General features: G+C 40.4%; 2 protein-coding genes and 1 long non-coding RNA gene across 13 annotated transcripts; all 3 read right to left on the bottom strand.

Moving 5' to 3' along the window:
- Window positions 1–24,291: 24,291 nt before the first annotated feature.
- On the bottom strand, window positions 24,292–26,476 carry CHST2 (carbohydrate sulfotransferase 2). The gene has a single exon (XM_516797.8). It carries the CDS (start codon window positions 26,454–26,456, stop codon window positions 24,864–24,866), a length of 1,593 nt encoding a protein of 530 aa, XP_516797.2. The 5' UTR covers window positions 26,457–26,476; the 3' UTR covers window positions 24,292–24,863.
- An 8,248-nt stretch (window positions 26,477–34,724) lies between these two features.
- Window positions 34,725–61,048, bottom strand: LOC107970796 (uncharacterized). Its single transcript, XR_001713693.2, has 4 exons — window positions 60,820–61,048; window positions 60,185–60,327; window positions 38,425–38,590; window positions 34,725–37,419 (listed from the first exon to the last, which is right to left on the bottom strand). It is a non-coding gene; the product is annotated as an uncharacterized LOC107970796 (long non-coding RNA).
- Window positions 61,049–84,882: 23,834 nt separating this feature from the next.
- Window positions 84,883–142,214, bottom strand: U2SURP (U2 snRNP associated SURP domain containing). 11 transcript variants are annotated; one of them, XM_016942109.4, is made up of 28 exons: window positions 141,692–142,214; window positions 132,504–132,548; window positions 130,993–131,139; window positions 128,964–129,062; window positions 127,029–127,143; window positions 126,425–126,558; window positions 123,345–123,412; window positions 122,688–122,782; window positions 122,004–122,036; window positions 121,831–121,913; window positions 120,725–120,890; window positions 120,323–120,534; window positions 119,369–119,412; window positions 116,140–116,244; window positions 114,988–115,054; window positions 114,748–114,911; window positions 110,443–110,605; window positions 110,044–110,123; window positions 108,442–108,529; window positions 107,314–107,436; window positions 106,084–106,240; window positions 105,216–105,311; window positions 104,460–104,526; window positions 100,138–100,297; window positions 94,035–94,145; window positions 91,289–91,407; window positions 89,947–90,123; window positions 84,883–88,757 (listed from the first exon to the last, which is right to left on the bottom strand). In XM_016942109.4, exons 1-28 carry the CDS (start codon window positions 141,734–141,736, stop codon window positions 88,619–88,621), a joined length of 3,102 nt encoding a protein of 1,033 aa, XP_016797598.1. In that variant the 5' UTR covers window positions 141,737–142,214; the 3' UTR covers window positions 84,883–88,618. The 11 variants fall into 11 exon arrangements, with proteins under 11 accessions (XP_016797598.1, XP_054537114.1, XP_016797597.1 ...); XM_054681139.2 differs by having other exon boundaries at window positions 114,748–114,907; window positions 114,984–115,054; window positions 122,001–122,036; window positions 141,692–141,833; XM_016942108.4 differs by having other exon boundaries at window positions 122,001–122,036; window positions 141,692–141,833.
- Between the last annotated feature and the right edge of the window lie 1,965 nt (window positions 142,215–144,179).

Below are 144,179 nucleotides of genomic sequence, written 5' to 3'. Positions count from 1 at the left end.
TAAAAGGGCAGAGAAGCCAAAAATTGCTCCTTCTTCAAAAGTCAGCAAGACATTGCCTAAAGGGACTCTGACTTCAGATCTAACGAACCACACTGGCTCCCTAAATGAATCATGCGGAGAGCGAGAGCTGGGACGCATCCTTGCACCCTGCCACAGCAGCCGCGGGCAGTATTTGCTGAGGAACACCATCACTCACACGGAGGAAAGCCAGGCCAAGGAAAATACCCAGGAGCAGCTTGTTTGCAAAGCAGCCATCCAGAATCTAAGTACAGTTTTTTAATAAAAATGCATGAAAATACTGTTTTTCTTTGTTTATGCCATTTCTAGCATCAAAACGTTGTCTAAGAGACACATTACCATAACTGCGGTCACCCTCTGTGCACATAACCTGCTTCTTTCACAAAATATAATTATTCCCGCTCTCCAGGCTTTTAGTCAAAGATTAACTTGTAGCAATTTAAAAGGTCAAAGCTGAGATCAAACTGTGTGTGTTTTAATCTCCAAAAAATGTAAATTGGCCCAAAATTTCAAAAATAACAAGCCTTGTGGGTAGACTCTATGTTCATGAAAAGTTTCCCGTGACATATGAACGAGTCTTTGGATAACCAGCCTTGCATCCAGGCAGCAGATGTAACCTCTGATGAGGTACTTGCCACGGTACAGTAAATGCTGATGCTTTATTGAAAAGGAACAAGCAAATAGAATACAAATATCACAGGCTCCAAAATGTTCCATGGTTGAAATGAAGGTGGTTGAAATCTCCGGCATGGTGGCCATGATGATTTATTCAGCCAAATGTCTAAAATAAATGCCTTGGTATGTTTGTATTGATTGTACTTATTTTTGCTGTCAGAAATTGTATCTGCTAACTCCATCTCTGGGTAAGGGGGTTGAGTTGGGGACTATAAATTCTACCAATGGGCACTGTAAACCGTCCTGAAAAACGAGCCCCACTTGCATGGAAACAAAATGCATTCCTTTCCACGTGGTTGTTCTTCAACAAGAAATAATGAAGGAAAACAGTACTGTGCAATTCTTAATGGCATTTTAATAGTTTAAATTAGGAGCAAAAGGCCTCTTGGCATGTGGTTTTGCATAAACATGGCCCTTTCATGATATTAATTAGGGTGGGGAGAGAGAGATGTCAGATGGCAGGCCTCAGTCCAGCTTGCATGATGAGGCAGCCGAGTAGCACAGACTCCCCTTGGCCCCTCAGAAGCAGCAGCCAGCCCTGGAATTTCATAGTAAGGCAAACCCTATCTGCACTCCTGCATTATGGAATTACTTACAAGAGGCAAATGACTCTTCACTTGCCACCAAAATCCATCTTTTCTAACCTCTAGAGAAGGTGATCATGATAATGAGATTCCAGAAGACAAACAGCTATAGGAATGAGCAGATTTACAATTTGGAGACGTATATGAAACCGCAGCATGCCAATAAAGAAGCACCTAGGGATTTTTTTGTTGTTTGTTTTTTGAGACAGGGTCTTACTGTGTAACCCAGGCTGGAGTGAAGTGGTACAATCATGGCTCACTGCAGCTGCCATCTCCTAGGCTTAAGCAGTCCTCTCACCTCAGCCTCCAGGGTAACTGGGACTACAGGCACACACCTCCAGGCACATGCCACCATGCCTGGCTAATTTTTTTTTTTTTTTTGCGGGGGGGTATGGGGGGTCTCACTGTGTTGCCCAGGTTGGTCTCAAACTCCTGGCCTCAAGCAATTCTCCCCTTTTGGACTCTCCAAGTGCTGGGATTATAGGCATGAGCCACCTCAACCAGCCTAGACTTGTTTCTTCTAGGTAAAGTTGATATTAATTGACACAGGCATTGCAGACTTGTTCTAAGACAGATTTGTTATTCCTATACTGACCCTGGGAATGCTAGTGACCAAAACGGGCAAGGTCTCTGCTCTAAAGGGGCTCCCATTCTAGTCACATGTGTCAAGTAAACAAATGAGCCAACAAAATATCAGATAATGGTAAGTACAGTGAAGAAAATAAAACTGGGGTTGGAAAAGACAGTACCCATGTAGTCAGAGAAGGCTCTCAGAGGCGAGGATCTTTAAGCTGAGACATGTGTGGCAAAAGGGAAGCAGCCATGCAGCGATCTCCGTAAAAAGCATTCTAGGCAGAGGGCACTGCAAGTGCAAAGGCCCTGAGGTGAGCCTGTGCCATGTTCCTTTCCTTCACCACTAAAGTAGGTCCATGGCACAACAGATCTTCTCACGGCAGCATTTCCCCAACAGATGGTCTAGTACTTCAGGGCAGAACATGGGCACGTTTCTCCTACAGAAAATGGCCACTTTACTGAAGAAATGGACGTCCTGCTAGGGGATCATATGGACACAGAATCCCAAGACAGGAGGGAAATATAAGTGCTAGTTTCTAGGTGCAAGAACTGATCTACAGAACCCCCTTTTGAATTCTCCAGGACAATTACAAGCAGCAACCACACATAGAATCAAAGTAGAAGCATATGTGGGGAGGGGGGCAGTAAGGAGTTCTGAGAAGGTGTCTGGCAAACATCAGGTCACTTGTTTTTAACAAATACTGAGGAATCATACACCCTATTGCCAAGTAGGCTGATCTGGGTCAGTCACAAGTTTTCCCCTGCCCCATACCTCTTATGCTGGCAACAGTACCTTAATCTACAAAGGGAAATTGGAGCTGAGGACTACCAGTTTGGGCAGCAGGAGCCAATAAGAAGATGAGTCTCCATGGGCTGGGATGAGGGAAGTTGACTTCTACATCAGGGGCTTGGGTGAAGACATGATGCTCCCAACTGGCTTCCAAATGGTATCATGTTATGTCTTGAGAGGCTAGAGAGGAAGACTTGAATGGGTCTTATTTTTTTCGATTATAAGGACAGAACTACATAAGAAGCATGGTTCTGTTGAAAGAGTCATTCAAAATGCACAAGAAGTAATAGAGCTATCTGTGTGTCTTTTCCAAGCCTGTTGTAGATGTCCTTCCCTTTGGAAGGACAGTGCCATTGTAAAGTCTGCTATACATCCAATTCAGATGTATCTCTTGAACAGTAACTACTTTTATTATAACAACCCAAGTTTGATCATTTCAGAAACTGCTCACCTTTTGAGGGGAACTAGCTGGAGGCAACAGCAACGCCAAAGAAAGTGCATTGTTATGATAATATATAGAATTCCTCCTAACATCTCTCTTGAAATCTTGCATTTTGCCTTCTTTATATTTGCACCAACTACATCAAACACAACGTAGAAAAGTCTTTGACATTCTAGATAAGAAGAATTAGGTGTTTTGATTTATATGATTACTCTAACTGCATTAGCCCTGGGGAAGTTGTTGACTAAATCAACATGATTGAATCATGTTCCAAGGGTTTCTCACCGTACTTCTGTCTGATGTATAGAGTGATTTTGATGAGGAATCCATAGAAAATGAAATAGACACATCCTTCACCAAAATGGAACAGATTAGCTTTTGCACTGGAAGACTTGGCCTTAGAGTTCATAAATTACCTGTTGACTATGTATATAACTCCATGATATCCCTCAGGGAAATGGATGTTTCAGCGTATCAGCTCTGCTGAGATTTGATATGATTCAACCATCTTGGCAGATGTATTACCAACTGGGAAACTGAATTTTTAACTAAAGTTGTATGTACACAACAGCACAACGGTTCAAAAAATGAAAAAGTATAGTTAATTAAGATCTAACAATGCCAAACAGCTAGCCAAGCTGATTTTTGCTCCACTAAACTGACCAGTGGCTTAAGAAAATGGACTCAGCTAACCAGTTGATAAGGAACTGAATAGATACATTCACACCAAAACATACAAGTATATAATCAGAGTTATATTATCCATAATCTGTTCTCTTTTCAGCTGTGGCAGCAATAAATGTTGGTACTCACAAGTAAATAGATGAATTGTTAGAACAGTAAATATTCAATAAATGTTTGCTAAAACACAGTAAGTAAAAATATATATATATATACTGAAATTTCTATTAGAATAGTAGTTTATGTCTTGATACTTTACAGGCCATAAAAATAAGTTGATACTAAAGAGATAACTGAGAAGAAAGAATGAAAAATGTAAAACGGCGACACCTAACAAAACCCTCTTGTATTGAGATAATTGTTCTGGTTGAATGACGAGATACAGCATCCAGATGTTAATTTCTAAATACCATTCTCCAATAAAAAGGAATTTGGCTCCTTGGAATAATGGCTGATTCCAAGACAAAGAAAGGAAAGTAAAAGATAACCTTGGGCCATATTATGCTTCTAAAAATAAGAAATGCTCGAAAAATGATGAGGCATGTCAAAATGCACAGGAACCAACTGGCCAAATCTGGGACGGTTATGGGTGGGTCTTTGTTCTTAGAGCTCCCAAGATGGGGCGGGCAGCTCCCAAGATGGGGCGGGCAGCTCCCAAGATGGCGCGGGCAGCTCCCAAGATGGCGCGGGCAGCTCCCAAGATGGCGGCAAGTCTTTTGTTCTCTGACCTGGGGTTCTTGGCCTCACAGATTCCAAGAAATGGAACCTTGGGCCATGCAGTGAGTGTTATAGCTCTATTAGAAGCCGTGGGTCACCGAAGAGAACGGTGGAACCCAGCAACCAGTGTTCAGCTCGATTAGGATGAACCCAGGCACTTAGCCGTGCAGCAACAACGGCGAGCCTCTAGCCTGATCAGGAGCCACAGTGGGCGCCTCACTGGATCAGGAGCACAGCAGGCACCTTGCCGGATCCGGAGGGGTGGAAGTCAGCGGCAGGTCTGCAACTGCGGCGTTCAGCAGTGGTGGATGGTGAGCAAAAGCTCAGCTTGAGCCGGAACAAACACGGACCAGGAGAGTGTGCAGTTACAAGATTTAATAGAGTGAAAACAGAGCTCCCATACAACGGGAGGGGACCCAAAGGGGGTTGCCACTGCCAGCTTGAATGCCTTGGGTTTATATCCCGATCACTATCCCTCCCCCTATGCTCTCAGGTGATAGATAATTTGACTATTTCTTTACCTCCTGCTTTTAGCCTAATTGGTATTTTAGTGAGCCCTCTTTACTACCTAATTGGTCAGGTGTGAGCTGAGTTACAAGCCCCGCGTTTAAAGGTGGGTGGGGTCACCTTCTCCAGCTAGGCTTAGGAATTCTTAGTGGGCCTAGGAAATCCAGCTAGTCCTGTCTCTCAGGACAATTTCAACAATAAAAGAAATAATCATAGCAATTGGTGATTATATTAGATAGGATAGAATAAAATAAAATACATTAATCCATATTTATATAAATAATTGAATAAACAAATAAATGAGAGAGAAAGGAAAACTATTCCTTGCAGTAGAATTTTAATTAATAAGTATAGAAGAAATGATGGAAATAGAAAATTATCATTTGACAAATACCACAATAATAATTGTTCCAGGCAAGAATTATCAGCGGATGCTAAAACTAATGGGTACAAGTATGAAAAACAAGATATTTACATGGTCTCAAAGTATCTCCCCATAAAATACTTATTTAATTACAAAGGGGAAAATAGTAACTTTCCAGTAGAGAACCTTGTGAGACACCACCTTAACCAAGTTATCAGAGTTAATATTGCCAGTGGTAGAATAAATCAATCTCATGTGCCTCCTCATATGTTGCACAAAGAAGGACACAACATCACTTCTGTGATGTTCTTGTCAAAATGCATAACCTGAATTTAATAATTATGAAGCATTAGACAAACTCTAATTAAGGGATATTCCACAAAATAACTGGCCAGTACTCTCAGAAGTGTCAAGGTCATGAAAGGCAAAGACTGAGGAGCAGGTTGTCACATATTAAAAGAAACTAAAGAGACATAACAAATAAATGTGACATGTTATCCTGAATTGAAACCTGGACCAGAAAAAAGATATTAGAAGGACAACTGGAGAAATGTGAATAAGATCTCCAGATTATACAATAGTATTACATCAATTTTTTTTATAGTTTTACTGTGGTTTTATGAAATGTTAACATTTGGAGGATCTTGGTTGAAAGGTATACCAGAATTCTTTTTACTATTCTTACAACTTTTTGTAAGTCTGAAATTATTTTAAAATCAAGCATTAAAAAATAAAGAAAATGTTTTTAGTGGTTCTGGCTGAGGTTATGCCTGGAGTTGGCAGTTAGGGGCAGGGTGTTATTAGAACCAGCTGTGTAGAGATCAGACCGTATGGTCCATCATAGAGCTAAGAAGTCAGCCACAAATAGAGGACAGCGGTGACTTGAGAGTTCGAGGGTTCAGATAAAACCTAGTCCCTGCACTAACTTGACAACCTTACTCCATACCTTTGATCACTAGTCAGTTTTCACAGTGCTATAAAGACTACCACCTGAGACTGGATAATTGATAAACAAAAGAGGTTTAATTGACTCACAGTTCCGCATGGCTAGGGACGCCTCGGCAAACTTACAATCATGGCTGAAGGCAAAGGTGAAGCAAGGTATGTCTCACATGGTGACAGGGAAGAGAGAGTTAGAGCAGGGAACACTGGCGTTTTTAAAGCCATCAGATCTCGTGAGGACTGACTCACTTATCGTGAGAACAGCATGGAGGAAACCAACCCCATGATCCAATCACCTCCCTCCAGGTCCCTCCTCCATACCTGGGGATTACAATTGGAGGTGAGCTCTGGGTGGGGATACAGAGCCAAACTATATCACCCACAGATGCTTCAACTACACCCTATTTGCAACTGCTCTCAAAATAGAGAACAGCCTTGGGGCTTTGGAGAAGTTACTTAACCTCTTCATTCTTCATTTATAAACCAGGGCAAATAATAGCAGTTAAGTCATAAGGCTATTGCGCGGATTACCTGAAATCATGTGTAAGGTACTTTTCTGGCACAGAGAAAACTCTTGATAAACGCTGGCTACTCTAATCGTCATCTTCTTCATCATCACCATTTTTTTTTTTTTTTTTTTTTTTTGCTTAGAGAGCCTCACCAGAGGCACTCTGTCCAGCGCGGTCACCACTGTAACCCCAGCCCCTCACACGATGCCTTCACAGAGTGGGCACTCAACAAGCACACTATTCAAATGGAAGGAAAAAGTATCTGGCCCCAGCTGACCTCGTGAATTATTTAGGACACAGATCTAGATGTTACAACAGAGATCCAAATTACCAGTAACTTAAATAAGGCAGAAGTTTATTTTTCTCTCACAGAACCATCTGAACATGAGTAGTCCATGACTGTAAGATGCCTTCAGTATCAGGACCCAGCTCCTGTCTTGGGGTGGGGCCATTCCCGGAGGCTCCTGACCTCATCCACATTCCGGTCAGCAGGAAGCGGAAAAGACAAGGAGGAAGGACACACCCTTTAAGGACACAGCCCTGAGAATATACGCATAACACTGTTTTCTTCTCACTAGCCAGAACTTGGACATGGACCACATCCAGTTTCAAGGGAGGGTGGGAAATGTAGTCTTTATTCTGGGCAGTTGCATGCCTCTCTAAAACTTGCTGGTCCTGTGACTATAGATGAAGGGGAGAATGCGATTCAGAAGGCACCAGGAATCCTGCCAATCTCTCCAGCTTGATCACTCACATTCTATATGCCAGCCCTACTGGACTTCTCCCAGGCCTTTGCGCTCACTGCTCCTTCTGTCTAGTACCCTACCTGGGCCCCAACCCCACCACTTAAGAGAATTCTGGTTTCACCTTCAGGCCCCAGAAGAGATGTTACTTTCTCTGTGAAGCCTCCTTGAGTATCCCTCCCCCACCACCCAGTAGGGATTAGCTCCTCCTCCCTCCTTGAACTTGTCTTACAGTGGCATTTGTCACGCTGTCCCTGAACTGTTTGTTAGTCTATCTCTCCTACTGCAACATACATTCCAAAAGGGCAGAGACCATGTCTGTGTCCCTTGCACATTACAGCTCTTTAAATTTCTGCTGAATTATCAAGTACATACTTTTGAGAATCTATATTTGAATTTCCAAGCTACTGAAGCTTGGCCCAATGGAAGAATATTCTCAGCATAAACATGACCACTCTACGCCAGACCCAGGCAGGTAATAGAGAAGGTAACTGTGAAATCAGACCCACTGCTTATGAGAGAAAGGACCTCAGATGTGGTGGGCCTGAGAATGCTTTTCCTGCTCTTGACTTATGTTTCTGCCTGGCTGAGCTGGAGGACAACAGAGACCCATCACTGACACCTCCCGCAAGGAAATCAGCCAGACCAGGAGCTGTCTCTGGACTCAGGACAGCACCTATGCACTTCCTGAGCAAAGAGAGTTGGTGTGGCAGCATCAGGACTCTGCCGGCTGAAGTCACAGCACAGATGGCTATGAACATGAAAAGCCCATTTAATGTTAAAAGCCTTTGATTTTTTTTTCCAGATTAATTTATCCTTTGGTGCCCCGTGAGCCTTAGGCAAAACTGTGTGAGCCAAGGAGAAAGAGCATTTCAACCAAAACAGTTTTTTTTTTTTTTTTTGCTTAATACCATTTCCTTTAGTTCCAAATCAAAGTCTTAAATTTATGTTTGTGGATTTGAGGTTTGTTTTTGTTTATTTGAGTAAGGAGAGTGAAGGATATGGTTTTAGGTTGTTTTCCTTACCCAAAGTTCCACAAAGGGGCAGAGAGAGAAAAATATCAAGCCCATGTGGAAGAATAAAGAGAAGTAATCATGTGCTAAGTTGCTCTATTAAAGGCAATCTAATCCGAAATCTAATCCTAGCTCTATTACTGGGCTTAGAATTTCTGTTTTACCCTCTTTTCTTTGCTTAATGCTATTTTCTTCACTTCCAAAACAGAATTTTAAACAAAAGTTTGGGGATTGAGGGTTTGCTCTTGTTTGTGAGGGGAAGGTAGAGTTCTTTCAATATTAGAACACCAGACATTCTAGGTGTTGGGCAATGTCAGGAGTTTCCTCTCATTTAATTTTCTTGCCAACTACATAAAGGTTACAAAACAGGGTTCAGAGTGACTAGCTGGTACATAACAGTGTCTTCTCATCAGAGAGCACCATCTGGAAGAGAGGCCATTGAACCGGGCGCAGTGGCTCACGCCTGTAATCCCAACACTTTGGGAGGCCGAGGTGGGCGATCACCTGAGGTCAGGAGTTCAAAACCAGCCTGACCAACATGGAGAAACCCTGTCTATACTAAAAACACAAAATTAGCTGGGCATGCATGCCTGTAATCCCAGCTACACGGGAGCCTGAGGCAGGAGAATTGCTTAAACCAGGGAGGCGGAGGTTGCAGTGAGCTGAGATCATGCCACCGCACTCCAGCCTAGCAACAGAGTCAGACTCTGTCTCAAAAAAAAAAAGAAAAGAAAAGAACTTTAAAGATACAATGTTTTCTCTGAATATTTAGGAAAAGTTAAGGGGCACCCAAGAACTCTTTCATAAGGACATTAAAAAGCCCACAGATCATTCTTGTTCCTTGGCCCATACTAGACTGCGATGTCACCAGCTGGTAACACCTCTATCCATCAACACCTCCCTCACTTCTTGTCTCTTACTGGCTGTTCAACAGGCCAGTGAGACTCAGTGTACTTTCTGGGAGATGCACAACCTCTGTGCTCTGTGGCTGTCTCCTTTGACAGTGAGCACAGAGTTATCACATGAAATAGTAATAGTTGTCACACAAACACACAAGCAAAGTCTTTATTTTTAAGTACATAATACTGTGGAAGATGACAGGTTTGGAGTTTGAGGGGATTTTCCCCAACCTACTGTGAACATCACAGGATGTCTTAATAATGCCTTGAGGACCTGATCCCTAAAAAATGATATCCATGTTTGACTAAGTGTTAAGTGTGCATCTTTATTAACAATGGGGTCACTGAGGTCCCATGGCTGTACTTCTGATTAAGAAAATAAGCACATAGTCTTCCTAATCATTCCATGTCAGCTAATTCTAAATTGCACCAAAATGGAAATAGTTGCTTTCCCCATGCCCCTAGACAGGACATTTCTATTAACATTGCTCACTGGTTTCAGAATATAGATGATACATGATAATTATTCAAATAAAAAATTATATCCTAATAGGGTATTTGGGTTAGATAACTTGAAGTATCCTTGAAAAAAACTAAAAAAAAAAAAGAAAAACAAAGATTCTTCAGGAATTATCCACATGTGAGAAGGAGTTTTCTGATGTTTTCTTCTTGGCAAATAACCAGACCTATTCTAGGTTTTTAACTTGACAGCAGGCAATGTAGCCATGTCGATCTAAAATAAGAACACCTGTAAATTCTTTTTCTTTTTTCTTTTTAGAGTCAGGGTCTCACTCTGCCACCCAGGCTGGAGTGCAGTAGTGATGTGATCATAGCTCACTGCAGCATCAAACTCCTAGGCCTAAGTGATCCTCCCACCTCAGCCTCCTTTTTTATTTTATTTTATTTTATTTTATTTATTTATTTATTTATTTATTTTTTGGTAGAGATGAGGGCTCACTATGTTGGCCAGGCTGGTCTTAAACTCCTGACCTCCAGTGATCCTCCCGCCTTGGCCTCCCAAAGTGCTGGGATTAGTATAAACCACTGTGCCTGGCCTAACCTCTTTAATGCAGAAATTAAAAGGGAACAGTAAGAGCATGGGCTCTGGGATGAAATGGACTGGCTATACCAATTACTAGCTGTGTGACCTTAAGCAGTTTACTCCTTCTCTCTGTGCATCATCTGTAGACAAGGATATGAGTAGTGGCTATGTTAAAGGGTCACTGTGAGGACTAAATATATGCACAGCACAGTGGCTAGAGCAGGGCACTACATCAAGATTGCAAACAATCATCCTCTGGATGTCAAAGGAAGGAAATATTTTCTACTCATTCATTGCCAATATAAAGTTGCTTTTTAAAAGTGAACAAACCACTGGACGCAGTGGCTCATGCCTGTAATCCCAGCACTTTGGGAGGCCGAGGCAGACGGTTCACTTGAGGTTGGGAGTTCGAGACCAGCCTGGCCAACATGGTGAAACCCCGTCTCTACTAAAAATACAAAATTAGGCAGGCCTGGTGGCAGGCACCTGTAATCTCAGCTACTCAGGAGGCTGAGGCAGGAGAATCGCTTGAACCTAGGAGGCGGAGGATGCAGTGAGCCAAGATTGCTTCATTGCAGTTCAGTGTGGGTGACAAGAGCGAGACTCCATCTCAAAAAAAAAGCGAACAAACCATCATCTTAGCTAATCTAAAAGGGCTGGTACTTCTCCCTGAGCAAAATGCATTCATCTGCACCAGCTGGCCATTAAGTGCACTCGACCCCTGTTTAGCCTCACCTTGCACAGCTCTGATATGTTAAAATGCTATTTGTCTATGAGACAGCCTCCTTACAAATACACATACACATGCATGTTTGTGCACACATGAGTGTGTGTGTATCTAGAGAGCTAGATATAATGGATAGCTAACCATCTATTGCCATGCTCTGTGGATTTTTCCCCACACTCAGAGGTGAGAGCCAGGGTGGCCAACTGTGGAGATTACTCTTGCCCAATGCGTGCTCCTCCAGGATACCCCAAGTCTAGTGTGTTTCACAATGTGTTCTGTTTAGTATGTAGTAGCTCTGTTCTCTGCCATTTACTGGAGTTATAGACCATGCTGCCTGTCAAAAATTATATAAATGAAAGTACTTAACCTGCCACAAAGAAACAAAGAAAAAGTAAGATGTTGGATATTAAAATGCAAGTTACCACAACCAGAATATTTTCATCAGAGTGGTGAGGTAACCATCTGTAAGCAATTAAGACCTCCTGGAAGTCCTCTGATATTTTGGGGGGAGAATGGGAATCATAACATTACTGTAACTTAGAGAACTGACCCACAGTCTGTAGAATGGGGACTGGAAGAAGTAATGACCAGAAGACAGAAGTTATTGCAGATGGTTTGAAAAGCCTGGAAGGGCAACTGCCAATGGCAATGCCAGGACCACATCCCCATAGAGACAATGTTATTAGTCATCACTCCCACTTCCAGGAGAGCAAACCGCAGCTACAAGGGATATGAATGTGTTCCTCTCCTGCCCCCAGCTTGAAGCTTCCTAATATGCATTTTAAAGCAAATTCTTAAGTTACAGAAAAGTGACTCATTCTTTCTGTCTCACATTATTAAAAGTTGTGCAAATCATTTATGTTAATATGCGTATGTATGGTAACATGCATATATGTTCCTTAGATGAAACTCTGTTTTTCTAAATTCACTCAAAATTAATGTGTTATAGCTGGGTGTAAAACTCTTAGGGTAAGAAATATATTCTTACTAAAGGGGATAAGTGGAAATCAGAAAAGAAATGAATAGATTTACATTGTCATTTATACATAATGTAATTTGTAGGGTGTCTGACAAACCAAACTTTCTCATCACCCAAAAACAAGCTCAGAAATGGAAATCTTAGTCTTTTTATGTGATTTATACAACGCTTGTTTGCCTTCATCCCTCCTAATATCATATGCTTGAAAAGACTCTAAGAATCAAATTCTGGACCCAGCCACATGGCTAAAATGCTGCAGGATGGAAGCCCAGAATTCATTTTAACATGTATTATTCCCTAGACTGTGACAGAATTCAGGTTTCACTTAGCCTTCTCCAGGCTCCCAAAACCAAGAATCTAGTGGGTTGTTAACATATTCATAAGTAAACAAATGCTCAGTCCTTTGGCAGGCTGCCAGGACATGGTACCAGGAAGGGATCCAGGCAACCATGGTGAAGCTGTGGGGGTCTTTCGCCTCCCTCACTCTGCGGGACTGGACTACTGCAGATGCCACACCTGGCTTTCTGAGCATCTTATCTGTAAATTTATGGAATCCTGTGGACAAGATACCTACTGGTAGAGTCCTGAAATGCAGCCAGAATTACTGAACTGAGGCGGTACTCTTTATGCCAGCACAACCACTCCAGGCCAGATGTTTGCAAAATGCAATTGACTATAAGTCTGTAGAGCAATCCCTCCCAAAAGCACAGGAATCACCTGAGGATCTTATTAAAATGTAGATGGGAGGATCGCTTGAGCCCAAGGGTTCGAGGCTACAGTGAGCTATGATCATGCCACTGAACTCCAGCCTAGGTGACAGAGACCCCATCTGTAAAAATAAATAAATAAATAAATGCAGATTATGATCTGGCAGTCTAGAGAGGGGCTGATACTGCTGGTCCAAGGACCCGACTTTGAAGAGCAATGCTGTAAAGTGAGACCATTCCATACACAGTGAAATAAACATGGTTTGGAGGCATCCTGCGTGCCAGACACTGTGCCTTCTGCTGGAAGCACACAGATAAGACAAGAGCCCTGCCTTACATGAGCTTGTCCTGTAATAGGAGAAACAGCTTATAACACACTGGGTAAATTCTGCACTTGTTGAGATTCTTTGCACTATAAGGAAGAAAACATCCAATCTACAGTGGCTCAAACAAAAAGGAAATGTAACTGGCTCCTCTAATTGCAAACCAAGGGTAAGGCTGACTTCAGACCCATTTTAGCAGGGCTAAAATGACTTCACCAGAACCTAGCTTCCCTTTGTCCACCAGTCTGTGGTTTCTCTCTCCGTATCTTTTGGCTCTGCTCTCCACAATTTGACTGTCTTCTAGAGGCACCATGGATACCAGTCCTTATGTCTTCTCCTCTTTAAATAAGAATGCCTGCCTAACCCCGAAATCTTAGCAAAAATATCAAGATATCTCATTGGCTCTAATCGGGTCATGTGCTCAGTCCTTAGCCGATCATTTTGGTCTTGGGAAAGTCAGCATGGCAAATGCTAGAGTTGTGTGTGGAGTTAGCTCCAACAGAACCACATGCACCAAAGAAGCAGGAGACAGATTTCCAAAAGAAAATCAGGGCTTGGATGCTGGGCAGCCACTGTCCCACAGTCAGTGCTAAGAGGTGTTTTAGAAGCATGAGCAGGGAGCAATGAGGGCATGGAGAAAGAGACTGGTACCTGATAAACACTATCAATGTGTGTGTGTGTGTGTGTGTGTGTGTGTGTGTCCCCAGATACAGGGCAAAATGGCAAAGTGCACACAGTGCCAGTCTGGAAAGGACTGCTGATTGGTTTCTTGGGGGCTTTTAAGTCAACCCTCCTCCACCCCTACCTCCACCATGGTGCAAATCAGTCACTTCAGAAATAGTTCATTCACTACTTCCTGTGCAGGAGATAAGAAGTGAAAAGTGTGGTTTAATTGCTCCCAAGGTGATTAAATTGCCATATTGACCAGACTGACACACATCTAATAATTTGAGGCCAATATAAAAGACTGTGCAGCTGAGTGCTAATTTGTGCAAAGAGAAAGGAGACATTGGTGTGGGCTAGAATAGAAGCTTCCACAGGCATTGAACAAACAGATGGAATAATGAACTGGTTTATGCATTGGAACAAGAAAAGACCAAATGAGTTGTAGGAGAGGACAGTGCCATCTTCAAAAGCAAGCACAACTGCAAGATTTGAGTGCCCAGATCAATGACTTCCTCTCCACCATGACCCTTTCTACCATTACTCATAATTTCAATATCCATTTTAGGAACCCATTTGACATCCTGGCCTTTCAGCTTCTCATCATCTTCGTGCTCTGATTCAACACAGCTACTCTTGTTCTTGATCAGTGACAACCTCACAACCCCAGAAATGTAGGTTTCAAGAATTCTTACCCACTACATTTCTGCATTCTATCATACCATAACCATATATATATTTCAAATATCTGATCTCATAGAGTTCCAGTCCAATATTTCTCCTACTTTTTCCCCATCCATTACCCATCATCCAACTATCCATCTTCTCCACACCTGAATAAATGCAGCAGAATGTAGCTAGAAAAAAAACCATGCAACCTTTAAATTCATTATAGCCACAAATGTCCAAAATAGCAATGATGATTCTGATGACAACCTTGGTGATATCATTTATTAACATTTATTGAGTATCATTATGAGACAGCCTTATTCTCAGTTCTGAGTCAGTGTGTAATTTTCTTTGGCTTAATTTAGCTTGGTATTTCTCAAGGGGACCACTATTAACATTTGGAGCAGGACAATTCATTATGTGGGACTGTCCTCAGCAAGGCAGAACATTCAGCATTATTGCTTCCAGCCCACTAAATGCCAGTCCCATTCCCTAGTCATGGAAAAAAAAAATTCCAAAGGCTGTCTCCCAATCTTTCCCCCAACCAGATTGCAGGGACCGTCCCACACCCAGCTGAGAACCACTGGCTGAGTAGAAAGAGCACTAAATTGGGCATCAAATCTGATACATACCATATTCTGTGACCTTGAGCAAGTCACTTAGCTTCTGAGTTTCAACTTCTTCTATAAGAGAAAGATCATAATCCTATTTCTGCCCAGTAATCATAAGTTTCAAATGATCTAATAAAATATTAATGAGAATATTTGCTGTATCCATTAGGACTGTACTTGGCTGTGAGTAACAAAGTCGGCAGCAACAGCTTAAACAAGTAAGTGTTTATTGTTCCCACATCATAGATATTCTGGAGACCAGTGGTCCACGCTGATGAAGTGGCTTCATGATGTCATCAATATCCCTGGCTCCTCTTTCTGCAAGCAGCTTTTACTCCCTGGCTCCCTCTCAGTCACAAGGTAGAGGCCCCACTTCCATACTCAATCTGCAGACCAGCCAGAAAAAAAAAAAGGAAAGAAAAAGGACAAAATGGGCAAGAAAAAGCTCTGCCTATATCAGATATATAAAACTTACCCAGATATCCCCAGCAGACTTCCATTTACATCTCATTGGCTGTCACATGATCATTCCTACCTACAAAGGAAACTGGGAAATATTTTTAGCTGAGCATATTGCCTCCCTGAACAAAATCAAGGTTCTACGAATAAGAAAGAAGGGGAGAATGGGCAGTGGGTGGGAAATCAGCAATATCTGCTGTACTTGGTAAACTTACGAAGCATTATAAAAGTATAAGGCGGCATGATCATTAAACCTTGAAAGAAGGCATATCATAAAATACAGTATCTGCATGAATTTCACTACATGAATTCCATCTGGTGTCCCATTTATCTGCATTACTTAAGGCTAAGTAAGTGAATGGTCTTATTTATATCCAACAAGCATGGTGGCCCAATTAACTACTGAGGCACATCTCTGCCCACATTTTAACATAGCAATGCAGAGTGAAAAACCTTGTATGTAGTGGATTCTAAAGAAAATAACCCCCAATTAGTCAAGGTAGCAGGAGAATAATAATAAAGTATATTAATGAATACAGAAGACATTTATTGGTTAAGACCACCTGGCATGCACTTCCCCTACTTTTGATCATTGCAGCCTGATTTTCTTGTGAAAAATCACTTGCCCACATTGTGTGCAGATTGGTGGGATTATCAGTCAAGGTAGCTTGCTCAGGTGCCAAGGCACAAACACCTGACCCAGCCTCAGCTGATCCAACTCTCTCTTCCAGGACTTTGAATTCTAAATGTGTGAAATACAACAAAGAAAGAGAGGGAAGGAGGAAGGGGAAAGAAACACGGAAGGAAGAGGGAGGGCAGGGATGGAGGGAGGGAGGAAACCAGAATATCCCACCTGGTTCTTCAACTGTTCTTCCAATTGTGTGGGCTTTCCCATCTTTTCCAGCTAATTTCCTGATTTTCTCAATCTAGTTGAGTCCGTTTTGCACCAAAAAACCTGAACTAACACTCTCAGACCACCCTATTCAGCTGTCTGCTTTAGTTTCAACCTCATCTCCTACTAAAGTTTGAGGAGAATCCCAAAGGGCACTTCTTCTTTGATCCCCAGACATTCTGTAAAGACATTGATAAATACTGGAATGACCAAAAGACTGGTAGGAACCAAGGAAATAAAAAGTCTCAGGGTGAGAGCATGTCAGAGAGCTCTGGACTGGGAATCAGAGGCTGTAATTTCTAGTTTGTGCTCTTTCTCTAAAGGAATGGGACACTGAGTACATCATTCAGCCTTTCTGAACCTCAGCTTCCACACTTGTAAATGACTGAGCTGACACTGTCACACAGCTTTTATGGCATGCCAACATTTCCTAACTTTGCTACATCTCCGCCTGCTCACTGAGTCCTGCCTGTGTAGCCTTTAGAGTTGCAAGCCATGTATTAGCCTCCTGGACACGCCCTGCTCCTTAAGCTTTGATGAGGCCACCTTGTCCTGTAAAATTTAAACAAGATTGCCCAGAATCATCATCTCACAGTTGGGTAGAAACTTTTCTCCCTTCCAGACACCTCTTGGGGTAAACCAACACTTCCATGGACCAACTCTACCTCCAGATTTCCTTTCTGTGAATTTGCATTCGCCTACCTTTCACCTCCTTGTAGGAACTGGCATATTTTTGCCTCATGTCATCCCATTTGTCACTACCTTGATCCCTTCAACTTTCAAAGCACCACTCACTAAAGGCTAGGCATGTGGAAACCTTCACTTGAGGTTTGGGGAAACCAAGGTGACTATACGGCAGCACAATTGAGCAAACAATTCCACCGTGGGCCCTGGCTCTTCCAGTCATTGGCCATTCTCTTCTCTTCTGGGGAGAGCCACTGTGATCTCCCCTCTTGGTCTCCAGTATCCTGTCTTGTTTGTTCCCTGTTATTCCACCCTTTACCTCTTCCCCTCTCCTTTCAAGCTCTTTCCCACAACCCCCAAATTTCCTGTTTGGGTTCTTTACAGAGCTTGTTTCCACCACTAAAACAGCCTAGGACAGTGTTTTGCTAAACAAAAGTCATTCTAAGAGGAATTTTGGCCAAAGGCACTTAAACTAACAATTTTTTTTTCTGCTGCACAAAAATGCATCTCTAAAGATACCGATAACACCTGCTCCTTGTCTGAAGGCATAATGCCATAGGACGAGTTTCTCAGAAAGCACTGACTGGGACAAAAAGGGTTTGCTATTTTGTTGGTATCCCTTAAATGGAAACAGGGTAGTCTCTGATGTACCAAGCAAAAAGAAAGAGACTTTGCCATGCACTAGCTGTGTGACCTTAGGAAAATTACCCATGTGAACCTTCTACATTCCCTTCTGTAAAATGGGGACCATAATGATACCTATTTCATAGAATCGTGATGAGAATCCAATGGAATCACACTTATAAAATGCTTTGCACAGTGACTGGCACATCATCATTCTTGCTATTTAGGGCATTTGAAAGTGAAATGAAAATGGTGATAGGAAGTTATAAAGAGCACAGCACATGAAGTCACTTGGGAAATGTGAAAATATAAATGAGAAACTATGTGAAGTAAAGATTTAACCTAAATAATGTGAACTCAGAACTCACATCCTTGGGAGAATACTGGTCTCACCAGCAAGTAGGTCTGGTTAAATAACAGGACTAAAAACAATTGATATGAATGTTATTATCTCAGAAAGAAGATATGTTCTCATTCCTATTTTCCTTTAGAGAGGAATAATGTAACAGCATCCTTCATGTAAAAATACTTAGCACCAATATGAGAAATGAAACATTTTAATTCCTCCCAGGAGCTAGTTCATTCATAGAAAGACTGGGAGCTTGCCAGAGCAACTGGGACATCTGAAAATGGAAATGTAATATTTAGACTTCTACATTGTTTCTGAAAATTTTTTCAGTTCCTGAAATGGTTAAAAGATGATCATACTGGCCATGACCTCTACATGTCAAAAACAAATACAGCCTCAGCCAACATGTCAGTAACACATTTTCCTACTCAACTCAAAAAATGTGTTGGACTGTAATTCAGTTGTTACCTTTCGTTTGGGGCCTTCAATTTGTTTGTTTCTCTTTCAAACATTAATGTGGAAAAACATTTGAGGCCTTCCATGGGCATTATTTGGTATTCCTTTTTGTCTATATTAATTTGCCTTGCTTTTTCAGCTTCTGTCTGCCCCATACATATGAAGTCCAGGACAAGAGAGGAAATGGGCCTATAAACAAACAATTCCAATCTGTAGCAGCACACACTGACAGATCTATGCAGGAGGCAGTCGGAGGAATAAGAGGACAGAAAGGCATTTCTGCATCTTGGAGCAGGGCTGATGAATAAAAGTTTCAAAAAGATCCAGGGTCTTAATAATGAGATTCACAAAGTGGAGAAGAAATGGGAGGCAGGCGGTGCAGTAGAGAGCGTGGAGAAGTTATTCAGAGGAAAATGGGACATATCAAGCCTACAATAAAAAAACTTAGCTGACTATACTTAACATAATAAAGAGGTATATCAGTTTGTTTAGCACATCTTGTACATTTACTCCTTGACCTTATTGTGACTTGACCTTTTGCTTTTCCATGCATAGACTTTCTGTCTCTATTACATACTACGCAAATCAAGGGAGAGCCCTACAAAAGTTACAGAAGGAAGGGAACAGCCAGAGGACAAGGACACCATGTTCTTCATCCTCATGCAAGACATCTGACCTGTTCTTCTGAGAGGAATCCCAGGAACAACACACGCTCTCTCAGCCTCCAGCCGGATCAGTTCTGAGTGTTCTCAAGCCCAACCAATGATTGAGGGGGCACTGTCAATCTCTTGCTGCAATCATCAAGGATTGTTTGTCATGTATGCACTGACCTCTTTGGAATTCCATCATGCAAAGTGCGCTTGCTTGTCTTTGCTTTCATTATAGTTACCCACAATAACTCATACCTTTGCACTCATTTTCCGAGAACTTGTAGGACACCATTATCTGCTGTCTCCTATAGCCAGGCATTTCATCCTCTGCATCTGGAAACAGGGCCAGCTTCAGGGATATACAATCTGCACAGTTACACAGGGCCCCCCACTCAGAAGGACCCCAAACTTGGTTTCATTCTGTGCTGCTGCCATCTTGAAAGGCTTAATCGTTTTTTCAACAACGGCATTGCATTTTCATTTTGCACTGAGCCCTGCAAATTATGTAGTTGATCCTGTCTAGAAGACTAACTGCTTCAAGGTAAATTTCTATCAAGCCCTGTCTTTACACCTGGGATGGGAGCCATTACAGACTGGTTCTGAGTACAGCTTTTAGCCCCAGTGATCATTTTCATTGCCATTCACTTGGTAGGGTGACTATTACCAACCTAAAAGTTCAAGCAGCCCAAAAATACTTTTGACATTTGATTACAGATAACTGGTTTGACCAAAAGTTAAGGTTTATCCTTGGCCATCCTTTATCATCCTGTTACCATGTATACAGACAGGCTCCTGCTCCTTCAAAGCTCCTTCATTTAGAAACAATACCAGCACCCCCTACCCCAAACACTGGTTCATACAGTTTCCAATTCTATAAACTTAACGTGTTATGCAAAGTTCAACATTTTCTTAGCATAATTTGATTAAGGATGTGCAGAATTACATCAGATGTAATAAAAGCCAAGCCCTGTAATTTCAATTATTAAATACTTGTACCAAAGCCTGTACCTGAGCAGTTCAGTGGCTCATACTTGAACTGCAAAAGTAGCAACTGAATGTACAGAAAGCAGGGAAAGTATCTGAATGAATTGTTTTCTTAGCTGTGACAGATTTGAAAAGGGTTTCCTCAAGGTGAAGGACAAAAGGGGTCTATAAACTGTGCATTTACCTCAGGACATCCCATCACACACCTCAAGTCATTCCTCAAATTGTGATTGTCATTTTCTACCTATCCCCATTGGATCCTGACGCAGAACTGTCAAGCTTTCTAATATAACAATTGGCCGACCACTCACTCTCCAGAAGCCTGAGATCAAAAGTGTGCCTCACCACACATCTGTTAGCTGGGATTAGAACATTCTCTCATCCAGATCTCTTCAAGACGATGCAGAAACTCAATTGCATGTGTGTGTGCATGTGTGTTGTGTGTAGGGAAGAAAGAAAGTTGGAGGAGGATGGTAAAGTGACACCTTGTCCTTATTTACCGTGCCTACATGATGAGACATGCTTTTCATTTCCCTCTTGCTCTTCCTAGAGTCATCTCTAGAGTCTGCGTTTCCAGACCTAGGGAATATTAATTTAATAGCCTCCCCCAAATTCACATTAATTTCAAACCAATCACATAATCCAGCTGCAACTGTACTGTGTACAACAGAAATCCTGGACAGAACTGGCTGTGGCCAAGCAGGGAATGTATGGGAACAGGCAGCCATTGTCTCGTTCAGCATCCACAATAGGACAAACTTCCTGAAAGTAACCATCCCTACACCTGCAGAAAATCTATTAGGTGGGTGCAAATGTAATTGCAGTTTTTACCATTACTTTCAATGACAAAAACCACAATCACGCTTGCACCAACCTAACACATCACAGTCCATCAAACCACACATTCACAGCACTCAAAACAATAAGTGCCACATGACTTCTGCAAAAAAAAAAAAAAAAAAAAAAACCAGCTTTTTAGCCCTCCCTTAGACCCCTGGACAACATTTGCTCCATCACAGTCCATCAAACTACACATTCGCAGCACTCAAAACAGTAAGTGCCACATGACTTCTGCAAAAATAAATAGCTTTTTAGCCCTCCCTGAGACCCCTGGACAACATTTGCTCTGCAGGTTTGTTCTGATCCCCGCCCTTATGGTGCTCATGCAACTGGGAAAACAGTAACAATCAAATTCCTTACTTTGAAACATTTACCTCTCCACATTTAGCAATTCTGCATTTTTTCTCTAATTCATCGCTGGGAAATAGTCTATAAACAGTTGCCCCGGAAATCTTGAAGATATTCCTATTGCTCACTCCCCACATCTAAATAGAGCCTATGGCTTATTTCCTTCAGCAAACTTTACTGAACAGGCTGGCATTTTCTCCACACAGGTAATACATTCTTCCACTCTCTCCTTTCCAAGTATTTTCAAAATTTGATAGTTGCATATTTCATTCACTTATTTAATAAATATTTATCATGCACTATGTGGTGGACACTGAAGGGTATAGATTTGCTCTGGCCCCTGCCTGCAAGGTATCCACTGTCAGTCTGAATGAGGTCTTTGAGTGGCTCTGAGCTCCTTGAAATTTAAGCCCCCAGCCTGTGCCTCTGCCTTGTTCCAAACTCAAATTTGTTGACTAAACGCACTGGGTAAACTTTGTTTTATAAGTACAGCTTACTCATTAACAAAGGCATTCCAAAGTCAAGCGGTAAGTAAGGAGTGCTATCATTGAGCAGAATTTGAAAATGAAAATCACTGACAACCTGCTCTAAAGAATATTTTCTCTTGCTGACGGACATATTGCCAGCTTGGGAAACGTGAAAGGATCTCTTTCATATTTGCTGCCTCAAGAATGGTCACAGGCTCTGTTGCAATTTGTCATAGCACAGGTCTGCTTGCACTAGGGGTTGACAGAAGCTTGTTAACGCCAAAAATGCTTCTCTCTCCTTCTCAAACCTTCGGAAGCTGAATGTCACTGATATGACTAGCTCAGCCCTTAGTGGGAACAACACCTGTCTCACTTTCCTAGAAGGCAGCTAGGTACAAATCTCCAGGAGCAACAATTCACCTTTTCAAATTACAGAGCACAGGAGTGGCAGAGTGGAGAGAATGCAGCTGCTACAAAACAAGATTACGAACGGAAACCCTGTTCAAACAGAGCAAGCAGAGGATCTGTTGGTGTTTAGCTTAAAATTTCATCTGAGCAGAGGCCACAAATGCTCTGCCAGCTGCAAAGGCTCTATCTAGCATCTAATATTGTTTTAAATACAAGATCCAAAACATCATAATTCTACTTTAACACAGTCCAAGTCCTTAGATAAGCTGAAAGAAGAATGAATTCACTGCTTGAAAATCCTTCACTCAACAACTAGGCATGAATTTCACCACGATTGTTAAGAGCTGATTCTAATGCCACACAAAATTTGTTTATAAATGGTTATTTTATTCAGAGTGGTTGCTTTTTAATGATGCTCTCTTAATTTCCTATTAAATCTGTTTCATCTATAGCCATCCAATATTAGTATTTATTTTGTTCATTTAACTTTAAAGTATTCTTAAATTAAATCTATTACAAATATTCTATTGCTGGTGAAGCTAATTCAGCATAGGCACTACCACAAAAATATGGAAAACATGATCAATGTATTATAGATGTAATCTGGCTTCAGAAACACAATACTAAAAACTATTTTAGTAAATTAAGAAATAAGCATTCTAGATTGTGTTATAAAATCCATTTCTAAATATACCCCTTTTTAAACCTTTATGCTTCTTTACCTTGGAATTCTTACCAGTGTAGCTAGATTTCGTATTGCAATGGTAATTATACTTAAGAATCATTGTGTGTTAAAATATTCCCCACGTACACATTATTTTTATCATCTTTTCCCTAAAATAAAATTCTCAGCATTTAACCTATACATGTTGGCTTTCAGAGATCTCATAAAAAATCACAGTGAAATAAAACCATGATGATAGTGAACTTGTACTGTATTTACTGTCATATACAACTACACTGTCTCTTGTTCCCATTTGGGCTTCACAATTTCTTCTCATAGTATAACATTCTGCAGAATGTTTCAGTACCAAATGGGTTCAGGACACAACATCATAACCACTACAGGAAAATGTAACGGTTTTCTCCCTGGAAAATACCAAATCTCAAAATCCTACACACTAGTTCATTTTCATTTCCTCTTTACCACAATTCATTATCATATCTAAAAGAAGCTCTTGGCTGAAGCCTTATACTGTCTGCAGCATGTTACTTTCTTTGCAAATTTACTTTTAGGAAACATGATAAAGAAAAGCAACATATTTCACAGGCATCCCAAGTAAAGCATTATAAATTCATATTCTCTCTTGCACTGATTTAAATGGGAAGCAAGTAAGAAAAGGGAAAACCCTTACGGTTCTCAGATGAAACTTCGCTGCTTTCATCCACCTCCACATACCGTGTCAGGGTCAGAAAAACACTCCAAACAGATACTTCTGTCACTTTGCTAAACCAAAGAAGCTGCTACCATCGCCAGCAATATGTTCACGCTACTTTCCTGAGGTCTGTGTTCTAATCATCAGAACTTTTAAAAATTACATACTTTTTAAAAAAAATCCTTTTTCTGAACCAACCTCAGGACCAAACTGCTTCAAGGTTCCCCATTTTAACTGAAGAGGAATGAAAAACCAAATGCCTTCAAGTCCTGAAGGAGTTGCTTCTTCCTGTGTTCAAAGTTGAAGAGAGTAGTGTGCTTTTTCTTCCACTGCCCTGTTTGGTTTCTGCCTTTAGAATTCAAAGATGTGTTTCACTCCTGGACACCTAACAGGCTGAGATTTACATGTGAGAAAACATCCCCCAGGTTATTACCAAGGAGGCAAAAATTGCTCCCACCCAGTTTAGCTGCCTTTCAGGAAAGAGACTGGAAAAATGCAAACGAGGGAGGGGAAGGAGATTCTATCTGAAGCTGAGGACAAGTAACACAGGTGAATCCAAAGTAATGGAGGCAAATATTAAAAAGAATATTATTTATTATCTTCTTTATTAATACTCACATGTAACCTTTGCTTTTACACAAAAGTCTACTTTAGAAGAATGAAGAATGCCTCCTCGGCTTATCATGCCCAATGGGGCTTTTTGTTTCTGGACCACTTCCCCTTTCTCCACCCCCACCCCCACATCCAAATTACTCTTAACATGTTCACAGATACCACGAATATTTTGTAAACAAGATTTGGGTTACTGGAACTTGATTTCATTAACATCCCACTTCAAAATGGAAGGCAGGTGGAGGACAGGGTAAGAAATAGGAGAAAGAGGACAAGAGAAGGCAAAGGAGAGAAGAAGAGGGGCACCTGGTCAGAACGTTCAAGTCTTGCCTTTTCTTAGGGGTGTGTATTTTGTGGCTGTTCCTTGAAATGCACTGACTCAAAACATTGACAGCAAGTGTGTGTGTGATTATTTATATATCTATAATAGAATATGTGGGCTTCCTCCGTTTGAGTCTGGACTGTGTCTATTTAAACACACTACGATCCTCTTTATAGGTATCACCACAGGGAATCAGGTCTCCTGGGAACCCCTTTTAGAGACGGGGCTTCCGAAGCAGGGTCTTGCTGAGGTCTTTGACCTCCTCAGGGCTGTTGACCCGCTCATAGCCCAGGACGGCCATGGGCTGGTAGCAAAACTCCTCCACCTGTTTGATCTGCTGGAAGGTGAGGGCGGTCCGCCAGGCATTGGCGGCCTGCGTGGCATTGCGTGCAGATACCACGAAAGGCTTGGAGGAGGAGCCCGAGCCACTGGTCATGTTCAGGGCAAACTGCTCCATTTCGGGGCTCACCAACAGTCCCACAAAATCGTACACTCTCCGTAGTGTCTTGACGGGGTCTCCCACCAGGTCCTCGTACCGCACCACCAGGTAGTGGCCCTGCAGCCAGTCAGGGGGCTGCAGGGCTGTCTGCAGCGTCTTAGCCATACTATTGCAGATGACCTCCATAGCGCCCAGAGCGTGGTAGTCTGCGGGGCCGCCCACGCCCTCCTTCTTGGCGCCAAGCTTGTGGCCCGCGGCCTCCAAGAAGGGCATGCGGTGAGCTCGCGGGTCTCGGCTGCGCACCACCTGTAGGCTCTCACGGATGAGACCGTGGCGCGAGCGGATCCGTGAACTCGCCACCGCGCGGGGATCACGCACCAAGTGGATGACTTTGAGGTCCAGGGCCGGGTCTCGCAGCAGTGGCGCCAACACCGCCACGTCGAAGACGCGCACACCCTTTATGACTAGTGTGCGGTACTTGCGGCACTCCTCCTCGAAACGCGCCAGGCGCTGTGGCGGGCACTTCTTGCACACGCGGTCGTCCACCAACCCCACGACCTCCTTGCGGTAGGCGGGGCAGAGTGGTGACGAGCACACCACCTTGTTGGTGGCTGCGCCGAAGATGCCCAGCGTGGTGAGGTTGCGCCCCCCGCTGCCCGCGGGGCTATACAACTGGAAGACAGAGAGGTCGCAGCGGTAAAGAGCGCTCAGCATGTCCCGCGCTGCCCCCTGCAGGGAAACGGCGTCCCCCGGATACAGTTTTTGCCATACATGCCACACTGGCTCGTAGAGAAAGAACACCTCGGGATTCTGGTTGAATAGCTCGCCGAAGAACGACGAGCCAGAGCGCCACGTGGTGAACACGTACACCAGCTGCCGCTTGTCCCCGACGCCCCCGGTGCCCCGAGTGCCATTGCCTGGAGGGGCCGCAACCCCCGCCATCCCTGCCGCGGCTGCAGGAGCCGCCCCGACGGCGGCAGCGGGAGGGCGGTAAGGAGTGCGGAGGTCCAAACGGGCATGAGCACGGGGCGGCCCGGCCGGAGGCGGCCCTGGGCGCCCCCAGCTGCCTCCGGCTGCCCCCGCTGCGGCACCCAGCGGCCCGTCGGGGTTGCACTGCTGCAGCGGCTCCTTGTGCCACTTGTAGTCCAGGAGGTTGAGCATAGTGAGCACCAGCAGCAGTGCATAGCCCGCGCACAACACCAGCGCCTTCCTACGGAACACCTTCATTCCGAGAGGGGACGCGGGCCAGCGGCGTCCTGGGCGCCGGGGCCACTGCGGGAGCAGGGCACGCGGCGCGGCTGCAGGCGCAGCCTGGAGCAGCCGAGGGAGCGCGCCCGGGGGCAGAGCTCGCTGCGGGCTGCGGCTCATCACAGGCACAATCCGGGCCGGCGGCGCGGCGGAGGCAGCCCTGCAGCCCGGGAAGGAGACGCAGCGGGCTGGCTGCTGGCGCCGGGACTCGGGCCGCGACTCCGAGGCGGGCGCGGCGGCTGGTCCCCAGCGCCCAAGGCTGGCTCTCCCATGGCAGCGGCTCCGGGAAGGACCTGCGAGGGGAAGCGGAGTGAGCGGATGCGCCCCAATCTCCCTCCCAGCCTCCTCCTCCTAAGTAATGCCCCCCTCGGTTCTGCCCGGTTCCTCCGCTCACCTGGAGCCGAGGGCGCGCCCGGGAGCGGCCCCGGATCACCGCCCGGCGGACTGTCCGGCTGTCACTCGTTCCTCGATTTCGCTCCCTCTCGCTTCCGCTGGGGGTCCCCGCACCTTCGAGGGGTCTGGGGAGTCGGCCGACTTATCCCTGGGCAGTTTCCGGGCAGCGGGCGCCCTGCGGCTCGGGAAGAAAAACTTTCACGCGGCCCAGAGCCCCGCTCCGCGCTCCGCCGAACCCGGCGCCTCCCGGCTCCAGCGACGTCTCCTCCGCTCTCTCGGGACCGCAGCTTCCTGCCTCGCTCAGGGGAACGAAGCCGGCTGGGGGCGATGGCTGGGGGCGGCTTATATGGGACTCAGCTCCCGGCATAGCGGCGCAGCCCCTCTCGCTTTCGGCCTCCGTGCGGCGAATTTTCCCACCTCTCTGGCAGCGGTGGATGGGGCACAGCGCGACCCCGCAGCGGCGGCGGCGGCTGCTTCCATCACCGGGAGGATGCCCGGGCGGACAGCGCAGGCAACCTCCGCCGCTCCGCAGCCTCCGACTGGCCCAAAGGACCCTGAACACACAGCTCTAGCCAAGGAAACCCAGGTGTGCAGCACTGCCCGACCCGACCCGCCCCGCCCCCGGTACCAGCGCTTCTGGCCAACGAGGTATTTAAGCAAAGAAAGACCCCGCCGCAGCCGCCGCCGCCGCCGCCGCGCGAAAGCGGCGCCCAGGAGGATGCTGCTACCCGACTCCCCTTACGCCGGGCGCCCGCAACGCGCTCGGACCAGCCTCTGCGCGGCTCCTGCCAGCCGGCGCCCGGTTGGTGCGCGCCGCCGTCTGTCGCCGCGGCTCCTCCCCTCCGCCGCGCAGCCCTCCCCCTTCGCCGGCCCCGCCCCCGCCCCCAACGCCGAGCCGGCTCCCACCGTCGCTGCCTTGGGGGCTGGAGACGCGACCCGCTTTACCGCGACGCGCGGGGGCTGCAGTCCACGGGTCCGAAGGCTTAGCTCTCTGCGCGCAAAGCGCCGGGATGCGAACGCTGGATTTGGAGCTCGTCGGTGCCGAGAGCTGCCAGAGAGTTGGATTCTGCGTGCAGCTGCCGGACTCGGCCCCATGTTTTTGCTCTCAGAAAGAGTTGGTGAAGTTTGGGCAGAAATCCCCTGTCGGCCGTCCGCTCCACGCTTCCCTCGGGGCCGACACTGCCAACCTCTCCGGGCACTGAGGACAACTCTGCGCCCTGGAGCGGTGGGAGGACGCGGAGCGCCGTTCTCTGGCTTCCGACACCCTGCCCGCCCTCTCTAGTGGGTCTGTGGCTGCGCCCTCTCGAAGGAAGTAATAAATCTTTCTGACCTTGGGGGTCAGAGGAGACGCTTCAGTTTTCCGGAGGGGCGTGCGGGCGGGGCCGTCTTTCCGCTTTACTGGACCTCTGGCCGGGGCTGCTCTTGTTTCATTGTGCCCCACGCAGATGCTCTCCGCATTTCCGCTCGCGGTGCTGCGTCCACTGTGATTGACGTCCTCTGGAATTGGGGTGATGGGGGAGGGGAACGCCCCGTTCTAATTTGCAGAAAAATACTTGTCCCGCTTCTTGGTTTTGTAGATGAGATCAAAGAACTTGACCCCAAAGGAAACACCGTTGTTGAAAGAAAATCATTTTTCAGTTGCTTTAAGTACTTTTGTTTAAGGTTATGAGGAAAAGCGTCTCTCTCTCCCCCCAACTCCCTCCCTCCCCAAGAACACTAAGCTGTAGCCTCAACTTCATCTGTAGAATGGGGACAGTTGTAACAGCCTCCGGAGACTGAACCGTGGTTGAGTATCAGAGCGCGCACACGGAAGGTTAGACCTGAGTTCAGGCCTCCAAGTGCCGAAAAGGGAATCTCTGTGGGGCCTGAGGCTCAGCACCCTCGGATAAACAGAGCTCTCGCTGATCTGGAGTTTTGTTGCCTCCTGTCCCAATAGAGTTTTTAGAAGTTACTGCACAATTATCTTTGTAGCGTTTCGGGCAGACTTTTCAGAGGAGCGTTCTAGCATTAAAATATTGCTGTTTGCGCCATTATTCTTCCGTGAGTCTTACAGAATCCCCTGAGTACAAAGACTTGAAAAGCGACTTAACTCGCTTTCCATGGGTTTTTAACTCTCTTACGGATTTAGTTTCAGGGGAGAAAAATGTTCAAAAAACTTGATTTATCCTTGTTTTCCAGAAAAACCCATAATGTCACGAGTACAGTTCAGCTTATTTTTTCTCCTGGGGAGGGGGATTGGGACAAGGACACTAGTAGAGCTCAAATTTTATATCCAGCTTTCTCAAATAATATGGCATTGCCTCTGGAAGTGGGTCGAGACAGGCAAGAATCCCTGTTAACAGACGAAGGTGGTAGAGTTTAATTGAGCGACTCCCCATCTTTTCCTTTTCTGGAATCCCCAGCCTCCCTTCGCCTACTCTCTCAAATGCCCCTGCCCCTTTTTCACCACCTCTTTTACCACGAAAACTAAAATGACATTGGTGCATGAAAAGACTGATGGGAGAGAGAGGGAATTGGGGAGGAAAGTAAATCTCAATTTTAATATTCAACATGATTCCAAGAAAAATAATTTCTAATATTTTTCATTTAGTTTCTGGCTTTGTGCTTACCCAGAAAAAAACTGAATTGCATTAGTCGATGTAGGGACCCTTTTTAAAAACAATTGTTTGTATAGAAATAATTCCGTTTGCAATTTTGTAACACTTTACTGGTGTTGGCAAAATAGTAAATCCATTTGCCAGTTGCCCCCCCCAGTGCTCAGCTGGCATAAATTTACGGGTTCTGGCATCTCCACCCTCTCCTTGCTTGCAAATATTTTCCCATTTTGCATGGTGTCATGATTAATTCTGAACTTTGTTATAGCTAATGACATCTGAAAACTTCATAATGCCTTCCTTCCCGCATTTGTTTGGAAATTCCTTTCATTTTAATCTACTTATTTTAGCATAGTAATGACCCAGACATATAATATGTCACATAATAATGTCACTTACACAAGAGCCAGTCATGCCACAGGGCTAGCCTTAATTTCGGCTCACTGGTTTAGTTTGTCACAATTCCATCTCCCCCAGGATGCTCCTTCAGTCTCTGTCTTCTCTGCTGCCTGTTATGTTCTATTGGAAACTGTCAGGCCTCTGAGCCAAAGCTAAGCCATCATATCCCCTGTGACCTGCATGTACACATCCAGATGGCTGGTCCTTGCCTTAACTGATGACATTCCACTACAAAAGAAGTGAAAGTGGCAGGTCCTTGCCTTAACTGATGACATTACCTTGTGAAATTCCTTCTCCTGGCTCATCCTGGCTCAAAAAGCTCCCCCACTGAGCACCTTGTGACCCCCCCCCCCCCCGCACCACACCTGCCCACCAGAGAACAACCCCCTTTGACTGTAATTTTCCTTTACCTACCCAAATCCTATAAAACGGCCCCACGCCTATCTTCCTTCACTGACTCTCTTTTCGGACTCAGCCCGCCTGCACCCAGGTGATTAAAAAGCTTTATTGCTCACACAAAGCCTGTTTGGTGGTCTCTTCACACTGATGCGAGTGAAAGAAACTTGCTGTGGCTTTTGCTTCATCCTGGACAAATGTCCAGAGATCTTCAAGGACCTTCTTCCAGAGTCTGAACTGGGGAAAGATGCAAGGCTGGGTTACCTGAACAGTTCCCTTTTGGGCCTATCTGTGTGAATCCTAGAAGATTCACCTTTGGAAAATGTTTGCCCCTGGGCACCAAGATAGATTCACTCCCTCATATTTTGAACAAATATGCATTTTCAATAGAACTTGAGATTATAGATTCAGGTTACTCATAATCCTTGATTTAAGATATGCTGCCATTGTTAGTCCAAGAGTGGCCCTTTTAAATGTCCTATGTTTTAATATAATGAATATGCATGAACCCATTACACAGCCCAAAAACCTCCAAGAGTAACCGCTCTACTTAGTTTAGAAACTTAGATGAAATGATAAAGTTCTAACAGAAAGAAAAAACAACTTGCTTTAACAATCTCAAAAAGATACAAGACTACTTATGGCCGGGCACGGTGGCTCATGCCTGTAATCCCAACACTTTGGGAGGCTGAGGTGGGCATATCACTTGAGCCTAGGAGCTTGAGACCAACCTGGGCAACATGGCAAAACCCCATCTCTACAAAAACTACAAAAAAATTAGCCAAGTGTGGCAGTGCATGCCTGTAGTCCCAGCAACTCGGGAGACTGAGATGGGAGAATTTTCTGACCCCAGGAGGTCAAGGCTGCAGTAAGCCATAATGGTGCCACTGCACTCCAACCTGGGCAACAGAGTGAGACCCAGTCTCAAAAAGAAAAAGAGGTTGGGTACGGTGGCTCACACCTGTAATCCCAGCACTTTGGGAGGCCAAGTTGGGCAGATCACCCGAGGTCAGGAGTTTGAGACCAGGCTGAAACCCCATCTCTGCTAAAAATACAAAAATTAGCCTGGTGTGGTGGTGCGCACCTGTAGTCCCAGCTACTCGGGAGGTTGAGGCAGGAGAATTGCTTGAACCCAGGAGGCGGAGGTTGCAGTGAGCCAAGATCGCGCCACTGCACTCCAGCCTGGGCAACAGAATGAGACTCTGTCTCAAAATAAAATAAAAGGAAGGAAAAGAAAGAAAAAGAAGAAAAACAGTACCTATAAATTGAAACAACACTATTACCAGAGGGATTTAAAGGAGGTTCCACCAAACTTTCAAGAACTAGATTGTTTCAGTCTTATCTCTAACAGAGACGAGAACAAGAGGGAATATTTCCCCCAACTCATTCAAAGGGGATAATAACTACAGAGGGATTTCAGAGAAGAAATTTGGTACTGTCTCTGATTAATTTATACATAAAACTCTTAAATAAAATATAAGCAAAACAAATCCACTCAAGTGGGGAAAAACAGACAATAAACTAGAACCAATTTGGCTTTATCCCAGAAATATAAGGATGACAATAAATATTTAGTAAGCACCTATAATGTAGCAGGTGCTGGTCTAGCTATGTGAGATGCAAAAGTGAAGCAGACAGGCCTAGACCCTACCTTCATGAAGTTTACACTCTAGAGTGGGAGATACTCAGTGCACACACATTTAAACAAATAAGATTATTTTAGAGAATGGTAAGTACTATAGAAGAAATAAAATATTAATGTGATGGAGAGTGACTGGAAGCAGCTATTTTTAAATTGGGAAAGTGAGGTTTGCAAAGGGGAGGTGACCCTTGCAAAGAATGAGGATGCAGCCAGATGAAAACTGAGGGATGAGAGTTGCATGCAGACGATACTGCGAGTGCAGAAGCCCTGAGTGGGGATGAGGTCTAGCCCAGTGAATGCGATTATGCTGTCTACCTGATTGGGGTATGCCTGGTTTACAAAACCTGAAGGGGTTTCCTTAACATAGACTTTAAAAAGCAATTTGTTAAGAAGCACAGATTGGGCACAGTGGCCCACTCCTATAATCCCAGCACTTCGGGAGACCAAGGTAGGAGGATCAATTGAGCCCAGGAGTTTGAGACCAGCCTGGGCAACATAGAGAGACCCGCCCCCCAAAACCCTCCCACTACCCCTTACCCCCATATCTACAAAAAATATTAAAAATTAGCTGGGCATAGTGGCACAGGCCTGTAGTCCTAGGTACTCGAAGGCTGAGGTGGGAGGCTCACTTCATTCAGCCCATGAGTTCAAGGCTGGAGCGAGCCATGTAGGTGCCAATGCACTCCAGCCTGAGTGATACAGCAAGACCCTGTCTCAGAAAAAAGGAGGAGGTGGTGGCAGGGGTCAGGAAGGGGAAATAAGAAAAAGAAGAAGCACAAAATGGATGTTATGGGAGAAGCGCACACAGGTTTGCTTCTCTAAGAACATATGTAGCTAATTTCTAAATGTGTCACTCTGGTGTTGTCTTTGAGCACCACTCTCTCCTCCCCAGACTCCACTTGGAGCTCCTCAGCCTTTCTGCATCTCCACCTTTGAGACCTAGCCCAGCTGTCTACTTCCCGGGTCTCACCCCAGCCTGGAAGATTGGTAACAAAGCCTGTGGCTTCTTCTTGCAGTTTTTTCCTTCCAGATATTAGAGGACAGGAGCTAGCTAGCTGGACCAGGAGATGTTCCGCCACCACACCTATAACCACTGACTTCTCTAGTCCGCCAGCCATTGCTCTGTTCCCTGTGGTAGGCATCCTATTGGGTTCTGCCTGACCCACATCCATTCTTTTCTGTGGTAACAGTATCTGAACCAATGCACCCCATTGTACGTGGATTTGGTGGGACCTTCAGCCAAAGTACTCCTCCCCTCCTCCCAAGGGGCAGGTACATGACCCAAGCTCAACCAATTAGATGTTCTCTCCATGAAAGTTGCATTCATTCATTCACTCAGTCACTCATTCGGTCATCCTATATGTATTGAGTTCCCACCATGTGCCAAGCAATCTGAATCTTTAGCAGAGAGATTCATAAGAAGGAAAATGGTTGCTGCCCTCTCGGGCCAACAGCAGAGCCCTAAAGCAATGGCTCATTATCTCTCAGAAGGGACCCTACCCTTTTTAAGACTATTGTTTGTTCTTTCTTTAAAGTCTGTGAGCTACCCCAAATGCTTCCCCAAATCCCTTTCGCCTCCTGCTTATGTTACTCACCGTCCATTTCTGTTATTTACAATCAAAAATTTCTGGCTGGGTGCAGTGGCTCATGCCTGTAATCTCAGCACTTTGGGAGGCCAAGGCAGGTGGATCACTTGAGGTCAGGAGTTCAAGACCAGCCTGGCCAACACAGTGAAACCACTTCTCTACTAAAAATACACAAAATTAGCCAGACGTGGTGGCATGCACCTGTAATCCCAGTTACTTGGGAGGCTGAGGCAGGAGAATCGCTTGAACCCAGGAGGCAGAAGTTGCAGTGAGCTGAGATTGTGCCACTGTATACCAGCCTGGGTGACAGAGCAAGACTCCATCTCAAAACAAAACAAAACAAAACAAAACTCTAATTGACAGGCTGGCTCACTGCCTAATTACAGATTTGGTTTCATTCATGCTTTTGTCCCTGTGCCTTGTTCTCCATCTGTCCTTACAACGGGGCTTTCTCTTTGAATCCCCACTTTTAAATTCTGGTTTCTAGAGAGCCAATCATCCTAAGGAACTCCGTCTCTGCCCCACATCAACATCAGTGGCCTCATCATTCACATCTTTCCTTGGGCTTGATTGTCACCATCACTGGCTGGGCTGCTCCCTTGTGACCCCTGACAGCCAGGATTGCCTTTACAATAACGAGTGTACTCTTCTCATTGGATTTACTTCCAAAAACACATCTAATTATCATTATCATTATCTCTTGATTTCTGTCCCAAAGACTTTCTGGGTTCTTTTACTATTATTTAGTTATAGCCCCCTCTATCTTTTTTTTTTTAAGATAGTAGGTATGTGAGGTAGTTCACAAAGAATAAAACCAAAAAAAAAATGATAAAAAGGAAAATAACATAAATCCAGGGGTATGGTCTGTGTAACAATTCATTCCATAAGGTTTTGCATTTGCTAGAGGCAAACAGCAACAACAAAACAGCTTTGAGTTTCCCAGTAATCATAGTAAAAAAGGAAAATTAGCTGGGTGTGCTGGCTCACACCTGTAATCCCAACATTTTGGGAGGCTAAGGCAGGCAGATCACTTGAGGTCAGGAACTCGAGACCAGCCTGGCCAACATGATGAAACCCTGTCTCTACCAAAAAATACAAAAGTTAGCCAGGCATGGTGGTAATGCCTATAACCCCAGCTACTTGGGAGGCTGAAGTGGGAGAATCGCTTGAACCACTTAAGGTGGGAGGCAGAGGTTGCAATGAGCCAAGATCTCACCACTGCACTCCAGCCTGGGTGACAGAGTGAGACCCTGTCTTAAAAAAAAAAAAAAAAAAAAGAAGGAAAATTGTAAAATCACTTAAGAGATTCACAGCTTTGCCTGACCTAGGGACTCAAGAAAAAAATCTTCCTTCAATAATGTGAGCTTCACTCATGTGATTTCTTTATTCACTGCTTTATTCTCAATAAAGGGAATAGCACAGTGTCTGGCATATAAGTGCTCAATACATATTTATTGACTGACTTACTCTGGCCCCTTATAAAAGAATTATGTGTTATCGAAAGTAGACTATGTCCTTCAATATATCTCTACAATAAAAACTACTGTAGAGTCAGCTAGGGATGTGCTGGTTCTTATAAACCAAATCAATGCAATCAAATGGTATAACATCAATGCTCGGTTCACTAAAGGCAATTTCGTGTGGACTACATCCACCGCTCTGGAGGTCTGGCCTGCTGACTCATCTGAGCAGGTTTTGCAAAGCTATTTTCACCCCAAAGTGAGTAGGGATGACGAGCTTCTAGGAAGAAGCTTCTTGGAGAAACTCCTGCAGAGAAACAAGAGACTTAGTTTCTGTCACCTCTTTCCACAGCTCCCTGCCAAACCTTCCCAACAGTAGAAGCTGCATCTTTTGCTACCCTCAATTAGAAAGTGGTCTTGAACCATTTTGAAAATTATTTCAGTTTTCCCCTGGGCTTTCCCCTCAGTTTCCCATGATTCATGAGTTATGAACCCACCAGATAGGACTGAAGTCAGCTCTGTCCAGTGTGCCTTGCGCTGACCACTGTCCCTCACCTCTGTCTGGAGCTCCAGCTTCTGGGAATTCCTCCCTGAAACAAGCCTGTTCTCTCCATGGGGGCCTGCCCCTGATGACTGGGTGCTTAGAGGGACCTGGTGAAAGTACCACCTCGTCCTAATGGCTCAGGAGAGATGAGCCTTGCTGTATTCTGAAATACAACATTTGAAATCCTGGAAAAGCTTCGACACTGAGGTTTTAGTAGATGATCAGAAATGCTTTAAAAATAAGTAACCAGCCCGGGCATGGTAGCTCACATCTGTAATCCCAGCACTTTGGGAGGCCGAGGCGGGCAGATCATCTGAGGTCAGGAGTTTGAGACCAGCCTGGCCAACATGGTGAAACCCCGTCTCTACTGAAAATACAAAAATTAGCTGGTGTGGTGGCAGGTGCCTGTAATTCCCAGTTACTTGGGAGGCTGAGGCAGGAGAATCACTTGAACCCGGGAGGCGGAGGTTGCAGTGAACTGAGATCATGCCACTACACTCCAGCCTGGATGATAGAGCAAGCCTCCATCTCAAAAAAAATAAAATAAAATAAGTAACCAGTCATCAAAGTCAACTGTCATGAGGAAGCAGAGAAAATGTCACATTAGTAGAAATTCCAAGAGCCATTCATATGGCTCTTCAGTAATAGAATTCTGTTTAAACAAATAAAGCAATGTCTACTGTAATACCCCCATGCCTTCAATGTCACTTCTACATCAGGTACTGCAGAATCTGATTTAAAAGCTTGCCAATTGGAAAACCTCTTTATTGGCAGAAAAAAATTAAGTTCCTTGAAATTTAGAAAACAGATCAGCTCCGGTACAGAATTTGGAATCAATCCTAGATTGAATTCCTTACAGGTTTACTTTCTGGGTCTATGTTCTTGGAAAAGATATGAAATTTCTTCAGGCCTCAGTTTTCCCCATCTGTAATACAGAGCTAACAGCTGTCTCATAGAATGGCTAGGAAAACCTGGAGAGAGCTCGGAAATAAAACCCATGTCATGGCACAGCACTGACTGGTTAGGAAATAATAATTCTGCCCCAACCCCCAGGGAAAGCCCAGGGCTAAGAGCCTCTTTTTCCTGGGGAGGAGATAAAGCCGGTTAAAAGGAGAATTCAGGATCTACAAACAGGATGCTGCATCACTTTCTTTACCCCTTTCTTGATAAGGACATTGGGGACTTGGTTTGGTGAGGTCCTTTTGCGGGGCAGGGAGGGTTCTGGTTGAGGTTTGTAAGGGAAGAAAGATGGAGAGGAGATTTCAGTGATCAGCGGAGAGGAAGAGGCCCTTCGCAGCCAGTTCACCTGTGACTTTCATCAGTCTAGACATCCACTTGGCCTTGCTATCCAAAGTGTGGTCAGTGGATCAGCTGAATTGGAGTCACCTGAGAGCTTGCTAGAACTGCGGAATCTCAGGGCCTACACCTCCTGTGTCAGAATCTGCATTTTTAACAAGACCTCTGAGTGATTGGTCCACATTCAAGTTTGGGAAGCATGGTAGCAGCCACTATAGTATTTAATGTTGAGTAAACCTCCACAATAAATAACTCAGTGTTGTCCAGGTGGGTGAACTGAGCCCCCCTGCCTTTTCTGTTGCATGAGGTTATCAGGTGCATAGTAAACGCTTCTTCTGGAGCAGCCGCTAGCCCATGCAGTGCACTTGTGAAAATTAGAGAGACAGGTCCAGAATGGCTATATTAAAAAGGCAAAAAATAACAGATGCTGGCAAGGCTTCGGAGAAAAGGGAACGCTTATTGGCAGTGATGTAGGATTTTTTCTTCTCGGTCACTTTGCAAGCCAGGGACCTCCGGCCAGCAATACCCCTCCCAGGCCCCACTTGGCCACGCTAGCATGCCCCAGCTCACCTGTGTTATAGCTTGTGCCCGCGTTGGGCCATTCCTGAGCTCTTGTACCGCACCCTATTTACACCTATCACCTGACAGGATTTGCAGGATAATTGCCCAGAACTAGAATGCTGATCCAGATTTTTACATTACCCATCCCTTCTGTTTCTTCTGAGCTGCAGCCGGAGATCACTGGTTGGTTCACAGGAATAAGCAGAGTTAGTCTAAAAGGTAGGCAAAAATTTAACTAATAAGACTAGAATTTAATAACAAGTATATGATAACTTTTAAAAAATAATTTTTCTCTCTCCAGTCGTCATTTTAGTTAAAAAAAAATGATAGGACTGAATTGTTCGCAAAATAAGCTTTAGTCTTATACTTGGCCTGATTATTTGCATCAGGTGCGGCAAGAATAATTATTTTTCACATAGGCTTTTAAAATTGGCTTTGATGGGGCCGGGCACAGTGGCTCACGCCTGTAATCCCAGCACTTTGGGAGGCCGAGGCAGGTGGATCACCTGAGGTCAGGAGTTCATGACCAGCCTGATCAAAATGGTGAAACCCCCGTCTCTACTAAAAATACAAAAAATTTAGCTAGGCATGGTGGTGGTTACCTGTAATCCCAGCTACTTGGGAGGCTGAGGCAGGAAAATCACTTGAACCCGGGAGGCGGAGGTTGCAGTGCGCCAAGATCACACCACTGCACTCCAGCTTGGGTGACAGAGTAAGACTCTGTCTCAAAAAAAAAAAAATGGCTTTGATGGAACTCTGTTCAGGAATCTCAGATAAGACCTTTTAAAGCTGAGCCCAGCCATGGGTTTGTACCCTCAAATACCTATGAGTTGGGTAAATTCCTCTTTTTTTTTTTTGAGATGGAGTCTCACTCTGTTGCCCAGGCTGGAGTGTAGTGGTACAATCTTGGCTCACTGCACTCTCCGCCTCCCGGGTTCAAGCAATTCTTCTGCCTCAGTCTCCCGAGTAGCTGGGACTACAGGCAAGTGCCACCATGCCCAGCTAATTTTTTTGTATTTTTAGTAGAGATGGGACGTCACCATTTGGGCCAGGCTGGTCTCAAACTCCTGGCCTCAAGTGATCCACCCACCTCGGCCTCCCAAAGTGCTGAGATTACAGGCATGAGCCACCGCACCCAGCCTAAATTCCTCTCTTCTTGAGGTCCCAAGATGACATGGGGCTCCTGGGACTGTTAGGAAGTGACATTCTTTACTCACCACAGGTTAGGAACCCTGTAGAGGGACTAGGTAGACAAGGTATGAGGCCGGTTTTCCCAACAGGCTTCTATTGGCTCTGCAAGTCAAGCTTGATTTTTTTAAGGGAAGCATGCCCTTTCCAGTCCAAGCCTTGGTAAAAACAACCAGTTTCTCCAACTGCATCCTGCTGCAAAACAAAATGGATTCTTGTTGATTGCACTGATGCAAATAGCTATGTTGCCATAAGTTAAGAATATTCACAGTTTCCAAATTCTAGAGAAACCAGGCAGAGAGAAACAAATAAGCCTCAAATTTTGTTCACAGGAGTATACCTTACTCAATTGTTAAAAGCTATAGATAGCTCAAAAGAAAAGTTTCCTTGGCTCTGAAAAACAAAACAAAGATCAGCAATGTTTTAAGCAAAAAAGTTTAAAAAGATTACTTCAGTTTTATGTTAGTTCAGTCCATTCAGTTAACTCTTATTGGCTTGATATTCATGAACATTTCAGCTCTTCATGAGTCCTGTATGTTTTCCTCTATTCCAGTGTTACAATATCCAAAGCTATCAGAAACCTGCATTTGAGATCAGCTGTCAAAGTCCTATAGCTGATTATAAACCATAGTTTGAAGAGGATCAAAACAAAGCAACAATTGTCTGTGAATGACAAAATGTCTTTGGGTAGTCACAGTCAAAAATATGATTGACAAAGGAATTTGCTTATTTCTGTGATTTGCAATAATATAACCTTAATCATGATTGATAACATATACTCAGATATTAGAATTTTAGAAATCCTATACAATTTTGGGACATATATTAATATTATTCACTGAAATATAACCTGAAGGTTAAACCTTATTTTTATTTTGGCAATCCCAAATAAATAAACATGTCAAATAATCCTGTTTACCTCTCTTTCGGATGCTCCAGGGGCCCTCTGTAGCATCCAAAAGTAAGGATTTAGAAAAGACAATTTTGAAGCTGAAATTTGATTTTGGGAGGCCTATCAAACATGCTAAATGTTCAAAACACTTGATAGTTTGAAATAAAATTCCAGGTTACCACAAGTCATTTAGCCAAAATGATGACTCAATAATTTTTTAAAAGGCAAAAACCTTTCATTATCCTTTACTATTACATGAAAATCTTGTTCAAAAGAGAGAAAATCTAATTTCGCCCTTGCATTAGTCTGCTATTAATGTCAACCACAATTTTTTAATGAAACCTTATAAATAATTCTATCCAATCTTAACTAGTTTGGTCATGAGGTGAGATTCTTATAGACCTTTTATAACCCTTTATAAGTTTTTGTTAAAGAGCAGATTAGTGCCTTAAGAAAATTTTGCTGTGCTTTTATTTCAATGCTCAATTTATGGAAAAACCATATAATATCCTTTTGAATCTAGTCAATATGTTCATGCACAGAGTTTCTCTTACAAGATTAATTTTTACAAACCTTCCACAACTTGGTTAAGCCTTTAGCTTTATCTTATTTAATTTAAAACAATCTTTTAACCCTTTAAACTACACAAAAATTTACATTTTCATGCCTTCTTATAATTTTTACTAAAAACATGTTTTACTTTTCTTACACACCTTGCATGTAAATCTGTTTTGAGTAGTCTCAATTACATGTTATAATGGTAACTCTTACCAATTTTTAATTTTAATGTAAAACCTGGTAAGTTATTTTAATTATGTGCTAGGTGCAGCTAAGGTCTGACACTTCCCAGCATAATTAGGGGCATAGTTAACGCCATATGTCCCCAGGCCTTACCAAACTGTAAAGCAGGCAAGTTGAACAAATTTTCAAAAGCCAAAGAAGCAGTTTATAACCTTAAAACATTTAGCAAACCTAGTGTCTGACCTGCATAATCTACACCATATATTTACATTTTGAAGACATTTGTATTTTACCAATTATCTTTAAAGCTGTTTTTATTTCTCAAATATGAAAGTCACATGAACTAAAAGGCATTACAGCTTTTATTTTGTTTCTTCAAAAAAAATTGATCTAAGTGCTTATTTCTTTAGGCCAATCAGTTAGAGCTCTTTTTTATAAACATCACATATACAACACATATGTAATTACACAGGCAGACAGAAGAAGATCCAGTAGTTGTAGGATTTTTCATTTACCAATCTACTAATTGGATTACTGGCTTCAGGGTGGAGCCCTTAAACAAACAGGGCTAGGAAAACATGCAGTTTCTAGGGCCTAATAAACAGGCATAGCTGGATGACAAAAACAGATTTTGAGAGGGATATATCTGCTTTTAATTCCTGGGGTTTCATGAGGAAAAAGGAGGTCTTTTTTCCTAAACAGAGTCCGTGGCACCTTCTCTGTTTTTCCCAAGGAGTCCCATGCTCTCAGAAGTTCCCTTAGGGCCTCTTATGTGTGCATTGAGTGGCAAGACAAAATGGAGAAAAATAATTCAGTCAACTGAGGAGAAAAAACATCTTCCAGCAACACAAGATCCAATAAGAGAAAAAAAAATGAAGATCTTTTAAATATACCTATAGCTTGGATATCTACTTTTAGTTAAGCTGGTTTTTAACCATAACATTCTTTAAGAAAATACTTTTAAATCCTTTGTTACCCGACTTTAGCCAAGTGGCCAATATTTCTGGCTTTTGAACTTTACCAAAAGTAACCTCACAGGTGAAACCAACAAGCCTCAACTAAGGTTATGACTTAACTACGAGCATACAAGGTATTTTCAAATAGGTGGTAAGCAGTTTTCACAAAATCTGAAATCTTTAAAGGTAGCTCAGAGAAAGGAAGATTTAAGAAAGGAAGTTAGAAGTTGTTCTTCGAGGGGAGATATTAACTAGAAAGTACTCATTCCCATTGTAAAATGGCAGAGACCAAAAGAAAGTACTGCCACATGGTTACAAGGTCAAGCTCCCAAGGACATAAAACAAGATGGAGAACCCACCTAGTTTTTTTTTCAAAACTTTACAGTGATCTTTACCATTCCTTTACCAGTTTGCACAGGGAGAGAAAGGTCAGAAGTACGACTGGTTAAAAAAACCTTTACCCTTTGCCGGCATGTCAGGTTTCTGGGTTCCCTACCCCCAAGTTCAATTTTAAGCCAAGCAGTTTAAGGTTTGGGGAAATTAGCTTTTCCCTGTTTGGGGAATGCATCCGAGGGGAGTGTCCTGTGGTACAGGGACACGATTACCTATCCACAAAGAGAGGACAGAGGAAGAAAAGGAAAAAAAATAAAAGTTCTTTTTTGCAAAGGAGTCCCAGTGATTCAGGGGGCATTTGAGAGAAATACAGACTGAAGATGATTGCTTACCCATTTTAAAAGGTGGGGAGGACTGTCCCTTAGTTCCTTTCTCTTCCCAGCAAATATCAGGGTATGTGAGGGTCAGAAAGAAAAGACATTCCCCTTCTTTCTTCCATCCTTATATCCCGAGTCCTGGTGACCTCAGCAGGGTGACACCCATGGGTGCCAATGCAGCTTTCACCCATGTTAACAGGAGGCCCAGGTGGTAGGAATTATCCACACTCACCCACGCACTACCTGTACACCATGCTGTCGGTAACCTTTGAGTTTCCCAGACCTCATTTATGCCATGGATACTAGCATGACCTCTATCCACGAAATGGAGGGGGGGGGGCACCTAATCAGCAGGAATTAGTCATGCTCACCTGCGCTGTTCCCCTTGACTTCTGTTGTTGTCTGCCTCTGGATCCCTCAGATCTAGCTTTTCTTTCTAGGGCTTCAACCTGAAGCTTGGAATTGAGTTTGGGACAAAAAGGTGTCTCAGGAGGATGCACAGACTCATTAAGTTAGGGAGTCCCATGAATTGGGTCCTGGCCTAGTAAGACACCTTTCAAAAGGAAAAAAACCTCTCACACAGAAAAGCTCCCTGTATTTGCAGGGCTATGTGAACTCCTGACATGGTGGAGAAAAGAAAAAAAAAAAGCTCAAGTGCAGGGGGGGAAGGTGCCTGGGGAAAAAAGCCTCTTGATCTATGAAAATGGGTTCCTTCAGTAGGGGAAAAACTCTTGGATCACTGTACCCTCCTTGCCAGGCAGAAACCACATTGTTCTGAATTGCATATCTGATGGCTAGGCCAAATGCTCATTCTACCTAGTAATATCTCTCCAATATGCAACACCGTTAACATTATAAAAGAAGAAATAGGCACCGTGACAGCCCCCAGAAAAGAAGAAAAATAACATAGAAAAGACTGCTGGATTGGAACGAGGCCAACATTCCCAAACCCCGAGAGCTATTGGCTGGGGGGTTGGGGTCCTCTCCAGCACCCTGTCCTCTGTAGCCAGGCCATTCATTCTTAATGGGCTCGCCAGAGGTTCAGCGCTTCATCTGCCTTCAGAAAAAAGTCTGAGGACAAGAATCCTCAGAAAAAAGTGAAGAGTCTAGGTCTACATTTATTCGCTCTTCAGGTATCCCAGACAAGCCCCCAAAATAATGTAGGATTTTTCTTCTTGGTCGCTTTGCAAGCCAGGGACCTCCATTCTGGGCCCTGTTTGGACACTCTGGCATGCCTCAGCTCACCTGTGTTATAGCTTGTACCCATGTTCAGTGATTCCCAAGCTCTTGTACCACACCCAAGAAGAATGAGAATATGCTCGACATTGAAGGGTGAGGAGGGCAGAGAATTTTATTTATTTATTTATTTATTTGAGATAGAGTCTCGCACTGTTGCTGAGGCTGGAATGCAGTGGCACAATCTCGGTTCACTGCAACCTCTGCCTCCCGGGTTCAAGCGATTCTCCTGCCTCAGCCTCCCAAGTAGCTGGGATTGCAGGCAACTGCCATGATGCCCAGCTAATTTTTTGTATTTTTTTTTAGTAGAGATGGGGTTTCACCATGTTGGCCAGGCTGGTCTTTAACTCCTGACCTCATGATCTGCCCACCTCAGCCTCCCAAAATGCCAGCAGCAGAGAATTTTATTAAGTGATGAAACAGCTTTCAGCAGAGAGAGGATGTGGGGGTGGGCACCCTACACAAAGGCAGGAAAGTCCCCAGTGTGGCTGGGTCCGGGGCTTTTTATGGACTCAGAGTGGGAAGTATGTGCTGATTGGTTTTGAGTATGCAAAAAGAATGGTTAAAGTGAAGGCACCACTCAAAGGTGGGCATGATTGTGTAGAACACCAATTAGGAAAGGGTAGGTATATGTAAAATAGGTTAAGGGTGAAGATCAACTAGAAGAAAGTACGCCAAATAAGAAGACAAGTTCTCAATCTGGTCCAAGGATTTAACCTGTAGCTTGGCTTTCAGGCTTTAAAATGCCTTTGGCTTGGAGGTGGGGTTTCACCAAAGACCCAACCCTCTCTGCCTAGGCATTTGGCTGCCTCCTGCTACTCTCAGTGGGAGTGTAAATTAGTTCAGCCACTCTGGAAAGCAGTTTGGAGCTTTCTCGAGCAACTTAAAACAGAACTACCATTTGACCCAGCAATCCTATTACTTGGTATATATCCTAAGGAAAATAAACCATTCTACCAAAAAGACACATGCACTCATATGTTTCATCAAAGCACTAAGCAAAGATAAGGAATCAACCTAGGAACCTATCAACAGTGGATTGGTTAAAGAAAATGTGGTGCATGTACACCATGGAACACTACACAGCCATAAAAATACACAATCATGTCTTTTCCAGCAATATGGAAGCAGCTGGAAGTGATTATCTTAAGTGAATTAATGTAAGAACAGAAAACCAAATACTGATGCTCTCACAAGTGGAAGCTAAATACTGGGCACATATAGACATAAAGATGGCAACAGTAGATACTAGGGACTACTATGAGGGGAGAGAAAGAGGGAGACAAGGGTTGAAAAACTACCTATTGGTTACTATGCTCACTACCTAGGTGATGGGATCATTCATACCCCAAAGCTCAGCATCACACAATGTACCGTACCCATGTAACAAACCTACATGTACCCCCTGAATCTAAAATAAAACTTGAAATTAAAAAAGAATGGACCGGGCACGGTGGCTCACACCTGTAATCTCAACACTTTGGGAGGCCAAGTCAGGTGGATCACTTGAGGTCAAGAGTTTGAGACCAGCCTGGCCAACATGGTGAAACCCTGTCTCTACCAAAAATACAAAAAATTAGCCAGGTGTGATGGCAGGCGCCTATAGTCGCAGCTACTGAGGGGGCTGAGGTGGAAGAATCGCTTGGACCTGGGAGGCGGAGGTTGCAGTGAGCCAAGATCACACCACTGCACTCCAGCCTGGGCAACAGAGTGAAATTCAATCTAAATAATAATAACAATAATTACATTATAATAATATAAAATAACAAATTACTTCATAATACTTTAAAAGAGAGAGAGATGTGTCTCCCTCCTCTCTCCTATGCAGCTCCTCACCAGGGTACACAGCCAGAGGGCAGATGCAGGATGGATTTCAGTGGCATTCACTGCAACACTGGTGATTTGTTGCCAGATATAACCTGTACAACTGTATGAGGGCCTGTAAAAATAAGTAAAATAATGCTTAAAAATTCCCCAAAATTAGTCCACCACCTTAAACCTCCACATGTACCAAAAGCAGCAGAAATAGCTGCTTTGCTTGCATTAGCCAGAAAGAAAAAGAAATTATAGCCACACTTCATTACAGTAGCAACACATTGTGACACTGGTTCTCTATGAAGAAAGACAAGCGCTCTGGGCACGTCGTGAGTCTCACAGTGTACATTGCCACACACAGAAGCAAATTCTATTCTAGGCAATGTTATCTCTTATCCGTGTAACTTATAAACTCTTATGCAGAGACATGCAATTTTCCACAGGTGATCTCTGTGCTTATGTGTGTAATTTCTATGGTGTACTGGTGAGTGAAGTGGAATGTACAATTTCATACAGATATCATTTGGCGTCACAGGATTAAAAACCCAACAGGGGAAAACACTGAATAAAGAAAGTAGCTCTCAATCTAGTTGGTTTCATTCCGCGTCTTCTCAGTTCTATTATTAATCTCTTTCCCCCTTTCATCTTCTATCGCAGTTGCTGAATTCTGAATTCCCAAAGTTTTTTGTTTGTTTGTTTTTTTGGAGACAGTCTTGCTCTGTCACCCAGGCTGGACTGCAGTGGTGGGATCCTGGCTCACTGCAACCTCCGCCTCCCAGGTTCAGGCGATTCTCCTGCCTCAGCCTCCCAAGTACCTGGGACTAGAGGTACGCGCCACCACGCCCAACTCATTTTTGTATTTTTAGTAGAGACGGGGTTTCACCATGTTGGCCAGGCTGGTCTTGAACTCCTGACCTCAGGTGATTCGCCCGCCTCGGCCTCCCAAAGTGCTGGGATTACAGGCGTGAGTCACCGCACCCAGCCGTATTCCCAAAATTTTATGTCAACTCTTTATACTTTGGCTCAGATCTTGCCTAATTACATGCTGAAAAGTTAGATGCGATTTTGGTTCAAAATGTAACATCTCATTAGTTTTCAGACGATATATCTTCGTCCTTCTACAGGTTTCTCTTTTCTCAGTCACAACATTACATGTTCAAAGGAACAACCTTTCAGCTCAAGTACAGTTTCTGCCACATCCATTTCTAGAGCACAAAATGTTTTGTTGATTTCGTGCACTGTTTCTTTGCTTTGCCTTGTTAGCTGTCAATTTTTATGCACAATTTTATTGTTAGGACACAACTTATTATGCAGGAAAGTCTCTTCTGCAAATCCATGCCCCACTTACAGTTTTTGGAGACAATCTGCATTGTAATGCCACAGGTCAAATTCCAATTCAACAAATAACCTAAACCCCTAGCCTTTCTATGAAAATGTTGTTTTCTTAATCTCCAGCCAGTGTTCCATTTGTCATTTATTTCAGGATCTAATTGGCTTGATGAAATTTTTATGCAGCATAAGAAATTAGGAATTTATTGTAGTGAGATACTGTTTTGATTTTTATGACAAGCACCTGGGTTCACCCAGATTTTTTTCCCATCATTATTTTAATGATAGATATTTTGTTTCTTTTATCCCCAGTATCTCATCTGCCTAGAACAAGGAGACTGGTGTGATTTTGACCTGTCATTGTAGTTCATCATTGTATACTCATCATAGTGAGCCATGCAAATGTATAACCATTGCCACTGCCTGGACTCTGTGCCCGAAGAATGCAAATTTGATGTACGACATCATGACATGTGGTGTTGTGCTTGGCAGAATGGCAGCACCAACGAAGCAGGAACAGTAGTCACTGATGACAGAAGGAAGCGCTCTCCTACTGGTGAAAATTAATTCTTCTCAGTTAACATGCATGGCACTGCTCTGGAAGCTTTTGGATCTCTGGCTTGTTTAGCTCTGTCCACAATAATGTGGAAGCCACAACATCTTTACATATTTGGAGCATTTTTGCTGGTGTCACCAGATCACGGCTCTTGGGTATCCATTTCTCAAATGTGGCCCTTCTGCATAGAGTGCTGTGTTGGAGAGGAACCTAAGAGAGGTGGTGGCAGTTGGTATGTTTTGGCTGAATGGCATTGTTTCTTAAACAGCTGGATTTGGCCAGCCATCATGGCCATCAGTTTGGTGTTTACGGCCCTTATGAAGCTCCCATTTCACTCAAGAAGGCAATCGTTTACTTATGTAGTGCTGGAAACCCTTAGAAATATGTGCTCAATAGTTGCAGATGTACCCACAGCTTTCCCCTGGTCCCAGCCTGGGTCAGCAATCTTTTACATCCTTTTAAATAACCCACACTGCAATCCCCCAATAGAATATTATCCATCTGGTTATTTATGGCAAAGTGCTGAATATGCACTGTGTTTACTTGGGCTCACATTTAGTCTAATCCCATGGTTCCTCCTGATTCAAAGTCTTGATTTACCTACAAGACCTCCCACATCACTGATTCTTGCTGTCAGAGGAAGGCGGATAATGTCATCAGCTTGCATGGTTTACTTCCAAAGCAACTTGCAGATACTAGTCCTTATATCTCCCACGAGAGAAGGATGGAAATTTTAAGAAGACTGAACATGTGGTACTAATTTTGCCCATAAATAACTAGGTCCAGCAGAATTTTAGCAACTTTATTTCAGTGTCTCCCAAGGACTACTGAATGCCTAAACACTGCTCAGAGAACAGAGAACTAAGAAAAGAAGATCTTCTCTCTATCCTCCCACATCCAATCATTCTCCTCCCCATTTCTCCCACAGAAATGCCACCTGATTGGCAGCAAATAAGCAGGTAAGCCTCATGGGCAACGTTAGACATACATAAACATGCCAAATAACATACATAAACAACTGAGATACATAAACTGACCTAGTCCAATGGTACTGCAAGCCAATGACAGCAAAAGGAATGCTGAGTCCACAATCAGGAGCTTCTTTCTGCCCTTGAGTTCTGTGTTTATTCTCCAGAGTCACAGTCTCTTTCAAGTGGTCCAAAGACCTTCTTAAAGTGAAATTTAAACACTCCCTGTCCTCCCATAAATCACTATGTCCAAGGTTGGGTACTGACAGCCTGTTGGAAACACCCTCCAGCTGATTCTGGTGCACACTTAAGTTGAGGAATCACCGTCTGTGGCAGCAGCACACACCTTGACTCAGCCTTTCATGGTCTTTTCCCCGATTTGGAAAGTCCACTGGTCCCATGCCAATCTCTATCCAAAGAAAGCCTCATCCAGGGAGACTTACAGAATTACTACAGGAAAAAGCAAAAGCTAATGCCCAGAACTCCTTCCGGAGCTCATGTCTGAACCGCTGAGTTAGCTGATATTATAGAGATGCATGTGCTTGTCTTATTTCCTTTTGTATGGGTTCCTAAACCTCATTCATTGCTCTACTACTTTTATTCTCTTTCACCATAAACAGATTCCACTTGTCCTATTGTTTAATATTTTCTTTCATCTGACTCACTGTTCAAGACCTAATTTATGTTTATTTTAAATAAAAATTTTATACCACCACAGTAAGTTGAAACCATTATCATGTTCTAGAAATGAAAAGTAACCAAAAAATAAAACAAAAAAGTTATAACATAATAGTTTGATTATGGCCTATAAAAGGCTTAGACATATTCCTTATTTTTTTAAAGGAGGGGGAGATTAGCTTTTAGAAAGCATTAAAGACAGAATGCCCTAAACTAAAATTGAAAATCATTTCTCATTCTCCTAAAAATTACCTCATGAGTAAGTAGTAGGGTTCCTAGTCTTTAAGAAACTCTGCCCCAGATATTTAAAGTTTCTCAAAGACAAGGGTAGTGCATTATGGGAGCTATTGTGATTCAAAGGTAGACGTATTGCTGCATAACAAATCAATGTGAACATTTTCTAGTACCGTCGTGTACATCTTTAAAACCACTTCAGGACTTAGCATGAGTGCTTTGCATATGGAGTGCTCTGAACAAATATTTGTTGAGGGAATGAATGAAGGAATGTACAAACATCCTGGCTGTAAAATTGATTTTGTACCTTTTCTCAATTTAACTTCTCCATTAACCTCTAGCGGTTCAGTTCAGTGTCCCCCTAGCACAACACAAATTCTACCCTATGATTTCTTTCTCCCATGTGCTGTGTTCCAATTATACAATTCAAGTAGACAGCACCTGATTTGTATGTGATTTGATTGCGGTCAGTTTGGTCATTTATGGAGGCTGAAGTGGATTTTTTGTTTGTTTATTACACTTCCCATCTTGCATGCCAAATCATCCTTTTGGTTTACACTAGGTCATGAACCACACTGTTTATTGGAGCTACTAGTTGGCTTTTAAGTTTAGGTTTTGGTTTAGGGTTGTATGTCTAATATTAATCCTGCAGTCACTAGCTTCTCTGTACCTGAAGGTCTGTGTTTACAGCTATGAAACCTAAAGCAGTTTCACTCAACCTGGAGCTCTGACTCCAGCTCACTAAACAACTTTTTCATGTTATTTTCTTATTAACTTAATGTTAAATATTTCCATTCCTGGCTCATGAGCATTGCAAAATATGATAGCAATCCCTATGCACCCAAAACTGAGAATTCTTTTGAAATGCTTATGTAAACTGCATATGCATACAGTTTGCTTTTGTTAAGACTTTTAAAAACTCTTACTTTGCTTTGCTTTTAAGTGTATATAGACCTTCTTTTCAGAATAACTTATAATCAATTATTTTCTAAATTCAGAGTCACATGGGTACTATATTATTAGTCTGCTTGAGCTGCTCTAACAAAATACCGTGAGCTAGGTGGCTTCAACAACAGGCACTTATTTCTCACAGTTCTGAAGGCTGTGAAGTCCAAGATCAAGCTGCTCACTGATTCAGTTCCTGGTAAGAGTCCTTTTTGTAGCTTGTAGGCAGCCACCTTCTCTGTCCTCAGGTGGTAAAGAGATCTCTCTTGGTTGATCAATCGATCGGTCTCTATCAGTTGATCGATCGATCTATCTCTTTCTCCCTCCCTCCTTATAAAGCCATTAATTCCATCACGGGGGCCCACCCTCATGATCTTAGCTAACCCTAATTACCTCCCAGAGGCCCTATCTCCAAATACTACCACATTGGAGGTTAGCACTTCAACATATGAATTTGGAGGGGACACGATTCAGTCCATAGCAGGTATTGTACATGCAGTTACAATAAAAGAGAAAATACATTCTGCTTCTCATGAGGCTTGGCATTTTTACTCACCAAACAGGCAAAACCTAATAAGACTCATATTCAACATGTTTTTTGAGAAATACTAGAGGCATGAAATAGATATTTTTCCCCAAATTAAATCACAAAACACACATATAGTCTGATATAGTCATTTTCCATTTCAAATATTATTACAACCTGCTTATGGAGTACACATTGGTATCACCTATGCCAGAGGGCCAATTGTTATGACAATCAAAATCTTTAAAAGTTTTTTACTACAAATGTTCTGCTTCCACTAATGAAAAACTTGCCTATTTAGATCAACACACCATTGACTATGAAAGTTAATGGATATATAACATGAAGGGCCAAGAAAAGCCAAGAGAACCTCAAAAGAAAAAAAGTAAGAGAACTTACTTTTTTAGATATCAAGACTTGGTATAAAGCTCTCATAATTAAGAAAATATGACAGTAGAGCAGAAACAAAAAAATTGACCATGGACTAGAATAGACCAGGCAGCTCTATCACAATCTCATGTATATGTCTCAGGATCCTTGGGGTGTCACTTTGCCAGCAGGAAACCTCTGTGGCCAGTGGTGCCTTTGTCTGAGTTTTCCTTGGGCCCGCTGGGCTCATTCCACCCACTTGGCCTGGTGGGCTGTGCTCAGCTTGCACCACCAGCCCAGAGCCCACACCTGTCAAGGGCAAGCCAGGCACAGGGCAGCAATGGGTGTGTGAGTGAGCAAGTATGCAGTCTGGCTACTGCACACAGCCTAGCATGCCAGCTGTGGTGGGGTGGGCAGCTCCAGGAACTGGCATGGGTACTGGCTCCCTGCAGGGCTACAGCTGGACCAGGTATACTGCAAGCACCTTCCACTGTGGGCACCGGGTAACATGGTGGTGCCCAGAAGCTTGGAGACACCAGGAACCACAGAGCCCCAAAGAGGGTGTCACACCCCTAGCTTGGGGAGCTCCTAGGTCTGGGCTCCCCAAAGGGCTGCAGCACTTCTCTCCTATCTTCTCTTTTTCTCGTTGCCCGCAGTATGGCAAGTAGGGGGGTGTGTTTCATCCCTGTTTGTGTTATAGCTCTTCCAGGCCCGCCATTTGGTGGGTCCCAAGCTCTTGTCCCTTGTCCAGGAAGAATGAGATACACAGAAAACTGGAGGGTGAGCAAGGCGAAGAGGTGCTTTATTGAGCAACAGTATAGCTCTCAAGAGAATCAAAGTGAGTAGCTCCTATCTGCAGGAAGGACATCCCAATAGCTCTGCAGCCCTCAGAAGAGGGGAGACCCAGAATAGGTAGCTCCTATGCACAGACAGGTAATCCTGTTGTCTGTGCAGCCCTCAGTGGAAAGGAGACCCACAGTGGGTAGCTCTTCTCTACAGGCAGGTTGTCCTGTTATCTGCTCTAGCCTGGCTGAGTCCAGGGTTGTTACAGGCTTCAGAGGTGAGGAAGTATGTGCTGATTGGTCCATGGGTGGCCATGGGCAGGCCCAGAAAAAACACCGTTAAGTTCTCATTCCAGTCCACAGAACTGGCAGCCTGGCCCCCAGACTTCAGGCCATCCCTGGCTTGAAGGTGGGGTTTCACTGGGGACCTGCCCCTTTCCACCCAGGAGCCTTTCTGCTTCCGGCCACCATTCAGAGCACCCAGGCCGTTCATGCTGAGGGGCACCTGCAGGCCCATGCCAGGCTGCCCTTAGCCCCACCTCAGCCTCCCTTCCATGATCGTCAGCACCCAAAGTCCAGAAGGGGCCGAGGTAGCAGGAGGCTGGCATGTCAGTACCACCCCAAGCACCTGAACACCCAACCAGGTCATGACTGCACCCAGGCTCGGCCACAACTTTGCTCCGAAACTGGAGCAGGCGCCAGGAGCGGGGAGAGGCCAGGCAGTGGGAGCAGGTACTTCCAAGCCTGCAGAAGCACCAGGGGTCTTCCCAGGCCCCCGAGAGCACAGGGATGTCTGAGTCTGCAGCCACAGCTGGGTGGCTACAGTTGCACCCAGGAATGCAGAGCTCCTGCCCCACCACCTTGAAAGGGGGCAGGGCTCCCGTTGGCTCTGCTAAGCGTGCAGCCCTGGCTGTGCCTCCACTGCTGCAGCCAGTGTCTGCTCCAAATGGGCCGCTGCTGCCATCATATATGTGGACCCTAAGTTGTGGCAAAGTGGGCACTGCAAAAGGGTAGGACAGAGACAGCCTAAGTAGGACAGAGTTCAAGACCAGCCTGGCCAATATAGTGAGACTCCATCTCTAAAAAAAAAAAAAAAACCATGAAATGAGAGAAGATACTGCAATACGTGTAAGTAACAATGGACTTCTATCCACATTACACAAAGAATTCCATAGATCAATAAGAAAAAGGCAGGTAACCTAATAGGAAAATATGTAAAAGATTTGAATAAGCTCTTCACCAAGGAAGAAGATGAAATTGCCAATAGACATGAAGTTTCTCCATCATATTAGTAATCAGGGAGGTACAATTAAAAACAACAAAAAAGAGGGCCAGACGCAGTGGCTCACGCCTGTAATCCCAGCACTTTGGGAGGCCACGGTGAGTGGATCACCTGAGTTCAGGAGTTGAGACCAGCCTGGCCAACATGGTGAAACCCCATCTCTACTAAAACTACAAAAATTAGCTGGGTGTGGTGGCAGATGCCTATAATCCCAGCTACTCAGGAGGCTGAGGCAGGAGAATTGCTTGAACCCAGGAGGCAGAGCTTGCAGTGAGCCGAGATCACACCATTGTACTCCAGCCTGAGCGATAAGAGCGAAACTTCATCCCCCAAAAAGTAAAAATAAAAACAAAAACCACAAAGAGCTACTACACACCACCGCCAAAAATGTAAAAAATCTGGCAGTGCCAACTGTTAGTGAGAATAAGAATTCTTATACACTGCTGGTGAAAATCATAAATTGTTGCTACTTTGGAAAAAATGGTTTTGGCATTTCCTAGCAAACGTGAGAATTTTGATACCCTAAAACCCAGCAATTCTGGGTCATTCACTATTCCTTATTCACTGGGCGTATTCATTAGAGAATCTGTGGACATGTGCACCAGAATGCTTAGGCCAGAACCTTCAAAACTACATTGTTTATAAAACCCAAAGAGCAAAAATAAATACAAATGATTTATAATTATATAGTCAAGTGATGGAATATATAATGGAAAAGAATGAACTAGAGCAGCAATCTCCAACCTTTTTGGCACCAGGGACTGGTTTCATGGAAGACAATTTTTCCACAGATGAGGACAAGGTTGGTTTCAAGATGAAACTGTCCCATCTCAGATCCCTCGAATGCACAGCTCACAATAGGGTTGGCGCTCCTAGGAGAATCTAATGCTGCCGCTGACCTGACAGGAGGCAGAGCTCAGGCAGTGCTGCTTGCTCGCCCACTGCTCACCTCCTGCTGTCCAGCCCAGTTCCTAACAGGCCTCAGACCAGTACCAGTTTGCAGCCCAGAGGCTGGGAACCCCTGAACTAGAGTATAAACAAATACATGAATAAATTTTGCTATTACAGTGTTGACTAAAAGGAGTAAAACATAGAGTATTATCTCCCTCTGCCCAGAGAAACCAGCCTCCTCCTCTCCGCTCAGGGAAAAGTACCCTGTAAAGCTTCCCAGTGCCCAGTGACTCTGTCATTCTCTACCCTGCCAAAACACAAATTAATTGCCTGTGCTTCTCAAAGGGTCATAGAATTTCAGAACAAGAAGGAACCATAAGGAAAAGAGACTGAAAGATGTAAAGAGGGTATTTGAAATGACAAAACTACAAAACTAAAAAAAAAAAAAAAAAAGGTCAATTTCTGCAGGGGAAATACCCAAACACCCCACACCTTGCCCTTTCCATTCCATCTCATTAATTAACTTCTCCTGACTGGAGTTTCGCAAACTCTATTATAAAAGAAAATGTTAATGACCACCCACAGTAAGAAGTTGATTTTATGTCACAACACTGTACATACACACACAAAATTTCACAAAATAATATTTACATATTGCGTAAGATGCACTCTGATATTTTCCATTCTACTCTATTTTTAATGCTATTCTTAAGCCCAGAATTATTTTCATGGAGTATTAATGGATTATAACCTATATTTTGAAAAACAGTCTGCTCCACAATGCCTCTTTGGCCAGATGGCAAGGAGCTCTGCCTTCAATCCTGGCTCAGCCACTTAGGAGCTCTGAGGCCTTGGGAAAATTACTTAGCCTGTCGGAGTCTGTGTTCTCATCTATAATACGGGATCATTATGTTTACTAGGTTATCATAAGGGTTTAAGAAATGTATATGTAAGGAATTAGCACAGTGCCTGACACACAACGAGTGGTCAATAACCAGTGGCTTTGCTATCAGTTTATCTATTTTTGAATTATATTCTTCAACTGCATGACTTCTCTAGCATGCTATGGCTCACAGAAAGCTGCTGTGAGGGACAGTGTCCTGTCACCTCCCAGATTCCTGCCTTGGGGACACAAACTCAGAATTCAGCTGATAGATTCCAGTGGAGATTAGGGGATGAGGAAGCATGGGGAGAAGGGAGGAAGAGAGGCAGTTTTCTATCTTCCAAAGCCTGTGAGCACAGACCATTTCATCCTCCTAAGCACAGATTGAGAGGCTGCCAGAGCTACAAAGAGTCTTTAAGGTAATCAAAACAAAATTCCTAATGTGAGATCTGAAGGGAACATTTACTAGCTTGCATCAGGAAGAATGGCTTAGAACAGTGGCACCCAATTTGAGAAGGGGCAATTTTGTTTGGAGGTAAGCTTTTAAAAACCACAAACATACACACACTCACACAGGCATGACCATGCATGCGCATGCACACACACACACACACACACTCCTCTGAGTTGGCTGATAAGAGTAATCATATAGTGCAACAGGCCCATTTTACAGATAAGGAACCTAAAGTCCATAGAATGACTAGCTGAAGGTCATAAGATCTGGGCCAGGAACACAGTTCTCTTCTTAGCCAATGCCTTTCTCCCTCTGCAGCTGCCAGCTGCATACTTCCAAAGCATGCCCTAGACACCCACTGTGCCTCATGCCCCTGCATACAGTGGGGTTACATACTCGTTTTGGAAAACTACGGACACTTAACCTTCTCTTCCTATTTTTTTTTACAAGAACCAAAATTGTTCTGTTCATTTGTCTGTTTTTTGTTTTTTATTATTTTTGGTGGGGGTAGGGTCTCACTCTGTCACCCAGGCTGGGGTGTGGTGGTGCAATCATGCTTCACTGTAGCCTCAAACTCCTGGGCTCAAGCGATCCTCCCACCTTAGCCTCCTGAATAGCTGGGACCACAGGTGTGCACCACCAAACCTGAGTAATTTTTTAAATTTTTTGTAGAAATGAGGTCTCACTCTGTTGCCCACACTGGTCTTGAACTCCTGGCCTCAAGCGATCCTCCTGCCTCAGTCTCCCAAAGTGCTGGGACTACAGGTGTGAACCACCACACAAGTTTTTTGTTTTTTAAATCTGTGCAGAAAGTAACATTGATTCCATGTGATGCTAGAAGTATAACCACTCTACCAGCCTGTTTATCGGTAGCCCCAAACCATCAATTTCTCCTTTTGTGATCTTTTCTGAAGAAGCTACAGTGGCTGTGTAAAAACTGTCTGTCTTCCCATCTTTTCATTCACCTCATTTGATTCTGAAAATCAGAGAATAATCACTGAACCATTAAAACACAGTTGAATCACTGCTTGATGAGAAACCAAGTCATTTCATTGGCAGCTGGCACTGCTAGCTCCCATTTAAGCCGAGGGACACAGATAATTTAGGCCATAAAGTCTGGGCTGGCCTGATCCACTCAGTCTGCAAAAGGCAGGAGTTTCCCACATCCAGAAGGCCAAACAACAGCTCAGGCTCAATGTTTCTAAGCTTTTGTCAGTTTAAGTTAGTGCTTTAATGCAATTTTAATAGGTAGTGATTTTATTTTGTATCTAATGAAACCAGCGGAGCCTGAAAACAGACATCAGACTTTGGAAGATAATGAGTCTGTTAGCTCTGGTGCCAGCGTAGCTGAGCAAGGTACAGTACTTAAGGTGCAAAGAATAGACGGCTTCAAAAGAGGCTTTTATTAGATTCATTAGGATGGTCATCAAATGAATGATTTCATAGCAGATCTAATTAACCAAAGAATGTGCAGGAGTTGCATCTTCTTCCCGCTAATTGGGCATCTAGACGCCAAGGCGTATTCGCTACCTAGAGATACAGCACACAGATAAACTTGATAGGCTCTTTGTGGGAAAGTGTTTCATGAGGGGGGATTTTATAGCAGAATTTTGAACAACACAAGATAAAAACTTTCCAGCTTTCTGGCTCCTGATGGAGGACCAAGGATGCCTGTGAACTTATCCCTTTTCCCAGCCATGAGAAGAGGCAGCAGCAACAGCAGACATGAAACTTTGAGGACTCCCCAAAAATGGTGAGACCCAGGTTAAAGGAGAAGAGAAAAAGGCAGTGCCAGACAGCAGAGTGAAGCGTAGGGTGGAGATTTGCTCTGCCAGGTACTCAGGACTGCTCTGGAGCAAATCATCGGAATGCAGAGAAGGCATTTGGGACAAGCAGATGGCAGCTGGCAACACTGAAGCTCTCCACAGTGGAGTGAGGCTTGCTGCTGGCAAGGGGGGCTCCTGGCCACCTGCCTGGCTTGTCAATATACCAGAAGGCTGGCCTTCCACATGCCCCATCCGCTCACACAAAAGCACAAGCCTCCAATTTCAGGAAAACTCAGACCTCCACATCCGAAAGGCAAACTCATGTAAGCTACTAGGTGTGTGGAAAATGATCAATCAGAAAAAAGAAAAGAGAGCATAGCAATTTGAAAATAGGACCACAAAAGTAATTTTTTTAAAAGGGAATAATGGAAAAGACTGAAGACCCAGTTGTTCATTTTAAAGCCAGAGTTAAAGTCTCCCAAATATAGAGAAGGAAAGGGGAGGGGAGGGGAGGGGAGGGAAAAGAGAAAGAAGGAGGGAAGGGAGAGGGGAAGGGAGAAAGACAGAAAAAATATGTCAAGCATGGTGGTATGTAGCTATTGTCCCAGCCACTCCAGAAGCTGAGGTGGGAAAATTGCTTGAGTCCAGGAGTTCGAGTACAGCCTGGGCAATATAGCAAGACCCCAGTCTCTAAGAAAAATAAAGAAAACATATGGCAGAAAATTGGAGTCATGGAAAATATATTCAGAAAGTTTTACATCTATCTAATAGTAATTCTAGTAAAAGTGTACAGTTATACCTGAAGAGAAGAAATAATCAAAATAATAATAAAAGAAGTTGCAGCCCGGCACGGTGGCTCATGCCTGTAATCCCAGCAGTTTGGGAGGCCGAGGCGGGCAGATCACCTGAGGTTGGGAGTTTGAGACCAGCCTAACCAATGTGGAGAAACACCATCTCTACTAAAAATACAAAATTAGCCGGGAGTGGTGGCACATGCCTGTAATCCCAGCAACTCTGGAGGCTGAGGTAGGAGAATCGCTTCAACCCGGGAGGCAGAGGCTGCGGTGAGCTGAGATCGTGCCATTGCACTCCAGCCTGGGAAACAAGAGCGAAACTCTGTCTCAAAAAAATAAATAAATAAATAAATAAAAGAAGTTGCCACTGAACTTTCATGTGAAGAAAGATAAGAGTTTTCAGATTGAAAGGGTTCATCAAGTTCCAAACAAGATTTAAAAAAACAAAAAAAATACCCTCATCTAGATACATCCTGTTAACATTTCCTGACTCCAAGAATAAAAAGAAAATCTTAAAAGCTTCCAGAAAAAAAAAAATCAGATTATCAAACTGGAACAAAAATCCGGCTTTTTTAAAGCAGCACTGGGCTCTGGAAGACAATCACGTGATGTATTTAATCGTCCAATGGAAAGTCATTTTCTACCTAAAATTTTATGCCCTGGCAAATATTAGAGTAAAATAGAGACATTTCCAAGCAAACGAGTACCAAAGGATTTATCACCTACATCCTCCATATGAAAGAATTAAGCAAGCAAAATTAAATGAAATAAAATATATTATATATTATGTAAATCAAAGAGTGGCCATTGAATATGATCTCATAGAAGTGAAGGAAACTGGGAGAATTTAAGGGAAAATGCATTAGGCTGTCATGCTTGAAAATTTTCTCTTTAACAAGCAAAAAAATTTTTTTAAAAAAGGATTACATCTCTACTACAAGGCTCAAATCATAGTTGGCTCCACAGTGGCCAATACCTACATAATGACATCATTGCAAATACTGTTAATAGGTTTTCAGCTTTTAGAATTAACCTAAAGACAAGATGACTGCCTTAGTTATAATTACATAAACAGAATGCAGTTGTGGTAAACCATGGCATTGTAAATATACCAACCATAAACTGAGGGGTGGAGAAGAGGTCAAAAAGAGAGACAGAAGAGATGAAAGGAAGAGTGGGTTGGTAATCTACAGGAATTCCCCTGGCTGACAGTCCCCAGAAGAATTAGGCAAAATAACAGGCAACAGAGCAGTAGTATGAAGTGAGCTAACATCTTTCTTGATAGAGAAAAGTAAAAGGGTTCCACTTAAAGTTGATAAATCATGAAGTAGAGGTACAAGCATGTTACCTCGATTTAGGACAGCAAGCACCAGAAAAATTCAGGACAAAATCTATGATCAGTGGCTGCCTCTGGAGGCCCTGCTATAATAGTTGAGAGCAGAGATTTTTAATTTCCATTTTTCATGTTTTTATATGTTTGAAACTTATCGTTTTACCATAAGTACATGTTTCTTATGGAATTTTTTAAAATTAAAAAAATGGGTTTTAAGTACTGTGGTCTTCACCAGTGCTTTTCAGATGCAGTTGATAGGAACTCACTGAATTGAATAGATTCATGGCCTTCGCCAGATTACAAAACCCACTTATCTTTAAAGAACCTTCTTCAGATGGATGTGAAAGATCAAAATAAAGTCTCAGATATTTTTTTTTTCTTAAGAGAAAAAAAAAGAGTAGCTGTGTGAGAACTCTAAAATATATACACAATTAGCACAGTTCGACTACAAGCATAAGGCTCCAAAACAATGACTGTTGCCCCCGATAGTTCATGCCACTACTAAGGAAAAACATGTGCAGTGCTTTATCCTCTTTCTCTTTTCTGAGTGGTAAGCTCTTCAGGTGCTCAGTGATGATGATAATATTGATTATCATTAATGATGATGATGATTGGGATTGAATGAGAGACTGGAGAGCAGAGAGAAGCCCTAAGGAAATTCTAAACCCCTGTGGCTTCTAGGATCTTAACAACACTAAATGTCCCCAAGGCCCTTTTCATGTTTCTTTTGATGAAATCGTTGGAAACCATGTCTCTCCTGGTATCTCTACTATAACCCTGGCATCTTCATGGAGCAGGAAAAAAATGAGTTGTCTTGGCCAGGTGCAGTGCCTCACACCTGTAATCCCAATACTTTGGGAGGCTGAGGCAGGAGGATTGCTTGAGGCCAGGAGTTTGAGACCAGCCTGGGCAACACAGAGAGACTCTCTCTACAAAAAGCTTTTTAAAAATTATCCAGGAGTGGTGGCACATGCCTGTGGTCCCAGCTACTCATGAGGCAGAGGTAGGAGGATTGCTTGAGCCCAGGAGGTCAAGGCTGCAGTGAGCTGTGATTACGTCACTGCACTCCAGCCTGGGCAACAGAACAAGACCCTGTCTCAAAAAAAGAAATGAGTTGTCTTGCTATTTGTAGTGAATTATATAATTTTGTGTTGCTTCAGCGTCCATTTTGAATATAGCTTTAAGCAATTTCCCATACCAGAAGCAGGGCTTAGTCACCCTCTACAGTTTCCAGTTCTCTGCCTCCTCCCATTTCCTCAATATGGTCAGTTCAGATATCTGGCTCATATAACCCCCTCCTGGTGACCGCCTCCCCGTGGGACAGCTAGATACAACGTACTTGACTGGCTCCACTGACCAGACACAACACATGCACTGCGGAGATACGCCCCAGTGGCCTCCTCTCAGGCACAGCAGGACTCCAGGGCGTCCAGAGCCTGCCTGCTCTGAACCCACCAATTGGAACTCCCACCTGGGTAATGCCCTGGACCCCAAAAAAAGACACAGGCTCGCAGGTCACCCGCACTCTTTCGCTCCCCGCCCGCCGGTGGGCTTCCCATGTCCCAGATGGCTCCCCACTTCCTATCCGTCCTGAGAGGTGCGCCTCCCTCTTCTCTGGGCTGTGGAATGCTCTGCTTCTGTTAACTCACCTGTTTTGTTGAGAGGCCTCCTCTGTGTCTCCCCTGTCGGATGCACCTGAAACTAACTTCTTTCCTGGTCGGGGCTCTCCTAGAGAGTGGCTGTCTTGGTAGGAATGAACTGGACACAGATGGGAAAAGAGCAACGAAGGCGTCTGCCAGGATAAATACGTTTTCTGTGTGTGGGACCCCTAGTCATGGTCGGACACTTAAGCATTAGGCAGTCAGCTGGGATAAAAAAAAGATTCCATGGGCCGAGCGCGGTGGCTCACACCTGTAATTCCAGCACTTTGGGAGGCCGAGGCGGGCGGATCACGAGGCCAGGAGATCGAGACCATCCTGGCTAACACAGTGAAACCCCGTCTCTACTAAAAATACAAAAAACATTAGCCGGGCATGGAGGTGGGAGCCTGTAGTCCCAGCTACTCGGGAGGCTGAGGCAGGAGAAGGGCGAGAACCCGGGAGGCGGAGCTTGCAGTGAGCAGAGATCGTGCCGCTGCACTCCAGCCTGGGCGACAGAGCGAGACTCCGTCTCAAAAAAAAAAAAAAGATTCCATGAAAGGCACCTCATCAACACCCACGGGAACCCCATGGGGCAGGGCGAGGGTTTACAGCCACTCCGATGGCTATCAAAGGGTGTAGCTCACCTCTCCACTCTTTGTGTCCGAGCAGCCTTGTCTGCTGCTTTGACCAAGAGAATGCAGTGGAAGTGAAGTTATGCAGCCTCAGAGCCTACACCTTCACAGGCCTTGTAGTGTCCAACCTCATCCCCTCGGAACACCTGTGGCCACCATGAGAGGAAGAAGCCCAGGATGAAAGACCCAGGTGAGAGAGTCCCAGGTGTCCCAGATGAGCCCAGCCCTGGCTAACCCACCTGTTGAGACCCGCTAACAACAGCCCAGTCAACCCACAGGATTGTGAAATCATAAACCAGTGTTGCTTTAAGCCACTAAGATGTGGGGTGGTTTGTTAGCAGCCATAAATAAGTGACACAGAGCTCGGATAACACAGCCCACTAATTGTATAGCTCAGGAACTAGAGGTAAAGTGATTTATTAGGTCCTTAAAGGCAGAATTAAGATAGAGCCCCACAGACCGGGCACGGTGGCTCACGCTTGTAATCCCAACACTTTGGGAGGCCAAAGTGGGCAGATCACTTGAGTTCAGGAGTTCGAGACCAGCCTGACCAACATGGTAAAACCCCGTCTCTACTACAAATACAAAAAATTAGCTGGGCGTGGTGATGGGTGCCTGTAATCCCAGCTACTCAGGAGGCTGAGGCAGGAGAATCACTTGAACCTGGGAGGCGGAGATTGCAGTGAGCCAAGATCATGCCACTGCACTCCAGCCTGGGCGACAGAGCAAGACTGGGTCTCAAAAAAAAAAAAAAGATAAAGCCCCACAATGAAACCAGTGGCTTCTTTAGCACGGACATGGTTCTGGGGTCTTGATATAGACAGAACAATGTCTGTGCTAAAGAAGCCACTGGGTATTGTGGGGTTTGCATCCACTGTGCGCTGGAAGGATGGGCAGCTGGCTCAGGGACCAGAGCCAAGTAGGTGGGGGAGAGTTCTAGCCTGAAGCCACAGGGTCAGACCCTTCCCATTCCCTGACTTGGCAAAGTACCCAGGAGACCTCCAGGTTAGTGTATGGTGGGGGGTGGTGAGGGGTGACAGGGAAAGAGCCTGCCTAAACGTGCTGGGGGCTCCTCCACCTTGTCTGTGACCTGAGCTGAGGAGCTGAGAGGTTGACAAATGGAAGAAACATCAGAGAGAAGCCTGAGGGCTCCCTCCTGATGGCCTGAGCTTCAGATGAGAGGCTGCAGAATTGGGATGATGCTCCACAGCCATCCCCTTGTTGAGGGCAGGGTGGCCTCTAAAGCCTCACACCTGCCATAACCACCACAAGGGCCGCTCAGCCGGCGAAGCCAGACAGGCCTGAGGTGGGGGAAGGGGGATGGTTAGGGGACACTCAATGATAAGGGAAGGAAATGGGGAAGGAAGAAGGGAAAACGGAGAAAGAAAAGAAACCCCGGGAGGGCTCTGGAAGCGCCCCTCCTCCCCTGGACCTTGGTTGATCTGCTTTATGCCCGCCAGCCAAGGAGGAGGAGGATGAAGGGTCATCTGTGGGGCTCAGGGCAGCCATCCGTTTCTCTCCAGTCCATGCCTGGTCCCTCTTTCTGGGCCATGGCAGGAGGTTTCCCCCCAGCTCTGACCTCCCCAGCCACTCATCTCTCACCATGTCCCACGATGGTAGAGGGAAGTCCTCAAAACTCAGATCTAGCGCTCGCTCTCTTACAAAAATGTGATGTCCTCATGGCCTCTGCAAGCTATTTGCACAGCACATTTGAGACTGTTTCTCCCCCATAGTCAGGGACACCTGTACTATCCCGTAGCGTTTTTCTTTTAAATGACTCACTTTTCGACTTAAATAAATGTATTGAAGTCATTCTAAGCAATAATACCCATGACATTGTGGGTTTGATGTGCTGTTTATAGTTTTTCGCAATGTGCATTAAAATAATTACATAACTGAAAAATGTAAATGTTCCTTGTGTGCCACCTAAAACCATCCCACTGACTGTATTTCACTCTGAAACCGTATTGAAAGCATACCAGTCAGAATACTTGGGTTGCAAGAAACAGGAACTGAGTCTCTGATTATCGTAAGTAAAAAAAGATGTTATAGGAGGCTGAGGGGGGCAGGGAGAGGCTGGTAGTCTCACAGGAGAGGGGAGAAGGAAGAAGGTCCAAGCTCACAAAGGACAGGGTCAGTAGGTCTGGCCAGGGGTGGGGGGCCTCAGAGACTGGACTCCAGCCCACCGAGGTGCAGAAACTGGATGAATGACAGCTGGGCGTTTTCTGTCTCTACATCACTCTACGATTCAAATTCCAGCGAGGGAATTCCCATCAGCCTGCTTGGATCCCGTGCCCACCCCTTGGGTGCGATTATGGAATGGATACCGCACCATCAAAAAACTGCTGTTCACCACGAGAGGACTCTTGTTTCCTCTTTACTGAAAATGGCCTCTGTAACAATGTTCATGGGTAGGATAGTTCACAACTTCACATGTAAGGTGGAAATAATTTTGTGTCTTGGGCAGATTTGGTTTTTTTGGGGGGATTTTTATGTTCATTTATTTAATGTTGGAGCTTTTTAGAAGGAAGGGTGAGCAATAGAGGAAATTAATAGCATTATAATTGTCTAGCTTTTAAAAGCAAATTCAATTTAAATACATGAGAAATGCTGTCATCATCACAATCTACTGATTACCTGAACTCCAAAAATATTCCTCTGGCTCACATTCTAAGACCAGTTGGACTCCTCCTGGTTTGACTCGAAAGCTCAGAACCAAATTTTGGCCCACTGATGTTAAGTGTGTGGTTTTTAGCCTTATTCCAATTTTATATATCCATACTTGTTTTTTATTTTTTGCATCACTACTTCCGAAACTCTACCCACTTTCTCTTATGCAATGTTTCCTGCTTTTGGAATTTTGATTAAATATGATACAAAACAAGTTGGGCAATGTAGTGATGATGATGATGGTGGTAAAGATGATAATTTGCATGCACGGACCCAATAGGATGAAATGGGTCAGCTTTGGTCAAAGCTCCATTGGAGTCAATAGGTGTCAAGTACTCCCACATTTCACAGGTTGGTATAGATCCCTCACACAAGACTTGCAAAAGAAGAGATCAGGAATTTCAATCAGCCCAATACCACCTTGAGGGTATTAAAGAGCTGACGTTGAGGAATGCTAGTGTTGAGATGTGAATGTTTTCCTCTCCCTCCTTCTATGGGGAGAAGTGGGAGAAGAGAGCACTTGTAAGGGGTTGAAGGGCAAGAGGAGAAAATATGTGGGGTTTTTTGTTTTTATTTTGAGACAGGGTCTTACTCTGTCACCCAGGGTGGAGTGCAGTGGTACGATCTTGGTTCACTGCAGTCTTGACCTCCTGGGCTCAAGTGATCCTTCTTCCTCAGCCTCCCAAGTAGCTGGAACTAGAGGCACATACCACTATGCCCGGCTAATTTTTTAAATTTTTTTGTAGACAAGGGGTCGCACTAGGTTGCCCAGGCTGATCTCAAACTCCTAAGCTCAAGTGATCCTCCAGCCTCAGCCTCCCAAAGTGAAAAATGTGGAGTTTTTTGTTTGTTTTTGTTTTTATGAGTCCTCAGGATTCCTACTCTTTCAATACAACAGTTCCACAAACTCACATCTTAACAAACAGATCTTAATGATCACAGAAACCAATTCTTCACACAACACTGGTCACTGGGTTCGCAGATGCAAGTCTACATGATTTCCACAAGAAAGCCTATCACTGAGCTAATGGAAGCATTTACTTGAGAGCGGACCACAGAATCGTTCTAACTTTAGCAAATTCTACTCCAGCCAGAAGCCTGGACTCCCCCTAGGCATCTTTGGATTTTGTTGTCTTGATCTCCAAGCTTTCCAAGTTTTCCCTTGTTTCGCATTTGGCTAACACTGGTCTTTTGAGGCTCTGAGGACTAAATAGCTGCTTCCCCTTTCTCATAAAATGTGCTGACAGAGGCCACTGCCCAGTGGCTGTCAGGTAGGTGTGGAGTTTGAATAGGGAATAGATAAGGAAGAAAATAGAATATAGAATGGTGGTGGGCCCAGGCAGCAGGGAAATCCAACATGTGAACATTAGAAAAGTGTGAAATATCTTGACTAGATTATCAAGCCAGAAATCAAGTGGTGAGGTCCTTGCCTGTCTTCTTTATAGGCAGGGAGGTTAAACAGCCCTGCTCCTCTGTGAAATGTGGTAGCTAAATGCAGCGCTCTCGTGGGGAACCAACCCACTTTACCTAATTGCTAAACGCTTCAAGATTGGGTCTTTATACATCTCCTTAATGATAGGTTGTAATGAATGTTCAATACATTTTAACTGATGTGGTAGGAAAAACGGGATTGTGCAATTTAAAGCAAGTGGTACGAAACTCTACCAGATCAATGCACTCTCAGTTAAATGTTTTTATTATAATTACAGAAAAACTAACAGATTAAAATAATTGATTCAAAATAAGAAACTGTTTCTTAGTTTCTTGAGGTTATGGCTTTTAGAACGTTATCTTTTCTGAAAATCAAAACACAGCAAATGATATTTTTTTCTTCCATTGTTTAATTATTTTTCCTTCACCTCTGGGATTGTGCCTGACAGTTAGAAAATGAGAGATCAAGGCATCCTAGGGCTCCTTATTAATTCTACACACCAAAATTTTCCAAATAACCCTGTGTAACATACAACTGACCATAAATATTTTAGTCTGAGAAATGTATATAATGTTAAATTTGTGGCTTGGGGATAAGCTGGCTCTCCACTCCTTATGCTTTTGTTTCCCAGAAATTCCTAAAGATAGATGTTACAGAAGGATTTTTTAGAAAGAAATTTTTGTTAATAAGTTATCAACCCAAGAAAGAAATGGGCAAAAGATTTGAGCATACATCAGTAACCAAATCAATTTCCCATATTTGGAAATTTCCCCAATAGGAGAGCAGAGTCCACCTCCCACTGGAGATGCCAAAGAGGAGCCAACACTGCATTCCTGGGCTCCTCTGCACCCAGGCCCAGCCTGTGCCCTCCGTCTGGCTAGTCAGCCATGCAGGGACAGGAGCAGACGAGAATCTGATCTGAGAGTGGCAGCAGTGGCAGTTGAGCGTCCGTGCTGCAGTGCCTCTGCTTCCACCATTCTCCAAGCCTGGCTCGCCTGCCTTCCTAGCAATTCCCAGATCTGCCCGGCAATTCTCTTTCTCTCAGTCAGCATGAGTCAGTTTCTGTTGCATGCAACGAAGAACCCTGATTTGGACAGCACTAAACTGTGATTCACACAGTGGAGAGAGACTGTGCTTAGATAAGATGCCAGGCCTAGAATGTGCCTCAGTTTCCCAACTAAAATATGGAGCTGCTAACACTAGCTCTATTTCACTGAATTCTTGAAAAAAAAAAAAAACCTGTAAAAATGCAAAATCCTTTGGAATTGTTAAGAGACATGGACAAAACAAGGGTGTGTACATGTTTTTGAACCAGCTTATTTTACTAAAAGAAATGCAAATTTCAAAGCCAGAGAAGAAAAAAAAAACAGATTCCATGCAGAAATGCTGTTCCATGTCCATGTTCCAGTTTCTCCATGCAGTAGGTGGGAATTCAGCCTACACAACAGCCTGCTTGAATTTCTCTGCTCCTGGGAGCCACCTGGGAGCAGAAAAGAGTTTATTCACAAACCCAACAATGCCATCTAAAGTTTTGAAAAGCATTCCATAATTAGCCATAATTACACCTGTGTGTCACAACTTCTGTGAGCTTCCCTGCCCTGTATTGAAGCCACTGAGATAAATACAGGGCCCAGGTCTCAAGAATTCATCCGTGCAAGTTGTTTTCTTCTCACCACCTGCAACCTCCAATCACAGCATCTGAGGTAGAGGTGAGGGACATGGTGATCATGTCACAAAGAATGATCTCAGAAGGAGGAAAAGCAGCAGACACAAGGAAACGCAACATCAGAGGCCCGTTCTTGAAAGAAAAGGTCACGTAAAAGGGAAAATTTTTAAAAGAAATAAATGCGGTGTATCTGGAGAATAATCTTTTATTATGACTGTTTTTTTTTGTTTTGTTTTGTTTTGTTTGAGATGGAGTCTTGCTCTGTCGCCCAGGCTGGAGTGCAGTGGCGCGATCTTGGCTCACTGCAGGCTCCGCCTTCCGGGTTCACGCCATTCTCCTGCCTCAGCCTCCCAAGTAGCTGGGACTACAGGCGCCCACCACCATGCCTGGCTAATTTATTGTGACTCTCTTTTTAAGGCTGGGCAACATACTGAGACTCTATTTCTACCAAAAAAAAAAAAAAACTTTTCCAATTAGCCAGGCATCATGACACACACCTGCAGTCCCAGTTACTTGGGAGGCTGAGGAGGGAGATCGCTTGAGCCCAGGAGGACAAGACTGCAGTGAGCCATGATTGCACCACAGTAATCCAGCCTGCGTGGCAGATTGAGACTCTGTCTTAAAAAAAAAAAAAAAAAAAAAAAGACTTTCTTTTTAATCTTACAAGGTCCAGAAGATGCCCACAAACTTTAGAGAATATCACATACTTTCATTTGCAAATCTGTCCAACAGTATCATGTCCCCTCTCACTGCAAATGTGTTGGAGAAGATGAAGAAGAGATTGCCAGTGGGCTGACACCAAGGAGAAGGAAAAGAGCTCCCAGTGGCTCTGGGGCATTTGACCCAACAAGCTGCTCTGACCAGTTAATGTTTTCCTGCTGGTGTCAATGACTTGGAAAGTCAATTCTATCCATGCAGCCTTTTCATCAGTTATGATACCCTGAGTTCATCTTCTTTTCACACCTGCAGCTTAGAGAAAATTCTGTGAATCAATCTGTCACCCACCTGCCTGCACATGTTTCCAACAGGCACAGGTGTGGCTGCAGCCAGCCAGCCTATAGCAAACCCAGAGATTCCTTTTAGGGGAAAGTGCTGCTGAGAGAATATAAAAATCTGGGCACACATAAGAGAGATCTGCAGACCTCTGTCTCCACAAACCAGGCACCTCTTATGGGGAACAGAGAGCAGGGAAAGGAAAACTGTTCTCCAACTCTGCGGGCTGAGTTTGTCCATCCTCCCACACACCTGGAGGGAGGGCCTTGGTTCAGAAAGCTCACAAAGTGCTTGTAGAATTCCAAGGAAAGAAGATAGGCAGTGAGGAAGGTCCAGCTCCGACCAATCCCCACAGCGCAGAAATGTCCAGTGAGAAATGGCTCCCCTTCAGGACTGTAACGGGCCTGTGGTGCCCCGGCTCCCAGGGTAGGGAAGTTGGGCACCCCAGGTTTGCCCTCAGCCTGCCATGCCCTTAACCCAGGGCACAGTGAAAGGCCTCCACTCAACCAGAGATGGACACTTCCTTTGCACAGTTTCTAAATGTGTGTGGCTGGGCGCAGTGGCTCACACCTGTAATCCCAGCACTTTGGGAGGCTGAGGCGGGTGGTCAGGAGTTTGAGACTAGACTGGCCAATGTGGCAAAACCTTGTCTCTACTAAAAATAAAAAAATAAAAATAGCTGGGCATGGTGGCACGTACCTGTAGTCCAACCTATCTGGGAGGCTGAGGCACAAGAATCGCTTGAACCCAGGCGGCAGAGGTTGCAGTGAGCCAAGATCGCACCACTGCACTCCAGCCTGGGTGACAGAGCGAGACTCCATCTCAATTAAAAAATAAATAAATAAAAAATAAACAAATAAAAAATAAACAAAAATAAATAAATAAATGTGTGCAACCCCCTGAGCTTCAGCCACTGCAAGTTCAAATGGCATCTGCTCTGCCTAGCTAGTGGGGAAGTGGAGGGGGATGGTGCAGACCTTGGCTCACCCCCCACACCCAGTATGGCTCTGTAATTTCTATTCTATACAGTGCATTCATAACTCATTCTACTGGGCCAAAGCACGAAGAACTAACTCTTCAGAGAGTTTCTACAATTTGCGTTAGCATTTTTCAAAATTATTCCTAGATGAGACACAACTTTATTACCATCTCTAGCTGCCCTTTAGAATTCTAATATTCTCATATTCTGTGCATCCCACGAGGCCCCTTTCCTGACAAAGATATTTACCTTAGATGTGTGTAACTTCCAGGAGTCTAAAATATGATCATAAAGCTATTAGCTAACACAGCGGCTTTTAGCTTCTTGAAAGCAGAATTCACATCATTAAAAAGTCTTTTAGAATATTCGTCTTTCCATGGCTTTTCTTTATCCCCCTATGTGGGGAGAACTTATTAGACTATATCTTGTATCCACCAGGGGACCCACAGAAATGAGGCCTATGTGACATTTTATTAGCCCTGTAGATTACATTCATGATGGAGGGGGAGAAAAAGCAAGTTGACATTCTCAGGAGGCTTGTAATGGTCCAAAGTTTTTCCTTCAGAAGCCTTGGTCTGGGCAAGAGAAAAGTCAGACTCCTTAGTGTCTTCTCGTAGGGCTCACTTCTGCCTTGAGAGGGCAGAAGACTGTTGCTCTTCTAGAAACCAACCCTGAGAGGTCCCTCGTGGATTCAGGGTTGGTTTAGACAGTGGCTCTGAAGCTTGAGCGCCTGTCAAAATCATCCAGAGGGCTTGCTTGTTGAAACACAGATTGCTGGGCCCTGCCAGAATTCCTGGTTCTTTAGGTCTATGGGCCTGAGAATCTGCATTTCTTTTTCTTTTTTTTTTTTTAGATGGAGTCTCACTCTGTCGCCCAGGCTAGAGTGCAGTGGCCCGATCTCGGCTCACTGCAAGCTCCGCCTCCCGGTTCACGCCTTTCTCCTGCCTCAGCCTCCCTAGTAGCTGGGACTACAGGCGCCCGCCACCACACCCGGCTAATTTTTTGTATCTTTAGTAGAGACGGGGTTTCACCATGTTAGCCAGGATGGTCTCGATCTCCTGACCTCATGATCCGCCCACCTCGGCCTCCCAAAGTGCTGGGATTACAGGCTTGAGCCACCGCGCCTGGCCGAGAATCTGCATTTCTAACCAGTTTCTGGGGATGCTGATGCCGCTGGTTTGGGGACCACGCTCTAGAACCACTGGGGCACTGTTTTAGGATACTCTAAGGGAGCCAATACACAAAGGTTCCTACTGGCCCCCAGTCCAGCTGCTCCTTGGGTCTATGGCCCTCAGACCCCAGCTGGGTGCACTGAGCGCCTCCTCCTTAGGAATCCAACTTTCCCAAGACTTCAAGCCAACTGCGGTCCATGCAGCTCCTCCCTCACCACAAGGACAAGTACTCACTGGCCCCGCCCCGGTTTTCCTCCAGCAGAGATCAGCGACCTAATTTGTGAGACCCAGTGTAAAATGAAAACGTGGGGCCTCTCTTTAAAAAATTAAGAATTTCAATACAGTGACAGTGGAGCATTAGATCAAGCATGGCCCTTCTCCCCAGGGCTTGGCCCCTGGGCCCCTGCAATTCAGAGCAGTGAGTTCTGATTCTTTCTGGGCCCCAGCCTCCTGTCTCCCTCAGGTTTTCGAACAAGAATCCATCCTCCCTCTGCTCCAAGCCCCTTCTTGACTCTACAACTTCTGCCCCTCAAGAAAGGGGCATCGGTATGATAGTTTTAGAGGAAATGTTAAATAGCTGTTAAAGTTGTAAAATGTTCCTACTCTTTGATGCAGCAATTTCACTCCAAGAGATTTATCCTCCAGTGGATAGATTCCCCGAGGTGCTCTCCCAGTGCTCAAAGCCTATTCACTCTTATGGTGCTTGTAATAAGAAAAAATAAAAATAACAACAGCTTAAATGTCTCTCAATAGTAATTAAAGAATGAGGCAGATTTATAGGTAATGATCGGGAAGTATACCCAAGATCTCATAAGTATCAAAGGCAAGTTGAAAACGTTGAGGCGGGTGGGCATGTGGGTATGAGTACATGAACAGAAAAACAATTCAGGAAACTTGAACGAAAAATTGTCAGCCATCGCCACTGGGAATTTTCACTTTACAGTTTATGCACTCTACATTTTAACATTCTTTTTTTTTTTTTTTTTAATTGATCATTCTTGGGTGTTTCTCACAGAGGGGGATTTGGCAGGGTCACAGGATAATAGTGGAGGGAAGGTCAGCAGATAAACAAGTGAACAAAGGTCTCTGGTTTTCCTAGGCAGAGGACCCTGCGGCCTTCCGCAGTGTTTGGGTCCCTGGGGACTTGAGATTAGGGAGTGGTGATGACTCTTAACGAGCATGCTGCCTTCAAGCATCTGTTTAACAAAGCACATCTTGCACCGCCCTTAATCCATTTAACCCTGAGTGGACACAGCACATGTTTCGGAGAGCACAGGGTCGGGGGTAAGGTCATAGATCAACAGCATCCCAAGGCAGAAGAATTTTTCTTAGTACAGAACAAAATGAAGTCTCCCATGTCTACTTCTTTCTACACAGACACAGCAACAATCTGATTTCTCTATCTTTTCCCCACCTTTCCCCCTTTTCTATTCCACAAAACCGCCATCGTCATCATGGCCTGTTCTCAATGAGCTGTTGGGTACACCTCCCAGACGGGGTGGTGGCCGGGCAGAGGGGCTCCTCACTTCCCAGAAGGGGCGGCCGGGCAGAGGCGCCCCGCACCTCCCGGACGGGGCGGCGGCCGGGCGGAGGCTCCCCCCACCTCCCTCCCGGTCGGGGCGGCTGGCCGGGCGGGGGCTGCATTTTAAACATTCTTATTACCTTATATTATTTCTGAGTATGTGTAGAATTGAAAAATACTTCAGACCTTAACCAAAGCTCTTTTCCTCCAGAAACATGGACCACCAGTGAGGGCTGCCCTAAACCCCTGCCCTGTTCCTCCAGCCCTTTCCCTCTTACACCATCATGGTCTCATCCCTGCCATTTTCCACCCCCACTGCCGCGAAGCCTCTCGGGTACCTGATCCAAGCCTGACTGCAGATGAATTTGTTGCATCTAAAATATGTTGTTCTCCCCAGAAATCGGCTCCTATGAAAACCTAATTTAAAAACAGAAAGGAGGAGAAACATTATGAAATTTCTTTTAGATCTATTGCCTTATTAATTTTTTCACTCTGAGGTAACAGATGTATTCTTACTTTTACATTTGGACTTTGGATATGGACTGGGATGCCCACCCGACACCTCAAAGGCAAAGGGTTCCATCAGAGACTCCAAGCCTATCTTTATCTTGACTAAACAGCGGCTTAACACAGAGGCTTATTCTCCAATGAACTAGGCCCAGTGTGTATGTTCCTCACGGTATTTTTAAATTCTACACATACTTAATAATATAAGAGATAATAAGAATGTTAAAAATTTAGAGTGTATAAACTGTAAAGTGAAAATTTCCAGTTATGAATGACTAGCCTTTTGCTTGGTCATCCAGGGCCCCAGGCGCCCCCATTTTTTTGGCTCTGCTTCCCCTCTGGGTCCTCAGCACAGAGAAAAGGAAAGACATGGAGGACAAGGGAGGTTTTGTGGGCCAGGCCTGAAAAAGAGGTCCCATTTCTCTGGCCAGACTGGGAACAGTGGTGTAGTAGACAAAATAAGGGCTCTCAAAAATGTCCATGTCCTCATCCCTATGTGAACCTGTGAGCATGTTGCCTTAAGTATCAAAGAGACTTTGCAGGAGTGATTAAGGTCAGAGTATTTGTCAGACCTCTGAGCCCAAGCTAAGCCATCATATCCCCTGTGACCTGCACGTATACATCCAGATGGCCTGAAGCAAGTGAAGAATCACAAAAGAAGTGAAAATGGCCAGTTCCTGCCTTAACTGATGACATTCCACCATTGTGATTTGTTTCTGCCCCACCTTAACTGAGCGATTAACCTTGTGAAATTCCTTCCCCTGGCTCAGAAGCTCCCTGACTGAGCACCTTGTGACCCTGGGCCCTGCCCTCCAGAGAACAATTCCCTTTGACTGTAATTTTCCACTACCTACCCAAATCCTATAAAACGGCCCCACCCCTATCTCCCTTCACTGACTCTTTTCGGACTCAGCCCGCCTGCACGCAGGTGATTAAAAAGCTTTATTGCTCATACAAAGTCTGTTTGGTGGTCTCTTCACACGAACCGCGTGACAGTCTTAATATGAGATGATACTGGGTTATACAGGTGGGCAAAGAGGGCCAAACAAAACAAAACAGAACAAATCAAAAACAAGGAAACATGAAGATAGAAACAGGTTGGAGTGACTGTCCTTGAAAGCAGAAGAAGGAGCTACACTCCAGGGAATGCAAGTGGCCTCTTGAAGGTGGAAACGGCAAAGAAAAGGATTCTCTCCTGAAGCCCCCATGAGAAAGCGGCCCTGCCAGCACTTTCAGACTTCTGACCCCCAGAACTGTAAGAAAACAAATGTATGTTGTTTCAAGCCATTAAGTTTGTGGTCGTTATAGCAGCCATAGGACAAGTGGTCCAGCCACATGCCAAGGAGGAAAAGACAACAGAATTTGGTAACTAACAGCAGCCTTTTCCTCCATGGATGAATCAATCCCATCCTTTCTGCTGCAGCCAGCTCTGTCACTTTCATGCTGGGATATTACTACCATTCTACCATATTACTACCTACGGCCTTTTACCTGGCCTAGCTTTGGCGGCCCTCACGCTGGTTTCACCTCACACCAACGTCTTCCCCAGTCTGCACCAGAGTGGTTCTCCTAAATTATATGCCAGACCACATCACTCCTTTGCTTAAAAGCTCCTGTGGCTCTTACAGAAGAAAGTCCAAAATTCTCAGCCTGGCATTCCAAGTCCTCTGTAATGTGGCTCCTGTCTGCCTCTCCGTCCTTACCCCTCAAGCATCATCTCTCCCGTGAGGGTGAAATGCTAGGGTGATAAGCGGAGTAGACGCCAGCAGATGGGGGTCAAAGGGGCTTGGGTGGGTGCTAGCAGTCCCAGCCAGGGCTTCTATCCTTCCTCCCACTCAGCTTCACCTCAGGTACCACCTCCTGTCAAGAGAGAGAAAGCCAGGGAAAGGCTTCCAGATGTGAGAAAGGATTTGAGAAAAGTTGCCTCATATACCAATAAATACAATCCAAAGGAGCTTGTTTAAAGTCTAAATCATTAAAAGTACAAGCCCAAACAAATTGTTATTGATTCCCTTGGTTACCAAATTCCTTAGCATGCCAGGTTGGACAGTCATCCCCAGCAAGCTGCATTTGTTGATTTTCTTGGTGTGAAAATGAATCCACAGTACTCCCCAGTGGGGAAATGCCTGGGATGTCCAAGAGACTAAGGAACTTTCAGAGATTCCAAGCCCTGCTCCTAGCTGATGAGTTGATGAGCATAACAAAGACTCGCGCTCAGGCAAAACTGCAGGGAAGGCAGAGTCATGTCCGCTGTCACACCCACCGGCCTTTCTCAGCCCAGCGCTTCCTCCTCCGGTCCCAATACTCCCCAGGTATTGCCCCAAACTTTGGACTGTGACTTATACTCTGTGCCCCCTCCTTTCCTAAGCCCTGTTCTTTCTAAATGACAAAGGACTGCAAGTCAGTTAATCATGTAATATTAGACTTACAGAATCTTAAAATGCAGGTTTTAAGTAATTTTTGCAAAAATTGTGGAAAAGGACAGAGTGTAGGGAGTAATCACCTGTAAAGTCTACTAACCTACTACTATCATTTTGATATATTCCATCTTAAACTTTATTCATATGCATATTTTAACATATCATAAATACAATTTTGCAATGGCTGCATAGTCCTCCCAGGCATCATTTAATGGCCTCATAATATTCCTTCCAGTAAATTCTTAGCAGTCTTACAAACTGCTCCCGATTTTTGGATGTTAGAGCTATGTCTAATGTTTTACAATTTGCAAATAAGCTCTGATGCATGCCTCTTTTTCTGTATTTTAAAAATTGTTTTCTGCCAGGTGTGGTGGCTCATGCCTATAATCCTAGCACTTTGGGAGGCTGAGGTGGGAGGATTGCTTGAGCCCAGTAGTTCAAGACCAGCCTGGGCAACATAGGGAGACCCTGTCTCTACAAACAAACAAACAAAACAAATACAAAAATTAGCCGGGCATGATGGTACATGTCTGTAGTTCCAGTTACTCAGGATGCTGAGGTGGGAGAATCATCTCAGCCAGGGGAGGTCGAGGCTGCAGTGAACTGTGTGTGCCACTGTACTCCAGCCTGGGCAAGAGTGTGAGACCCTGTCTCAAAAAAAAAAAAAATTTCCTTAGACCAGATTTCTAAAAGTAGAATTTCTGGGTCAAAGTGTATGAAAATATTTAAAGCGTAATACATTTGGTCAAATTGCATTTAAAACATTGTACAAATTTAAAGCACAATGCACAAAGGAAAAGAATATGTCATTGAAGTATTTTTTTTATTTCATATTAGTGTTTAACAATCATTTCAAATATATGTTTGCTACTTTAATTAGCAAGAGGAAAAAACAAAAGTGTTTTGGAGTTGGAAGGAACCTCAGATGCCTAGCAGTTCCCAAACGTGGCTGCACATCAGAATTACCTGAAAAGTCTTTAAATAATATGAGTTCCCAAAAGCTCCTTGGAGAAATGGTTGTTTTAGGTGTGGAGTAAAAAATGTACAAGATGAGGCTGGAGAATTTGTCATTTCAGAAAACAAGCTATGAAAGAGTAATGTCATGTGTCAAAGGGACTTCAGGAGCCAACTTGAAGAGGCTCTCATTGGCCAAAGAGGGGAATTCTAAGGATAAAAATTGTGATGGATTGCCAGACGCGGTAGCTCACACCTGTAATCCCAGAACTTTGGGAGGCCAAGGTGGGTGGATCACCTGAGGTTGGGAGTTCAAGACCAGCCTGACTGACACAGAGAAACCCCGTCTCTACTAAAAATACAAAATTAGCCAGGCATGGTGGCACATGCCTGTAATCCCAACTATTCAAGAGCCTGAGGCAGCAGAATCACTTGAACCGGGGAGGTGGAGGTTGCAGTGAGCCAAGATTGCACCACTGCCTTCCAGCCTGGGCAACAAAAGAGAAACTCCGTCTCAAAAAAAAAAAAAAAAAAAAAGAATTGTGATGGATAAAGCACATCAAATACATTAAAATCCACGAGGTTGTAATAATACTAAAAATAATAATAAAACTTTAGTGGTCACTTTAGAGAATGGTAATAATATCCCAGCATGAAAGTGACATTGAAAACTGGAAAATAAAGGAAAAAATCAAGGATTGAGGCTGCCTTTCTTATATGAACTGTACTGTGGAGTAAGTCAATAGTAGGTGAGGAAGTTTCTCTATATTATCTCAAGTTATAAGTGAAAAAGAAATGATAAATTTAGGAATCACCAGTTGTGACCCTAATGAATTGGAGAACTCAGGCAATGATGATCAATGGCTGCAAATGTCACAAAGAGACACAAGCAGACATTATGTGGCCCTGAAAGAAGTGCGTATCATCTATGAAGTAGATGTGCCACAATTTTTGAACTAAATCTGATCAAACCTCTAGATTAAATTACTGATCTACAGAAAATAAACTTGGGGAGGCGGGCGGTGGGTGTGGTGTTCAGCAGAATCCAGACTGTGGGAAAGTCTCGTGGACAAACCACCAAGTCTCTGTAACAAGTTTAAAGGGGAAAAAATGAAACTGAGGGACATCAATAGCTTAAAAGTCACTTAAGAGATATATTAACTAATCATAATGCATGAACTTCATTTGAAAGACTTCCAGCAAACTGAAAACAAAAACAAAAACAAACAAAAAAAACCTTGTAAGACAATTGTAGATTTCAGAATATAAGGATTTTTCATGATATTAAGTAGCCACTAAAGTCCATGTCTTATACAGAAACATACAAAAATATGTACAATTAAAATTATGTATGGAATTTTAGTACAAATTAAAGTGGCTGTGCATGTCATGTTATACTAATCTTTCTACTTTTGTATAGTTTGAATTTTCCATAATTAAAAGAAAATATATATACATCAGGTCCTAGGCCCTGACCTGCTGAACCAGAATCTGAGAGGTAGGGACTGGCAGTCTGAGTTCTGAGAGCACCCCATAACATTCTGATGTAGCTGGTCGGTGGACTGGTATCTGGGAAACAGTAATTTGACTCAAGGAAACTCAGGTACAAGGACAGTAAATTGCCCAAGCTCATACAGCCAGTTCATGCAAGAAGCCAAGTTGCCTGACTCTGATCCAGGGTCATTCTCGAGATAATAGGCTGCCTTTTGAATGCAAATGCATTAGTTCCTGAATATATTCCTGTTGGGTAACATGATGCTTTGACCCAGTTTAAACGCATGTGTCCGGAAAATGCCCTGGAAGTTGTCTAGGATCTTTCATCACCCTTGAAATCATAGGCGCATGGGGCTACCTGATCCATGAAGACCTCAATGTCTACTGCGGAAAGGGAGGGAGCCTTTTAGCTGCACCTGCACATGGGAACGCAAACTTAAAACTTCCAAACGAGATTATACATGGAGGCCACAAACCTTCCCCAGTTGTCCTCCAAACTTCAGAGTCCAGATATCACACCAGAAGGTAAAAGGAACATTCAGAAAGGAGGATGAAGATATGAAGAATTTTGCTAAGAACAGGACATGAGAATGTCGGAGGTGAGGGGTAACCTGTGAGTCTGGGCTTCTCATCATAACTGGCATGACCTGGGATGAAGGACTGGGTTATCCTTGGTCAAATGTAGGAAAATGACATAGGAGAGGTTCTGAGAAGCTGTGAGAAGGGAAAGGAGAGGAGGGAGGGCTAGGTGTCTGTGGTTTTCTCATGACCAGTTTTTAATTAGTGAAGGTCTCTCTTCTTGACCTTTGGTGACGGAGTAGAGGCTTAAGGGAGGTTCACTCCTAACCTGACCCTTGTTGGGAAAGGGGCAAACCCCCATCAAAAGCCCCGGCTCCTCCTTGGCCCAGAAGGTAGGAGGTGTCTCATCACCCATGATGATGGGAGTGGGAAGCTTAGGAGAAGTATGATTCACAAGATAAGATTTAGAGGACAAGAACATTAAGGTCCAGTTTCAGATTAACTTCCAGTGCAGGAGGATCCCACAGCATTCCAGCTCAAGAGTCACAGGGGAGGAGAAGTTTCCCCATGACCATATGCCAGCAAACAAACACTAACCTGGCAAAATTACACATAAAAACTGAAAACAGCTGAAGATACGCAAAGACTTACATTTAAGTTTATATTATACAATTTCTTTTCTAAAAATAGCATAGAGACTTATTAAAAAAACTCAGTTACAATAGATTCATACTGGGAGTCTTCGGCCTTCTATCTTGGTTGTCAAAAGCAATCTATGATCTAGGGACAAGGCTGCCACACAGTATGGCATAAGAGGCAGGTGGGATTGCTTTAGACTCACAAATTTCTTCAGATGACTAGACCAGTTACTTCAGTCATCTTTATAGCCTGCCAAAATTTCCCTGTTTTATAGATCCCAGAAATATTCCCAGCTGGGAGCAAGTAATTGCATCCAATTTGAATTACTTTTTAAAATGACATGTCATAAATTCCCAGTGCTGGCAAAAGTGCAGCAAAACACCCATTCCCCAACATTAGAAGAAGTGAAAAACAGTACATTTTTGGAAGGCAAGTTGGCAACATGCATCACATGACCTTTGAAATGTTTATATTCTTTGACCCAACAATTCCAATAATTTTTAAATGAATGAAAACAAAAATGTTATGCATAGTGATGTTCATCACGGCATTACTTAGAAAAGAAAAAAACAGAAACAACCCAATTTCTAACAACAGGGTCTTGGCAAAGTAACCTACAGTAAATGATCATTTGTAGTCATTAAAGTTACATTTTGTAAAAGTTTATAACACGAAAGGCTAGGTCCATCAAGTGCCGCCTTCCTAGAACTGGAACCTCCAGCAGATGGATAGAGAGGCTGAAGGTTGAAGCCTGGCCAGACTGCCCCCATCTGTGATTCTGGCTTCCTTGTCCTGCCACTGTCTCCTGTCCTGCTGATTCCTACATCTGGCCTTCCAGATGCACTGTCAATTCTCTGAGCCTCCATAGGCTTCCACTGAACTCCTTTTTTCCTGATTTAGCTACAGATGGTCTCTGTTGTTTGTACCAAAAGACCCTGACACACCTAACCAACCCATTAATTACATCATCAGACTCTGAAAAACAAAGCTGCCCAATCCCAGTTCTAAAGTGTTTTCGAAAGTATGTTTGTGGAACCTTAGACCTCTGAGTTGAGTTACGTTTGGAAAATATGTAATGTCTCCCGCCTGGGTATACACAGTACATACTCAAGGTTCTGAGAAGCACTGCTATAAAAAAGCCAATTTAGCCCAGGATTTCCCAATTTAGTTTATCACACAACTCCTTTTTTCAAGTAACATCTATTAACACTCTACAGTGCAGTAGGTAGTTGTGCCAGTGACTACAGAAGCATTCTTTAATGCTTTAACGCTTCTGTAGTCAACACAATTTATAATTTCCTCCTATACCAGCCTAAGAGCAACAGGAGTGCTATGTCCTGATCATCTACTGGTTTGATTTCTGTATAACAGCACTGAAGTGAAGCTAATCTTAAGGTGAATACAACCTCTGTTGCAGGGAAAGGAATCACAAGATCCAAGGAAATGAGTTAAATTATTTATTAGAGAGCTGCTATGTGCTTGGGGTATGCTAGATACTGTATTTAAATAATCCCATTTAATCTTCCCAGCCAAGAACCTCCTAACTCATTTCCCTGTTTCTCTTGTCCTTCTCCCATTCTGTCTCTGCACAGCAGCTGAAGTGTCTTTTGAAACTACATCAGGTCACTCACTCCCTTGCTTAAACCTGTCAAGCCCTACCTAACCTCATCTCATACCACACCATCCTTTCCTCACTGCACTTGAACTCACTGACTGCTTTCCATTTCTCAACACGCCAACATGGTCTCCCTCTAAACATGCTAACTTCCAGGACCTTCGGCCGGGAACACTTGGTGCTCTATCTTCACACAGCCAGCTCTACCTTCTTACTCAACCTCACCACCAGTGTTTCTCCTTGACTACCCTATCTAAGAAAGGTATCCCTCCCTCACTTTCTATCCTACCACCGTTTTTCAGTACATTTTACCATCTGAAATTATCTTGTTCAAATTTTCGTCTGATTCCTCCCATTTGTATGTAAGTCCCAAGACAGTAAGGACCTTGTCTGTTCTATTCATCACTGTATTTCCCCAGTGCCTGTGCATAGTAGATGCTCAACTTGTTGAAGAATCCTGTAAAATAGATGGCATGCTCACGCTGCAAATGAGGAAATGGGCTCAAAAGGCCTTGGTTAAACGTCGTGACTGAGACCACACAGCTGGGAAGTGATTGCCTTGCAATGGTTGAAGGCTGAAGGGAGTCTTTGGATCTCTGGAGTCCAGGTATTTTGTTCTATGGTTGGGCAAGTCCAGCTGGGCCACGCAACACAAAAAGCCAGGTTTTCAAAGAGGCACTCTGCTTTTGTGAACTTTGTCTTTTCAAGCTCTGTATGAGCTCATCTAGATTCATTAAAGATGATCAAGGTCCAAAATTAATCTACGGAAATCACATTGCACAAAAAATAACCGAAGAACTCAAAGATCCTGAGGTTTGGCAACTAGATGTATTTACATATAAGATTATGAAAGTAATTATATCTAATATTTCATCTCTTTGCCCCAGTCTTTCTTTTTGCATTGGGCAGTGTTTCAGTCAAACGTAAGAATCTGTACAAATTTAACAGAGAGAAAATACCACCTTACCCAAGACCAGGCAGCTGATCACGTTTACCTTGTCTCCAACACTCTGCAAGGAAAGAACTAAAGGTTGCAGAGAAAGTGGAGAATAAATGCATTGGAAGGCAATCAGAAGAGGCAAGTAGGCCAGGGCAAGTCCTCTATTTTCTTCAAAAGTTTATTACATCCTCCTCTATTTTCATCAAAAGGGTCTGTTTCACCAGAGGTAAACCATGTTCCATAGTCATAAGTCATAAGCTTTGCAAGGCCCTCAAGGGTCCTTGGATGCCCAGTGGGTGCTATGCAAGGACACATCAAGGGTGCTATGCAAGGACTCTTGACAAAGGGCCCAAGTGTGGAATAAAGAAGGGTATATATGAGTAAACTTGGGCACTAAAATAGCTTGAAGGCTTTTTCCCTATAATCTAAGTTATATACGGACATGTGAGATACAAGGAAAGCTACGAAGTGGTGATTGTGTAGCTAATATTTTGAATTTCACTATGGCACTTGAAGAGAATCACTCACTGGGAGGACAATATCAGTATATACGCTGATTGTTCGCCATGAAGAATATTTTAAGATAAACTATTCTAGAAATACACTAAACTCACCTAGACAGTTGAGTTCTGCAACTTATGAATGGCATTATAGGCTCTGAAATATACAGTGGACAGTAATTCTTTACCTTAACACCAAACTGTTCTCTCATTCTTCATACATTATTAGTCATGGTTTTATTACATAATATAGACAAGATAAATAATACTTTTATTACAAAATACATGCAAATAAAGAATATTCTGAGTTTTTACAAGTTCCAGGTCATGTCAGTCATGAGAACAAACAAGTACAAAGATCACTCCCTGCTGAAACACTTTCTCTAACCTACCTAATATTTAAGGCAAATTACACATGCTTTCAGGGCAATCAATTCAGAATTAAAACAGTATTTTTAGATGTAAATGTCTCTTGAGAAATACTTGATATTTTTGCTTTGTGGAACTTACACATATATAGTATTTGGCACAGAATTAGACATGCTACGTGTTTTTCTGGGGAGAACATTCTTCAGATAAGATGTTTCCAAAGTTGAGGATAAGCATCCTATGAAATATGTAAGCTATACATAATATGTAACCTATACATAATATGTAACTTTGAAATTTACAGTTTGTTCATGTTAGCTAAATGTTATTGTGATTAGAAAATACAAAATAGCTACATAGAATGTTTTTTGGCTTTTGATACCTTTCTACGTCCTGTGAGAGAGACTGCTTACGTTTCTAGAAGGATATGACAGATCCTTTATTAAAATGTTAGCACGGCCAAAAGCCATCTGAAAAGCATTTTTCTAAAAGTTTTTAATAAACCCCTCACATCCAGTAGCTATTGCACAGTGCAATAAAACAAAATATGCTAAAACAAAAACAATTTTATTAGGTTATTTTGCATTGCTCTAAAGAAATACCCAAGGCTGAGCAAATTATAAACAAAGAGGTTTATTTTGGTTCACGGTTTTGCATGCTGTATGGGAAGCATGGTGCTGACATCTGCTTCTGGTGAGGGCCTCAGGAAGCTTACAGTCATGGTGGAAGGTAAAGGGAGAACAGGCATATTGTATGGGAACAGCAGGAATAAGAGAGATGGGGGAGGTGCCACGCTCCCCCCAGATCTCATGTGAACTACCACACCAAGCCAATCATGAGGGATCTGCCTCAATGATCCAAACACCTCCCACCAGGCCCCACCTCCAACACTGGGAATATTACATTTCAACATGAGATTTGGAAGGAATAAACATCGAAACCATATCAATCATCTAATACCACCCTCATGTAATAAGAATATTTAGTGGCCTAGGTAGCCAAACTATATAGCAAGGTGCTTATTCTTTCCAAAGACAATGTTTCAGCTATTTGGAGGACGAAAGAGTATTTCTAATCAAAGTTGTGCTCTTCCAGATTTACGTTTGTGCAGTTGTGAGAACTCCAAAGAACTTGATGTGTCCTGAGGACGTTACTACAAAGCGGTTAATTTCTGAATTGAATTTAAACTGTAATTTCCTTTCCAAATTCCGTATGGTTTGAACTCTATTCTAAAAGTAATTTTAGGGTACATTTCTTATTCTTGAATAATCTGAAAATACAAACTGTAACTTGCAAACATACACAAAACACAGGAGTTCAATTGTACTCATAATACTAGCCCTCTTCTTAACTCTTACAGGATTCTGTTTTCTGTCCACCCATTTTGTGAAAACTGCATACTGCTGCTCTGCTCTGATAATTGTACAGGTTTTTCTTTTACTTTGAACTTTGACAAAGAATCCAGTGCTTCATCACACTTTATACTATTCTCCAGGCTTTTTCCACATATCCCCTATTTCAGCTGTTTACGTTTAGATTTTCCTTTATGGGATTCCTCCTTCCAGGAACTTTGGTTAGGGGAATTCACAATAATAAATGACAACTAATAAAAAGTATATTTTAAAATCTATTTAATAGTTTTTCTCATAGGAGATCAAGAATTAAATGTCATCTAAAACACTGGGAAAGCAGATTATGAAGTGGTATTCCATATGCAATAAATATGCCAACATATCACCAACTTTATTTATAAAATCTGTTAACTGAATACAAATCAAGTATAAGGAAATCTTGTAAAGGTATCAGTGCTATGGAATTATAGTGTTATTCTTATCTTGTTTTAGTTATAAGATGTTCCCACCATTAGTTCTCAGGAATAATGAATATTTATTTAAGCGCCACTGTATGACAACCCTGTGCCAGTGATGTACATGTGATTTCATCCTTTCAATTACCATTCAAGGTTAACATCCCCTCCTTCTAGGTGATAAAAGGGAATGGCTGATAACACAGATCCAAATATGACTCCACGGCCCAGGCCTTTCCTCTTCCTTCACCATTGTGCCATGCCACATCTCGTTTGAAAATCAAAAGTAAGTTATTTATTCTAAAACAGTTCAACACACTATGTTTCCTAAGGATGAGAGAAAATAACTTGAAAAAAAATTTAAAAAGCTATTTTTCCTTTCTCTGTGACAAAATGAATAATCTAATCAGTGAGTTTACTACATGTCAAAATTTTAAGTTTTCTTTTCATTGGGCAATAAATAAAACTAGAAAAGCATTCAAGTATGGTCATCAATAGTACTAATCCACTAAAATATCAAAATCAGTTTGCTTCAAAAGTGTATTTTTTACCCCATGCTATGAAGTGTTGATATCAAAGTACATCATATGTAACCATTAAAGAGAACAGAGAGCACAAAAAGTAGTGAAGATGGTTAAAAAATAAATAAAGTGGAGTAGTTGGCATATACACTTGGTATTACATGTTCTCTTTTGAAGTTTTTACTCAAAATAGAAAATACTAATGAACCATTTGGGCTAAATCATTTTCAAATTCCATAATATGGAAACTTAAAGAAAAAGTGGGCTTTGTAAAGGAAACAATATACATGCTATAATATGGATGAACCTCGAGGATATTATGCTAAGTGAAATAAAACAGTCGCAAAAAAAGACAAATACTGTATGATTTCACTTATATGTTGTATCTAGAGTAGTCAAATTCAGAAACAGAAAGTAGAATGATGATACTGAGAGATGGGAGGAAGAGGGAAATGAGTTGTTTAATGGGTACAGAGTTTCAATTTTGCAACACAAAAAAAGTTCTGGAAATTGCGTAATCATGAGTATACCTAACACCACTTTGTTAAGAGGTAAATTTTGTTATGAGCATCTTCTCACAATTAAAATAACTGTCATTTTTTAAAAGGACCCAATGATTTGTTAATGTGACAATGACACTGCAGGTATGTTTTAAAAACAAAGTATTTAGAGATACATGTAAGTTGTTATCTGCATGTTGATGGTATGTAAGGTTCACTGTACTATTTTACTTTTGTAGAATGTTTAAAATTTTCCTCAATTAAACAGAATAAAATAACTTTTAAAAAAGGGAACCAATAAGGAAATGAACTTTCCTAACTAAGAGAACCATCTAGCATGAAAACATATTATAGTTTAAACATGTAAAATGTAACATTTTAGCCATAACTGATAAACATGTCACATCACTTATTTCACTTGAGAGAAAGCTGCTGAAAAACTAATTATTAACTGGGCTTGCATCAGAAAAACAATATGGAGAAAATTACATGGACAGTCTAAGTTTGCTATGAAAACAATGTACTTTTATTAATTAAAAGTCAAAAACAACAAAAGGGAAATTTCACAACCTTTGTTTGCAACTATATAATCTTTATGTAGAAAAACTATAAAGTGACAGTCTGATCTGGAAAGCAGCTCAACAATAAATCTAATCCTTACATTAAAAGTAAGTAAATTATAGAATCAGTTCACCCAAAAGAAATTGTCTTGCTGTAGAATATTTTAGCCCAACTGATTTCAACTATATTATTCTCATTTCTGACAAACTCTTTCCTGATATTTCAAATCACCAGAGATGTAACAGACAAGAACCTGTTGAAGTAAAAGAATAAAACACAAATACTCCAAGCACAATTACATGTGACATGATGAGTGCATTTAATCTACAATCTACAAAACTATACAAATTACCAATTATACATATAATCCATTTACATTGAAGCTCCATGAGGTGGTACTGAATAAACACTGAGGCATCAAATTTTCAACAATGGAACAAGGCTCACGGAACAGCAGCACATTCCCACCTTTTAGTCTATCATCACAACACTTCCCCTGGGATTTGTACTTATTTATATATTATCTAAGTCCTAGGAAGTTGGTAACAAAAATTTTAAGTCAAAAGGATAATGAATTAAACACTCCCTAAAATCTATTCTAAAACATGCGTGTGAAATATGAAGAGATCAAGCACTTTGTAAATGTGAGATTTTACAGTCACATGTTCCTTTAAACTTATACTAGTATCTTCATTAGTATCTGCACAATTTTCTGTAATTAGGCTTTTCACTAAAACTTAATAGAAGAGGAAAACAACAAACAAAAAACCTTAAACTGTACAGTCTTAGAAAAGTGGTACTATTTATTTTTAAAACCAACTTTCTCTGCTAAAGAAATCACACTGTGTGGTCATCAGAACAGTTTAAGTCACTTTGGCAATACAGAGATTTATTTACCCTTATTCTGAATAACAATAATGATGATGATAAACTATTGTCACGGTCATATAATTTTTCAGAACTTATGCCACCATGGAGGCAAATGTGTACAGAATATTTCTAATAAACCTAAATTTAATCACAGTTAAAATTTCTCAAAAGTATTTTCAAGTGCTCAAGAATATTAAAGTTTGGGGGGAAATACATAAGTCATAAATAAGCAAGTATTCCCTCCAAGATTCACTAATTGGGATAAAAGTCTCAGGGTAAGCCCACAAGAATGGTCTGCAATAAAGAAAAATCAGGTCTGTGTAGAGTAATTTCTGCCATCTTTAGCAGAAAAGCCAAAAACATTCTGAGCCAAATAAAAGCAAAGATCTTTTGATTCAGCGCCTTTTGTTGTGTTAGTTTTAATTTCTAACTTCTCAACATGTTATAGCTCAGAAATTCCCATATGCTTACTATCTGTAATAAGGAACTATGACATTAAAGAAAAAATTCAGAGACATGATCATTTTCCATCATAGGTCTGTCTCTCTTTGGTAAGAAACAGATCAAGACTTACTTATTTTCTCTCACCTACAGAAGAGAGGGGAGTTAAATGTCATTAACCTAGTAAACAATCCCTGTGTATAAACATTAAGTTGGAGGGTAAACAGCCTAAGTCATGCCCTTTATAAGAACTGTGGAAAACAATTCTGGCATGTAGCTGTGGTAGAGGACAGTAAGTGTCCACAGATAGAACATGATCTTTCCTGCAACTGGAAGACCATGCTTATGAACATTCTAGTCAACCTATAGAAATTTTGCTCTGTAACTTGAGTGTCCTTCAGACAAGAAACATGAATAATAAGCTATTATAAAAATATGGTAGAATATCTTCCCCCTTATAAGTCACCAATTTCTGATCCCATTAAACTTTCATAGAATCCATGGGAGTATTAAGTAGGTTTACTCTAGGTAATTTGTCATGAAGTAAAACTGGAAATAACCTATCTAATAATACCATTTGCAATTCAAGAAAAAAAAATCCAATACAATCTAATATGTACATTAACAAACTTCACAGAATATATATTCTATCAGGCCTAAGAAATCCTCACCCACCCAACCAAAAGAAAGTCAGTTTCACCCACTGTAAGATAAACCATGACACTTGTATCTGGATCCAGAAAAAAAGAACTGCTAAACTCCAATGCAGTAGGAAAAATATTACAAATAAGCACCCAAAACTGACCTAAAATTTTCTACTTAATCCTGCAGGATGTCTTTTTTTAAAGAGAAATAAGCATCCCTTGCAACTTGACTGGAAAGATTATTACCTGACCAATTATTTCTAAGCCTATACTAGAAACCAGTGTAAGATGGAATGCCAAAATCACCACCAACTCGACACGACCATTATTTTTGCAAAGAAAGGTAGTTATATAAAATTCCATTCTCCCAGGCAATGAGCAGAGAAGAAAAACATGTTACTTTTTAAATGGCTACATTTGTAGGTTTTTGAGTATCAGCACCAAATGTTCACTTTTAATTATTCTGAACAAATTTTTAGGAATTAATGTTTCCTAACAAAATGGACTAACAAAACAGTGAATAAGGAAATAACTTTCAAGCAATATTTGCATGCTGATAAGAACCATTAAGTAAAACAGTGATTGGCTCACTTCCAAAGCTACTGTAGGTGTGCACCGTTTGGAAATAGTGTATCTCACTGCTCAGCTAATATAGCAACTCTCCAAACCATGGGTGCACATCTTATTTTGTGACTAGGCAAGATTAAGTAAAACAAGTTGAAAAGATTTTTTTAAAAAGCAAGCTAAATCAAAATAATCCATTGTTAGAATAGTTTTCTACTTTCTCTTTTAGGGAGCAAAAAAAAACCCATCAAACCACTGTATGAAGTGCCTACATAAAAAACTGAAATCAAGATTCACAAATAATAGTGTCAGTTCAATTCTACATAACCCTTTATTATATTTATAGCAGTATTATGACCACCAACATTACACAAGTTTTATTTCTTCCTCATACCGTAGCAAATTTATTTTCATAATAGAGTTCAACCCTGCAAATGGTTTAAATCAACTTTTTGCACCTTGAATTTACAAACCATTAGATACGAAGTTTCCTGAAAAACATTTTATTTTTAAATTTTACTTAAAGCTATAACTAAACCCAAGTCTCTTGGGAGTGGGGGGGGGACCAACTAAGCTGTTTAAACACAAACTTATAAAAAATATTCTGATGCCAGTGTTTGAAAGATAGCCTACAGAAGATTATAAAAGGTCAACGATCATACAAGAGAATTCTATGGCCAAACCTTGTTAGAAAATTTGTTTTACAAATAAACTTCTTTCATAATAGAAGAGGAAATGAAAAGATATTTAATTTCCCCCTAAAAGTAAGTAGTTGCTCAGAACATGGGTTGGATGTATGGAAATCATATTGCTTCTGTGAAAAAATGTTTTAGCCAGGCATTCCACTAACAAAATGCCATGCCATATCTACCTAGTCTTTGATATCTGGGTATTAGTATTACCCAAGAGAAACTTATCAAAAGCAAATGGTTAGCAAACCACCAAACAGGAGTCTCAGGTCCCTTAATTTGGATAGTCATCTTAGTAAATATAAAACTGAAGTTACTTGAACACTGGGGCTTATAAAGTGCATCAGGTATAAGAAACACAACAGTAGTGTGAAACTCAGTAGGACTTTAAGGGACTTAATATCACCGGTGGGGCAAAAAAACAACATTATAGTTTTCTGTTCAGATTTTATTTGAAATCTAATTCAAATTGTCAAAGCTACAAAAGGGGGGAAGACATCTGTATTATTTTTGCTAAGTCACAACATCCTAAAACAAAATACTACTACTGTCAGCAGATCCATTATACACATTTCTGATGAAATCCATTAGAACAATAAAAATTTCATCTTGAGAAATAGCCACAATGAAAGTAATTTACACAATATAAAACAATGACAGATCTACAGATGCAGTTGCTCATGAGATTACACATGCATACACAAACAAACAAAAAACCCCAGGAATGCTCTTTCATTTGATTTTTTGTTTTTTTAAAAAACAGACCGTTCAGGCACAAAACAAATCGCATTTCCAATAAGTGACAGCATCTTAAAAATTTACATCAGTGTTTGTTTTTCTTCGACTTTTTATGAGACCTGTGTGGAGATCTGGACTGGGATCTGGACTTCTTTCCTGATTTTTTAGGGGATCTAGACCGTGATCGCCTAGACCTTTTAGGTGTCCTTGAACCAGATGGTGATCTAAGGAAACAAACAAAAAAATCCCAATTGATAAAGTACTCATGTGATCAAAACTGTTTATCCTTAAACTATCAAAAATGATCTTTAACACAGCACAGTGAAAAATCACTGCAACAAGACTATGAACTTCTAAAATTTAAACTCTATTGTACACACACACACACGGATTATTTTGTACTTACTATGCACTGCATCAATGATCATCAGTAGAGCGCTTGTTTATAAAGACAGATTTCTGTGCCTTATCACTGCTCTACTGAATCAAAATCTCTGGAGGATGGAACTAAGAATTTGCATTTTTAACAAGCTCCACAAGTGACTGATAACCCCCAAATTTGAACCTTTAATCTACAAGATAAAGTTCAAAGTTGCACCTAAGATCATTCACAAAATTTAAAAAACACAGCAGCTTTGAAGTTTATCATCCTGAAGCAAACAACTACTGCAGTATCATTCAAGGGCATCATTTAAGACATAATTTTGTAAGTGCTCTTCATGAAGGATTACTCAAACCAATAAAGATACATGTACATATACATACATATATAACACATACATACATATATATACAGGTGCCATTTAGAAAAGGAGAAAGGTATCTATTCTGTAAAGATTTTACTAAAAATAGTTACAATAATAAAGTATTAGCATACAAAGCAGTTTTAGCTCTCAGGAAAATTCCTCTATGTATCACCAGATAAATAAAACATTTCTGAACCATTTTTCTGGAACTAAAGGGAAAAAAAGTATACAAAATACTAAAATACATACTGAAAAAATGGTATTCATGATATGTATTTCCAAAAATATCTACCCAAGAACTTGCTAATAATATTGCTATGGGGGAAAAATGTGTGTTTCTTTCGGCTTTGACAAAAATCAAATAATATTCTATAGAAACTAAAGAACAGAACGAAAAGTAAAGCAGCTAACCCTATTCCACAGAAAACATTGGATATGATGTTTAAAATTCTTGGCTGGTCCTCACTTGTTGGAAGCCTTCACTTCAGTCATGAAAGAGATTGGGATGAGGAGGTGGGGAGGAATAACCAAAAATGAAAGTGTATCTCTTTGGTTTTCTAAAATCCTTAAAAAAAAAAAATGTATGCCAACCAAATTATTTTCAAAAGCTGATGAAATGACAAGGAAACTGGTATCTGAAATATTAGCAAAAATGACTTGCATTTACCTTTTGGCTTTTTTGCTAACATCTCTAGGAGAATCTTTGTGAGATGACCTGGACCGTGAGCTCTCTTTATGAGATCTTTCTGAACGCTCTGATCGCTCCGATTTTGGTGATGGGGATTTCACTCGTCTACCACTGCTACTGCGAGATGGGCTGGGGGATGTACTGTGTCGCCTCTTCCTATGGAACAAAGCCCCCAAAACATTCCATAAATGAGCAAAGGATCAGGTATTCATTTTCCTTTACTAAATTAGCTATTAATTGCTACCAGCTTACTCTTTTATTCTAACCATGTAATGTTACTTTTAACAATACTCAAAGTCCTTTGTAACAAGAACAAATAAGTGTTAAAGATAGGTTGTCAAGAGACAACAACTGAATTCAACTAAATTGGATTTTCTCTTTGCAATAAGAGGTTATTGAAACAACTGGCAAAATCTAATTAAGGTCTCTGGATTAAATATCAGTTTTTAAAAATGTTAAATGAATGTGGTTAAGAGAATGGGGCATCATGTTGGCAAATTATTCTTAAATGGTTGGAGGTGGGGCAGAAGAGGAAGAATAAAGCAAAAGTAGAAATACTTTAACATTTGGGTAATGTGGGTGAAGGGTAACTATCAATTATACTATTCTTGCAACTTTCCTATAAATCTAAAACTATGTCAAAATAGTAATAAGAGACAAAAAAGTGACAGACTTTTAACCAACTGGCATAACTTGTTATTTGTAACTATCTGTAGCGTGACTAAGCTAGACTTTTATTTGCAATGGCTTGGTCTTTTTATTAGGAAAACCTCAGTTCAGTTAAGGGAAACAATTTTCTTTATTCAATCAGAGATTTAGGAACCGTGAGAGTAAGACATAAAAACTGAAAGAGAAATGCTTTTGATTAGAATGAAGACTTAAAGTGAGCTATGGCCTATGTATACAATCTCCTTTCAAGGTAAGACTAAGACTCAAGTTTACAAGTAGCAGCCTCAGCACAGATACTGGAAAAAATGCTTAAATTGGATGCAACAAGGAAGATCTAGCAAGTTGTTTTGTTACTTAAACCTCAGGTTTGATATCTAATACTGTAATTGAATCCTTGCACTGAACTAAGGCTAAGGATACCATATAAACCATGTGAAGGGATGATGCCCTGGTTAACTAAGTCAAGTGCCAACTAAATGCCCCATTTCTCCGCTATTTCTGCCTTCTGCAAGCAGGACCCAAACAAGTTTACCCAAACAAGTTTATCATGAACAAACAGTTCCAGTTTGCTGGCATCAATGATGAAAATATTATAAAACACCACTGCAAATCTTGAAACAGTATATGCAATTAAATATGAGAAATGTTATACCTTTCCTTCCTTGTCGGAGTAGACTCATCTTTTTCCTTCTTGTCTTTGGAGCGAGATTCCAATTTTTCTTTATCTTTCTTGTCTCTTTCTCGTTCTCTTTCTAACTCTTTCTCTTTCTCCTGTTATTTTTTATAGAAAATATTAAGTTGTTTAAAAATATCAATGTGGGTTAATCTCATTTATAGAACAATATCTTCTCTTACAGGAAATAATTTTTTAAATTACTACTTAAGGTACAATACTATTTAAAAAAAAAAAAAATCTACCCCTTCAGGGAAACTAGTCTTTTCTTTTGCTTATACTGAATAAAACTAATCCTAGCAACAGCAGCTATACATTTACTGAGTGCTTACCACAGGCCAAACAACATACTAAACAGCTTTCCACAGACCATTTCATGTAATCATTTAAAGCATCCCTAAGAAAATTACTATTATCCTTATTCTAGAGATGAAAATTGAGACTCAGAAAGATTAAGTACCATGTGCATGGTCACACAGGAGAGTCAGGTCAGAATTTGAGACCAAGCTCTAGAGTCAGAGCTCTTCCCCCACTGTCCCACCTGCCGAAAAATTCCAATCAGAAAAAGCTAACAATGTACTGCCCTTTCCATAAATTACAATAAAATAGTCAGTAAAAGTGATCCCTCTAACTACAAACAAATTGATTTAATCAAAAAGAGCTCTTACCAAAGAAAAAAGGCTAGAAAAGGAAAATGGTTATTCACATTAATCTTCCATCGAAATTTTATTAGTGGGAAACAAGTACCAATTACACTGCAAATTTTAAATCCCAAATACAAACTGACTACATGACTCTAGAATCAACAACAACAAAAAAAAACCAACACATTTGCTTATTCCCAGATGCTACAACTGCCACTTCTCATTTGAAATTCTGATTTTGGTATATAATTAAAGGAGTGGCTACAGACAATAAATCCACACAACTAACTTAGTTCTTCACTAAATGGAATTTAATTTCTCTATGATTCATATGCATCAAGCAAGCTATGTGATAGCTGATTCTTCTGATTTCTAAAAGGTGAAAAGAACCTATACCAGATGTTGGCAAACACTTTTTGTACAGAGCCAGACAGTAAATGCTCTCTGCTTTGTGGGCCACATACAGTCTCTGTCACAACTACTCAACTCTGCCACGGCAGAGTGAAAGCCACCCTACAAAATACCTAAGTCAATGTGCATGGCTGTGTTCTAATACAACTATTTACAGAATCAGGCAAGGACCATATTCCTTCTCTCCAATTATAATCATAGAGTGCAAAGGAGACTAAAGTGGTAACACAAATATTATGTATTTTGTGCTTGCTACCATCAGAACAGTGAGCATCTCAAGGTGTAATCTCCTATGGGATATATGTAAGTAGCATCTTATTATTTTTTTTTTTTTTAGACAGAGTTTTTCACTCTTGTTACCCAGGCTAGAGTGTAATAGCATGATCTCAGCTCATGACAACCTCCGCCTCCCGGGTTCAAGTGATTCTCCTGCCTCAGCCTCCTGAGTAGCTAGGATTACAGGCATGTGCCACCACACCCAGATAATTTTGTATTTTTAGTAGAGACGGGGTTTATCCATGCTGGTCAGGCTGGTCTCGAACTCCTGACCTCAGGTGATTTGCCCACCTCGGCCTCCGAAAGTGCTGGGATTACAGGCGTGAGCAACTGCGCCCAGCCATAAGTAGCATCTTTTACAAAATCTCATTTATCTTTTTTCCAAATATATAGAGTGCAACTTTTAAACAGTGGTGCTAAGCAGACTGACTCCCTCTGGTGATCTGTAGGATGCATTTTCCTGATTGATAATGAAAATGAAAATGATTTCCTGATTGAGATGCCTATTTTATAGGAACCGTATAGCTAAAATACTTATAATGAAGAGTAACAGTAGTAATATTAGCTATTATCTAACTCATAATCTTACAAAATTGGGAATATCAACCCAGTTTCAGAGAAAAAGCAGGCTGCAGTGACTTGCCTAGGAGTACACAGCAGAGAGCAGTACTAGCATTCCACAGGTCTGAGCAGCACCACAGTTGCTTTACCAGACTGCTCCCCAACACCAGTTTTGTACATTAACAGCTTTATAGTGATTGTAAGTTCCCTTTTTATGGCTCTTTCCTATTTCACTTTCTATATAATCTCATTGGTTTTTCTTTTTTTTTTTTTTTTTTTGCAACGACAGTCTCAACAAAATTCCTGGGGTTCCTGGTTCTAAAATTCTCTGCACATGCCTATAAATTTTGTGATGCACGAGAATATAAAGTCCCTCAAACACTCAAGAGCTCACCAATGAGGTATTCTACCACTTGCTGTCCCTCCCTGGAAACCATGAGAAATGAAAATAAACTTCTCAACACCAGAACTCTCCAAACCCTGCCTCCATCTTTTTCTTTCTGTACCACCTCTCAGGGTTGTTGGTGTCTCACTGTCACAAAATGTGACTTGTCCTGAAGGGTTTTCCAGTTTTGAAAGCATGCTCTTAGCAGAATTAATCTTCTTGTCCACAGGTAATACTCAGAATAAAATAGTGTGCTGCTGCCTTTAAGCTCCTTTCCAATCAAAAAACTTTTAAAATATCAAATTTCAAATGTTTCTGATTGCCCTACTAGTATTCAAAATTTATACAAAGGATATAATTTGAAATCATCTTTAGGTATACCAGTATTCTAGGAAGTCAAATAAATAACTTCAAAATATGTGTATTATTGGGTATACTTATTCCTTACTCGTTGAAGAAGTTTATCTCTGTAGTGTTCTACTTGCTCCTGAAAACTCTGGCCTGGTTTTTTAGGTCTTTTCCCAGATTCCAATTCATCCTGAAACTTCATAACTTTGAGCTGTGAAATAAAACATTTTAAAAATAAGCATTTTCATCATTCTAGATTCTCAAGCACTGTTTTGCTTCTTTTCTATAGCAAAGTAGTAACTAATTAGTACTCAGTCAAAATATAACCTCACCTGAAGGCCACTTGTCAGACAAGTCAAACTAGGCAAAAATCAGCTGACCAGATGGGAACCCTCTCTGGTCATGAGAGGACTCAAAAACCGTGAACCGTGCTTCATGGCTGTAAGAACTCACTTATTCTCTCAACACAATTATAACAAATTTGGTATCTGGTTCCCCAAATTAGAAAAGCAAGGTTGCTAAAGACACGCACACTGCCAGCATGATATGACAGTCAGCATGCAGATAAACATCTTTAAAAAAGAGGTGGGGATGGGAGGTGGGAAGGCTGTGGCATTCTGGTTCAGCTCATGTAAGACCAAACACAAAGCTGCACACAGTCTGAAGGTTTCACTCACAGTGCAATCACCAGATATCACAAAACAAAGAAAAGGTTAAATCATATTTGGAGGGTATTTGATAAGACAGTAAGAGCAAATACTGATTAAAACAGACCAGGCCGGGCGCAGTGGCTCACGCCTGTAATCCCAGCACTTTGGGAGGCTGAGGTGGGCGGATCACCTGAGGTCAGGAGTTCAAGACCAGCCTGACCAACATGGAGAAACCCCATCTCTACTAAAAATACAAAATTAGCCAGGCATGGTGGCACATGCCTATAATCCCAACTACTTGGGAGGCTGAGGCAGGAGAATCGCTTGAACCCGGTGGGCAGAGGTTGCGGTGAGCCGAGATGGCACCATTGTACTCCATGCCTGGGCAACAAGAGCAAAACTCCGTCTAAAATAAAAAAAAAAAAACCAGACCAGAAAAACTTCCATCTCTTATTACCTATATAAGTGCACAAAGGTATTTTACAAGATATTCATTGCAGCATTGTTTGTAAAAACAGACCACCTACATGTTTACCCAGAGATTTCTGGCTAATACACCTCCACACAAACAAATACATGTAATATACTTATATATTGGCAATGGATAAAGATCTGAAAAAACTAGTAAAATCAGTTACAGGGAGAGGAAAAACCTGTAATAAGTGAGCTTAATTTTACTTTTTATTCTGGAGACATAAGTATCTTAAAATTTTGTACTATATAAAAATAGTAAAAAGAATAAATTCATGATTTATTTTGAATTTAAAAATAAAAACTTCACAAAGTGGTTAAAATAAAAACTACCCTAAGGCTTAAAGGAGCTTAAATTATCCAAAAAATTTACAAGGGTGAAAATACCTTCTTCTTGAATTCTACGGGAGGACAAATAAGGTGAAAAGTATGAGGACCTGGAAGATCCTCCAAGTGGTAGAAAGCACATGGATCTTGGATGATACCACTGGGCTGCCAATCTGCTCAATATTGTTCCACTCAAAGAGAAAGAGGAAGCATTCTTGTCCCATGAAATTACTGTAGATGCTAACGTTTTATTCTATTTTATTCAGACATTGATATATCCTTTAAATGGACTAAATGCTACTACAGCATTTTATTTATACTTCAAAAACAAGACTTAATTTGCTTGTTACCCCCCCTTTATTACAAATTAGTCTTTACCATTTCTCCCCATTCCAAGTGGTATTTTCTTTCTTTCTCTTTTTTTTTTTTTTGAGATGGAGTCTTACTCTGTCGCCCAGACTGGAGTGCAGTGGCACAATCTCGGCTCACTGCAACCTCCACCTCCCAGGTTCAAGCAATTCTCCCGCCTCAGCTTCCCAAGTAGCTGGGATTACAGGCGCACGCCACCAAGCCTAATTTTTGAATCTTTTTTTTTTTTTTTTTTAGCAGAGACAGGGTTTCGCTATGTTGGCCAGGTTGGTCTCGAACTCCTGACCTCAGGTGATGCACCCAGCTTGGCCTCCCAAAGTGCTGGGATTACAGGCATGAGCCGCCATGCCCGGCCCCAAGTGGCATTTTCACTATTTTTGACTTCATGAATGTTTCTTATACGTTCTCCAATTCTGTCCTTTTTCCATCTATTTTCACTTTTTAGTTAATTATTTTTTGAGACGATGTCTCACGCTGTCACCCAGGCGCACTGCAACCTTGGCGCACTGCAACCTCCGCCTCCCAGTCTTCCAGGTTCAAGCGATTCTCCTGCCTCAGCCTCCATGCCTGACTAATTTTTGTATTTTTAGTACAGACAGGGTTTCACCATGTTGGCCAGGCTGGTCTCAAACTCCTGACTTCAAGTAATCCGCCCACCTCGGCCTCCCAAAGTGGTGAGATTTCAGACATATTTTCACTTCTATAATCAGGGTCTTTTATAATCAGAGCTTTGATGTTCTCTCCTTCTCTTCTTTCAAAGCTCTCTAAAAGTCTACATTTTTCGTGTGTTTTAATCATGACTGCATTTAAAAAGATAAGATGTAAGGCTGAGAAAGCAAGGGGGTGGGGCGGGCAGCATAAATAGCTAAGTTCATCACTGTGTGAAGCCTCTCGTGACCAAGATGACTCTTCCACAGAATGTATTTGTAGTAAATCAGTTTGGGTTAGAAAGAGTCAAACAACAGACCCAAATGTTACTTAGGGGAGAGAAGGGATTCCTAAGATAATCATTTTAAAAATCACTACACAATCCCTACTTATAGTTCCTGCTGATACAGTCTAACTGAGGCTCACGGCACAAGTCCAAGACACACAGAAAACAGATGATCAAGGGTCTCAACACAAAAGGAAGTGGCCCATGCAATGGCTTCTTAACTATCCATCCCTTATTACCTTCAGGCAACAGACAGGTATCACCTTCCAACTCAACTGTTCACTCTTTCCTCAGGGACCAGGACAGAAAGTGATCTCTCTCTTTCAACAAGACAGAAGACCCTCCACTTGGTTCCCCACCCACTATTCTACTCTTCCAACCTTGTTGGTAGAAATGGGGACAATAGTAGAATAAGAAAAGGAAACTCCAGCCTAGGCACTGCTCTCAGTGGTATGTGAAAGATTAAGAACTGGCTTCTGGCCACCACAACATCATATAGCTACAAGATTTTTGTGTTTTTACAAAGGATGTTAGTATTTTATAACACGAATCATTTGGTTTTTATTTATTCCATGCTACAAACTGTTCAGCTATAGGTATCTTTATTAGGACACACGTGGGGATGCAAAATTACAGTATATATACTATAGAATATAATAGAACTAATTGGAGAAACTGATTTAGAACTTTATTCTTAATTTAATGGTTCTCCAATAAAAGGGTTTGGATTCTAAATCTCGAAATGGATATCCAAATTTAGGGGCAGAGAAGAGAGCTAGTTGTGAAAAGCCCTGGGATAAAGCTCATGAGCTCCGAGTTCTAGTCCAAGTTTGCCACCTGTTGTGGAACTTTATTCCATAGGACTAAATCTCTCAGAGGAAATACAAGAGAAGATTAGATAATTTTAAGATGAAGCCAAGATAAACATTTTAAAATCAGGACTTAGTTCATGGTCCAAATCCCAGAAAGACAACTAAGTTGTGAGAGGCAGTCACTATGAAAGCAGGAGAAATAATCACTGAATACATAAAGGACAGGTCAGATTACAAAAGAGCACATGAAGTATGGAAATGTATGCATATATGTGTGCAATGTGCATGCACGTGTATCGCATATATGCATATACAAGGTGGAAAGAATAAGGTTTGTAAAAACCACCTAAGTTAACAAAAAAGCTAAATTACATGCTTTCCTCTCTTTAAGTTAATAAGGAAACAGAACATACTAAACAGTTGGGGCATTTATATGAGCGAATAGCTTGTATTATCAAGAAAATACACTTCTATTTAACTCAAGTCTATTTCTACTCCAACAGTTTTCATCAGGTCAGAAAGGGAGAGCTCTTTTTTTTTTGACGGAGTCTCACTCTGTCGCCCAGGCTGCGGTGCAGTGGCATGATCTCGGCTCACTGCAAGCTCCGCCTCCCGGGTCCACACCATTCTCCTGCCTCAGCCTCCCGAGTAGCTGGGACTATAGGTGCCCGTCACCATGCCTGGCTAATTTTTTTTTGTATTTTTAGTAGAGACAGGGTTTCACCGTGTTAGCCAGGATAGTCTCGATCTCCTGACCTCGTGATCCACCCGCCTTGGCCTCTCAAAGTGCTGGGATTACAGGCATGAGCCACTGCTGCTGGCCAAGGCAGAGCTTCTTATAAGGTGAGAGGAGTAAAAGAGGAGCATGTGTAGGTTGAAAAGGTGCACAGGTGAGTGTGTTCACTGACACACATCTTATCCCCTGAAAAATATTTAAAATGTATATGAATACATCCCAGGAAAAAATAAATCAACTAATCAACTCTGAAAATCCTTCATCTCTACTTAAAAATGACACCACGCTGACTCTACATAAGGTTAAAACAAAATGCTGTCTGTTTACTTTTCAGTTTGGTGATGTCTGACAAAGAGGTGGGCAAGAACTTGTATCAGCCCAACAGTGACTATGTGGAGAAGTGGCAATGAGGTAACTAATGTGATAGGTATCATAAGTTAGTAAGGGAGATAGTACTGACATACAGTAGGCATTCAAAAATACTGTTCAATGAATGTATACAGTATGAAAATTCACTCTCATACATTCTTTAGAGGTTTGAGACTGATTGCTAAACTACTGCTAGCATTTACTGGGAATATCTCATCCCCTTGAGGGCATTACAAAGCCCTTCTCTGAGATGTCTGAATAACCTTGGACAAAACAAAAGGCATTTAAAAAGGAGAGGGTGAGACCAGCCTGGACAACATAGTGAGACCTCATCTCTATTAAAAAAAAAAAAAATTAGTCGGGCTTGGTGGTGCACATCTGTAGTCCCAGCTACTCCAGAGGCTGACATGGGAGAATCTCTTGAGCCTGGTGGTTTGATGTTGCAGTGAGCTATGGTCACACCATTGCACTCCAGCCTGGTCAACAGAAAGAAACCCCGTCCCAAAAAAAAAAAAAAAAAAAAAAAAAGGAGAGGGGAGAGGGGAAAAGGGAAAGGGAGGGAAATGTCTGCCTGAGATAGTCTGGGCTCTTCTATACATTTCCCCATCTTTTAGTATTAAGACCCACTCAATGTCTATTCTCCTTCATATGGTACAGACATTAAAAATGAGCCTAATAAAATGTAAACATAACAGAATATGCCAGAAAATATTTTACTTTTTCCTAGTTACATACTATGAACACTCAAAATGAAATGGATTTCTCGCCGGGTGTGGTGGGTGACACCTGTAATCCCAGCACTTTGGGAGGCCGAGGTGGGTGGATCATGAGGTCAGGAGATCAAGATCATCCTGGCTAACACGGTCAATCCCTGTCTCTACTTAAAAAAATACAAAAAAATGAGCCGGGCATGGTGGCTACTCCGGAGGCTGAGGCAGGCGAATGGCGTGAACCCAGGAGGGAGAGCTTGCAGTGAGCCGAGATCGTGCCACTGCACTCCAGCCTGGGTGACAGTGCAAGACTCCGTCCCAAAAAAAAAAAAAAAAAATGGATTTCTCACAGTACATAACACATAATGTATTACATATGTATATACATATAATCTATACATTAGAATCCATTTCTTCAGAGGATCTCCTATGTGCCATGTATTAGAGATACAATGATGAAGAGAAAACAGACATGGTCTTTTCCCTTCATGGAAAGTGCAGCCTAATGGGGAAGACAGACATTAAATAAGCAAGCAAGTAAGCAAACAAACAAAATACACATTCACACACATACCCCACAATACATATAAAATCACACAGAAATAAATAGGAAGAAGCACGTAAGTCCAAAAGGGTAAGAAAAGGCTACTGTGAGTGAATAGATGGTTGAACTAAGAGGCCTGAAGAAAAGTCACCTGGTATGAAGAGTTCTAAGCAGAAAGAGGGAACAGTATGTACTAAGGTACAATGCAAAGAGGCAACTTAGTTTGGTGGAGAAAGTGAAAAGCCAATAAAGTGTAATTTAAGTTTCACTGCAACACCAACCTCAATTTCACGAAGTTTGGCTCGTTTTTCCTCACTCATTTCAGAGTACTTAGAGAACTTAGACTCAGTCATTTCTTCTTTGATTGGATTAGAGTACAAATGATGTTCTTCAGATTTGGAACTTTGAGTATCTTCTTCATCTTCACTTTCTTCTTCTTGACTTTAGAAACAAGCAGAATACATTGTATGTCAAGGCAGCAAGAGAGTACCATATTTTACAGTCTACCTATTTTATTTTTCATTGTCTTAAGAGCTTAAATAACATAGCCAAAACATAATAGGACAATTCATACCTCAAGCATCTTTTGCAAAATATTTGATCAATATTTTACAGACAATTTTATAAAACACTTCTTTCCTCCACAGAAAATGTGTGAGCTTCAACATAAGCATACTGTAATAAATTCTGCTTATGTTGTTATCTGTGTGCCTTCCATTTGCAACAAACTTTCCTTGCAGCAGTTAAAGGAAACGAATAATCAAGTTTCTGCATACTTCACGGTTCAGAGTGATTTCAAGAAGCTTTATGTTTTCCATTCCTGAGTTATTTCACTCATATTGTGGGCAACAATATTCACAAATATTCTATGTTCTCATTTATAAGTGAAAGTTAAGCTATAAGGATGTAAAGGCATAAGAATAATACAATGGACTTCTGGGACATGGAAGGATGGGAGGGGGGTGAGGGATAAAAGACTATATATTGGGTACAGTGTACATTGTTCAGGTGACAGGTGCACCAAAATCTCAGTAATCACCACTAAATAATATATCCATGTAACCCAAAACCACTTGTACCCCAAAAACTTTTAAAATGAAAATTAAAAAAATAAAAATAAAAAAAGCTGTATGTGTGCCTTTAGTAACTTCAGCAGAGCCTATAATCAATCTAGAAAATACATGAGCTTGAGTCACAGAGTTACTAAGAAATAATCAATACAGCTGGTAAAGACCTTATCTGATTAGCACATAACCTTAATAATAAAGCAATGTATGCATTTTATATATTAGCAAATACCAGTATTCACATTTCAGTTGATTCTGAAAGTTGCACTGGTTCTGGGTCAGACAAGAAAATAAAAACTTGAGAGACTATCATGAGTAAGTCACTCAGGATATGAAGAAGAAAAATTCTCCTGTCCTTCCAGAAGCAGTCTAGTGGAAACACAAACAAGCAACTATGTGTAAAGCTGGTCATCAATGCTAGTACAGGATTAACCAAATGTTCTTGAAGCACAAAGAACAAATGGTTTTTTTTAAAAAAATACTTTACATTCTGGGACTGGGTTGTGTGTGTGTGTGTGTGTGTGTGCGCGCGCGCGTATACTACTGGCAAATAAATCTGGGCAAAACAAGATACCCATATACAAACAAACTCAGAATGTTTATATATATACAAACAAAATTCCTTACAAACAATGTTGACTGTGATAACATTACTGGCATAACCCAGAACAAACGCTGTTTTGCCTTTAATACTTGAATCTCGCAAGCCCTTCTATGTTGGTATTTGGGTACTAAGGACATTCTACGATGAGCAGAAAGATTCCTTTTAATATACATGTAGAATTATTCTTAATAATGTAAAAACAGTTATAATCAAATTCTTTCCAAATAAAATTTAATTAAAGTCTTATGTAATAAGACCTTCATTGTATGAGAGAAAAATTTACACCAGGCAGATAAAAAGAAAGGCTGTCAATTCAGAATCAGAAAAGATATGGTACTGAGAAAACTCTGATACTAGCTTTTAAATTTCTCAACCAAAGGTCCTTTCTAGACATTACTAAAATATTTTACTAACTTCATCTTCAGGACCACACAAATCATTAGTATCACCATACAGGTACAACTCAATACAATATTAGCTAAGGAAGAAAAAAGTCCAAACCAACAGTTTAAAAATATTCTTCTTGGAAAAAAAGTTTTACTTAATATTTCTCATTAATTTGTCATAAATTTCCTAAATACAGTTTTTAGTTAATTTTTTTAAAACAAAAGAATTTCCTGTTTTATGGTACATAAAATTACACAAGTGTTTCAGATGCTTTTAGATTGAAGTGTATGTGTGTTTATGTAAACATGGATGTTTACTGAAGAATTATTCTAGAAGACTCAATAAGGACGTGACTTTGTTAAACTGAGTCACAGTTACTATGAAACAATAATACAGCAGATATTGATTACTTAACCAATTCTAGCCTGTAAAATTTTTTCTAATTTTTTTTTGCAATTTCAAATATTCTTTGGTAAACATCCTTGTATGTTTACCAAAATGTTTGCTTTCAATCATAGATGAATACAGAACAGGTAAACAGATTAAAATGGCATAATACCAATGACATTGAATGAAAAACATGTCACAGAATAGCACGTACAGTAATATTACATCATTTATGTTCAATAGTTATGCATGTTTTTATACACATAGAAAGGGTCTAGATGGCTGAACATTAAACATTTAACCATATTACTTAAGACTTTTTAAATGAGCTCTATTCATGATTTAAAATATGTAAATATTTTAAATTGCTATAATAATTTTTTCAAGGCTTAAGCAGTTTTTCTAAACTGGTTTCAGCCTTAGCTTTTAGCCACAATTCGAGGTTCAAATCTTATCACAGCTTCTTCCTCTTGTTCTTTTTTTAAAAAGACATGCAAATTCAAGATTCTAAATCCATACAGTATTCAATACAAATGAAATTGCTTTTTGTAACTTTTCTCCAAAACATGCTTTAAAAATCACATTTCTGCCACGAATCACAATATTGCCACAAAATATAATAATTACTAGTTACAAAATCAGCCTTAAGTAAAGACATTTAGGATTCAGCCACTAGAGAGTAGTAGTGAGGCATGAGAAAATTTCAAGGATCACACGCTGCGCAAAAGCTTTTTTTCCTTGCTTTGTACTTTGTTATTTTTACATTATCATGATTTACCTGAAATTCCTAAGAAAAATGAAAAATCTAAAATTATACTTCTAGTGATCCAGGCTTCCACAATGTATGAGTATTCCAACATCAATGCTAAAATGTATTCATATTCCAAACATTAACACAAGTATCAGTTTTATGCCAAAAAAACTACCTTTAGAAATAAAACTAATAGAACAATACTTTTTTCAGTTCAACGGCTTTTCTACCCTTCCTCCCCCTAAATTAAATAATTATTTTATGAGTACATATACTACTTTTAAAGCAGTGATTCTAAAATGGTAAGATGTTACTAATCATAGGATCACGAACATAAAAAGGGTTCAGAAAACCACTGTTTTAAAGCAAACTGAACTAAACGGTTCTCAATTCGTGTATTCCTAAACAGCCTCAGATAGGTATTTCCATTAGCAAGCCACATCTATAACATTATGTAAATATTTTGTCATCATCATTGCTGACTTTTCTAATCACACCAACATTTCTGAAAAAACATCATTGTAGACAAGTTTTCACCATCATATCAAACTGTGTTTCTATAGCTTGCTGATTGATCACATTTTCCCAACAATCCAAATGCCCATTTATTAAATCCACACAAATGCCCATATTGTGCTAGGACACACAGGGGTTTTCTCTTTGTTCCCACTTCCATTGGAGAATAGAAGACCGCAAAATTTTTAAAGACAGTAACCTGTGCTTTGTGTTTGTGATACCATCTCTTCCTACTCATTAAAATAAAAAATAAAAAATAAAAAATTCAACTCCCTTTGCAATGATTTTAAAAAGTGTCAAGAACTTCCTAAAAACTGCCAATACAGACTTGCAGGAGAATCTGAGAGGAGAGATTCCTACAACCACACAGTGTCAAATACAAAAACAATTTCGGGGTGATTACCAAACAGCAAAATCAAAATTATTATTTCTCTATATTTCAAAAGAAAAGATTTTTTTCCTTTGTATTCATTCTTAGTTCTTCTGAAAGGTTTATATTTAAATAACACAATGGCCATAATGCAATCTTTTTCTTAGAATGTACAATCCAAAAGAAAGGAGTATAACCTTTCCTATTCACATTTTAAAAACCACTTTTTGTGGAGCCCAAAACAATATTTGATGGCAAAGATTTGAAAAAAATGCAGTTGACCAATTAGTAACTACAAAGTGAGAATATAACCTAGCGTAAAAAATGAAACCAGATCCATCAAGACCAGAAAACAAAAGCTCTTTATTCACTGGAAAACCAATGGAGAACTAAAAATGATCCTCTCCCAAAATTTTTTAAGAGTGAAGTTTTCCACTTCACTATTATTTCAACTATATCTCTTAATGAAAAGGGGAGTGTATATGAACAAGAAACAGTATATTCAAAACTTAGATTCTTACTTTTGATTTTCTTCTTCTTCTGATTCTTCATGCTGGTCAAATAATTCCCATTTAGAAGTTGTAACAGCTGAATGGAAGGAAGAGGAGGATGTAATTCCACGAGGTAAACTAGCATTTTTTCAGTAGTACAGTGGAAGCTCAAGCTTTAGAACTGAAAAGTTTATATTACAGAAGTTTTTTAAATCTATGTTTATCAATTCTCTAAACAGCTATTTCTATATGCCAAATCTCTTTCCTCACACCTACAATATAATTCAAATTCATGAAGTGACGAATAATGTCATCCTTATTTCTGTGTTGAATATTAAGATTTATTTCATTAGAACCTACAAATAGCAACAATTAGATTATTAGCACTAGGATACAGGTCTAAGTAAGTGTGAAAGGCAGGTCTAAATTGCATCTAATCAGCCTAGCATTATGGGAGGGTCAAAGCTTGGTTTCTCTGAAACTGACCTCTATGTAGATTTCTACGTAGGTACAGCTTCCAATCTACATTTGCTACTAAAATGCCTTAACCTGAAAGGTTTTCAGTGATATCTCATTACTCTCAAAGCTTCCAAACTGAAGGACCTAAGAAAATTGTAACAGCAACACCAACCACAATAAAAGCATACATTAGACACAAAATATGATAACATTGAGTATTAAGGTTAAAACGTGTTATAAAACATAAAAGGAAAACATATATACAAGCACACCAATAATTAACATACAATACTTAATTTAAAAAATATTTATTTTACTTTTACTCACCCTGTGCTTCCAATTCAGATTCATCCACAGCTTCCCATTTTGATGGGGCAACTTTAAATATAGGCTCATTCTTTTTTGAGTCTTCAGTTGCATCCACTATTAGGGAAAGATAAGCCATTAACCCTGACTACTAGTGGATGACCCGAAGTATTACATTCATGGGTATTCACCATATTATTAAAAAGCAAAGTAAAATAAGGACACAGATGGACAAATAGTAATACTAAGAACAAGAACTATGACTAAACCAATTCTCTGCATCTGAGGGCAATATTTTTAACAGTATATATATCAATTCAGAAAATACAAGTTAGTAATATATTAAGCAAGTGAAGAAGTTGAGAAGTAAAACAAATCTTTAATACCTTTACCTGGTCTCTGAAATATAAAACTGCATATATTATTCAATATTTAAACATATAATTCAAATGTACCAAAGAGCTGTCTACGGTTCCTATTTTCAAAATGATTTTAGGCAGCTAGGAAAACTGAAGTTGTAAGTTAGAAAAACTAATAAAAACTGATAAAACCAGGTACCTAGGATCATGCATAACTGAGCACAAGATTTTGCCTATAATTTCCTGACAAGACAAAAAGAGAAACTTGCTAATATTATAGGAGGCTGATTGTCCCAGCAAAGAAATGTGACCAGAAAAAAATGCTTCTTCTTGGCCTTTTATATACATAGCATACAAATAAATGTATTACTGGGTATATGAATTTTGAAAAAAATCAGAAATAGAAAAGTTAATAACTTGATACGTTCATGAGAAACTATAACATTTTTCCATATCAGCATGTATGGAAATTAGAGTTTTGGTCACCAAACGTATTAGCTAGATTTAATCAGTTTGAAATCTGAACTTACAAGGCACTCCATCAAGATCATCATCAAGACTTTTTATAGGGACTCCATCAAGATCATCGATGGGAGTAGCATCAATAGGAATTCCATCTACATCTTCCAGAGGTGCACCATCAAGCTCTTCCTCGATGGGGGCACCATCAAGGTCATCTGGAACATCCTATGGAAATGTGTACTATTATAACATTTTCCTTTGCTTGCTGAAGTCACATTGCTTGTAAGATTAATTTGTAATCCAGTACAAGCCAACATAACTGGATACCCACAATCTGAGGTACAATGTAAGAACATATTCTATCATCCAGTTTGCTAAAGAAGCAGTCAGTTGTGCATTTATCTAATATTTACCAAGTGCTCACTGGTGCCAGGTACCATGTGAGGCAATGATGAGCAAAAACAAGTTTGGTCCCCCTGTTATAGAGCCTGGTAAAGGTTTTTGTTGTTGTTTTGCAGGGGTGGGGGAACCAGGAAATCAGATCATCACAACAATATATACTTATCTGTAACTATGGTAACTGCTACAGCAAAAGGGCATATCATACTATTAGCATACTAAGTTTCACTTAAAGAGGTCAGAGAAAGCTAAGGTTATGTTTGAGCTGAGATCTGAAGGATCTCAGGTGAAGATAAGTCCCAGAAAGAGGGAAGGACATGTACAAAGTCCAATGGTAGGTGGAAACACACATTTAAGAAACTGAAACAAGGACCACGTGGGTTGCAACAGTAAGGCCAATTAGGAAGATCCTGCAGGAGTGAAAGTGAAAACATAATAGCTTGACTAGCATGGCAGAATTAAACATTAAGGATTCAGTAATTATTTAGGAGGTAAAAAAAAAAAAAAAACAGAATGGTGATGTATATCTGCTATCATGTGATGCATCTTTTCATGCACATATTTTACTTATATAGCTATCTTTTAACAAAATAAAGTCATGCTATACATATTGCTCTATTACTTGCTTCTTTTCTACTATTAACAATATATCATAACTCTTATATCATTAAATAAAAAAACCACTCACCAATTTTCACATAAGGACACAAGACAGAGAATTCCTGTTACATGTAATTTTGACTCCTGGGTTCCAGCAATAAAAATCCACTACTTAATGGTAAGCAATAGATATTTTTCACAAAGAAATGTACCTCACATATGTAACACAGAACAACTCCAAGAAACCTCCACCCCAGAAACGAATTTTAAAAACAACCAGACAAATACAGACTGCCTACCTCTGTTTCCTTTTCTTCAATAATATTTACAAGTCCTAAGAAAATATTTTGTAGTTTGATCAAAAATGGTTCTGGATAAATTGCCCAATCTTCCCACGCTCTGAAGCAAGTCATTACCCGTTGCTAAAGAAACAGGAAACAGACAACAAACTTTTATTTTGGGCTATATGTCTCAAATTTCAGTTCATGAGAATGATCATCAAGATTTGCTAAATTTGCCTTTAAACTGACATTTTTTAAACTTTAAAGAAAATAACTATATATCATTACCATATTTTTTTAAAAAATCAATGTCACCTTCTAATTAAAAGGAAAAAAACCCCTAAAAATAAATATAATGAAAAATAAACAGTAACTATTTGCTCTTTACCACCTAAGGTCAGCTCCCATACCATTAGTACTACCCATGAGCCACATTCCAGAAACACTTACATAGAAACTTACTAAAACTGGAAACCAAAGTAGCCAAGTTTTGACCTGAATCCCTTATGGTCCAATAAAGTACTTCCTAATTCTGGCTAATACTTTACTCTATATCTTCCTGAAACTTTTCTTTAAATTCTAACTTATGGTCAAAATTTAAGGTCAAAAACTTTTAAAATGGGAGTTGTCTGAATGCCCTAAATGGTGGGGTCACTGGGCATCTTCCCAAACTAAAAATTTTTCTTAAAAAAGTCTTCTTCCCATGAAAGCATATTTACTTATTCAACTGTAAGTGAAGTACTACACTTGGCTTTTCTTAACACTGGTCTAGAGCTTAAGAGGTTATAAAAAAAATTGGTAACAGAATAGACTTTCTAAACATGATTAAAATGTATGTCTTTAATCCTGCCAAATAGTATATACCATTACAAAACAAGTGATTCTTCTGTATGTTTTATGAAAAAAGACTAACATTTATAATTTTTAAACAATACTTAAAATTAAACCTGACAAAATAGTATCTTTTAAATTTTTGATTTTTTTGATAAAAACAAAAACGACAGAATTTTAAAACAATAACTTCTGTAACATCTAAGTTTTAAATTTATGTCTCATACTTGTCTTATGCACTTTTCTAGCCCTTCAACGCCTTCCCCCCCACCCATTTAAAACACTAGGGCAAAAATAGTAAAACAATAAACGTACCTTAAAGTTTTCAGATTGTAAATGGCCTTGAATTGTACGATAGGTGGCATTGAGGTCTGAAAATATCTGACATAACTTTGTTTCAAAACTGAAATTCAAATAACACATTCTTTAAAATAAAATGTTTAAAATTCCTTTCCCCTTTAGCGTGCCAGCCAATGAAAACCCCTCCTGAACTTAAAATACTTACAAATCAAGAAATTATTAAAAATCAAAAACTAGGTGTTTAAACTCTAAAACCGTAACTGAATTGCTTTAACTCTTATTACTCTGAATTTTTCTCCTACAAACTCCCCAACAGTCCCTACTAGTTCCCTTTATGAGCAAGAAACGTTATACCTAGGATATGCTGAACCATCTCGTCCAATTTCTTTATTTTATAAAACAGAAAACTTAGAAAAGTGACTAGTCCAAGGCAAAAAAACTAATAGCAGACCTAAGAGTAGGATCCAGCTCTCTAAATTTCTTTTCAGAGCAACAACCTAGGGAAAAGCTTCCCTTTGCCTAATTCATAAAATAAACACAGAAAGAGAGCTCTGGGTAACAGAGGAAAAGTTATACTTTTTTTTTTTTTTTGAGACGGAGTTTTGCTCGTCACCCAAGCTAGAGGACAATGGTGCCATCTCGGCTCACTGCAACCTCCGCCTCCCGGGTTCAAGCGATTCTCCTGCCTCAGCTTCCCGAGTAGCTGGGATTACAGAGGCACACCACCACGCCCAGCTAATCTTTGTATTTTTACTAGAGATGGGGTTTCACCACGTTGGCCAGGGTGGTCTCGAACTTCTGACCTCAGGTAATCAGCCCTTCTCGGCCTCCCAAAGTGCTGAGATTACAGGCGTGAGCCACTGTGCCCAGCTGAGTTATACATTAATTATAATACAGCAACGTAACTTCCTTTTGCCTTAGGAAACATTAACAATGAACTAAAATCAATATGCTGAGGATCAGAAGAGAACGCAGATTCTATAGTTAATAGTATGTCTTTGGTCTCTTATGTTTGCCAGTATATACACTGTTTCCATTTATTATATGAATAGCTAGATATGCAATAAAGTTCTCTTTAACACCTATTTGTTCTACTGTCAATAACTAAGAAAGTGATATAAAATCTTTCCAAAAAATTGGTAATTTAGCTTAAGTGTAAGCCAATTTTTAAAAAAATTCTACAAACCATTAAGAAATTCAAATTAGTCTTCCCTCAGTATCCATGGGGGGACTGGTTCCAAGACCTCCCATGGACACCAAAATCCACAGATGCTCAAGTTCCTGATTGAAAATGGCATAATATTCACCTGTAACCTATCCTCATCCTCCCATATGTTAAATCATCTCTAGGTTACTTACAATACCTAATACAATGTAAATGCTATGTAGAGTTTTCATACTATATTGTTTAGAAAATGACAAGGAAAAAAGTCTGTACAGGTTCGGTACAGATACAATTTTTCTTCTCAAATATTTTCAATTCATGGTTGGTTGAATTCATGGATAAGGAACTGTATTTCTTATTCTTGGAGGATGTTAACAAAACAATCCTCTTTTCTGAACTCCTTACCCTTAAATACTTTATTTCAGGAATATCAGTTATATCATTATACTTACAATTTTCTATAATATGAAGCATTAGCAACTTTGGCTGAAGAGTTGTACAAAACATCAGAAACCAAATATAATCTGGCAATCTATAATATCAAAAGATAACACAAAATGGTTAATATAAGGCTAATGTTTAGCTATAATTTAATTATGGCTACTAATTAGAAGAGTTATATGAAGCTCAGTATCACCACAACTATGACTTTGGCAGAGATGAAATTTGTTAACGCATTTACATTTCAACTTGTTAACTTGTATGTTAATGAACATAAATTTCCAAGCAGAAATAACATAAGACTGCATGGGAAAAATTTCATCAGTCAAGTGCTTTGTGCAAAAAGGAAACCAATTCTAATCCCAAAAGACGTCAACTATCTCCCCTTTTCTTAAAATTCATTCCCATACCTTTTTAGGAAGGGGTGTCTTTAAGATGGACAACGACTCAGTAATGCAATCCACTATTTCTTCAGCAGCTTCAGCATTATTAAGACAGAAAACCATTGCATCTCCAATATCATTTTTCCTTGGAGTTAATCCCCGCAAGATTTCTTCCAATTTATCCCTCTGTCTGAACATAAATTGTTTTAACTTATAAATATTTAGATATGATTTCAAATGCCATTGTAGCTTTTGCTCACAAACTAATTTCTTTAAAACCTACTCACATAAAATAATTCTGAAGACTGTAATATATTCAGTCTGATTTGTGTTGTGTCCCCCAAAATTGTTACAATTTTTTGAAGAATTTATATAACAATACTCTGTAGAACTAATAAGATTCCAATTATGTTTTCAGCTTACAAATTAAGTAAATTTAAAATCATAGGCATTTCTTCAAGAGTCTTTAAGAGCACCCCAGTCTTACCATCCCATGATACTGAAGAACTTTCATGTTCTTTACTCCCCTTCTTTGAAGGAAGTCTATTACTTTAACACTTCTGCCTGGGATTATGACAGGCTAATTTTTTCTGTAAAGGAAAAGACTGGCTGGGTGTGGTGGCTCATGCCTGTAATCCCAGCACTCTGGGAGGCCAAGGTGGGCGGATCACAAGGTCAAGAGATCGAGACCATCCTGGCCAACATGGTGAAACCCTGTCTGTACTAAAAATATAAAAATTAGCCGAGTGCAGTGGCAGGCACCTATAATGCCAGCTACTCGGGAGGCTGAGGCTGAAGAATTGCTTGAACCTGGGAGACAGAGGTTGCAGTGAGCCAAGATCGTGCCACTGCATGCCAGCCTGGGTGACACAGCAACACTCCATCTCAGGGCGGAAAAAAAAAGATTATATAAATATTTTAGGCTTTGCAGGCCATATGATCTCTATCCCCCTGCTGGCATAGCACCAAAGCAGCCAGACAACATGTAGGGAAGGGAATTGACTGTATTCCAGTAAAACTTTATTTTCCAAAACAGGAGGCAGCCATATTTAGCCTATGAGCTGAGTTTGCAGATCCTAGGATTACAGTGATTATGAACATACATCTTCAGAAGTAAATACACTCAAACAGTATCACACTCCATTGCCAAATGCTCTCATAGACAATGAATCAATGCAACAAGTATTAAGATTTATAGACTGCAGTGAAGTACATACAGGCATATCTCAAAGAGACTGCGGATTCAGTTACAGACTACTGCAATAAAGCAAATATCGCAATATAGCCAATCACATAAGTTTTTTGATTTCCCAGTGCATGTAAACGTTATGTTTATACCATATTGTAGTCCATTAAGTATGCAATAGCAGTATGTCTAAAAAAACAATGTACACATTACTTTAAAAATACTTTCTTGTTAAAAATGCTAACAATCATCTGAACTCTCAGTGAGTCATAGCATTTTTGCTGGTGGAAGGTTTTGCCTCAATGTTGATGGCCAACTGATCAGGGTGGTGGTAGCTGAAGGTTAGGGTGGTGGTAGCTGAAGGTTAGGGTGGTGGTAGCTGAAGGTTGGGGTGGCTGCAGCAATTTCTTAAACAATGAAGTTTACCGCATCAACTGACATTTCTCATCACAGGGGATTTCTCTGCAGCATGAGTTGTTGTTTGTTAACATTTTACCCAGAGGAGAATGTCTTGCCAAACTGTAGTCAATCCTCTCAAACCCTGCACTACTTTATCAACTAACTTTATATATATTCTAGATCCTTTCATTTCAACAATGTTCACAGCTTCTTCATCAGAAATACATTCCATCTCAAGAAACCACTTAATTTGCTCATCCCTAAGAAGCAACTCCTCATTTATTAAAGTTTTATCATGAGATCACAGCAATTCAGTCCCATCTTTGAGCTCTACTTCTAATTCTAGTTCCCTTGCTATTTCTACCATATCTGGAGTTACTTCCTCTACTGAAGTCTTAAATCCCTCAAAGTCATCCATGAGGGACTAACTTCTTCCAAGCTCCTGTTAATGTCGATTTTATTTTATAGGCAAAAAAACTGAAACGGATTTTTAAGATTTTTTAAAATTTCTTTTTAATAGAGATGGGGTCTCACTATATTGCTCAGGCTGGTCTTGAACTCCTGGCCTCATGCTATCCTCCTGCCTCGGCCTCCCATAGTGCTGGGATTACAGGTGTGAGCCACCACACCTGGCCCACAAATGTTCTTAATGGCATTTGGAATGATAAATGCTTTCCACAAGGTTTCTGACTTTTTCCCAGACCCACTGGAGGAATCACTATCTATGGCAGCCACAGCCTTATGAAATATATTTCTTAAATAATAAGACTAAAAGGTCAAAATTACTCCTTAATCAATGGGATACAGAATGGATAATGTGTTAACAGGCATGAAAACAACTTAATCTCTTTGCACATCTCCATCAGAGATCTTCAGTGATCAGGTACATTGTCAATGAGCAGTAATATTTTGAAAAAAATCATTTTATTGAGCAGGTCTCAATAGTGGGCTTAAAATATTCAGTAAACCATGCTGTAAACAGATATGCTGTCATCCAGGCTTTGTTGTTCCATTTATAGAGCACAGGCAGAGTTGATTTAGCATAATTCTTAATGGTCCTAGAATTTTTGGAATGGTAAATGAGCACTGGCTTCAACTTTAAGTCACCAGCTGCATTAGCCCCTAATAAGAGAGTCAGCCTGTCCTTTGAAGCTTTTAACCCAGGCAGTGACTTCCCCTCTCTAGCTATAAAAGTGCTAAATTACATTTTCTTACAATAAAAGGCTGCTTTGTCTACACTGAAAATGTGATTTAGTGTAGCCACCGTCATCAATGACCTCAGATCTTCTGGATAATTTGCTACAGCATCTACATCAGCACTTGCTGCTTCACCTTGAACTTTTATATTATGAAGATGGCTTCTTTCCTTAAACCTCAAAAACCAATCACTGCTAGCTTCAAATTTTTCTTCTGGAGCATCCTCACCTGTTTCCACAGAATTGAAGAGAGTGGGCCTTGCTCAGGATTAGGCCTTGGCATAAGGGAGTGCTATGGCTGGTCTGATCTTCTATCCACACCACCAAAACTTTCTATCAGTAATAAGGCTGTTTTGCTTCCTCATCATTCATGTGTTCATTGGAGTGGCACTTTTAATTTCCTTTAAAAACTCTTCCTTTGCATTGATAACTTGGCTCACTGGTGCAAGACGCCTAGCTTTCAGCCAACCTCATCTTTTGACATGCCTTCCTAACTAAGCTTAATCATTCTAGCTTTTGATTTAATGTGAGAGAAGTGAGACTCTTCCTTTCACCTGAATACTCAAGAGGCCATTGTGGGATTATTAATTGGCCTAATTTCAATAGTGTTGTGTCTCAGGAAATAGGGAGGCCTAAGGGAAAACAGCTAGTCGCTGAACAGTCAGAACACACCTTTTTTGATTAAGTTCGTCTTCTTATATGACCATAGTTTGTGGTGCCCCAAAACAATCAAAGATCACTGATCACCATAACAGATACAATAATAATGAAAAAGTTTGAGCTATTGTGAGAATTATGAAAATGTGACAGAGACATGAAGCAAGCACATGCTGTTCGAAAAATAATGACAACAGATTTGTTTCACTTAGGGTTGCCACAAACCTTCAATTTATAAAACACACTGTATCTGCAGAGCACAGTAAGTCAAAGCGCAATAAAACTGGGTATGTCTGTATTTAATTCTATATTCTAAAAATGCTTTTAGCCAATGTTTTCCCATGAGGTATACAGGATGTCCTCTGAACATTTAATAAGTATGTTTTTGCTTCTTAAACCAGCTAGCTGCACTGTACAATTGTTAAGTGAGACTAATAACAACACATACTTCCATGGTGGCCATCTCACAGCTCACCACACACTGCAAATCAAGTGTGAAAGTTATCATGTAGAGGCTTTGCATAGCCACAATCTGATCCCACTAGCCACACAATAGTTTCTCTTCTTTATGTTGCATTCAGAGAAGCAAGAATTCTAGGGATCCTCCAATAATTTCTGTAAGAATCTGAAGTACTCCAATGCTAAAGAAATAAGTCAATCATGTTTAAGAGATCATCACTAATTTTACCAGGAGAAAACTCAAGGACAATAGGACACACACCTGTACTTGTTAGGATGTTTAAAATTATAAAGCACATGATGAAAGATGTTACTATTTTAAACATTCACAAGTGAAAAAAATTTATTTTAGGGTTAACATCTTAATAAGACCATTAATTAAAGCAACGATTAGTTACTTTTCTGAATATATAATAGAAAGGAAAAATATCTTACTCTTCCTTAAGTGCTCCCTTTTTACTAGGTTCCTCTACAAAAGCTTCTGTTTCTTGCTCTTCTGACATTCCATGCAAGTACGGATTTAATGGTGGTGGCCTCCAAAAAGATCCATTTTTGAACATACGAAAATCTTCCGTCCGCCATTTAGTTGGAGAATCTCCCTAACAAACATTTAGAGTTATTATAAAGGTCTAATTACTCAGAGTCAAAATTAACAAAGTAATTGATTCTACTTGCCTGCAGAATAGAATAAAGCTTCCACCTATAGTAAACATGGGCTGGTGTCTGGTTTTCAAATAAGAACCTACACAAAACAAACAAACATTAAACATCATATTCTTTAACAAAGAGCTATCTTCAATTAAATATAAATAAATGAGAAATATTATTTGCCTATTTAGTTCTAAATAAAACAAAAACAAAGATCCCTGAAGAGAATCTCACCCACTACCACCCGCTACCTATCCCCATTCCTTTACTGCAGCCCTAGACTGCCTTAGTGACTGACATTAATACTCAGAAGGCATGCATCATGAGTCTTATGATCGTTTTCACTGAACACTTACATGGCAGATACTGTGTCTGGCAATGGAGCGATTTTCCCAATATATAATTACAAAAGCAGTGATTGTACACTACTTAAGTGTTAAACTAGTGTCTAAGAATACCGTAACAATTCAGAGGATAAGCAATTTATTTTAAAACTCATTTGTTCAACTGTATCTCACTTATGATTCCTTCATTGAAAAGCATAATGAAATGTATTTTCCTCCTAGAGAATACTAAAAACAATACTATTTAATCAATCAAATCAAAATCTGATGGAAAATTGGCCTCAATACATTCTACTCTGATTACTAAAACTGTCTTCCCATCCCGTTGCAGAACTAATCCCATACTTTTACAACGTTATTCTTGGAAATATTTCTAATTCTAATAAATTAAAAGTAGTTTTAAACTGCATGCCTGAAGATAAAATATAGTAAATACATATAATGGAACATTATTTGGCCTTAAAAAAGGAAATCCCGATACATGCTATAATACGGATGAATCCTGAGGACATTATGCTAAATGAAATAAGCTAGTCACAAAAGGACAAATATTGTATGATTATACTCATGTGAGTTTACCTTAAGTAATGAAATTACTAAGAGACAGAAAGTAGAATGGCAGTTGCCGGGGCTAACGGGCTAGAAGACTGAGGAGTTACTGCTACACAGGTAAAGAATTTCCATTTTGGAAGATGAAAAAAGTTCTGGAGATGGATGGTGGTGATAGTTGTACAACAGTGTGAATGTACTTAATGACACTGAACTGTATACTTAAAAATAGTTAAAATGGGAAATTTTATGTTACATATATTTCACAATTTTTAAAAATGCACACCTGAACATAGGATTGTTGATTTCTCTGTTCATAATCATAGCTTCAAACATTGGCCCTTCACGTACAACAAACTCTATCATTCGATGTATCAGGGCGAGCAAATTCCTACAACAACAACACAGTTAAAGAAAATGGATTCAGACCTACCACTATATAAAACTACACTTGACCTAAGTTACTATAATTGTGCAGAAAATGATTATTCTGCTGACTAACACCGAATTTAATACCAAAAAAGTAACCTGGAGCATATGTTAATGCCTTGTGCATTAAGAGGGTGTGGGGCAGTGGGAGTAGGGAAGTGGGAGGGGATGGAAAGGTGAGGGAGGGTAGGAAACCACAATACAGCCTCATAGTAATATTTAATTTTCTAAATGTCACTTATTTTCCAAAAGTAAAACGTTAAATTATAAATCACAACTAATTAGAAAGCTGCAAATATTGATACATAAAATCAGTAACTTAGAGCCTGCATGTTATTACAGCCATCTAGAAATTTACACACTATCTCAGTTTAAAAAAAAAAATTCCTAAACCAAGCACTTTTGTGGTGCTACTGAAATGTTATAACCATGACTATAATTTATAAAAATGCAAAACTATTTAACAAGTTTAAGGCCTGATTTAATAAAAAATCCATCTAACTCCTGTGTTTTTCTGGTACACATACCAGATGGATTTTTTATTAAATCTGACCTTTAATGAGGCAACATCCCTTTGGACCACACTTCAAACTAGTTCACAATTCATGAAATAGATAATTCTGCCTGTATATATCTTTTTTCCCTCCAAAACAAGAGATTGATATGCCTGTACACTATCAATCAATGAAGAAATTATGTTGCCAAAGCCTTAAGTGAATGGAGTACTACTCTTTCCAAAATATTGCAAAATGGGGTACATGGTGAGATGCCCTTCCCATTTCCTGTAACAATTATTTTCCAATATTTTACCAAAAATAAACATATGTGAGTAATTTTTTAGTACAGTCACTTTATTGACTGAACTCACAGGAAGTCTTTATCTGAAGCTGGGTCCTAAAATCATGTGATATTTTATTAGACTCCAAACACAATTTTGGACATTGATTATGGTGTCGGGCAAAAATGACTCAGCTTATTTATAAGCTGCTTTTGATTCCTCATTTCACCAGTCCCCATACACAGCTGGCAAATAACAATTGGGAAAAGCAAAAGGATATTGGCTCTTGGTACAAAGCACACACTAAATTACACCTTTAGCATTCCCAGCTCAAATTACATTCATATAACTGCTAGAATGTAAATAAATATATAGTTATAGAACAAGACAGACTTTTGTGGTTCTATAATGCCCTATTTCAGAGTACATGAACAATAAAATAATCTATCTCAAGGTGACTATAATTATTTTCTCATAGCTTTCAAACAAACCTACTTAAAATGAAATCTCTCCATAGTGAAAAAAATTTAAGCCTAAAGGAAGTAAAAAAAATTGTATCACAGTTTAAATCTTTACAAAGGGGAAATCATGCATTTAAAACTACTAATTCAACCTCAAATTGTCAAAACAAAAAACTAAAAACATTGCTTAATTTTCTATTTAAAAATTATTTCTCTTTCACAGAAGTAATTGCTCTGCAAATATGCAGTTCTTCAGCATTCATATGGTTAATGACATTATTTTGAAGGAAGGGCGATAATGTAAAGTTACGATTCAATTCCAAAACTCCCCACTGATAGGAGCCAAATTAAAGCTAAGGGAAATTTTATGTATAAGACTAATTACTAGGTGGACAAATGTTATACATCCAGAAACTTGTGTGAATTAAGTCAAAAGCAACTTGACTTTAGCATTTAAGATAGAGGAAAATTGTTTAGCAAGTTTAAAAACAAAGGATTCATCCTAATGGTGAGTGAAGACTTTCGGCAAAACGCACACTCAAAATTTTGTTTAGAAATAAGCTGAGCCACATACATGTAAAGCTACCACTAGATATGTGCTTTTTTTGAATGCTACAAAAATACTTTCCTGTGAATGCTTTTATCAGTGGTGAAAAACCCACTATAGTTTTAAACAGGCTTGTAACTGATAAATCTATTTTTAGAAAATTAAAAGTTTATAAGTATTTTTAAAATGTTTCATGATTATTTAAAATCAAAATCTGACAATTAATTGTTATTAACTTGATGTCAAGATTACTAAAGAACTGTAATCACATTCTTCTTAAGGATTGTGTTTATTTTAAAAATGGTGACTTTTCTATTAGAATAAAACAGTGTAGTACAAAAAGATGATATATTTAAAGTGCATTATTTAATTTTAAAATGGAAATTATCTTATTCTGGGCAACAATAACCAAAAAAAAAAAAACAAAAACAAAAAATTGTCTCTCAGTTATAATAAAACCACATTTATTGGAGTCGATCGTACCAATGTCTGGTCAAAAACTGTATACTTTCCCAATCCATCCCATGATGTTTTCCTGGTCCCCCGCTGCCGCAGACAGTTCAGCTGGTGTTGCTCACCAAGGCCAATGTCAAAGAGAATTTGGTATTCTTTTGTGTTCATTTATTATTCAACCAGTGTTGTGTTCCTGTGTTTGGGAAAAGGCTTAGCTTGACTGAGCAAGAGCATACCTACAGCATGAATTCTTCTGCTTTAATAGTGTGTTGAAAGAGAAAAAAAGGAAGAAAGGAAAATAAAAGAATTCCAAATACCTTTGTTACCATGAAAAGAAAGTTTCTAGTATGTCCAGTGTTCATGACAATAATAGGAATTTCTTCTTAAAATCAATTGAAAAAACAAAAAACAAAGCTATGCCTTCAGTAAGGAGAACTCAAACCAAGGTTATATATTAAATGCAGATAATTCAGAAAACAAGAAAAAAATAACAACAGATTGGGTCAAACTGTAATGTTATCCGAAATTTACGACACATTTAAAACATCTATTTTCCCATGACAATAGTCTATTGTCTGACTCCAAATCAGAGCTAATAAATACACTCTAACTAGTCAAACTATAAACATTCCCTACAGTGATAACAATAAAAACAAAAAAAGATACTGACATAAAATTGCAAAGTATACAAAAGTTAGTTAAATTTCACACATCCCCCCCCAAAAAGTACTGGGAAGGAACCATTGCTCAGTCAAGATACGACCTTTTCCTCAACACCATTTCTTTTTAAATTCAGAAGGGGATATTGTCTATATTTAGATCAGTAATAATAAAGAAAAACATGTACCTTTCTGTTGGGATAACCACTTTGACTATGGCTTGCGACAGAGTCTGTATATGAAGTCACATCAGATAATAAACATAGAATATGTGAGTATTGTTAACAAGTAACAAGCAAAAATATACATATGCATTGAAAATACTACATATCTAATCACAAGTTTTGCAGGCAATCACTGCATTTGAAGTCATTATACACTAAGCAATTACATAAATGCAAATGGATGTGTTCAGTGAACAATAAACGTTCACCAAATGCAAAGAATCAGAACATTCCTGCCAGAATGCACATCAATGCACTGAAATAGGTACTACACTGAGAATTATCAGATAAAGATTTTAATTTGTGAAATAATTAACTGTTTGCCTCTGACCATACAGTTCGCTACTTTGTTCCCAAGCCTTTAAAACCAGCCCTGTCATTTTAAGTGTAATTAATTCATAATAGAACCAACGAATTCTTATAACTTGAAATTAAGTTGGTTTTGTTTACTAAAAAGAAAATACTCACCCTTTGCTTTTACTAGATTAACTATTTTTTACAAACCACATAAATCTTCTCAAATATTCTAATACCTCAGACCTAGCTGCCATCCAAACAATAACTACTTAGGAGGTCTTTCTAATTGAAATGTCACTTAACCAAATACAAAGTATCACTTTCTCAGAACAAAGTAAATTTAGTTACTACACTTAAGCAAATCTGGGTACAACACTGGACAAAGGAAAAAAAACTTAACAAGTGGTCAAAAAAGGAATGGTAGCCACAAATAAAAATATGACCTAGTATTTCAAATATAGGGTTTCCATGGGCTAAGGCAGGGAACACATCTACTTATTTCTTTAAAAGTTGCCAAACAGAATTACACACACATTTTCTATAAAATTGTTGAAAAGAAATACTACCACAGCTTTAGTATTTACAAATTAGATGCGGCCTTATGTCCATTTTTTAAATTACCTTCTCAAAATCCTCTTTGTTTTTAGGTGGCGGTAACATAGGAGCATTAGGGTTTTTTAACCGCTCTCTAGGCTGCGCATTAAAAGGCAGTCCGGACGGAGGTGGGGGAAGCGTATGTTCCATCATAGAAGGCGGAATGTATATTGGATGTGGAGGAATAGGTACAGCTTTACCCCAACCTAACTTCATTTCAAAAGACATAATCATTTTTCCTACAAGAAAGAAATGAAAGGTCATTTTGTTAACTCTCAAAAGTTTCCAAACAAAATTTTTCTGGTGAGTTGAAATAATTTTCATTTTAACCTCTCCATTTCAGGTCCAATCCTTCCTAGTTTTTATAAATACTTTTCCAAACCAAAGAAATATCTGAATTGTATAAATGGATAATAAAAATGTTCTTACCATTCAAATTTTTTAAAGCTCTTTCAGCATCTCTTCTATTCATAAAGGCCACAAAGCCGCAATTTCTCTCTCTGGCTCTTTCTTCATCAGTTCTAGGCCACATGATTTTCACACTGGCTAACGGTCCAAATCTTCCAAATTCTTGGCACAGCATTTCTTCATTCATCTATTAAAAAGGGTAAAAGATTTTTATTATGCAAAAAAGGGAAAAGAAAAAATTATTTTCAGAAAACAAAGTAGTTTTTACAAAATAAAAAGCAACATAGCAACGTACTTCAATTTTCCATTTAAGTACCAGGAACTCTACACAAGTAAAATCCCGCGTGGGGCATTCATAAATCATTTCATACTATAAATATTCTGGTTTATTTAAGATGCCAGGGTGGGGAAGTTCAGGGGATGAAGAAATCAAAATCATTTTTACTCTCTATCTTCCTTTGTTTTTAAGGTGCTGGATCTAAGTAAGATGTTTTATAGTGATGGTTTGTTTAGGCATTTAGTAACATTTTTCAAGCAGGCATGGTTAGTACATTTAAAGAGGAAATATGTATTGACAATGAAGAAAAAAGTATCTAATCATCTGTTCTAACAATCAACTACCCACGTAATCAAATGCAGAGAAAACAGGTAACAGTAAATATGCAAAATATAATTTTTAATAATAGCATATTATATACTACCGTTACTACATTCCCCATATCATAATTAACAGCACCAATGCAGGAAAAGAATTAAAATATAAAAGACAAACCATAAAGAGTAGTTTACTACTATGAGAAGAAAAAGGGACTCCACAAGGAAACAAGTATGCATCAGAAGTGGACAGTCTCAAAATGATATTATTCATCAATGGTCACACCCTGATTTAATAATAAAATCAGCACCTAGTAAAACATTTCAAATCCAGATTTCAATCTAGTTACTGAAAGAGGAAACAAGAATATGTGGCAAGACAACCTGGGCCATCCCAGTAAGACAACTCTAAAGACTATCCAATTCCATCAGATTTGTCAGCTTCAGAATCTTGATTTTTTTTTGACTAACAAAGTAGCTTTCTTCCAAAAGCATAAAGCATACCAATCAACATTCATCTTACTTAATATTACCTGTGGATTAATGTTTCCAAGGTATAAATTAGTAGTGCTTGGATCTCCTACATCATGTGAGCCAGGTGCGTAATCATCAAGAACTAGGGCAGAAAGAAAAAAAGAATTATAACCTGCAAAACATAAAGTTTGGAAAATTTATCGATTAAAAGAGCAAAAAACTGTATTACCACCAGATGATCTATTTCTTCTTGAAGGCGCGTCCACTTAAAGGGGAGAAAAGAAGACAATTATTAGTTTTTATAATACAGTAGTCCCCCCTTACCCTCACCTTTGTTTCCCCCAGTTTGTTACAGTAAGGTATTTCTGAGAGACAAAAAGAGAGACCACATTCACATAACTCTGTTGTTGTTGTTTTTTGAGACAGACTCTTGCTCTGTCGCCCAGGCTGGAGTGCAATGGCACGATCTCGGCTCACTGCAACCTCCGCCTCTTAGGTTCAAGCAATCCTTCTGCCTCAGCCTCCTAGGTAGCTGGGATTACAGGCACGCACCACCACGCCCGGCTAATTTTATATTTTTAGTACAGACAGGGTTTCACCATGTTGGCCAGGCTGGTCTCTAACTCCTGACCTTAGGTAATCCGCTCGCCTCGGCCTCCCAAAGTGTTGGGATTGCACATAACTTTTATTTCAGTATATTGTTATAATTGTTCTATTACTTATTGTTGTTAATCTCTTACTGTGCCTAATTTACAAATTAATGTTTACCACAGCTATGAATGTGTAAGGAAAAGGATAGTATATATCCACGGTTTCAGACATCCACTGGTGATCCTTGGAATGCAACCCCCCATGCATAAGGTGGGAACTACTGTAATTAATCACAAGCATACACATTAAAATAAATGCCACTTACTAGAACGACGCTGACCATCAGAATCTGACTGAGGAGGTTCAAATCGACTTAATCTGCCTTTTGTTTTATGTCTCTCATCACGTTCCTCTTGAATTCTGTTAAAAATATTTACAATCACTTATAATGAGCCGAAATTTGTTCATTCACCTTTCAGAATAGCGCTTACCAAATTACTATCATCAAATAACTAGAAATATCTGTAATTAAATACTGGTACTGATAACCGAGATTAGAGGGTCCCTCAGCTATAATACAACCATGAGCAAATTTCTGATATATCATATTACCAATGGAACACAAAGCCTACTTTAAAGGTGAGGAGGAAATTAAACACTAAAACCACTGAATTTGTTTCTTGCTAAGTCTAACTGCCCCTCACTCCCATCCCAGTGAGTATACTGTTTCCACTGCAAACAGGACTCTGGACATTAAATAAATCAATTGAACTGAATCCTCGTAATGCAAGCAACCCAGGTGCTGGACTAAATGCTAATTTATTTTCAAAGATAGCCCACCAAATATTATAATATCTAAAACAATCTCATAGCAAACTTGTTAGTAATAACTAACTGGTACAGTATATTCTTTATACTTGCATCTGTTTACGTATCAGCTCAATACACCTATGATAGTTATTCTCCACACTATAAAACTTACTGCTTTAATTCTTCTTTGAAGAGTTCCAAATTGCTTTTTTTCTTTTCTTTCTCTCCTTTTTTAAGTGGCTATAAAGGATATGACAAGTTATACTTCAAACAAAAGGATAAGCAAAACCAATGATTCAATAATAAGAGCCTTTTTACATCATTTCAGTACAAATTGTATGTTCTATTTATTTAAATTAAAAAGAAAGAATGCTTTTCTTATCACTGAACCTCCCTTCCCCTTCCTTCAAAATAACAAACAATTAAATTATTAATACAATTAAACAATTAAAATGACAACCAGTAGTCAGGGAAATTAATGAACATGAAGTAAATGAACTGCCACGGAAAGTAACTGCCAAAAATACGCACTCTTCAAAAATCACCTCTGGAGGACATGAGTTACTGGAACAGTAAGTAACATCTTTGGAATCCTCTTTTAAACCTGCTTCTTAATCTACTTTTGGAATCCTTCTTTTAGAAGTGCCAACATAATTTAATAGGGAAGAATAATCTTTTCAGCAAATGGTGCTTGGACAACTGAATATCTACATACAGAAAAATGAAGTTGGACTTCTACTTTACACCATACACTAAATGTACAAAAATTAACTCAAAATGGTTCATGGACATAAATGTAAGAGCTAAAACTATAAAACTTTTGGGAGAAAACCACAGGAATGAATCTTCATAATCTTGAATTAGGTGATGGTTTCTTAGATATGACACCAAAAGCATAAACAAAAGAAAAAAACTGATAAATTGGACTCCATTAAAGTTTAAAACCTCCATGCTTCCATCAAGAAAATGCAAAGACAACCCAGAGAACAGAAAACATTTCCAAATCATATAGCTGATAAGAACCTTGACTCAAGAAGATGTAAAATACTCTTACGATTCAACAACAAAAATACAAATAACCCAATTAAAAAGTGGGCCAAGTCTCTGAACAGACATTTCTCCAAAAGAAACTTATAAATGGACAATAATAAACACATGAAAAGATGCTCAATATAATCAAGTACATGCAAATCAAAACCACAATGAAGTACAACTTCACACACACTAAAATGACTAAAATAAACTTTTCAAACAAAACAGTTTTGTTTGTTTGTTTGTTTTTGAGATGGAGTTTCGCTCTTGTTGCCCAGGCTGGAGTGCAATGCCGTGATCTTGGCTCACCACAACCTCTGCCTCCCGAGTTCAAGCGATTCTCCTGCCTCAGCCTCCCGAGTAGCTGGGATTACAGGCATGCACCACCATGCCTGGCTGATTTTGTATTTTTAGTAGAGACGGGGTTTCTCCATGTTGGTCAGGCTGGTCTCAAAGTGTTAGTGTACGACGTGAGAAAACTGGAACCCTCATACATTACTGGTGGAACTGTAAAGTGATACAACCACTTTGGAAAAACTGGCAGTTTCTCAAAAGGCTAAACATAGTTACCATGTGACCCAGCAATTCCACTTCTCGGTGTGTGTATATACATGTATCCAAGAGAACTGAAAACATAAGTTCACACAAAAAAAGCCCACACATGAATGTTTACAGCAGCATTATTTCTAACAGCAGAAAAGTGGAAACAATCCAAATGTCCATCTACTAAGTAATGCATGGATAAACAATATATGGTATGTCCATAAAATGGAGTATTATTCAACCACAAAAAGGAATGAAGTACTGATTCATGCCACAACAAAGATGCACCTTGAAGCATTATGCTAAGTAATGAAGCCAGATACAAAAGACCACATGTTATATAATACCATCCATAAAAAATGTCCAGAATAGACAAATCAAGAGACAGAAAGTAGATTAGTAGGTTGTCAGGGACTGAAGTTAATAGAAAAAAAAAAAAATGGGAGTGACTGATAATGGGTAGGGATTTTTTAGGGTGATAAAAATATTCTGAAATTAGAGTGGTGATTGTTGCACAATTTTCAACATACTTAAAACCACTCAATTGTACACTTTATTTAAAAATTTTTTTTTTTTTTGTAAAGATGGAGTCTTGCTATGTTGCCCAGGCTGGTCTCAAACTCCTGGGCTCAAGCCATCCTCTAGCCTCAGCTTCCCAAAGTGCTAGGATTACAGGCATAAGCCACTGCACCTAGTCAACTGTATACTTTAAAAGGATAAATTTTAGCCAGGCGTCTGTAATCCCAGCACTTTGGGAGGCCAAAGTGGGCAAATCACTTGAGTCCAGGAGTTTGAGACCAGCCTGGGCAAAATGGCAAAACCCCATTTTCACAAAAAAATACCAAAAAATTAGCTGGGCATGGGACTACATTGCCTGTGGTCCCAGCTACTCATGAGACTGAGGTGGGAGGACCACCTAAGCCTGCGAGGTTGAGGCTGCAGGAGCCGTAATCACACTACTGCACTCTAGCCTGGGCGACAGAGAGACTGTCTCAAAAAAAAAAAAAAAAAAAAAAAAAAAGGTAAATTTTATTGTATTGTATGTGAATTATATCTCAATAAAGCTGGGGTTTTTTTTCATTGCTTTTAGAGATATTTTTTAAGCCACACAAAAAAAACCAGGCTTACTATTCAATGCAATCATATTTATTCACCACATTTGGTTCCAAATGACATGACCCACATCTGTCTACCATCTCCCATAAAAACTAAACCCTCAAAGAAAAAAAAATTTTTTCTAACACTGAGAATATTTTAAGTGTCACTAATTCTGACAGTAATTCCCAAAATGTTCCAAAAATGTTCTGGGAAATATACACTACACATACTAATAATTTAAATACCTCAGTTCGGAAATGCTTAAAAAGACAACCCCACTGCAAGTCAAATATAGTCAATTTTTGACTTGCAATATAGTCAATTTTTGACTTGCAATATATTATGAGCATAAATAGCAAATGTTCACTGCTCAAAAAGCATAAAAAGAATATCATCTATGTGTCCCAATTCATTATCTCTCATCTAAGTAAATTACTGGGTTAGAAAGCATCAAAACTTAACATCTACCACCCTGCCCCCACCAAAAACGAAAAAAAGCCAAAGTCTTGCTTACAGTGGAAGTATCACTGGCAGTGTCATCTCTGAACATAAATGGTCAATTACTTAAGTATGACTTACAGGTTTTTTGGTTTCTATCACAAGAAGAGATGGTGGTCTTTCATTGGAAGACTGATTTGGAGGATTTTTTTGATCTGCAAATCTTGAAGATGGCTTATAGATTTTACCTCTTTTTTCATCTGTTTCATGTTCTTCTGAAATTTAAAATACTAAGTTTCAAAACTAATTTCGCAATATTTTTCTTTACTGTTTTATTTAAAAACAAGTAAAAATTAGTAAAATGCTTTTAGTATTAAGATGTATCACTATTAACAAATATGAAATTAAATTCAAATACCACCTCAATAATGCTAATTTAATCATTTCATAGCAAAACTATGACACATATTAAAATTTGTGACAAGTGCTCTGCTGTCTTAAAACTTGAAAGGGACTAAATATGTTTAAAAGCTATCTGTCTTCAGCATCTCATTAATTGACACTTGGCCATTTATTTTGCTAATTAATAATAACCACTAGAGGGTGCTGATAGAAAATGTGAAATTCAAAAGCAACCAAACTTCCTTTCATAATTATCTACCTGCAGTCATTCAACCAAGACGGGGCTCGCTCAAAAACTGTAATACAGTTATGCTTTATTAGCAGTTATACTTTATAAACTTACCTTTAGCTGCATTAACAACACCCCCTCGCACAAATGTTTTCACTTTATTACCATCACTTCCTTCAAAAGCAGCAAGAAACTCCTCATAAATCTCAGCAGCTGCCTTTTCATCCTCCTAAATACACATGAAAATATTAATATTACACAATACAAAAATTGTTAATGTACACAAGGCTAAATTCATCAAGGAATAATATGGACGAAAACCCTCCCTTCCCAGGTTAAGCAGTCCTAACAAGTAATAACATCTAATCTTTAGTAGATATTAAGTATTAATTAATGAAACCAAGAGAGGCTTTGCTCCTCTACCGGCAATTTGCAGAACTAGAAAAGAAGCCCTAAGTATAGATTAATTAGTAAATTTGTCTAGAGACAACTCAAGCATCAAATTGTATGACAACTGACTGTATGAAAACATACTTTGCTAGTAATGTTTACCAAGTTTCCAAGGCATGATGATTTAATTCAGTGAATATAAATATTTTTCAAATCACCAAAAACATGAGTATTAGAAGTTGAAGCAGCAATATCTACTGACAAGTGGCATTAAGGAAAGCTCAGAAGAATCTTGATATTTTCAATTATTCTAAATGTCCCCAAAACATGTATGAACAGAAGAAAGGCCAATGGAACATAACAGAAAATACAGAATAAAATCGAATAGCATGTGGAAATTTAGTGTTCAATAAAAGGAGCATCTCAAATCCATGGGAAATAGACAAACTTTTCAATAAATGATACTAGGATAACTGAATAATTATTTGAAAAAAGACAAAAATTAATCTATTCTTGACACCACATACCAGAATAAACTACAAAATAATCTGATTTAATATTCTTAAAAAAGAAACCATTCAGTAGTAGAGGAAAACATGAGGAAATTTCTTTATAAGCTGGTAATGGAAAAAACTGAAAAACCAGAAATCATAGGGAAAGACTGATAAATCTGATTGTACAATAGTTTCTGCATGGAGCAAAACACCAGCAGCAAAATAAAAAGACAATCAACAAAGTGAGAAAAAAAATTGTACCTTGTATAACAAAGTGTAAATATAACTTATAGAAAAAAATGGTTTAGATAAGAGCAGACAGTTCACAGAAACAAACACAAGAAAAACTGTTAAACTTTACTCATAATGAGAGAAATCCAAATGTAAAACTACACTGAGATACCATTTTTCATGTAGGAGATTGGCAAAAGTCCTCTACTGGCAGTGCTATGGGGAAACATTCATTCATACACTACTGACAGGGGTGCAACATGTCACTGCCCCTACAGAGAGCAATTTGACAATGACAAATATAGAAAAACTACATTTATGCATTTATCATTCAACCCAGTAATCTCACTCATAAGAATATATCCCAAATCTCACCTATAAGAATATATCCCAAAGATAACACTAGCAAAAAAACCAAACATATGCATAACATTATCCATAACAGCATTACTTTTAATGGCAAAAGAACAAAACATAAATGCCCTCGATAGAATTTTAGTTGAATAAATCATTGCATATCTACACAGCCATAGCAAATGAATAAGGAGTATTTCTATATACTTGAGGTAATTTCTGAGATACAATGTTAAGTTAAAAAAGCAAGTAGGAAAAAAGTGTACTGTATAAAGCATGCTATCATTAGTCTAAGGGGAATGGGTACAATGTGTATACACACACATACACTTTACTTATACAAAAAGAATAGATTAGAAAATAGCCAAAGCTATAACAAAGAAAAAAGAAACAGGGTGAGGGAACAAGGATAGAAGCTCAACTCCTAGGAATATATGTTGTATTACAGATTTGACTCAGAGGCGGAGCTGAGAATATCCTAGAGGTTAAGAATCTTCGGGAAACATTCCTCTAATACACTTACTAACCCCTTAGACACATTCATTTCCAAGGATAATTCAAAATACACTTTCAACATTACCTTTTTCTTTAATTCTTCCTGTTCCTTTTTACTTAAAGTTCGCTTAGCTGTACTCATTTTTCCAATACTGAATGCTTTAAGTTTGTTTTCCAGAAGAGGCTAAGAAATAAAAAGCATACTTTTACATATACATTCTTAATGCTATCTAAAACTTTAATACACATCAACTGATAACTAAGTCTTCAGAATAGATTGCCGTTTTTTTAAAAATTTCATTGTAAAGAAAAGTTGGGGCTACTCTACACATCAGGTGCCTATCTTACTTGACTCTGATGTTAAGTATTCATCAAAGAATGTCTTCATTTACTAGCTCAAGGTCAAAAACATGCAAAAGTCATGTTAAAAAAAGGTAAAAATAGAAGAGACTGACACTAATGCTTAGAACAAGAATAAAAGCATTTGAGGGGGAAAGTACAAATGTTTCTGGGGAAAAGTTGCAATGACACAAAACAGATCCTCAAGTAGGCAAAGGGAGGCAAACATTTCCATGGTCCTGGGGCAGGAATTTACCATCTACAACCCTCATTTTACATATTATAAATCACTTATTTTTTATAATTTGGTAAATTACCTCATTCTTCAATCAATAATACTGATATTTATGAACATAATTTCATTCTTTGCTGGGATTAAAATATCACCTACAATATTTAAAGTTTCAGCTCAAGTAAAACTATATCAATTTTAAATGTAAGAAAACACTATTTTAATGAAGTCTTCATTTATGTAACTTAGAAGCAACTTCCTTCTGAAATATAGCCTGAATATATTGTCTGTAGACCTTTTTGTTCAGTTACTCATTTGATTTATAAACCTAAAAGGTAGGAAATGTTTATTAAATACAACCTAAAATACTGAAATCTGAAGGTTTCTCTCTCCTACTAAAATGAGAAGCTAACCAATTACAAAATCAAGACTTTAAATGCCCTAGTCATTAAATAGGCTTGCCTTTGGGAGATGCAGAATAGAAGAGTAACATTGCTGCTAACTATTTTAAATTTATATTAAAATCCCTTTGAGAAAAATAAAGCAGTTTATAACCTAAAAGTCAATATTGGGTTTCAGGAGAGGATTCAAAATAAATTTTCTCAAAATAGAAAGAAAATCGTTTTGCCATCATTCAGTCTCTTTGGTTTCAACTTCAAAAGTTTAAACAAGTGGCAAAATTATATATGAATTAAATGAAACCCAATGAAAAATTACCATGCTCAAATTTTATTTATACCCTAAGAGCTAAATTCAGATACCCAAGAGAGATGTGGCAAAGGAAACTATGGAGTATTTTTCAAATAAACAATATAAGCAATCATTTAAAAGTTTGTTTACAGAATTCTTGCAGAAATGAAAAAAAATTTATAACTAAAAACAGGATATTTTAAAACGGGTTCTTATAAAAATAAATCTAGGCAAAGTAAAAATATATTTATGCCTAGAAATATTAAACAAGAAAAATAATTTGTTATCAGTGGTTAATACTGGCTGGTGATGACTGTGTTACGTTACAAATTTAACCACAAGAAAACATTACTTGACATAGAATAAAAGTCTAAAAGAGCCTGAGAGCACTTTAGAGATCTAAAAGTGAAGAAGCTCCTTCTCTGTGTTCCTGTATTACCCTGGGCACTGCACTCATTAGAGTGAATAGCACCTGCTCCTGTTTGCTTTCAGAGTGAGACTATAAGCTCTCTGGGAACAAGAATAGTGTCTCAATGATCTGTGCATTTCCAGTAACTGGTATTTCGCACTTGGTTCAATAAATGTTTAAGTGGGGAAAGATAAACTTGACAATTAACCATTTTAAATCCAAACACTACTTGTTTTTCAAATAAAATTTAAAACTCTAAAATGAAATATCTCACATTTGAGCTAAAAAGATGTCCCTACATAAATAAGTTTACTGTTATCCCAAATACAAAAAGAATGCTATTTTCAAATAGAATAAGATGAAACACATACAAAACCAAATATTCGACCACTAAATTCAGTCAAAGACAGATTAAAATCATTAACTATCCTTTCTTATCTTTACCTTATCTATACTCACTCTTGAGAGATTCTGATGAGGAGAATCACAAAGGCTTTCACGGGCACTTTCATTCCTATAATTATGTTTTCTTGGGCTCTTAGGTCGTGTCCGACTTGGCATATCACTATCTGAGGGTCCAGATGCATCCATCTTCAGGAAAAGTAAAACAAGAGAAAAAAACAAACCACACATACATACATATACAGCACTGAAAACTAGGAATAAGCCATGCCAGATACTGACAGATTTCATTGTACATTATCGAAATATCACATCCCTTAATATCACCATTGATTTCATCAAAAAGTTCTTAAGAACAGGGAAAGTTTTCAATAACTAACTCACAAGCTTGAATTTTATATTGGTAACAGTTGTTTTCCTTGAAGTAACAGGTTCGTTACCTTCATTTTCAAGAAAATGTCTGCCAAAATCCCCAAGGCTGATTCACCATAGTTTGCCTGTCAGTTACTCCCAAGTAAAACTGGTGTTTCATGAAAAAAGCAGCTAGTTTCATTTCTCAACTCAAACAAACATCACATTTTGGTAAGCATAAGTGTTATACATACTTCTTATTTTATCACACAGAATATTAAGACGAACTATACAAAAGATGAAGACAATAGTAATAATTTTTACTGCTTGATGAAGTAGTAAAATAGTAGTAACTTTTACTGCTTCATCAAGCAGTAAAAATTATTTCTAATTATGCTAGTTTTTTAAGTGAAATTATTGTGCCTGGTGGGGAAGAATATAATGACTACAAGTATATTCTGGTGTCACTGCCTTGATCTGTGCTGAAGTGCCAACAGTTTACCCACCAAATGCTTTTGCACCTCCAGCTACACTTGCATTAGTGCAAATACCAAAATGGTGAAAAAGGCATAAATAATGCCTTAGTATTATTACAAAATAGTTTTGAATTCACAGACCCTTCTCAGAGATTCTCAGTGACTCCCAGGGGTCTTCAGACTACACTTTGAACACTGCTGTAATAACATATATTCAAAAAATACTTATTGTAGTATTATCTATCCAAAATGTTACTTGAAAGCTTTAAACAAAAAATATATGCCCATCAACAAAGAAATAACAAACAACTGCACCTCCCCATCACAGAACATTATGATGCCTAAAGAAAGAACAGATTAGAGCTGTAACAGTTTACCTGCAGGGATTTCCAACATATGTTTTGTGTGGTGAGAAAGGCATGTGCATAATGCAATCCCATAGTCAAAGTATAAGTATAGATACGTTATGTATGTACAGATTTTTACACAATAAAAATCATAAGGAAATATACATACTAGGTTTCTAACATCGCTTCAGAGGGCTAAGTTATGCAAGCAGAACATAAAAAAAAAAAAGGAAGGCACCTAGAAAAAAAAGAGTAAAAGAAAAAAGCACATACAATATAATTGTATTTATTTGTCAAGTAAAATCATTGATGTAGGGATACATATGAGGAGAAATTAAATTTTAAAGGAAAAAAGACAAAGATTGCCTTCTATACTCACATGTGCATCTGAAGATCCAGATGAATGAACATCTGATGATCTCGTCTACAAGTATCAAAAATAAAAGTCAATAATTTAAAATGTCTTATACTAACAAAACATGTCTCTCGTGTTATACAAACTTAGAGTTTCCTAACTTCTGGCAATTTCTCCTCAGCTAATAAAACTGAGCAAAGGCAGTCTCTGACTTATGAAAAGATTGTGATACAAAGTAAATGTGTAAGTCATTTCTTTAAAATTCAGCCTGCGTATTTCCAAAAATATAATAAACACTAGTGGGATATATATGAGGCACAATTACCTCTTTATAGTATACACTGGAAACCTAACCACCATTTTTACACAGAAGTTTTATGCAAAAGCTCATCCTAATCATAGATGCACCGTTTACTGCCACAGCACTGCCCATCAACTTCTTGGTCCACAGCACGAGAACTCTCTTCCTTTCTCTAACCACCCAAAGCCACATAAAGAAATCCACATATAAATCCTTGCTGTCTATTAAAAGGTACAAATTCTGCAAAGTTCCAGAAAATATTATCAAATCCCCAATAAGGCACCATTTACAACTCGTTTTAAGGGAGATGATTCGATAGCATGTCACAGGCTGCCTGGTGGCATGAGAAAGAGTTCATATAATATCTTCCAGTGATGTCAACTGTTAAAACTTCAACTTTTCTTAAGTGATCTACCTATCAGATTATACATGGTATGTAATAACTTGTTGTCACTACACATGTAAAGACAAAGATGACAAGCTGTAGGACTATTAACTAAATAATGTATGCTATCTTTCTGAAAGAAAGATTCTCCAAGAATTTTTACTTGGGGATCCAAAATATAACTGTCACTGAGCTGTTTTTATTTTTGAGGGTATACGGTAGTGAAATTTTACTTGTTTTTATTTATATATTTAAGTGTCAAATGTTCAAATGAAATCAAGCATATTGAGATCACAAATATCTCACCTGACCCCAACTCCCAGACCAGATGTCATATAAAGTACAAGATAAAATATTAGTTTAAGAGAAAAACTGAAGATTCATGTTATTTAAAAAAGAGCAAAGATCCATACAGTATTGTTTTATTTACATTGTCCAAACATAAGGCTAAGAACAGCTGGTAAGATTTTTACACTGAATCAATTTACTCCTCTGAACTCCACTGTATTGCGCATTAGCATAGGCAAAAATCAGCCCAGGACAACAGTACAACCAAGCACTGGGACCCCTCCCATCTCATTCTTTCTTTTGTTTTTTTTTTTTTTCTTGAGACAGAGTCTTACTCTGTCTCGCAGGCTGGAGTACAGTGGCGCGACCTCGGCTCACTGCAGCCTCCGCCTCCCGGGTTCCAGTAATTCTCCTCCCTCAGCCTCCTGGGTAGCTGGGAGTACAGGCACGCACCACCATGCCTGGCTAATTTTTGTATTTTTAGTAGAGACGGAGTTTTACCACGTTGGCCAGGCTGGTCTCGAACTCCTGACCTCAGGTGATCTGTCCGCCTCAGCCTCTGAAAGTGCTAGGATCACAGACATGAGCGACCGCACCCGGCCCCATCTCACTCTTTCTGTCCATGGTTTTTCTGTCCCCAACTTTTGTGTCCACCCTCATTTTCTTCTAGCGGCTAATCTTTCTTAAATGCCAAGGTGGTATGAAAGAAAATTTTTAGTATTTATTAACTACGAAACACACTCTGAAACATACCTTGAAATGCATACATTTACAAATATCTAGAAATTTAAAAATCCAAAAGAATAAATAACTACTCTTACAAAAGAAAAACAAGTTCAGGCAAGAGGCTGAAGGGACTGAAAAAAATCAACTGCCTGGGCCAGGTGCAGTGGCTCACGCCTGTAATCCGAGCACTTTGGGAGGCCGAGGCGGGTGGATCAAGAGATGGAGACCATCCTGGCCAAACCTGGTGAAACCCCATCTCTACTAAAAAATACAAAAATTAGCCAGGCGCCTGTAGTCCCAGCTACTCGCTGAGGCAGGAGAATGGTGTGAACCCGGGAGGCAGAGCTTGCAGTGAGCTGAGATCGCGCCACTGCACTACAGCACTACAGAGACTCCATATCAAAAACAAACAATAGTAACAAAAAAAAGTCAACTGCCTTCCAATACACCAGTATTAACTTGCTAAGCAACAAAAACATCCTAATCATAAAAGCAACAAAAAATATAAAAACATCTAGAAACCAATTTAAGAAATGTATATAACCCTTGTGAAGAAAACAAAAACTTCGAGAAAAATCCAGTTACTCAAGCCACCTTTTCAAAAGATTCATATTACTGGATGGGAAAATTCAATATTAAGATAATGTCAATGACACCTAAATTTCTTTACATATTTAATACAATTTCATTCAACAGCTCTAAATTCCAAAGGGAAATATTTGCAAGGGGGCAAGAGAATTGCCAAAACAATTCTAAAGTTCACCCAGAAAGAATAAGCATCCAAAAGAATAACTAAGAAAGCGCTACCCTTTCTTTAGTCTTTGATGCCACCACATCCAAATCATCATTTCTAGGATTTAAAGACAAAAGATACAAGAACCTAGACATTCTGCCTATTTCCATATAGTTAACTCTTCCCTGACTCCAAGTCATCAAAAGATGAAGCTCTATAATCTTCAAGGATCTCACTTGCATAACCATTCACCAAATTAAATAATCTCTAATATAAAAATAATCAGTTCAAAAGTAACAATTTTGTCAGCTTTCAAAATTACACAATTTGATAAATTTGCAAACAGAGCAGTAACAGCATAGTGTAGCACAATGCACCGGTGTAGGACAATGCACCAGCTGATTTCAGTTAGCTTAAGATGTCACTAATCACATTTACTGCAAACCAGACATTTTCCACTGATACATACCTACAGCTACATAGCATTCAGCACTGAACTTTAAACAGTTCAAACAGTAGTTAACACAATTTTTAAAAGAATAATCAACTTCTAAAGATAACAGTCAAGGTAAACAGTAAATATAGCACTACTTCAGAAGCTGAGCTTCTCCCTCTTCCTAACCTGGAACTGAACTGTATTATTTGTCTTGAGTTTGGCTTTTTATTTTTAACTGAAGAACACAAACCAATGATGCCTAAAGATCTCCTGAAGTCGGCCGGGCGCGGTGGCTCACGCCTGTAATCTCAGCACTTTGGGAGGCCAAGGCGGGCGGATCACGAAGTCAGAGGAGATCAAGACCATCCTGGCTAACACAGCAAAATCCCATCTCTACTAAAAATACAAAAAATTGGCCGGGCGCGGTGGCGGGCACCTGTCGTCCCAGCTACTCGGGAGGCTGAGGCAGGAGAATGGCGTGAACCTGGGAGGCGGAGCTTGCAGTGAGCCAAGATACCGCGCTACTGCAGGCCTGGGCGACAGAGCGAGACTCCATCTCAAAAAAAAAAAAAAATCTCTTGAAAGGACCCAAAAGCTGCTGGAGGGAGTGGCTCATGCCTATAATCTCAGCTACTAGGGAGGCTGAGGTGGGACGACTGCTCGAGGCCAGGAGTTCAAGACCAGCCTGGGCAACATAGCAAGAACCCCTGTCTCTGGGAAAAAAAAAAAAAAGAAAAAAGAAAAGAAAAGAAAAACACAAAAGGAAGAAGTGAAAAGGCAGACTAAGGGAAGTTTGACACAATAAAGTAGCATACACAAGAGAAATTTATTTTAGGGCAGAGAAAGCAGACAGTACAAACGTGGGGAGGGACAGCAAGAAAATCCAAAAGGAAAAAAGATCATTCTGATGGCTGCTAAAGGGATAAAAGTGAAGCCAACTACACTACCTATTGCCCTATAGCTTGCTGGCTGAGAACAAAACTAATTTTCTTCTGGCTGCTCCAATTTTACTTCAAGTGAAAGCCCCACATCTGAGTTTCCAAATTAGCAAGCTATCCACAGCAACATTCCTCCAACACTACCATTCTGCCTAGTGAGCTCTCCATTCGTGTATCTGTCTCCTAATCTCCCACGTTTCTCCTCTCACCCTCTAAGAGAAGCAACTTTCATCTCCACAAGTTTAACAATCTCTCCTATAGGAAGCATAACACCACCTTAATTGTACTGTGCTGACTCTCTTCTACTAGACAGCATGCTCCTCAAAAATGGGTACATTCTTTTTTTTGAGACGGAGTTTCGCTCTTTTTGCCCAGGCTGGAGTGCAATGGCATGATCTCGGCTCTCGGCAACCTCCGCCTCCCAGGTTCAAGCGATTCTCCTGCCTCAGCCTCCCGAGTAGCATGTGCCACCATGCCCAGCTAATTTTGTATTTTCAGCAGAGATGGGGTTTCTCCATGTTGGTCAGGCGGGTCTTGAACTCCCAACCTCAGGTGATCCACCCGCCTTGGCCTCCCAAAGTGCTGGGATTACAGGCGGGAGGCACTGTGCCCGGCCGCTAAAAATGGGTACATTCTTATTTAACATTTTCTAACTCAACATCAAGCACAAGATCTGGCAAGCGACAGAGTCTCAATATACTTGACTTGTCAGAACAAGTGCCTACCACCAAACAAAATTACACTCCACACTATCAACATACTATGCTGTCCGCTCATTAACAACAGCTACCTAGCTTAATACCACTATCCAAGCCAAATCAAGGTATCCATCTTTAAAAAACATTCACAAAATCATTAATACAAGCACTATATAAATAAAGTGAAATAACAAACCTAAGATGATTTTTTAAATTATTCAAAACACTACCAATACTATATGAAAAGTTGTAAGTACACTCTGAATAACCTATAGTTTATCTAAACTGAGGAAGGGCCTTGTGAAAAAACTTAACTCAGGGAATATATGTCTAACACTACCGTTAGCCTCAAGTGCTACTGACAAATGTATCTTGCTTTCAAAAACGTTATTTCAGCAAAATATCCAGCTCACAGCTGATGTGCAATAAAATGTTAAAACTACCTATACTAGAATGAGGCAAATAGTTTGTAATATTACTATTTTTTATTTTAATATCTTGTAGCAAGTTTTTCTTTTTATTCCAAAAATGATGGCTCCTTGAAAAAAAGGGTGGAGGGTAGAGGGGTAGATACTTCAACTTGCATACTAAATGAGCTCTTCTCTCAATGATACCCAGTAAGGCAAATGGGTATCTTTCTTAGGTTTACTTTCCAAGGAAAACAAAGCTTCAGAAATAAAATACAAAAAGTGAAAATAAAAACTGGACTTTCAGAAAACAATTCAATCCAGAAAGATAGGAATTATTTTTAAAACCATACCAACAGGCATATTCTAGCACCCGTGCTGCAGGTTCAAGTTTCGAAAAAGTATCAATCGAGAAAATGGAAGGAAGTTCAGTTCTACCTTCCAGAACAAAACAAAACCTTCTACCAAAAAAACTACCTTACATTTTAAGATAAGGTTACAACCATAAACCATAATAAAGATTCAGTTTAAAATTGGCAAACTGTTTGAAAGCCTGATTTTCAAGGTTTGTATTTTGTTTGGACTTTTTCCATAAACTTTCAGGTACCACAAAAAATGAAAACTGGCAGTAATAAATACCTAAGGTTCACAAGCCTTGAACAGGTCCTCAGTTTACTTATTTCTTAAAAGTGATACTTTTTGTTAATCAGCAAAGGCAGTCAATCAAAACAGTTCCCAAAGCAATTCAGCACTGGATGTCCAAGGAAGCCTGTAGTATTTTCTGTTTTATCCATTCACCTAACTCAATTTTTGGCGATACGGCAAAAAAGAAAAAAAAAAAAAAAAGCCATAGTCACAGAGTGAAATAGCAGGGCACACAATTACATTACATTAGCAGTATTACCAGCACAGGAGGTGGCAGAAGGAAAGAAAATACTACATTTTCTTCATATCCTAATTTTGCTGAGTAAGCAAACAACTGACAGTCAAAAATAGTAATTTTTTTATAAATTAAATTCTAAGGAAATATGCTTAACAATTTTATAAGTAAACAATTACAGGCTCGCTCTCTCTCCTCTCAAAATGAAAGCTACTACATAACATCAACACCCCTCCCCAACCAAGCAATATTTTAGACTAATGATAAACAAACAAATGCACAGGAAAATTTTAGCTCATTTCTAGAACATTTGTTAAATGTCTACATCTGCCAGGCTCTAAAATGCAAAGCACAACAAAATTACACAGAAAATTAAAGTGCACAGGGGTCTCTTCATTAGGGACAATTATGAATAAAGGTAAGTCATTCAAGTACATACATACACATAAAGTATCATTTTAAAACTAGAAGCCAGGCACGGTGGCTCACGCCTGTAATCCCCACACTTTGGGAGGCCGAGGCAGGGGGATCACAAGGTCAAGAGTTCCAGACCAGCCTGTCCAACAGATGAAACCCCATCTCTACTAAAAATACAAAAATTGGCCAGGCGCCTGTAATCCCAGCTACTCGGGAGGCTGAGGCAGAAGAATTGCTTGAACCCAGGAGGCAGAGGTTGCAGTGAGCTGAGATTGCACCACTGCACTCCAGCCTGGGCGACAAGGCAAGACTCCCTCTCAAAAAAAAAAAAAAAAACCAACTAGAAGACCTGTAGAGGTTATCTAATTTAATCTTTTTATAATTAAGAAATGTTAATAATTTTGCCATATTGCACATTTTAAAATTAACATTTTCCCAATGTCTAGAAATATAATAAGCATCCCTATCCATATTAACGGGAATGTAACTACCAAAGAAAACGACGAATCATGAAACAGAAGTATCTGTTCACTCCATCTGTATTGTAAAATATAAGCCACTCATCTGTTCTTTCCAGAGGAAAGGAAATCAAACCAGATATCAAAGGCTAGAAATTCCAAATACTGTAGTATTAGCCAAAATGATCTTACAATTTCTCTAATAAATTATGTGTTAGAAATAAAAAGCAGGGAAGCAGGGCGGGGCACGGTGGCTCACGCCTGTAATCCCATCACTTTGGGAGGCTGAGGTGGGTGGATCACGAGGTCAAGAGATCAAGACCATCCTGGCCAACATGGTGAAACCCCGTCTCTACTAAAATACAAAAAATTAGCCGGGCGTACTGGCGGGCGCCTGTAGTCCCAGCTACTAGGGAGGCTGAGGCAGGAGAATCACTTGAACCCGGGAGGCGGAGGTTGCAATGAGCCGAGATTGTGCCACTGCATTCCAGCACTCCAGCCTGGGCAACAGAGCGAGACTCTTTCACAAAAAAAAAAAAGAAAAAGAAAAAGAAATAAAAAGCAGCTATCTGGGCAGTCATTATGACAGCTGATGACTTAGATTCCAAATCACAGGATTAAAATTTATCCTGACATTTTGAAAGCTAAGTAACTTTTTATTTCCTCTAAAAACAAAAAAGAAGAGGGGAAAGAAATTAAGATTTATTATGTACTTTATAGACATTATCTCATTTGATCCTTATATCAACCATGTAAAAAAAGAATTATATCTACATTACAAATGAGGGAATTGAGGCTCCAGAGTTTAAGCAATCTGCCTTATTATCGCAAATATAATTAATTACCAAGTCAGAATTTGAACCCAAATCTCTTGTTAACAAAATTCATAATCTTCCCACTACATTATGCAGCCTCCAAATTAGTTAAGATATTCTGATTCCTTTCACAGACATCAGTAAGAAATCTGTTAATAGCATCAAGAGATTATAATCTAAGGCAATATAAACAGAAAAGATTACTGGATAATCCAATAATTTATAGAGAACAGCCATACATTCAGTCATGAGAAGCACTATTTTAGAAGGAAGCCTGAACACAGACATTGAAATGTTTTCAATGTATCCAAGACCTCAAGCAGGGAATACTTAAAATATTACTTTGAGAAGAAACAAAAATTGTGAGGCTTATGCACGACTTGTTATGAATGTAGCTATAGTAATAGCTCCCTAACGGTATGTTCTTGTCAGGAGTCTGTTGAGAAGAGTTGGTAGAGCTCGCCCCCAAAGAGAGGGAGACGAGAAAATGTACTGAGGAGGGAAAAAAAAAAAACTGACACAATACCTTGTAAAGAAGCCGAAACTGGCCCCTCACCAAAGTTTCTATGTAACTAAACGATGTCTGTTAAGACAATTACTAATTATGAACTAATTATTTTGGTGTACATCGTTCACCAAATGGCATAAACAGTCGGATTAGAGAAAGCAAGTAGAAAACGAGTTATGATGTTTCTCACAACTGTAAACGCAAGCTTCTCTCCTACCGTAAATTTAACTTTCTAATAGCCGATTTACAGTCACACACTCTTTAAGATGTAACAGTCCCTAGCACCTGAAAGTGTTACACACCTTCTTGCATCAGCATCGGAAAGTTTAACTACCTCGTGGCAGTACCAATTACTTTTAATATATTCGAGACCAGAAACCCAAACCAAAAACCGATTAAATGTTCCGCCCAAGATGGCAACTAAGAACCCAACCGTACTAATGCTTAACTACTACCACAGCTCACTGGTTTCACAATACGTGCCCAGGGTTCCCTGTAAACACAAATGCAATTTACTAATCGTATGTAGCTTACAAGTCTACGGAGCTTCTCTTTTCACTGTTTCTTCAACATGAAGAAAGAGACCACGAGTCCTCTACCCTCAAAAGTGCTCTTTACTTCCCGTTAAGGTAAGGACCACGTGTAGAGTGTACATTAACCTTGGCTATGCAGCACTGCAAAGGAAAGCTGCTCCCGCCTCTGCATTTCCCACTCCGCGTCTTTGCCCTAGTGGTCCTCCCCTCACAGCTGGCGACCCTAGAGGTTATTCATTCCTTGGAGGGAAACTGAGGGAGGCCGGAAGTGAGTGAGATCCAAAACCGAGAAAAAAGCTGCAGACATTTAAGCACCGGGAAGCGATTCCCGCCTCTCTCCCAGGCGCTGTCTGGCGGTCTCAGGGCGCAGGAAGCTGAGATACAGGAGAGCGTTTTCACGGCTTCGGACCTCAATCTGAATTCCTGATTTCACTCCAATGCCAAGCGCGGGCCGAAGCACTCACGCCTCCACCCCCTGGGCACGCCAGTCTCGAGCTGAATCCCGGCTGGGACTATGGGGAGATACCAGGCCTCTCAACCTGCGCACCACGGTGCGGCGGCGCCCGGGCCTACCGTCGCGACTAGAATGCAGACCCCAATCCCAATCGCCTCTCACAGGCCAGAAGCGTCTGTGGGCCCCAGACGACAGTGGCAGACCCGCTGACTTACGAAATTTTGTCAGAAATTACCTTTGAACTGGCCTTCTGAGATCCGCCTGGCGTTTTGTCCGCCATCTTGAGCTTTGCCCCTCCTTCGGCGGCGGCAGCAGCACGGGCGAGTCGAGCACCGAAACAGCGGATCTCAGTGAAGCCCGCCAGAGGAGCCTGCGAGGCTGAATAGTCGACTGTCGAGATAGCGACCTTAGGGGCAGCCGCTCACGTGACTTCCGGTGTCAGTAATTTCCTCCGCCGCGCTCACTCCGCTAGTTTTCCTGGGAGTCACGGTGCTTGGTCGCGTTATTGGGTCCGGGAATTCAGAGAATCTCCTTGTCCAGGGCCAGCTGATACTTCACTCTCTTATCCCAACGCCAACCCTTGATAGATGCGAACCAGTCGTATTTCCTTTGTGGGAAAGGAGTCGCTTTTTAAAGACGTGCACTGGCCATCTAGGGAGGAGCTTTTACTTCAACTCAAAATAGGACTGGAGCTGACTGGTGACCTGGCGCTCGGTGGACGGAAACGCTGTTCTTGCCGCTTCGGCAGCTCCCATGCTGGTGGGAGAGGCAAACTTGCAGTCTGCTCATCTTAAGATGGTGAATGTTGAGATAGGGTTGCTCCCGAAAAGCCGAGAAGAGGAGCGTTTGACCCAACCTGAGGGTGATCCGATAGACACTCTTTAGGGCGTCTGCAGAGTGGGTGCGCGTGGAGACAGTCAATAAGAGAAAATCGTAAATACAGACGGTATTCTAAATCTAGCATGCATGTAAAGTTGTGTGACATTTTAAAGATTACATTTTACACTTTAGTATTGTTTTCATTTTTAATCACATAAATGGGGGAACACCATATTAAACTTTTCTGAACTTAGTACTTTTTTAAAAAGTTCTTAATCAGGGCCTAGATTCAAAGACGGAAAGCTTGCTTGAGAAGGCCATGCCTGAATCAGGCCAGGCAAGGAAAGAAAGGACATTCCAGACGGAGGGAGTAATTGAGGTAAAAGCCTGTGGCATGAATCAGTACAGCCGATCGTGCAGGTCACCTAAAGCAGTCGTTTTATTAGACCAGGTGTGGGGAGGGACGTGGTTGGACAGGGGTGCGGGTGCAGGTTCACACAGCGCCCTGAGGTCACCATCGTGCTTAGGAGTTAGAATTCTGTTCTCAGAATGAAGATCGGCCTTTAACAAGGTTGAAATGGTCAGATTTTTATTTTAAAGTATTGCTCTGAGGACTAGGGTGGGAGTGGAGGGCGTTTGTGGACCTCTCCCTAAATCATTTATTCAAAATATTTTTGAGCCCCGTTTTGTGTGTAAAAGCCTGCCCAAAGTGTTGTAGGGCTTACAGAGACAGATAAACATGCACTGTCTTCATATGATTTAAAACTTAATGAGAAATGGAGGAGACAAGGAAACCGCAAACTGACACTATGCATAATTGATGCTGCAAGGAAGGATCAATAGCTGAGGGACCTCTGAAAGAAGTAATTAATTCTGAGAGTAGGAGTGAGGAAAAGAGACGGGGCGGGGCAGGGGGGTGGTCATAGAGAAGAAAGCATTTGAACCAGCTCTGAAGAAGTAGAATTTTGTTGAATGGCGGGGGTGGGGAGCGAGGGAAGCACTTAGAACAGGATCTGACACAAGGCTGGCCCTCAAGAAAGATTAACAGACATAGATGCCAGCCACTAAGGAATCAGCAGGCCAGGCCTCCTATTCTCTGTGAGGGTATGAGGGTAGAAGAACAGACAGTAAACAAGAAATGATCTGAAAGTGACAAGTGCTACACATGAAATTAGAATGACTTGCACCCTCCAACCCAATGGAATTTACTTCTACTGCTGGATTCTGTCATACTTTTTCAGTTCTGGGCCTCTTCCCTCAACCTTGCCCTGCCCTCTCATTGAAGTCTAATCCAACTCTACTCTGGGTAAAGATGTCCCTTCCTCCAGGAAGGCTTACAGTCCTCCCTCCCCACCAATCCTAAATCAGAGACCCTTCTGTTTCCAAGGAACCTATACTTTACCACTTTGAAGAGCTCAGCACGCTAGATCTTAACAGGGTTTTGTTTTGTTTTGTTTTGTTTGTTTTGAGACGTCTCGCTCTGTCGCCTAGGCTGGAGTGCAGTGGCGTGATCTTGGCTCACTGCAAGCTCCGCCTCCTGGGTTCATGCCATTCTCCTGCCACAGCCTCCCAAGTAGCTGGGACTATAGGCGCCCGCCACCACGCCCGGGTAATTTTTTGTATTTTCAGTAGAGACGGGGTTTCACCATGTTAATCAGGATGGTCTCCGTCTCCTGACGTCGTGATCCACCCACCTCGGCCTCCCAAAGTGCTGGGATTACAGGCGTGAGCCACCGCACCCAGCCTAGATCTTAACTGTTTATAGGATTAGAAAGTGAAATCATCAGCTGAGATGAAGAGGAGAAGTGGGACTGGGTATGCCTTGTGGTGTTCTGACAATGCCACAGGCTGATTTTGTCACTAGAAAGTGAATATGTGTAGCTTTTCAGTCAAATCCCCAAAGT

Source organism: Pan troglodytes, chromosome 2 (assembly GCF_028858775.2).
Source record: "Pan troglodytes isolate AG18354 chromosome 2, NHGRI_mPanTro3-v2.0_pri, whole genome shotgun sequence".
Lineage (NCBI taxonomy): Eukaryota > Metazoa > Chordata > Mammalia > Primates > Hominidae > Pan > Pan troglodytes.
This window is presented reverse-complemented; position numbering and strand designations above follow the sequence as displayed.

Excerpts from the sequence above, each read along its gene's own strand:
- CHST2 (XM_516797.8), bottom strand. The coding sequence starts at position 26,456 with ATGAGCCGCAGCCCGCAGCGAGCTCTGCCCCCGGGCGCGCTCCCTCGG.
- U2SURP (XM_054681139.2), bottom strand. The coding sequence starts at position 141,736 with ATGGCGGACAAAACGCCAGGCGGATCTCAGAAGGCCAGTTCAAAG. Across the intron at positions 114,908-114,983 it reads TTATTCTATTCTGCAGGCAA|ATTCTCCAACTAAATGGCGG; the intron begins GTAGAATCAATT and ends TTTGTTAGGGAG. Across the intron at positions 108,530-110,043 it reads GCTTCATATTATAGAAAATT|TTTTGAAACAAAGTTATGTC; the intron begins GTAAGTATAATG and ends TTTGAATTTCAG.